Genomic DNA, 144,179 nt, shown 5'->3' on the forward strand with positions numbered 1-144,179 from the left:
CTACCTCAAATAAAGATGATATCCAACACAGCACTTTACGTAATAAATCAGTTTTTAACCCACAGAACACAGACAATAAATTTATAAGTGTTTTTAAGGATTTGGTTTTAGAAGATGTGAAAAATTTGAAAATAAACAAATATGATGAATCCAGAGCGATGAAAACAGGCCTCAATAAATTGAAAAAGAGGAAAGACATAGTCATAAGACCGGCGGACAAGGGAGGAGGAATTGTGATTGTAACGAAAGAACAATATGAAGAACAAATGATGGAAATGTTAAGAGATGAAAACACATATGAAATACTATCGAGTAATCCTCTTGGAAAATATAAAAAGGAATTGGAAAAATTAATTCATCTTGGTTTAAAAAAAGAAGTGTTAACGAAGAAAGAAGCTAAATATTTATCACCAGAGGCATGCAGAACCCCAATCATATATACAATCCCAAAATTACATAAGAACAGAGAAAACCCACCCCCAAGACCGATAGTCAATGGAATAGAGTCCTTAACAGCAAGATTAGGCCAATATATAGACACGTTTTTACAACCGATAATACCAGCCACAACAGCTTATGTGAGAGACACTAAACACATTCTTCAAATAATTGAAAATCTACCTCATTTTGATAGGAATGTATATATGGCAACCATCGATGTCGCAGCATTGTACACCATTATAAACCATACTGAAGCATGTGAAGCAGTGAAATGGGCATTAAGGAAATACACTAATTTGGTATGTAAACAAAGAAAATTTATAATTAAAAGCCTGGATTTCTGCCTGAAGAAAAATTATTTTTGGTACAAGAAAACTTATTATTACCAAAAAGTAGGAGTAGCCATGGGTTCGAAATTTGCTCCAAGTGTCGCCAACATTTTTATGTCACAGTGGGAAGAAGACAATATTTTTAACAACAACCCAGAGGAGATGATTTTATACAAGAGATTTATAGATGACGGACTGATTTTATGGCAAGGGAATAAAAAAACTTTGATTAAATTTTTAAATAAATTAAATGAAAATGATAAGAACATTAGATTGACATGGGATATAAGCAATCTGGAAGTAAAATATTTAGATCTAGCTATCACACAAGAAAATGGAAGGATCATCACAAAGACACATTTTAAGGAAGTAGATAAAAACAGGTACCTGCCAATAAACAGTTGTCATCACAATAATTGGCTATTCAACATCCCAAAAGGACAACTCCTAAGAATAAAAAGAAACTGCACAAAGGACCAAGATTTTGAACAACAGGCAGATATTATAGGCAAAAGATTTATAGAAAAGGGCTATGAAACAACATTTATAACAGAAAAGATTAATGAAGTCAAAAAGATTGAAAGAAAAAATCTATTAGAAGATAAAAACAAAACTCAGAGTAAATTTATGGAAAAATTACCTATAGTAATGGAGTACAGTATGCAACACAAGAAAGTGGAGAAAATTATAAAAAAACATTGGCACATCTTAAAGAGAGACAAACACTTGAAGAACACATTACCGGAACACCCAGCATTTGTATATAAACGGGCACCAACCATCAGAAACATGATAGTGAAAACAGTTATGGATCCACCTAAAGCACAATTTACATTTTTTACAGGAAAGGGATTTTATCCATGCAAAAGATGTTATGCATGCCTCCACACAAAAAAACCAAAAGGAAAAATAGATGAATTTAAATCCACAAGAACGAACACAATATACAAAATAAGAGATTTCATAGGATGCAATACAGAAGGAGTAGTCTATGGTCTAGAGTGCAGTTGCGGTCTACAGTATGTAGGCCGCACCAAGAGATTACTAAGAATCAGGATAAAGGAACACGTGAAAAACATTGAAAATGGTTATGATAAACACAGTGTATCCAGGCACTTTGATAAATACCATCGAAGGGACCCCACACATCTGAAATTTTGGGCAATTGAACCATACAAGAGGCATTGGCGAGGAAGTCATAAAATCCGTACGTTAAGTCAAAGGGAATCATACTGGATTCACACACTGGATTGTTTAACACCAAATGGGTTAAATATTGAATTTGATGTGAATTGTTTTATAAGTAATTTTTAGAAAATTATTTTAGAGGAAGATTTTAATCTTTTAAATTTTAGGTTTTATAAAATAGTGGATGAAGAACGTAGAGAAAATATACCCCAAAAAGTCCTAATATATACAAGAAAAGAAGTAAGAGTATACATAAGTCTGACAAAAATAAGAAATAAAGAGAAAAAAAATTGGATATAATAATAATATAAATGGAGCATAGTAAAAGTAGGTTAAGATGAAATATAATACAATAATAACAGGTCATTATAAGGCTAAGGGTAGATTTAAGATATAGAAGAATAATAATACACTAAATGGAATGTATAATGATTCATATAATTGCATAGTGATTGTATACAATATTATATCATTTGGTATATGGATTCGCCGATACATCACTTCCGGTTTTTATTTAGATTAATTTGGGTTTTAGACATGGATTTTAACGTTATTATAATGAATAAAAGGATTTTAATGGTAAAGGGGAATATGCAATATTAGTTTATTATTTATAGATGTAGAGTGAGAAAAAGAGAGTAAGGGGAACGATGTTGTAATAGACTCCAAGAAAATGGCCATAGCACCACTTCCGGTTCTTATTAAATCTTATATAAACAACAAATATGGCGGAAAGCTTATTTCCGGCTTCAGTGATATAAATAGAACGTCACAACGGTAGGCAAGGTATCCCTGGAAGAAGCTGTGTGGGCACGCAGCGTAACGCGTAGGACGCCAAACCGGAAGTGACGTAGCGACATTACAATTGTTATGCATTGGCAAAGACGAAGGAAAATGTGAGTCTGTTATTTTTAATCTATTTTAATAAAATCACCAAACGGTACCTCACTATTGTGGCCCCATTTATTTTGGAGATTCAAAGGCTCCACACACACCCCCTGGAATATCGTGTTAAAAGGGATAAGTGTGAGAATTAGTGACCGGACCCATCAACCATAGAAAAGGAGGAAACATTACATATGATACCATACAAAGCTGGTTATAAAGCCAATTGAGGTGAGCGCTTAGGACACCTAGTGGCCACTGCATGGAAGAGCACCTGCATGAATTTTGGGAAAGAAAAGGCGTCTGAATATACACCATTTTATTTATATATATATATAAGGACACTTTGGCACTTTTTCACTTTTGAATTATTTAATTATTGGAAACTTATAAGCACATAATTTATCACTGGTACTTTATTTTAACAAATTTTGATATATTTAAGGATTGTTTATAGCACATATTTACATCACTTGTAAGAAATATTTTATTTATTAATGAGATTTTTTTAAATTTTATGCACTGGAGAATATTTATATAATTTTATGCACTGGAGAATATCTATATAATTTTAGCACAAGGGATTTTATTATAAACATTTGAAAGCACTGAAAGTAAATTATTAAATGTAATTAGTATGAATAACATGCACTAAGCACCTTTTAAGCGCGGTACTCCCCCCTGTTATAAACAGTGTCTGGTTAAAGCTTGTAGGAGGAGTTTTTATTCTCCTCTGATTGTCCTCTAAAGCTGCAGGACCCCTGACCCTCTGTCTGGACAGTGCTGATTGGCCCTGTGCTGATCACATACACTTTCCCAAGACAAAAAAAAAAAAAAATACTCTAGCAATACAAACCAAACTGAGCAAGTGCAGAGTGCCCCCACGGCAGATGAATTGGGGACAGTGGAAGAAGGGGAGGATCAGGCAAGATCAAACAGCCTTTTTACACAATGCAGAGGATTAACCCCTTAGGTTCCACAGTGGGTATAACAAGCATGCTTTAGTGCATATACAGGCTGATTTTACTGTTGTGGGTTTAGTAACATTTTAAAGCGGTAGTATACTCCACTTTTTAACTTTTACCTACAGGTAAGCCTATATTAAGACTTACCTGTAGGTAAAAATAATATCTGAATCTGCACAGTTTAGGAGATGTTCGCCCTGCATGCAGCCGCTGACACCAGCGGCACATGCGCTCTGAAGGACCAGGGGACCTTCAGAGCTCCTTGCCAGCTCCTCGCCGGAAAGTGAACTCCCGCGCGCATCCACGGGAGTGACGTCATCGCGGCTCCGGCCGCTCACAGCGCCGGAGCCGCCGAACCCGGAAGAGACGCCGAGGCAAGATGTCAGCTCCCTCAGGGGTGTGCAGGCAATAGTGTCCGGGCTTCGTTCTAAAGGTGAGTATTTCATAATGAGCTAGAATGTGATGCATACTAGCACATTATGCCTTTGTCCTGCAGGGTTTGTTTTTTTTTTTGTTGTTTTTTTTTGAGGATACAACCACTTTAAGTTTAAGTTTAGATTAAAGTTGAACTCCGGGCACAAAAACTTTAATTTTAATATCTACTTGCTGACTAGGGATGACCGAACTTTTCAAAAGTTCGGTTCGGCCAGAACATCTGAACTCCCTGAAAGTTTGGCCCGGATTTCAGAACCCCATTGAAATCAATGGGACCCGAGCTTCGGTAATAAAAAACACCATTTTAAAGCCCTAAAACCCAATAAATGCCCCTAAAAAGTGCCTAGGGTTCTGGGTCATGCCCCAGGGACTATGAATCACACAAAAAAAAGTTCTTAAAAATTGTCATTTTTGATAGAGAGCCAATTATTGAAAAATTTTTTAAAAAAATTAGATTTTTTGATTTTGACTTTGGATTTAGTGTCTAGGGGGGGGGGGGGTCTAAAAAGTGTACCTGTGAAGTTTCAGCTCTGTAGCATGTCCAGAACCATAAAAAAAAAAAGATTGTTTGTATTATGTCACTTATAGAACAGGGATATGGCTCCGCTCTTTTCACACCTTGCTGGTTTAGTATCAAGCATTTTTTTGGGCATTTTTTGGGGGTTATTGGAGGCAGGCAAAACATCAGAACTTCTGTATAGGGGTATATATACACACATACTTATATGTATATATACCCATACACATATATAGGTGTGAAAGTAGCAGAACACTATACTTGCGCTAATTAAATAATTAACACTAATATGGCTCCGCTCCTAACACACCTATGTATGTGTAAGTGTAATATACATATCAGTGTGTGTGTATATATATATACCCCTATACAGAAGTTCAGATGTTTTGCCTGCCTCCAAAGAACCCAAAAAAAAATGCCCAAAAAAACGCCTGCAAGAACAAACCTGGGCATTTTTTTTTTTGGCGCTGGCATTTTTTTGGGGGTTATTGGAGGCAGGCAAAACATCTGAACTTCTGTATAGGGGTATATATATATATATATATATATATATATATACACACACACACTTATATGTATTTTACACTTACACATATATAGGTGTGTTAGGAGCGGAGCCATATTAGTGCTAATTATTTCATTAGCGCAAATTTACGTTTGTTGCGGTCTGCCTGTTTGTTAGCGGTGTTGCGATAATATCGTTCTGGTGTCCCCGAAAGTCGTTTTGTAAGTGTGACTAACGATGAGGCATACCATCACGAATACAGACTTGTATTTTTGGTCTATTGGGTGTTTCTTTTTCTTCATTTCTTTAAAATACAGGATCTTGACTGCCATACTTCATATGCAGTCTTACAGTCTTACACAATACTGTATATATTGTTGTTCATATGAACCTCTTGTCACCATTCTTGTGCAACAGCCCTGGCAAAATATGTGAGTTGATATATGGAACACAGCATGATATCTAACTTTTTGACATATGCTAATGCATTTACTATAGTAATGGAATGTTTTTTTTTTTTTGTTCTTTTTTTCTTCAATAGACCATATTTCTTTGCTGCCAAGATACAAAGGTCCTGAGGAAGCAATTATGCAAAACGCGTCGACCTCTTGGAGCATATAGCAAAGACATGTTGATCTTTTTTTATATTACGTGTATTGTCCCACGTTAATATGGAAATAAGGTTTTCTGAATTTTTTTTTTTATAACTTGAAAATTTGTAATAAACATTGCACTTTATTTACAATAGGTGTTTGTCCTTCTCTCAGTACAAGTAAAGTCCAAAATCTTCTAGTTTGTATATCTATCTGTTACATGGATGAGGTACCTTCTATATTGCCTGGTTTTCTTCCTTTTAAACCAGTTTTAGTGTCAGTGTGTTTTAGGCAGGATAAAAAAAAAAAAAATGCAAATTGCGCATGTTGCACCCTCCTAGGTAGGTGCTAGTGAGAGTATGGTTTTGAGCTCTGTCTGCTTACCAGAGGAGCTGCAGGCAAATCTATATTCCTCTTTGCTTACCAGAGAGCAGGATCTGTTAGTGAGGTCTGCTCACTGTGCTCAGTATGCGATTCATTGTGTCTAGGAAGTGTTTCACACTGGTCCAATAGTAAGGCATGTTGGACAGTGGGAGGAACCTGACAAATGAATGCATAGGCTTTGATACAGTCCTGGTGATTGGCAATGGCTGGTTGCCTCAGCGCATTCTGGGTAACTGTATAAAAGCCAGGAGCACATGTGCTGAGGGGTCTTTGGCTGGAGAGCAGAGTCCCGGAGGGAAGGGGGCAGCTGCCTCCACCTCTGTAGCAGTGGCACGTGGTCGCAGGGAGTCGTCCTGAGAGCCAGAGGAATGAAGCTGAACCCAGAGGTCCAGGAGAGCTGACTGGTGGGGAGACAATGGAGACCCTGTAAAAACAGTATTGTGAGTACAGAGCCTCGTGTCAAGGGGCCTGACCTGAGGGAGGCCACCCCAGGAGTAGGATAGTCAATGGATGGGTGTCGGCAGTCAAGAGAGAGAGGATACTGGAAAGAGGTTCCCCCTCTCCCCCCCCCCCCCCAAGAGGGTACAACGTCCTGTAGGGGTACAACATTTCTGGTGAGTGCGGGCTATATCGTGAGGGGAGCACATTGTATACCTCACATGCACCCCTAGAAAAGGAGCACTTAGGATGAATTCAGTTGCTGGAAACCATCATCCACAACATTGAATGGACTTTTCACTCACCACCATAGTCACCTATATTATTATTATTTTTACATCTGGTTCACTTTAATTATATTAACATTGTATTGGTTATATACATTGGATTGATCACCTACCTATTTTATTTATATTTATTCATTTCTTTATATGCTAATTATTATTTTAGTCACTATTTTATTGTCTCCAATTATGAGATCCACTTATTTAGTGGCACTTCTAAGTCAACCAATTTAAAGGTTGATCACTCTGCACTTACTTAGTGGATTCTAGTTGCTTTTTCTTGCACTAATTTATTCCTATCCTTTTATGTCAGTCACTATTTCACTGACCCTTATTTGTTTAATTAATAATTTCAACACTCAAGTTGCACTTTACCTCTTTGCACCTTTTGCACAATTTTTTTGCATTTTTGCACATATTTGTGATCATTTGCAATAATGTGGTATTTCACATTGTGTATTTTTTATTACTGTTCTATCACTTCCATTATTGATCTATATTTGCTTATATTTATAGTGCGCATTTGCACTTTATCACTGTTTGGAACATATTTGTCTTTTACCATTTTACACTGTATCATATCAGTACTATCTATCAATTTCCTATTATAATTTTACACCTGTGGCAGTGCCATCTACCTCACCTTTCTTTATCTCTACCCAGTATATCTTTCGAGCTATACTTTGAGGTGGGCAGCAGCCTTGATATATCTTATCCTAAGGGCGGATCCCCTCCCCCCTCACTTTCCTTCATCTGTTGGAATCTGTCCTCATTTTCCTACTTCTCCTTGAACATTCTGCTGCTTTCCTTCAGAGAGGCCACAAACTTCTCCTGCGTTTTCATTGCTTCCTCCAGAGACTTCAGCTTGAAGTCTTCCCTCTTACTGCTCCCGGTCTTACTATGCACTGATTTTTTTCCTGAAATCTGCTTTCAGGACAGCAAGCTTCTGTTCCTCCTTAGAAACACGGCCAAGTCTATTTACCACTCAGTCCTGGAAGGCTGTAAAGCACTCCCCTTGCATAGGGACAAGTCCAGGCTCCATTGCAGCTTGAGCATGTAGTGTAGGTCTCAGATCCTCTGGGGAGCCTCTACCTTCGTCTTCCCCAGCTTGCTCCATGATAGCTGGGAAGAAACCTGCAGGAAAGCCCCAGGCTTGATGTTTCTCCCAACTGAGACCAATGGAGACCACAGCAGCACCTTGTAGAACAGCGCCACCTGGTGGAGTGTAGCACCCTCTAGTGCTAGAATTCTAGATAGGTTTTGTTGTAGTGTAGGTACATTTGTGCAGGCTTGGTTGGCATCCCAGCCTGTCTGTTTGTTTCCTGGGTTGGGAGGAAATCCAGGGAGAGCTGGATGACTCACAGGTAGCATCCCTGAGACCTCCCCTCCTACTTCTCAAATGTGCTGAAACCCTCTAGAAAAAAAGAGGGGTAGTAAGGTGGAGCTGCCTGGAGTATTCTCAGGGCCCTGACCAATCCCTAACTTGGGATGGCAGGCCCCCTCAAATGCTCTGGTTCAGCCCAGCTGGGCTGAACCAATGTTTGGGTGGAAGCTGAAAAAGGAGTGTTAGGTTGTCGGTGGCCTTTGAGGGAGCTCCCCAGTTTGGGGAGGGGGGTGACCTTGGGCCTGGGCTTTGGGTGCAGACAGGACCCTCTCGAAACACACAGAGGTTTCCTGGCCAGGAGGCACAGGAGCAAAGAAAGGACAGCGGGAGAACACTGCCAAGCAAGTCTCCAGGGCTTGTAAGTGTCACATAGTCAGGAGGACTTGGAGGCACACCTGAGAGGACTGGGATGGAGCGGTCTGGGATGAGTGCACAGCCAGTCAGGACGACTGTGGTGGCACGGGCAGTGGAAAGGGGCAGTAGGGCTGGCAGGGCCTGGAGAGGTGGTACTGGGAGCAGTAGCCACCAACAGGACAGCTAGCACTAAAGACTTCCATGTTTGCTACACCATAAGGGCCCGCGGTCCCTGCCTGCAAAGGGCATTCGTTCACAGAAATTGTGCTGGACCTAAAACCTGTGCTAGCTGGTCCTTGGAGCGATAGTCTGCAAGCAAGTGTGTGCTGGAGGTAGGAGGAGAGAATGTATGTATTGGAGTGTATATAGTTAGGTCCCTACACATTTATTCAATCAAGTGGGTATCCCATATGCACCCTTCCCCATCCAAGTTCAATTCCCCTAAATGAAAAAACAAAAAAAAAAAAAAACAAAGCTGCAAGGACTGCTTCTTGTCTCTGAGTGACTGGAAATTCATGTGCCTGGCTGTGCAGGGTGGGAGACGACCGCATTTACCAGCGGCCCCTATGGGGTAGCACTATAATAGCAAGAAATATAGAGCTACCTTTTTTTTTTTTTTTAATATTTTTTTTTTTTTACAATTTTGGGCCAGTTTTCCTTTGATAATTAAAAAAAAAAAAAAAATCAGGAGATATCCATTACCATTAACCACCGAAAAAAAGCCCAGTTTGTCCTGAAAAAAACAAGGTATAATCCACCTGGAAACACTAAGTAGTTGTGATGATATGTAGTTTTACTAACACATGTCAAAGTTGCAAAATTGTGCTTAGGCATTTAGATTTGTTTTACCCTTAGGCATTAAAGGGTTAAACTTCGACTTTTAAGGGTTCAGGCACATGGGACTTTACCAGGCATAATTTCCCAGCACTTTCCAATGCACCATGTATAGCCAAGTACAATACAAGTGAGTTTTCAGGAAGCTTTGAACAGTACCCACATGAAATCGCTGGGTCCTAAACCAAAAAAACAATTTATTATATTACAGCTTACAAATTCTTACTTGTGATGGATGCATTTGGGTTTTTTTTTTTTTTTTTTTTGTTTTTTAGACTTTTTTATGACCAGTACGTCTGTTGTTTTTCAACAGAGCAAGCTGTCCTACAGATGTACCAGTTAAAGGGTTGGGACAAAGCATTTACCACTGAGAGGGGTGCTTACACTGAAAACCTTTATCCCAAAAGGAAAAGAAAACTGTTTGCTGTAACCGGTTATAAAGTGTGAGCTCCCCTAACCCCCGAGGCCCTTTCCATGGGCTCTGGGGCCCTTATATCTGGTTCCGAGACTCTTCTCTCTGAGCATGGGGCCCTTCCCACTGATCCCGGGGTCCTTTATTCCCATTGCAGGGCACTTTACTTTTCTATAGTGGCTTAGACTGCAATGTTAAATCACAAAGGTCGCAAGCAAGTCAGAAGGAAAATCGCAAGGAAGTCATAAGGAAATTGCAAGCAAGTCGCATGATCTTGGGGTCGCAGCAGTGTGAACCGAGCCCATGTTCTGCAGCTGGTCCCCTTCCTACCATTCTGGGGGCCTAGAATGCCAGGGCCCGATCATAAGTGCGCCCTTGGTAGTTCTGTCACTGTGACAAGGTCACTTAAAAATTGGCATTTGACCTTGCGCCGATAGAATAAAACTTGCTTGAAAAAAGAAGCAGTTTCCGCTAAAAGACTTATTATTCAGAGTCACCATTTGCATTTCAAGAGCATCTTTCTTGGTAAATATTCGGTTTTATTTACATATATTTTTCTAAGTCGACCTCGGGGGGGTTTTAGCGTCGCAGTATTGTCATGTCACAACATTGCTTATCTGCGCCTCCTTTGATCTGCTCGTTCTGGGCCTGGAACCCCTGCCAGAGGACGCCGAGACACACGACTTCTCTGGATCCTCGTTAATCAGAATATCCCCCGGAGTTCCAAGATTAACCTTCTGCACCACAGCCAACCCAGTCAAAGATTAGCAGCTGTAGAAATAATTACGGTATAGTCAGTACTCACAAGAGGCCCGTGTCTTCTAAGCAAAGATCAGCATATTCAAGGAGAACAATGGGTCGGCCTAAAGCCGACCTCCGTATGTTTACCTGAATGTGTCTTCATACCAACCTCCTGTAAAAGCCTGTAGAGCAGCATTCAAAGCCAGTCTCTGCTGCTTTGCATGCTGCAGTCATCCTGCTTCCATGCATGCAGGAATTGCCCAATCAGAGACTGCTAGGGGTTCTTTGAGCTAATCTGATGATGCCTACAGAGTTCCCGGGCAGAGTCAACTGCATGACTTCAATCGTCTTTTTAGCTGTCTGAGATTGACATACTGACTGCCACTGTAAGAGAGGAGGGCATTTTACCACTGAACCCCAATGAATTTTATTTAGCAAGGGTTCCTTGAGACCTGAAAACTATTTCAAGGGTTCTTTTGGTGTAAAACTGTTGAGAAACATTGGTCTTCACCAGCCTTTCCCAACCCTTTCAACATGGAGGAACCCTTTAAATCACTTTTTGTCTTCAGGGAACCCCTACTAATAATTATTATATTTACAGTTCCTAAAACATTGGTGTAAAAGTCACTGTGAAGAATTTTCTTCACATGTGTGATCATTGGGAAGAACCCCCCCCCTTACAGGTAGCTAAAAATATAATTGGTGTCAGTGGGAACTTATCTAAGAGGCAGAAATAGCTTATTATTCAAGGGACCCATAGCAGCCTCTGGAGGAACCTTAGGGTTTCACAGAACCCTGGTTGAGAAGCCCTGGTCTACACCATCCAGTGGCCTGCTTCCACCCTGGAGCATGCACGTCTAAAGGGCTTTGGAGATGTGTTCTTTTACTCTGTCTCAAACCCCTAGCAACCTGTGGAGGAACCCTTGTGGGGAAACCCTGGTCTACGCCATCCTCCAGTGGTCTTCTCTTACCCTGGAATCTGGTGGACGGTTCTTCTCATGCAATGGTAGATCTGTTCACACCCACAATGACCAATAAGCTCCTCATACACGAGTGCACATATCCGTGCTCAAGAAAACAAAAAAGGAATCTCCACTTGTGTTGAAAAAAAAAAAAAAAAATGATAGAACTTATATCAGCCTTTCCCAAACTTTTTAACATTAAGGAACCCAGTCTTAGGGAACCCTTGCTAATAATTATTTTATCTACATCTCTGGGTACAACAGTGTAAGGGTCATTGGGAAGAATGCTCACATTGGTGGTATCTGGGAACTTTTCACATTGGATATAGACAAACTCACCCAAGCTCTACTGCCATATAAAAGATGTAAAGACTATGACTATGCTATGAGAAAGGCTGAGGCCGAAACTCGTTAGCATCTATGGACATTGTATTTGCTGTTGTGCATCAATAAAGGACCTTTTAAGAAGAAGCACTGAGTTTCCGGCTTTTTGTTGAACTTTTCACATTGGTTCTAAGTGAGAAGAATGCTTCCTACAATGGGAAGAATTCTCCTTACATTGGTAGCCAGTGGGAAAAATTCTCCTTACAACGGTGGCCAATAAAAATAATTCTCCTTACAATGGTGGTAATTGGTAGAGTGCTTCTTACATAGGTAGTTATTGGCGAGAATTCTCCTTACATTGGTGGCCAATGGGAAGAATGCTCTTGGCATTATTGGTCATTGGAAGAATGCTGCTTACATTGGTAGTCATTGGAAGAATGCTCCTTACATTGGTGGCCAATGGGAAGAATGCTCTTTGCATTATTGGTCATTGGAAGAATGCTCCTTACATTGGTAGTCATTGGAAGAATGCTCTTTGCATTAGTGATCATTGGAAGAATGCCCCTTACATTGGTGGTCTTTGGGAAGAATGCTCCTTACATTGGTGGTCTTTGGGAAGAATGCTCCTTACATTGGTGGTCAGTGGGAAGAATGCTCCTTACATTGGTGGTCAGTGGGAAGAATGCTCCTTACATTGGTGGTCAGTGGGAAGAATGCTCTTTGCATTGGTGGTCATTGGAAGAATGCTCCTTACATTGGTGGTCAGTGGGAAGAATGCTCCTTACATTGGTGGTCATTGGGAAGAATGCTCCTTACATTGGTGGTCATTGGGAAGAATTTTTCCCCTACAGATAGCTAAAAAAAAAAAAACTTTGTTGTCAGTGGTTACTCATTTGAGAAGCAAAAATTATTTTTTGCTCAAGGAACCCCTGTCAACCCCTGGAGGAAACTTAGGGTTTCACAGAACCCTGGCTGAGAAAACCTGGTCCATCCAGTGGCCTGCTCCCAACCTGGAACATGCACATCTAAAGGGTTCGCAAGGATTTGTTCTTTTAATCAGCAGTACAGTTACTGGGGGGATCTGCAAGGAACAATGGAAGATGTAATTGAGTTTTGAGTTGTCACTAGTGTTGAGCGAACACGGACTGTATTATTCGTGTTCGTACCGAATAATTGGATTTTTTGTACCCGACACGGACACTTTACTGTATGTTCGGGTAAAAATCCGTGTTCGGTCGTTTTATTTCCGGGTTTTGCATGCTTTGGCGCTCTTTTCATGGCGGGCTTTCAACAGCCAATCAACAATCGTTTAACTGGTGTGCCTTAAGCCATCCCAGCCATGCCTGCAAATGTCTCAGTAGCTGTGATTGGCCGTCTGAAGCATGTGACCAAGTCTTTATAAGTTCGAGGCAGCCGCAGCGGCGTCATTATGCTGCTTAGATTCAGGGACAGAGCACACATCAACGTGCTGGCTGCTGATTAGGGAAAGATAGGCAGGAAAAAACCATTTGTGTCCGGATAGAATTGAGGGACAGGTCGGAGTGTTTAGGCAGGGCGAGTTGTAGGCATTTTAGGGATAGAGTCTGCTGAATTATATAGGGTCAGTGTCTTCTACAAACTACAATCGATATTGCTGTGTGGGGGGTGGGGTCTGCACTCAATCCTGATCTACGATCTCTTCTCAATCCTGTTAGGGACAGAGTCTGCTGAATTTTAGGGAAACTGTGTTCTACAAACTACAATCGATATTGCTGTGTGGTGTGGGATTGGAGATAGGCAGGTGTCAGTGATCCACATCCATTTTTCTGTGTGTGAGCTGCAGTGAACACAATCTTTTTGGGCTGCAGTGAACACAATCTTTTTGGGCTGCAGTGAACACAATCTTTTTGGGCTGCAGTGAACACAATCTTTTTGGGCTGCAGTGAACACAATCTTTTTGGGCTGCAGTGAACACAATCTTTTTGGGGTGCAGTGAACAAAATCTTTTTGGGGTGCAGTGAACACAATCCTTTTTGGTGTGCAGTGAACACAATCTTTGTGGGGTGCAGTGAACAAAATCCTTTGTGGGGTGCAGTGAACACAATCTTTTTGGGGTGCAGTGAACAAAATCCTTTTTGGGGTGCAGTGAACAACATCCTTTTTGGGGTGCAGTGAACACAATCTTTTTGGGGTGCAGTGAACAAAATCCTTTGTGGGGTGCAGTGAACACAATCTTTTTGGGGTGCAGTGAACACAATCTTTTTGGGGTGGAGTGAACAACATCCTTTTTGGGGTGCAGTGAACAAAATCCTTTTTGGGGTGCAGTGAACAAAATCATTTTTGGGGTGCAGTGAACACAATCTTTTTGGGGTGCAGTGAACACAATCTTTGTGGGGTGCAGTGAACACAATCTTTTTGGGGTGGAGTGAACAACATCCTTTTTGGGGTGCAGTGAACAACATCCTTTTTGGGGTGCAGTGAACACAATCTTTTTGGGGTGCAGTGAACACAATCTTTGTGGGGTACAGTGAACAGAATCTTTGTGGGGTGCAGTGAACACAATCTTTGGGGGGTACAGTGAACACAATCTTTGTGAGGTGCAGTGAACACAATCTTTGTGGGGTGCAGTGAACACAATCATTGTGGGGTGCAGTGAACTCAATCTTTGTGGGGTACAGTGAACACAATCTCATACTGAAGGTTTGAGGGTGCTGCCTGTTCCATACTCCCCCTACTCCTCATCTAGCCTTTTAGGGGTACAAACAATAGTAATTGGGGCCTAGTGTGGTTGTGTACGTGTGATATACATACACTTTTTTGGGATCATATTTTCTATTCCGCTATTTAATCAAAAACCTTTGGGGATCAGTTAAATTGGGGGATAGTCTGTGTTGGTACGTGTGAGAGAGATCCACCTTTCCAAGTTGTTGGGGTTCATCTCATACTTCTGAAGGTTTGAGGGTGCTGCCTGTTCCATACTCCCCCTACTCCTAGCCTTTTAGGGGTACAAACAATAGTAATTGGGGCCTAGTGTGGTTGTGTACGTGTGATATACATACACTTTTTTGGGATCATATTTTCTATTCCGCTATTTAATCAAAAACCTTTGGGGATCAGTTAAATTGGGGGATAGTCTGTGTTGGTACGTGTGAGAGAGATCCACCTTTCCAAGTTGTTGGGGTTCATCTCATACTTCTGAAGGTTTGAGGGTGCTGCCTGTTCCATACTCCCCCTACTCCTAGCCTTTTAGGGGTACAAACAATAGTAATTGGGGCCTAGTGTGGTTGTGTACGTGTGATATACATACACTTTTTTGGGATCATATTTTCTATTCCGCTATTTAATCAAAAACCTTTGGGGATCAGTTAAATTGGGGGATAGTCTGTGTTGGTACGTGTGAGAGAGATCCACCTTTCCAAGTTGTTGGGGTTCATCTCATACTTCTGAAGGTTTGAGGGTGCTGCCTGTTCCATACTCCCCCTACTCCTAGCCTTTTAGGGGTACAAACAATAGTAATTGGGGCCTAGTGTGGTTGTGTACGTGTGATATACATACACTTTTTTGGGATCATATTTTCTATTCCGCTATTTAATCAAAAACCTTTGGGGATCAGTTAAATTGGGGGATAGTCTGTGTTGGTACGTGTGAGAGAGATCCACCTTTCCAAGTTGTTGGGGTTCATCTCATACTTCTGAAGGTTTGAGGGTGCTGCCTGTTCCATACTCCCCCTACTCCTAGCCTTTTAGGGGTACAAACAATAGTAATTGGGGCCTAGTGTGGTTGTGTACGTGTGATATACATACACTTTTTTGGGATCATATTTTCTATTCCGCTATTTAATCAAAAACCTCTGGGGATCAGTTAAATTGGGGGATAGTCTGTGTTGGTACGTGTGAGAGAGATCCACCTTTCCAAGTTGTTGGGGTTCATCTCATACTTCTGAAGGTTTGAGGGTGCTGCCTGTTCCATACTCCCCCTACTCCTCATCTAGCCTTTTAGGGGTACAAACAATAGTAATTGGGGCCCAGTGTGGTTGTGTACGTGTGATATACATACACTTTTTTGGGATCATATTTTCTATTCCGCTATTTAATCAAAAACCTTTGGGGATCAGTTAAATTGGGGGATAGTCTGTGTTGGTACGTGTGAGAGAGATCCACCTTTCCAAGTTGTTGGGGTTCATCTCATACTTCTGAAGGTTTGAGGGTGCTGCCTGTTCCATACTCCCCCTACTCCTAGCCTTTTAGGGGTACAAACAATAGTAATTGGGGCCTAGTGTGGTTGTGTACGTGTGATATACATACACTTTTTTTGGATCATATTTTCTATTCCGCTATTTAATCAAAAACCTCTGGGGATCAGTTAAATTGGGGGATAGTCTGTGTTGGTACGTGTGAGAGAGATCCACCTTTCCAAGTTGTTGGGGTTCATCTCATACTTCTGAAGGTTTGAGGGTGCTGCCTGTTCCATACTCCCCCTACTCCTCATCTAGCCTTTTAGGGGTACAAACAATAGTAATTGGGGCCCAGTGTGGTTGTGTACGTGTGATATACATACACTTTTTTGGGATCATATTTTCTATTCCGCTATTTAATCAAAAACCTTTGGGGATCAGTTAAATTGGGGGATAGTCTGTGTTGGTACGTGTGAGAGAGATCCACCTTTCCAAGTTGTTGGGGTTCATCTCATACTTCTGAAGGTTTGAGGGTGCTGCCTGTTCCATACTCCCCCTACTCCTAGCCTTTTAGGGGTACAAACAATAGTAATTGGGGCCTAGTGTGGTTGTGTACGTGTGATATACATACACTTTTTTGGGATCATATTTTCTATTCCGCTATTTAATCAAAAACCTTTGGGGATCAGTTAAATTGGGGGATAGTCTGTGTTGGTACGTGTGAGAGAGATCCACCTTTCCAAGTTGTTGGGGTTCATCTCATACTTCTGAAGGTTTGAGGGTGCTGCCTGTTCCATACTCCCCCTACTCCTAGCCTTTTAGGGGTACAAACAATAGTAATTGGGGCCTAGTGTGGTTGTGTACGTGTGATATACATACACTTTTTTGGGATCATATTTTCTATTCCGCTATTTAATCAAAAACCTTTGGGGATCAGTTAAATTGGGGGATAGTCTGTGTTGGTACGTGTGAGAGAGATCCACCTTTCCAAGTTGTTGGGGTTCATCTCATACTTCTGAAGGTTTGAGGGTGCTGCCTGTTCCATACTCCCCCTACTCCTAGCCTTTTAGGGGTACAAACAATAGTAATTGGGGCCTAGTGTGGTTGTGTACGTGTGATATACATACACTTTTTTGGGATCATATTTTCTATTCCGCTATTTAATCAAAAACCTTTGGGGATCAGTTAAATTGGGGGATAGTCTGTGTTGGTACGTGTGAGAGAGATCCACCTTTCCAAGTTGTTGGGGTTCATCTCATACTTCTGAAGGTTTGAGGGTGCTGCCTGTTCCATACCCCCCCTACTCCTCATCTAGCCTTTTAGGGGTACAAACAATAGTAATTGGGGCCTAGTGTGGTTGTGTACGTGCGAGATACATACACTTTTTTTGATCATATTTCCTATTCCGCTATTCAATAAAAACCTTTGAGGATCAATTGAATTGCGGGATAGTCTGTGTCGGTACGTGTGAGAGAGATCCACCTTTCCAAGTTGTTGGGGTTCATCTCATACTTCTGAAGGTTTGAGGGTGCTGCCTGTTCCATACCCCCCCTACTCCTCATCTAGCCTTTTAGGGGTACAAACAATAGTAATTGGGGCCTAGTGTGGTTGTGTACGTGCGAGATACATACACTTTTTTTGATCATATTTCCTATTCCGCTATTCAATAAAAACCTTTGAGGATCAATTGAATTGCGGGATAGTCTGTGTCGGTACGTGTGAGAGAGATCCACCTTTCCAAGTTGTTGGGGTTCATCTCATACTTCTGAAGGTTTGAGGGTGCTGCCTGTTCCATACCCCCCCTACTCCTCATCTAGCCTTTTAGGGGTACAAACAATAGTAATTGGGGCCTAGTGTGGTTGTGTACGTGCGAGATACATACACTTTTTTTGATCATATTTCCTATTCCGCTATTCAATAAAAACCTTTGAGGATCAATTGAATTGCGGGATAGTCTGTGTCGGTACGTGTGAGAGAGATCCACCTTTCCAAGTTGTTGGGGTTCATCTCATACTTCTGAAGGTTTGAGGGTGCTGCCTGTTCCATACCCCCCCTACTCCTCATCTAGCCTTTTAGGGGTACAAACAATAGTAATTGGGGCCTAGTGTGGTTGTGTACGTGCGAGATACATACACTTTTTTTGATCATATTTCCTATTCCGCTATTCAATAAAAACCTTTGAGGATCAATTGAATTGCGGGATAGTCTGTGTCGGTACGTGTGAGAGAGATCCACCTTTCCAAGTTGTTGGGGTTCATCTCATACTTCTGAAGGTTTGAGGGTGCTGCCTGTTCCATACCCCCCCTACTCCTCATCTAGCCTTTTAGGGGTACAAACAATAGTAATTGGGGCCTAGTGTGGTTGTGTACGTGCGAGATACATACACTTTTTTTGATCATATTTCCTATTCCGCTATTCAATAAAAACCTTTGAGGATCAATTGAATTGCGGGATAGTCTGTGTCGGTACGTGTGAGAGAGATCCACCTTTCCAAGTTGTTGGGGTTCATCTCATACTTCTGAAGGTTTGAGGGTGCTGCCTGTTCCATACCCCCCCTACTCCTCATCTAGCCTTTTAGGGGTACAAACAATAGTAATTGGGGCCTAGTGTGGTTGTGTACGTGCGAGATACATACACTTTTTTTGATCATATTTCCTATTCCGCTATTCAATAAAAACCTTTGAGGATCAATTGAATTGCGGGATAGTCTGTGTCGGTACGTGTGAGAGAGATCCACCTTTCCAAGTTGTTGGGGTTCATCTCATACTTCTGAAGGTTTGAGGGTGCTGCCTGTTCCATACCCCCCCTACTCCTCATCTAGCCTTTTAGGGGTACAAACAATAGTAATTGGGGCCTAGTGTGGTTGTGTACGTGCGAGATACATACACTTTTTTTGATCATATTTCCTATTCCGCTATTCAATAAAAACCTTTGAGGATCAATTGAATTGCGGGATAGTCTGTGTCGGTACGTGTGAGAGAGATCCACCTTTCCAAGTTGTTGGGGTTCATCTCATACTTCTGAAGGTTTGAGGGTGCTGCCTGTTCCATACCCCCCCTACTCCTCATCTAGCCTTTTAGGGGTACAAACAATAGTAATTGGGGCCTAGTGTGGTTGTGTACGTGCGAGATACATACACTTTTTTTGATCATATTTCCTATTCCGCTATTCAATAAAAACCTTTGAGGATCAATTGAATTGCGGGATAGTCTGTGTCGGTACGTGTGAGAGAGATCCACCTTTCCAAGTTGTTGGGGTTCATCTCATACTTCTGAAGGTTTGAGGGTGCTGCCTGTTCCATACTCCCCCTACTCCTCATCTAGCCTTTTAGGGGTACAAACAATAGTAATTGGGGCCTAGTGTGGTTGTGTACGTGTGATATACATACACTTTTTTTGGATCATATTTTCTATTCCGCTATTCAATAAAAACCTTTCTAGGGCAAGATCTTAAATTACAGAAATATGAGGAGACCGTCAAATAAGGGCCGTGGCCTGGGTCGTGGTGCTGCTGGTAGAGCTCCTGTTGCAAGGAGAGGACATGGTCGATCTGTGCCAGCTACACGCACAAGTGAAACACCTTCCTCAAGTGTGAGTAGGCGACAGAACCTGCATCAGTATTTGGTAGGGCATCAAACGCCCCTAGAAGTGATGAGGCCAGAACAAGTTGAGGCGATAGTAGATTGGTTTGCTGCTGACAGTGCCTCCAGTTCCTTCACATTGTCTCCCACCCAGTCTACTGCAGAAAGGTCAGAGTTGGCACCTGCAGCCAATGTCCAACCGTCTTTCACCTCACCCCCTTGCAAATCAGGCCAGCAGTCTGAGCCCCAAGCCATACAGCAGTCTCTTATTCTTTTTGAGGACTCTGTCAGCAGGGTTTCCCAGGGCCATCCACCTAGCCCTGCCCCAGAAGTGGAAGAGATTGAGTGCAGCGATGCCCAACCACTTATTTCTCAAGATGAGTACATGCAAGGATCATCGCAGCACGTCTCCGATGATGACGAAACGCAGGTGCCAACTGCTGCGGCGTTCAGCATTGTGGAGACCGACAAGGAGGGCAGGGGTGAAGACTGGGTGGAAGATGATGTGGAGGACGATGAGGTCCTCGACCCCACATGGAATGAACGTCATGCAGGTGAACTGAGTAGTTTGGAGGAAGAGGCGGTGGTCGCACAGAGCCACCAGCACAGCAGAAGAGGGAGCAGGGTGCAGAAGCGGAGCGGCCGTGCCCTAGACACTACGCCCGCTACTGCCCAACGCAGCAAGGGAACGAGCGCACCAAAGTCAGCTCAAAGGAGTTCTCTAGCGTGGAAGTTCTTTAGAAAATGTGCTGATGACAGGACACGAGTGGTTTGCACCCTGTGCAATCAGAGCTTGAAGCGAGGCATGAACCTTCTCAACCTGAGCACAACCTGCATGATCAGGCATCTAAGTGCAAAGCACGAGCTGCAGTGGAGTACACACCTTCAAAACCAAGAAACGTCTCTGGCTCATCCTGCTTCCTCTTCTGCTGCAGTCTCGGCCGCTCCAGCCACATCTGTAGTGATACCGGCACCTGCCACCCCGCAAACAGACGATCTGTCAGCAACACCACCACCTGGGTCACCAACAACCATCTCCACAATGTCCCGTGGAAGCGTTCAGCTTTCCATCTCCCAAACACTTGAGAGGAAGAGGAAGTACCCCCCTACCCACCCGCGATCCCTGGCCCTGAATGCCAGCATTTCAAAATTATTGGCCTTTGAAATGCTGTCATTCCGTCTGGTGGAGACGCACAGTTTTAAAAACCTTATGTCGGTGGCTGTCCCACAGTACGTCGTGCCCAGCCGCCACTACTTTTCCAGGCAAGCCATCCCTTCCCTGCACAACCAAGTGGGGGAAAAAATCAGGTGTGCACTGCGCAACGCCATCTGTGCCAAGGTCCACCTAACTACGGATACGTGGACCAGTAAGCACGGTCAGGGGCGTTATATCTCCCTAACGGCACACTGGGTAAATGCAGTGGCGGATGGGCCTGAGGCGGATAGCAATTTGGCGCATGTCCTTCCACCACCGAGGATTGCAGGGCGCTTCAGTTTGCCTCCTGTTCCTAACTCCTCCTACTCCGCTTCCTCATCCTCTACCGCCTCCTCATCCGGACAGCGTAACACCTTCACCACCAACTTCAGCACGGCCAGGGGTAAACGACAGCAGGCAGTTTTACAACTTGCCTGTTTGGGGGACAAACCACACACCGCGCAGGAGTTGTGGAGGAGCATGGAACAGCAGACAAATGAGTGGTTGCTGCCAGCGAGCCTCAAGCCCGGCCTGGTGGTGTGCGATAACGGGCGAAATCTCATAGCAGCTCTGGGCCTAGCCGGTTTGACGCACATCCCTTGCCTGGCGCATGTGCTGAATTTGGTGGTGCAGAGGTTCCTTAAAAACTACCCCGATATGTCAGAGCTGCTGCAGAAAGTGCGGGCCGTTTGTGCGCACTTTCGGCGTTCTCACCCTGCTGCTGCTCGCCTGGCAGCGCTGCAGCGTAACTTCGGCCTTCCCGCTCACCGCCTCATATGTGACGTGCCCACAAGGTGGAACTCCACCTTGCACATGCTGGAAAGACTGTGCGAGCAGCAGCAGGCCATAGTGGAGTTTCAGCTGCAGCACGCACGCGTGAGTCGCTCTGCGGAACAGCACCACTTCACCACCAATAACTGGGCCTCCATGCGAGACCTGTGTGCCTTGTTGCGCTGTTTTGAGTACTCCACCAACATGGCCAGTGGCAATGACGCCGTTCTCAGCTTAACTATCCCACTTCTATGCCTCCTTGAAAAAACAATTCGGGCGATGATGGAAGAGGATGTGGCACAGGATGAGGAGGAGGAGGAGGATGAAGAGGTAACATTTCCAAGGCTTTCAGGGCAGTCATTCGCAAGGGGCTCCGAGGGTGGGTTCCTGCACACGCAAACGCCAGGGACGCAATTGTCCAGCAGGGGCACAGTTCTGGAGGATGAGGAGGATGAGGAGGAGGAGGAGCTGGAGGAGGAGATGGAACCATGTTCACAGCAGGGTGGCACCCAGGCCAGCTCATGGCCATCACTGGTGCGTGGCTGGGGGGATACAGAGGACACGGACCATACACCTCCCACAGAGGACAGCCTTTCGTTGCCTCTGGGCAGCCTGGCACACATGAGCGATTACATGCTGCAGTGTCTCCACAACGACCGCCGAGTTGCCCACATTCTAACTTGTGCTGATTACTGGGTGGCCACGCTGCTGGATCCCCGTTACAAGGACAACGTACCGTCCTTAATTCACTCACTGGAGCGCGATCGCAAGATGCGCGAGTACAAGCGCACGCTGGTAGACGCCATGCTGCTGGCATTCCCATCTGACAGCGGGGCCACAGTGGAAGCACAAGGCAGAGGAGGAGGAGGAGGAGGTCGCCAACGCAACCAGGGCACCGCCAGCACCTCAGAAGGCAGGGTTAGCATGGCCGAAATGTGGAAAAGCTTTGTCAGCACGCCACAACAAACAGCAGCACCAGCAGCTCAGATGGAACGTCTTAGCAGGAGGCAGCATTTTACCAACATGGTGGAGCAGTATGTGTGCACACGCCTACATGTAGTGAATGACGGGTCTGCCCCCTTCAACTTCTGGGTCTCCAAATTGGGCACATGGCCTGAGCTTGCCCTTTACGCCTTGGAGGTGCTGGCGTGCCCTGCAGCCAGTGTATTATCTGAACGGGTATTTAGCACGGCTGGGGGCGTTATAACAGACAAGCGCAGCCGCCTGTCCAGAGACAATGTGGACAAGCTCACGTTCATTAAAATGAACCAGGCATGGATCCCACGGGACTTTTCCGTACCTTATGCAGAATAGCAATGGATACCGACCTTACCCACCCATTGTTCCATTTTTGCTCTTTCTCACTCTTTTGGGGTGTACCCTCATTTAAAATTTGTGAAAAGAAGCAGTGTTGGCTACCTCGTCCTCCTCCTCAGGGCCAGATTAATGTAGGGGCTATTGGAGCTGCAGCTCCAGGCCCCTACCTTTTATATAGGCCCCGGGTTGGCCATATTCACTGTTACCGCTCTTCTGTCACTTGTAAACACAGAAGTCTGGCTTCTATGCTCGCTTCCCCAGGCAGCACCCTCAGAACCTCCCCACACAGCGTGAAGGCCGGACAAGGAGGGACAGTTGGCGATGCATGGATGTGTTTATGGGCTTCAGAGACAGCATCCCATGTTGAATTAGGCATGCATGGCTGCACCCTTCCTCCTCTGGGTGCATGGCAAGGCACGGCCCTAAGGCCCTTCAAAATCCTCAGCACCAAGCCCATGATGCTGTTAATCCGGCCCTGGTCCTCCTCCACCGCCGCTTCCACCTACACCGCCCATAGGTGTGCGCAGCCTATTGCATTAAGGTGTGCACCCCAAAGTTGAAATACACATGCATGTGTTTGCCAGCAGGGAGAGTAATGTATCGGGGCCATGTACCTGTAGGCAAGGAGAAATAGAGCAGAGCAGGTCCCAGGGAGATCTTTCCCATCTCCTCACTGGCAATGCTATGTGCCCTAGGTGATTAGGGTGTGCCCAGGCACACCCAGCACACCCTGTGCGCACGCCTATGTCACCGCCACATCCACCACCACCTCAACCTCCCTCCTACTCCATATGGGCCTCGTCCTTCAGAGATGAAGAAGAACATTGTTTTATTTTTCTGTTTTTTTTTGTTGTTTTAAGTTATTTCCCTATCCACATTTGTTTGCAGAGCACTTGCCATGCTCTTAATTACGTTTTGCTGCCATTTGCAGCACTCTAGCCCTTTCCTTTGGTGTTTTAGAGCCATTTTAGTGCCTTAAAGTTCGGGTCCCCATTGACTTCAATGGGGTTCGGTGTCCGGGAAAAGTTCGGTAAAAGTCCGGGACACGGACCCGGACTTTTTTTTAAAGTTCGGCCGAACCCGTCGAACACGGACATCTAGGTGTCCGCTCAACCCTAGTTGTCACCAGAACAGGAATGGAGGGGAAATCTTCTAATGGGAAGACAAGTTCTGGTGACAACCAGGTATTCCCTCACTTTGGAGGGTTTTCTTCTTACTTTCTGTTCCCCAATGTCCCATTGGCCGGAGGGCAAAAAATAAATAAAAAAGACAGAGGTTATAACCCTCTTTCAAAAACCAAAAAGGTTACCTGGTGAATTAGGATGAGGTCACATGACTGACTGAACAGAATTATAAACCATTCATAATGTTAAAAAAGAAAAAGATTCCTATACATGTATTTCAACTGTGTTTTTGGCCGGGATACTTCTTAGTTTTGAATGGCATGCAATTTTAATTTCACCAGCGCCATATTAGTAAAAAGATGGATTCTGATTGGCTGGCATTGGACGCTCTTCTTAGCAGGTCGCTCTTCGTCTTATGAAATAAGCCCTTAAGTATCAACACACTTGAATCAGATCCCTCAACACCTGCAGGAAAAGTTACGCCACCGCGAGGCGAGGCGGGCGCTGAAGTGAGAAGGCGAGGGACTCTTCGGCGGGGAAAAGGCGAGTTTCCATGAGAACGCTGAGAGGTTGTTTGTTAAACAAGCCGGGGACGGCTTTCTTATTTACAATTTGCTAAATGGGCCTGACTATTCGCTAAACGCATCACGCCAATTTTCTGAGTGCTGCAGATGATATAAGTAGCACCTGTGCTGCAGATATAGATAATCCGGACGCAATTTGGATAACTTGAATCCTACGCAAACACTTTTTTTTTTACTCTCTCCCACTTAGTGATATAATTTTCTGCAGGAGCGGCGGGAATGACAAATGGCTGCATGCCCCCAACTATACCATGACAATTTGACGCCTTTTCCTACCTGATCCAGAAGTAAAAACAAGTTTGGGTTTAGGTATACTTTAACTCCTTGTCTACCAAGGTACTTGTATAAACTGCATAGTATACAAGGGGTTAAAGCAAGCTCATGTTTGCATTCATACCTGAGCAGCACAGGTTTCCGGAAACTCGCAAAAAACGCCATAAAACGTGCATCGCGCTCCACGCTCTAGATGAAAATATGTCTTCTCTTTGTAACTTGTTCACCATTTTCTCATATATTACAATAGAAATAATGAAACGAAAAAAAAAAAACCACATGCATCGTGCTTGTGGTGCCATTATTTTTTAATGACATCCCAAGTGCGGGAAGCAGTCGCGCATTTTGTCACAAATTTTTCGCACAACAAAACACACAAAATGCACGTTGCACTTAGCTTAGTGTATGAATTTGGTAACTGAACTTCTTTGGCGCGCAACAAAACGCACGTTGCCAAATGCACTTGGGACAGTGTTGGAATTTGATACCTGATCTTCTTTGGCGCGCAGCAAAAAGCACAAAATGCGCATTGCCAAATGCGCTTAGCTCAGTGTTTTAATTTAGCACTTGAACTTCTTTGGCATGCAACAAAACGCACACAACCATGCAATGCCAAATGCACTTGGGACAGTGTTGGAATTTGATACCTGATCTTCTTTGGCACGCAACAAAACGCACAAAATGCGCGTTGCCAAATGCGCTTGGCTCTTTTTTTTTGTATAATCAATTCTTATTGAGAAAGAGTTACGATAACAAACAATGCAGTACAAAAAAACAAAAGAAAAAGGAAACCCAGCATTATACAGACAAGGCCAATGGAGCATAACTGAGCGAAACAATAGCAACTGGACAATCTACAATAAATGTGCAAACCCATAGCTCAACAGAATGGGACGGGGCCCCTGGAGTGGTAACCATGGCCGGCTTAAACCAGAGCAGAGACGGGGCTCTCCCGGGTCCAGGCATTCGGCCCCATTCGACCCACCTTCCCCCCCTCCGTGGAGGGAAGAGATAGAGATAGTCCACGTCCCCAAACAAAAACATCACGGTCACCTAGATTCACCACAACGGGGGGAGCCACCGCATAGGGCACCAGAAAAATTAAATAAATAAATATTACATAAAAACAAGGGTCAAGAAAAAATGAGGGGGAGAGTATCTCTGCCATCCAAGGGGGAGAATCAGGTAACCCGAAGGGGTGCCCACGCCCGGCTCCAAGAGCAACAAGGCTAAGGTGCAGGGGTGTGTGAGGCTTGCAGTACCCGCTGATGAAATGAGGGGTCAGCTAGTGCCAGGAGGGCCACATCGAGACTGGAGGACACAGGGAACGAATTGGGGGCGTACCGGCGCCACTGCGACCAAGCTGGGTCAAACCCATGCCGGTTGCCTCTACACGTGGCCATCCACTCCTCAGCGTCCATAATCGCCTTTACTTTGCGAAGCCAGTCTGCCTCGCTAGGGACATGGGGAGTCTTCCAGTGGATAGGAATGAGGCTTTGGCGGCATTGACCAAGTGCGGGAGAGCCCTGACTCTTTTTTTTTATTTGGTACTTGAACTTCTTTGGCGCACAACAAAACGCACAAAAACGCGCTTTGCCAAATGCGCTTGGGACAGTGATGGGATTTGGTTTCTGAACATCTTTGGCGTGCCACAAAAAGCACAAAAGATAGACCCTAAAGAGAAGCTTAAAGTACTGTTCATCATTTAAAATCTTCACCTCAGTGGCAAAGTGAAGCAGCGGCCTTGCTGCACACACCTCAGATAGATGTCCTCAAACTGTGCATAGTTGTCAGTTGGAGTATCCCACTCATCCCTTCTCCCATTCCAGTTCCAAAATAAATACAAAAAAACAAATCCCCTGGATTGTTTTTTGACTGAGCCGAGGACTTAAATGCTACAAGTTCAATTGTCTGTTGCTATGGGTAACCCAGGGGAATCCACTATAAGCAGCTCCCATTTGGGGGCTCGTCCGGGATGTCGCCCTGGGTTACCGGAACAGTTGCTAAAGGCAACAGCCGAAGAAAATCTGTGAAAATGCCATTTTCCTCTCAGGAACTGTGTTCTAATGCTCAAGACAAGTGTGAGGCCTGCTCCATGGGAGATAGGGAGAGTGGGATAAAAAATAAAATGCACAGTGATGATTGCCAGTGGTAACAGAAGAAGTTTTGCCAGGATTACAAAGGGTTTGCTCAAATGATGGGCTGGAGACCAGGAAAAATGTATTTTGCTGTGAGGATGGACTGTGTCTGCTTAACAGTAAACGATGCAAGTGTGGAGGGAGAAAATGGCGGCCCAGGGCACGTGGATCAGTGTGCCGGGAGCCATGTATATGCCAAGGATATACAGAAAAATGTTGACCGTGCATACAATGACAGCGGGACATTCTTCCAACGCAGTTGCAATGTGGATGCTGTAAAGAAATCTGTTGACCATGCATACAATGACAGTGGGACATTTGGTGGATCTTGCTTGTACAAGTGCTAAGAAGAGAAAATGTTGGCCATACATCTGACAGCAGAACAATTCTACGGACTAGCAAAGAGGGTCAGCTGGCTCAGAGTGATGGAGGTGCAGTTGGAGCCCTGGTACAAGCAGGGCCGCTGATAGGGGGGGACCACCAGCCCTCTTGTAGGGGGCCCAAGCACACAGGGGGGCCCACACAGGGAGGGGGATTAGTGATGGACAACAAATACAAAAATCTTTCTCCAGCACCTGAATCTGATCTCTCCCTCTCCCTGCTATCAGCTTTTATCTGCTGAGAAAGAGACAGTTGTCCCTCACTAATCCCCCTCCCTGTGTGGGCCCCCCTCCCAGCACAGGCTCTAATGTTAGGTCTGCTCCTGAGTTTATTTGTAACTTTGTTTCTTTCCCTCTGTCTCTCTGATCCCGGAGCTCCAACTGCCCAGCCTGTATAATTTTTTCATCTCATCTTCATTTTTATTCATTAACATAGCTTTTTTTTTTTTTTTTTTTTTTAGATTTAGCAAGAATTATGTTGAATTTGTGTCTGATAATAGTGATTTTGTTGTAATTTTAGCTAAATATATCTTTCATATTTTTTTGGGGGGGCCCTGCCAGGTAGTCTGTACAGGGCCCCGTGATTTCTAACAGCAGCCCTGGGTACAAGTAAAAGTGGCAGATGCGTGCAAGCTGAGAGGCACGGTCCGCTTTACAGTAACTTCCATGTAGTCTGAGCTGAGAGAGAGCGGCATCGGAAGAATTACTGTACCGCGCGGGAAAGTGCATGCTGAAAAGTCCTGGCTAGTAGGAGGAGCCACCGCCAACCTAGAGATGGGGGCGGGAAAGCTGCTCACGCACAGCCTGTGCGTCTCTGGAGTGAGAAGGAGAGTCTATAAATTACTTCCGCCTCTGGGTGTGGCTGAGAGGGAGACACATGTGCGGAGGAGCAAGATGGCGAATACCGGAGTGAGCCAGAGCGCAGAGGCTAACCCACATGTTGGCTGAGAACTTGCGGAGCAGACCAGACAGCCGAAGACATCTACCCTGTGGGATACAGGGGTGCGGATGGTGCCCAACGGAGGACTGGCGTTGTGGACTGAAGAGGGCGTGGAGCACTTGGGCCTGGTATGTAGTCAGTGTCTGAGTGTTACCATGTGAGTGCGAGCTTGGGGCCAGTGCAGGCACTGCGGCAATCTGCTGCTGCGGGCAGAGAGGAGTGAAGGTCGGCCCAAGAAGTTGAGTGTGACATGGGAGACCAGGGTCACTCGTGACTTGTCAGCTGCGGAGTCGGGGCCTCACCTGGGCCGTGGAAGAGGAATGCTGCGGCTCATGATGCAGCTGGTGGAGACCATGCAGACTGACAGTGGTCCAGCATGCAAATGAAAGGAGGCCCGAACGTCCGAGCAAGAATGCGTGCAGGTAGTTCGAATTGCCACCTGGTGCATTGAAGACTGCAGCAGCAGAGAAAAAGTCTGCTCCTACACAGGCAGATGGGAGAAATGGAGAGTGGCTGAACCTATATTATTTTTATTCACAGACATGACTAGGCATGATGGGAATTGTAGTTCCTGAACAACTGGAGGGCCATAGTTAAAGTATATTGCGTTCACCCCATCTCCCTTTAACCTGTTCCCGACTGCCCGCTGCAGTTATACGGCGGCAGGCAGCCGCTCCCAGGCAAATCGCCGTACATGTACGGCGCTCACGAGCAAGAGGTTAGGGGACGAGTGCACCCCGCCAGCAGTGAGCCCCTGCTCGTCAGCGGGGAAGCCGATGCAGAGGGCAGGCGGCTCCGATTTCCGCCTGACACCCGCGATCGTTCCCCGCTGAGAGAGAAGAACGGTCAGCTGTTGTAAACATAGCTGACCGTTCTTCTCCCTGGAATGATCATAGAGCCCTGGTGATCCTTCTATATAGGATCACATGTCTCTATGGTCATTTCAGAAGCCACGCCCCCCCCCCCCCCAGTTAGAATCACTCCCCTAGGCTCATTTTAACCCCTTGATCACCCAAAATGTTTGCCCCTTCCCTGCCAGTGTCATTATTACAGTAAGTCCCGGTTCACACTACCGCGACTTGTCAGGCGACTTGGCCGCCTGACAAGTCGTGGTCCATTCAGTGCAATTCGAACCGTTCTAATAGGAGCGACTCAAGTCGCTCCGACTTAGAAAATAGTTCCTGCACTACTTTTGACCGAAGTCGGAGCGACTTGCATTGACTTACATTATGTGAAGTCCGTGCAAGTCGCGCCGAAGTCGCGGTGCACGGCGACTTCACTAGTCGCCCCCGAAGTCGTGTCGCCATAGTGTGAACCGACTCTTACATTGCATATTTTTTAGCACTGATTACTGTAGTAATGTCACTGGTACCCCCAAAAAAATGTCAGTCAGTGGTCCGATCTGTCCGCCGCAATGTCGCAGTCCCGCAAAATATCGCAGATCGCCGCCATTACTAGTAAAAAAATTTAAAAAAATCAATAAAAATGACATAAATAAATTTTTCCCGTAGTTGGTAAACGGAATAACTTTTGCGCAAACCAATCAAAATACGCTTATTGCGATTTTTTTTTTTTACTAAAAATATGTAGCAGAAAACAAATTGGCCTAAAAATTTTGATTTTTAATTTTTTTTTTTTTGAGAATGTCACACAGTAGAATTAGAATGTGAAAAATATATATATTTTTTTTTAAATTGTTGCTCTTTTTTTTGTTTATAGCAAAAATTAAAAATCGCACAGGTGATCAAATACCACCAAAAGAAAGCTGTATTTGTGAGAAAAAAAACAACATCAATTTTATTTGGGTACAGCGTCGCACGACCGCGCAATTGTCCATTAAATTAACGCAGTGCCGAATCGCAAAATAGGTCCTGGTCAGGAAGGGGGCAAATCCTTCTGGTCTTAAAGTGGTTAAGTCTTGTCAGCTTTTTGACCATGTGCATATTTGGAACAATTACTAATATGGTTATTACACATTTAGCTCAAACTGTATTAGGATATAACTGCATAATGGGTTGTCTTGTAGGTTATTTTAATACACCAAACTGTACTGATGTAGCACCCTACAAGGTAGGTGCTAGGCAAAAGTATAGTGGGCCTTAGCTGCTTAACAGCAGGGCTATGATTTTCAGCTGGACTGTCATGTTTTCCAAGTGTTGCCATTGAGAGGGTAGTCTTCCCACTGGCTCAATGAGCAGGTTCTCATTGGGCAGTGGAGGAAACCCAATCAGTGGCACATTCAGGCTTGTATCTACCCCAGGAAGGCAGATTCTGCCGCACAGGATTCTGGGAGCGGGTATAAGTTTGAGGGGAGCGCATGACGCAGCGTCTTTGGTGGGAAGCAGAGTCCCAGGAGGGAGAGTATGGCTGTCTCTCCTCCTGTCAGAAGCATTGGGTGTCCCAGAAGGCTTGCCTGAGGGGGACAGAAAGAGCTGAGCTGAGCTGCAGAGAGGATCCGGTGTGCCAAGGACCAGCGGAGCAGAGGGGGTCCACTTTCAGGAAACCATTCCCAGTTCCTGAGTACTGTAACTGCCCTGGGGGTCTGCCTAGCTGAGAGGGGACCACTCTGGTGAAGGTCCAAGGGATCCAGGAGCCAGATAGCGGTAAAGGGGGTGCCAGTGTTGACCCTGAAGTTCAGAGGGGGTGCCTAGTGAGAGGACCCTGAAGCGTAGAGGGGGTGCCTAGTGAGAGGACCCAGAAGCATAGAGGGGGTGCCTAGTGAGAGGACCCTGAAGCATAGAGGGGGTGCCTAGTGAGAGGACCCTGAAGCGTAGAGGGGGTGTCTAGTGAGAGGACCCTGAAGCGTAGAGGGGTGCCTAGTGAGAGGACCCTGAAGCATAGAGGGGGTGCCTAGTGAGAGGACCCTGAAGCATAGAGGGGGTGCCTAGTGAGAGGACCCTGAAGCGTAGAGGGGTTGCCTAGTGAGAGGACCCTGAAGCATAGAGGGGGTGCCTAGTGAGAGGACCCTGAAGTGTAGAGGGGGTGCCTAGTGAGAGGACCCTGAAGCGTAGAGGGGGTGCCTAGTGAGAGGACCCTGAAGTGTAAAGGGGTGCCTAGTGAGAGGACCCTGAAGTGTAGAGGGGGTGCCTAGTGAGAGGACCCTGAAGTGTAGAGGGGGTGCCAGTGGTTGGGCCCTGAAGAGCTAAGTGTACAGCGTGCAGTGTTGAGAGTTGCAGCAGCACAAGCGGTTACAAGGAGCTACCTCAGTCAGTGAAGGGCTGGAGGGAGCTGTTCACAGGACTTTTGAGCTAACCAGAGTGTCAAGAGTCAAGTCTCACTACAGTCCAGGATCTTTTTGAAGTTAACCAAGGTGTTAAAGTCAAATTCTAGTACAGTTCAGCAAAACAGTATTTTTCAAGCGCCAGTAAGTGTTGGTCGGCATTCAGCTGGCGTCAAGACAGCGCGGAAAGGCATTTTTTATGCAAAGTGTCCCATTTGTATCTAGTTGAGTCAGAGGAGTATCCCACTCATTCCCTTCTACCATCCCACTTATAAAATAAACAAAACAAACCAAAGATGCCAGACTGGTCTTTGACTCAAATCTCACACTTTGTTATTCAGCTTAAATGGGCTGAAGGTGTCACCGGTAACAATGGCAGACCCACATCAGGCCCAATGCCTGGAAATCCTGCTACACATTGTTTTATCTTTGTATTTATTTTTTATGTTGATGCCAAGTGTGATCGAATAAACTCACACTTTGTTTTAAGTCAGCCTGGCTATTGAACTATTGAATGAAACGCCTAAAAGACATTACAGATATCATTAGATATCTTCATTATTTTACATGGATGTTATTAGCTATACATGTTACTGTATGATGATCTATTCATTGTGCATAACCAGTTCCGGACCGGAAGGAAGGATTTGCCCCCTTAATGACCAGGCCATTTTTATCGATTCAGCACTGCGTTACTTTAACGCAGGGATCCTCAAACTACGGCCCTCCAGCTGTTGGGGAACTACACGTCCCATGAGGCATTGTAAAACTCTGACATTTACAGACATGACTGGGCATGATGGGATTTGTAGTTCCTGAACAGCTGGAGGGCCGTAATTTGAAGATCCCTGCTTTAACGGACAATTATGCGGTCGTGCGACACTGTACCGAAAAAAATTTATGTCCTTTTTTTCCCACAAATACAACTTTCTTTTGGTGGTATTTGATCACCTCTGCAATTTTTATTTTTTGTGCTATAAAAAAAAAAAAGCGACAATTCTGATAAAAACATTTTTTTTTTCACATTCTGCTATATAACATTCCCCCAAAAAAAAAGAAAATTTGTATTCTGCTACATATTTTTGGTGAAAGAAAAAAAAAAATCGCAATAAGCATATTTTAATTGGTTTACGCAAAAGTTATCGCATCTACAAACTAGGGTAAAGATTTATGTCATTTTTATTGTATTTTTTTACTAGTAATGGCGGTGATTAGCGGGACTGCGACATTGTGGCGGACAGATCGGACACCTAACTGACATTTTTGACACTTTTGGGGGGGGACCAGCATCATTACTACAGAAATCAGTGCTAAAAAATGCACTGTTACTGTAATAATGGCACTGGCAGGGAAGGGGTTAACACAGTGGGTGATCAAAGGGTTAATTGTGATCCCCAGGGGAGTGTTTTCTAACTGTGGGGGGAGGGACTGGTGATATGATCATAGAGACCTGTGATCCTATATAGAAGGATCACAGGGGCTCTGTGATCATTTCAGAGAGAACGGTCAGATGTGTTTACAACAGCTGACCGTTCTTCTCTCTCAGCGGGGAGCGATCACGGGTGCCCGGCGGCAATCGCAGCCACTAATCCCGTGGATCGGCCTCCCGGCTGCCTAGTGGGGGTGGAAGCGTGCTGCCAGCGGTGCACGCTCGCCCACCAGCACCACTCCCCCGACCAACGTATCCCTACGTCTTTTCGCGCAGCCAAGCCAATCTGCCCCAGTAAAAAACTGCAGCGGGCAGTCGGCATGTGGTTAATTGTATTGTGATGTGTATCACTTTTACTTCATGTATTGAGAAAAAAATATATTGTTTTTATATTTGTACTCCAATACTGTATACTTACAATGGTGGTCTCTCTCTTTTTGTGTTTAATATTAAGTGCCTTTTACCAACACTGAGCATGATTCCTTGTTTCTTTTAAAACACTTTTGTAGGAGTGTAGCCATCCTCTCTTGCACACTCCAGAGATGGATTAAGGACTATGGGAATTCTAGTGTGCAAACAGCAGTGTACATGACCGAAAACAGCGTTCACCACTCATATTCATTTCCATTTACAACTTTTGATGCTGCTGGCCCCTGCTCTCTCAGCGCTGCTTTCCTAAACTTCACAGGAAAGAGTTAGCAGTGGACAGTGCAGTCTTCAGCTGGTCTGTTAGTTTGGAGAAGAAAGGGTGAGGAGGAGGGAGTGCCTTGCCATCCTAGTGTATAGGGGTGTGTGCAGGGCCGGTGCTACCACTAGGCGAACTAGGCAGCCGCCTAGGGCGTACTGCCACCTAGGGCGCAGCCATGGCCAGTGCCACATTTTTCTCCTGTCACCTTCTTATCCCCTGTGGATGTCACCTCTAGAGAGGGGGGCAGTGTGTACAGGAAGGGGGGTGTAGGGTTAAAGGGGGGCAGTGTGTATAGGAAGGGGGTGTAGGGTTAAAAGGGGTGTAGCAATAAAGGGGGGCAGTGTGGGCAGGAAGAGGGGTGTAGGATTCAAGAGGGCAGTGTATACAGGAAGGGGATGTAGGGTTAAAGGGGGGGCATTATGTGTAGAAAAGGGGGCAATATGTACAGTTTTTTTTTTTCTTGGGGGGGGGGGGGGGCGCGCAAGTAGCTGGTCTTGCCTAGGGCGCAAAATAGTCTAGCACCGGCCCTGGGTGTGTGTTTCTAATGCTGCACACAGTGTAGGGAGACACAACTCTAGTCCCTACATGCAAGGGTGGCTCCATATGACACAGCAAGAGAAAGGAGTCACCCGGAGACAGGGAACCAGCTTAAACTGGAACAAGGATTAAAAGACGAGGCTGCATACCCAGTAAGTGATTACATCAGCTGCTGGAAGTGCTTAAAAAACTGAGCACATAATATCGCTTAACACAGGACTCCAAGGCCTATGTTTTTTTAATTATTTTTAGACTGGGACAATTTATTTTTGAGAGGGGGTCAGGTAGGGTGAAGTTTCTAACCTAATGGTACAAAGAAATATTAAAGCATGTTTACTGGTAAGTGGCCACCAGAGGGCACCATTCATTTAAGAATTTATCCTGCTGGAGGACTTTGTCTTGCTATACAGCCAGCAAGATAAGATCACAAATCCTGCATGCGCATGAAGAATGTATCTTTCTAATTAAGCAATCGGGAGCTTTGATGCATCCAGAAAATAATAAATATATACTTATTTCTGAGGGTAGGAAGCACTTCAAGACATTCCAGATGTGTGTCTTACTTATTACTGAACTCCCCCAGGAAAGTACACGCCAATGCTTTAAAATCATTAAGAAAATAATATAAAGCTTTGCTTGTTGATTCTAATATCTGCAAACAGTTTTATCCCCCGAGAGATGAAACATTTTCAGATGTTACCATCGCCATAGAAACACAGAAGGCTTCCCTGTTAATAATTAAAATATTTAGACTTGTTTTATTAACATGTTATGTTATTGTAATCTGGTTTGCAAACAACACTGAGAATAAAAATAAAATACAATTTATCTGTCTCTAAGACACGCCGAAATTGGCAATTTGTGAGCCCGAGAGGTAATTAGCAGAATAATTCCAACATTTCCATCTCATTTTATTCATGAACACGGCAACAAATTTCAAGTATGACCTGTGAACTGCGAGACACTGACACCAACACTGACAATGACACTGACACCAACACTGACAATGACACCGACACATCCAATAACAGTGACACTGACACCAACACTGACAATGACACCGACACTGACACATCCAATAACAGTGACAATGACACCAACACTGACAATGACACTGACACCTACAATGACAATGACACTAACACCTACAATGAAACCTACACTGATACATCCAATAACAGTGACACTGACACCAACACTGACAATGACACTGACAATGACACTGACACCGACACATTCAGTAACAGTGACACGGACAATGACACTGACACGTCCAATAACAGTGACACTGACACCTACACTAACAATGACAATGACACCTACACTGACAATGACACCTACACTGACAATGACACTGACACCTACAATGAAACCTACACTGACACTGACACATCCAATAACAGTGACACTGACACCTACACTGACAATGACACTGACACATCCAATAACAGTGACACTGACAATGACACTGACACATCCAATAACAGTGACACTGACACCTACACTGACAATGACACTGACACCTACACTGACAATGACACTGACACTGACACATCCAATAACAGTGACACTGACACATCAAATAACAGTGACACTGACAATGACACTGACATTGACACTGACACATCCAATAACAGTGACACTGCCACCGACACATCCAATAACAGTGACACTGACACCTACACATCCAATAACAGTGACACTGGCACCTACACTGACACATCCAATAACAGTGACACTGACAAATCCAATAACAGTGACACTGACACATCCAATAACAGTGACACTGACACATCCAATAACAGTGATGCTGACACAGACACATCCAATAACAGTGACACTGACACCTACACTGACACATCCAATAACAGTGACACTGACACCTACAATGACACATCCAATAACAGTGACACTGACACATTCAATAACAGTGACGCTGACACCTACACTGACACATCCAATAACAGTGATGCTGACACAGACACATCCAATAACAGTGACACTGACACCTACACTGACACATTCAATAACAGTGACGCTGACACAGACACATCCAATAACAGTGACGCTGACACAGACACATCCAATAACAGTGACGCTGACAATGACACTGACACCTACACTGACACATCCAATAACAGTGACACTGACACCTACACTGACACATCCAATAACAGTGACGCTGACACCAAAAATGACACTGACATCAAAACTGACCCTGACAACGACACTGACACTGCCACCAGCAATGATGCTGACAATGACACCAACACCGACAATGACACCTACATCGATCAATGATATACTGACTTGGGGTTCCTAAACCAAGGACACACTGACATTTGGGGGGTCCTAATATATGCCACACTGGCACTTGGAGCCCAGAAAAATGACGCATTGACACTTTGGGATCCTATAACAATGACAGACTCTTGGGAGTCCCAGATCAATGACACACTGACACTTACGGGTACCAAAACAGAGGCATATTGACTTTTGGGGTCCTAGGACAATGACACACTGACACGTGGCGCCCCAGAGCAATGACACAGTAACACATAGTTGCCAACATTCCCGATTTGGCCGTGACATTCACTTAATTGAGACCCATGTCCCGGTCTGACCGCGTATCCCAGAAGGTTTTGTCCCAGGCAGGGGCGGATTGGACCGGGGTGCCTGAACCCCCATAATCAAAGTCGCGCCACTCCACATTTTATGTCATCCCAGGCCGCCCACATGGTAAGCGGAAGAGGGAGGGATCTTACAGACAACTTCAGCCAGCTACTGGCTGAGGAGGTAGCAGGAGGCGGGCTGCAGCGTGTGCCAATGGGAGCTTTGATGCATCCAGAAAATAATAAATATATACTTATTTCTGAGGGTAGGAGGCACTTCAAGACATTCCAGATGTGTGTCTTATTACTGAACTCCCCCAGGAAAGTAGACGCCAATGCTTTAACCACTTGCCAAACGCCAGCAGTACATATACTGCGGCAAGTCGGCTCTATTGTGCGAAACAACCTACCTGTACGTCGTTTCGTGCAATAGTCAGGGGGGGCGCGGGTCCGCTGATTGGCCAGAGGGGGAGCCAATCAGCCAGTCCGGCAGACGCGATGTCCACCGGCCACTTGTGATCGCTCCCCAGAGAGACAGAACTGTTCTGTTCTGTCACAGATGAACACAGGGATCTTGTGTTCCTGCTATTTCGGAACACAGATCTCTATGTTCATCTAGTAAGTCCATCCCCCACACGGTTAGCAAGCACTCCCTGGGGACACACGTAACCCTTTGATCGCCCCTGGTGTTAACCCCTTCCCTGCCAGTGTCATTAGTACAGTAACAGTGCATATTTTTAGCACTGATTACTGTAGTAATGTCACTGGTCCCCTCAAAAATGTCAGTTAGGTGTCTGATCAATCCGCCGCAATATCGCAGTCCCGCAAAAAAAAAAAAACACAACTACACACACACCACCACGCTGATTGCCGCCATTACTAGTCAAAAAAATGTTTTTTTAACCACTTTACCACCGGAGGATTTTGCTGTCTTACGTCCAGGCCACTTTTTGAGATTCGGCGCTGTGCGACTTTAACTGACAATTGCGCGGTCGTGCGACGCCGTACCCAAACGAAATTTACGTCCTGTTTTTCCCACAAACAGAGCTTTCTTTTGGTGGTATTTGATCACTAGTGCGATTTTTACTTTTTGCGCTATAAACAAAAAAATAGCGTTTATTTTGAAAAAATAACAATATTTTTAACATTTTTTTATATGAAATTCCCCCCCAAAAAAATGTAAAAATCTAAATTTTTTTAAATTTTTGGCCAATTTGTTTTCTGCTACCTATGTTTGGTAAAAAAAAATCACAATAAACGTATTTTGATTATATTTCTGTCATTTTTGGTGAGTAATGGCGGCGATCTGCGATTTTTTTTTGCGGGACTGCGACATTGCGGCGGACAGATCGGACCCTTGACTGACATTTTTGACACTTTTGGGGTTACCAGTGACATTACTGCAGTAATCAGTGCTATACATATGCACTGTTACTGTAAAAATGACACTGGCAGGGAAGGGGTTAATTTTATTGGAGAGGGAGGGGTTAATGTATGCCTGGTGTTTACTGACGTGTGTGGGGGGAGGTGACTGAGTGACACAGGGACAGATCGCATGTTCAGCTATGCTGAACCCCTGCAATCTGACCCTGCCTGTCACTTAGGAGATCCGCCCGCTCTGTTTACACAAGCGGGCGGATCTCCAAACTAGATTCCCCGACAATCGGGGAAGAGCAGTGGCGATCACTGCCGCTCCTCCCCTGGCCCGACTCCCGCTGTGAATGAATACAGCGGGAGCGCGCCTCCGGCGGCGCGTGAGCACCGCCTACAGTGGGAGGAGTCCAGCGATGTAGTACTACGTCACTGGACGATAACGAAGCACTTTGCCGCAGTACGGTCAACGTGACCGGTCGGCAAGTGGTTAAAGAATTGTTGCTCTTTTTAAGGTAATCAAATACCATCAAAGGAAAGCTCTATTTGTAGGAAAAAGAGGACATACATTTTATTTGGGTACAGCGTCCCACGACCGCGCAATTGTCAGTTAAAGTAACGCAGTGCCATGTCGCAAAAAAAAAGGCCTGGTCATGAAGAGGGGGGGGGTAAAACCTTCCAGAAGTGGTTAAAATCATTAAAAAATAAAATAATATAAAGGTGTGCTTGTTAATTCCAATATCTGCAAAGAGTTTTTTTTTTTGCAAATTCTTTATTAAGAAGAATCCAACAAGCCACATCCAAATAGAAACAACAGACAGAATTTATAAAGTACTGAGCACCCCAGAGAAATCAATGTGCAAAATAACCTCCAATACGCGATGAGGACAAGTCCATTCCTCCACACGGAGGTCCCAATACTGCAATGTAGATAACACCCCATTGGTCAGATGGTTACAACGCGGGAGTATCGTCTATGCAAACAGTTTTATCCTGCGAGAGACAAAACATTTTCAGACGTTACCATCTCCATAGAAACACAGAAGGCTTCCCTGTTAATAAAATATTTAGACTTGTTTTATTAACATGTTATGTTATTGTAATCTGGTTTGCAAACGGGACTGAGAATAAAAATAAAATACAATTTATCTGTCTTAGAACACGTCGAAATTGGCAATTTGTGACCCCGAGACGTAACTAGCAGAGTAATTCCTACATTTCCATCTCATTTTATTCATGAACACGGCAACAAAATTTCAGGGTGTTGAGACCTGGGAACTGCGAGACACCGACATCAAATGCTGGCAATGACACTTGTACCTGATTTGGAATAAAGTCCCTCTTTGCTTCTCATTTGTCCCTCATTTTGGTCTGATCTATAAAGTTGTATTTAAAATACACTTTTTATCTTTCAAAATTTTAAATTTGCTGCATTTGTAAATGTCAAAATCCAATATAAAAGGAATGGTAATGTAAAATAAATAAAATGCACTTGTTGGCTTAAATAATAATTTTTTCATATACTGTAATTCTCCTTTAAAGGGGTGTGGCAGGGGGGGGGGGGTCTTATGCCTAGATACTTTTGCTTATAGATGTCCCTCGTTACCATCTTCTGGGGGGCCCAGAACAATGACACACTGACGCTTGGGGGCCCAGAACAATGACACACTGACGCTTGGGGGCCCAGAAGGATGACACACTGACACTTGGGAGCCCAGAACAATGACACACTGACGCTTGGGGGCCCAGAACAATGACACACTGACGCTTGGGGGCCCAGAACAATGACACACTGACACTCGGGGGCCCAGAACAATGACACACTGACACTCGGGGGCCCGGAACAATGACACACTGACACTTGGGGGCCCAGAACAATGACACACTGACACTTGGGGGCCCAGAACAATGACACACTGACACTTGGGGGCCCAGAACAATCACACACTGACATTCGGTGGCCCAGAACAATGACACACTGACACTCGGGGGCCCAGAACAATGACACACTGACACTTGGGGGCCCAGAACAATGACCCACTGACACGTGGGGGCCCAGAACAATCACACACTGACACTCGGGGGCCCAGAACAATCACACACTGACACTTGGAGGCCTAGTACAATGACACACTGACACTTGGGGGCCCAGAACAATGACACACTGACACTTGGGGGCCCAGAACAATGACACACTGCATTTATTGCATTTCTTTTTTTACAATATGTTTTTATAGCACTCATGGTGTAGCATAAACTTCTCTGCTTTGGTCTATGTATATATGCACTTTCCTTTTTTCATCACAGCAGCCTCCCTTTTTTTGACTGTTTACTATCAGTGGTGTACATCTGGAAAGGTGTGATATAGCTCCCTGTATTATGCATGGCACTTGTTCTATATATCACATCATGAAGTTTTCTGTGAGAATTGCAAAACTTAGGAATTTCTGATGATTTTGGCAAGTTGGCATGTGAAGGTAAGCAGCCTGAAGGTTCAGAGTTACCATGAGCAAATTTGGCAATAACAGATTTATGACTGATCAGATGCTTTCCATACGGAACATTCTTCAAACCAGAAATCTGTTGGACGCTTAGGTTGAGAATCATCTGAAATTTGCCTTATGGCTTTTTTCACAAGAAAAACGCGTGGGAAAAAAAACCTGAAATTTTTGATTCTCTGGAACACAAGAAATTATTTTTGCTGACTCCCAAAGACAGAGCAGGTCTAACATGGCCCCCCTTTTCTTCTGGTCCCTGGGAAGGGGAGAGGTGAGAAAAAAAAATCTCTGGGCCGGGGGGGGGGGGGGGGGGGGATTGGTACGGGGGAGTTTGAACTCTAACCTGTAACTCTCTAAAAATCTGGAGGATAAAAGGCATTTTTCGGTGATCTCTGCCCACTGGTCGGCAAACATGGTCAGCCTTCCTCCCACCCCCAAACTGGCGTCACTGTGAATTTTTGGTTGCGGCTGAAGGAGCAAAGAGCACGTCCCCCTTTGACTTGTCCTTATTGAAAGACCCCTTCTCACAGATTTATTTTGGAAAACACGAAAAGGTCCATTACCTCTGGGTTTACCTCTCTTAGAAGGGAAACACTTATTTTCTCTGAAGAGAGTGCTAGTACTTCCTCTAAGTGGAACCAAAGAAAAGTTTCCCCTCAAAAGGAATACTGCACAACTTATTTTTGGAAGGTCCCCCTCTCAGGACTTCAACCAGATAGCTCGCCTACTGAAATTTATGGCCACAGATTTAACAGTTTCAGCTGCAGCATTAGCCAAAAATGCCACAGATTTAGCAACTAAGAGAAGGGATTCTCCTCTACAGGGGTGTCGGAGGAAAGTATAACATCCAGGGCTGGACTGGCCTACCAGGATAACGGTAAATTTACCGGTAGTCCAGCAAGTCCGCCTGCCCTTGGGCCGCTTTGAGGGCAGCGGCGCCCATAAAGAATATGTCTGCAGACTTGGCCGACGAGGCAACTGCGCATGCGCCGTTACGAAGATTGCTGGGCTCGGGAAAGCCCGTACTATGGTTGCCAACCGTTCCGTAAAATACGGAATTGTCCCGTATTTTACACAGACAAGTGCTGTTCCGTATCAAACTGATACGGAACGCACTTTGTTCCGTATTCCGCGGTACCTTATGGTGTTCGTGACTCACTTTCATCATCATGTAGTGACTACTGTGACTGTGCGTCTCCTCCCCTCCGCCTTCTGACCAATACCAATTCCGCAATGCCGTGCCGATGACGTTGTGACGTCACGACGTGACCCCTCCCTGCATTCCCCGCCCGGCGCCCACGGTACCAAGAAGAAGAAGAGAAGAAGAAGAAAGAAAACGAAGAAGAAAGAAAACTAGCTGCTGCTGCAAGAAAGCGAGCAGAGCACAAGAGAAAAAAAGGTAAGCAGAAGAGAGAAAAGGGGAGAAGAGCAGAGGAAAGGGGAAGGTTGAGCAACGAAAAGGGATATTAGGCAAAGCAGCAGATAAGAGGAAGGAGAGCATCCCATCGGGAGAGCAAATAAAATGGGAAGAAGTGACAACAAAATGGGACGGAGAGCAGAAAAATGGGGAAGAGGAGCAGAGGGAGGAGAGCAAAGGGAAGGAGAGCAGAGAAAAGGGAAGGAGATTTAAAAAAGGGGAAGAGGAGCAGAGACAAGGGATAGGAGAGCAAAGAAAATGGAAGGACAGCAGAAGGAGCAAAGAAAAGGGGAAGGAGAGCAAAAAAAAGGTGAAGGAGAGCAAAGAAAAGGGGAATGAGAGCAGAGAAAAGAGAAGGAGAGCAAAAAATGGGGAAGAGGAGCAGAGAAAAGGGATAGGAGAGCAAAGAAAAGGGGAATAAGAGCAGAGAAAAGGGAAGGATAGCAATAAAAAGGGGAGCAATACAAAGGGGAAGGAGAGCAAAGAAAATGGATGGACAGCAGAAGGAGAGCAAAGAAAAGGGGAAGGAGAGCAAAGAAAACAGAAGGAGAGCAAAGAAAAGGGAAAGTGCAAAGAAAAGGGAAGGATAGCAGAGAAAAGGGGAAGGAGAGCAGAAGGAGAGCAAAAAAGGGGGGGGAGAGTAGCAGATAAAATGGTAAGGAAAGCAAAGAAAAAGTTATGGAAGTATAATTATATAAAGATATTTGCACTACAAAAATGTTGTCTTATTTTTTGCACTGGAAAAAACATCCCCCGCCACGCCCCTGCCCCGCCCCCACCCCCCATTCCTTATTTCCATTTCAGAAAGTTGGCAACCCTACCGTACACGCTTCGCCATTTTCGGGCAGACAGCGCATGCGCTGTGCCAATGACGTAATGGTGCTGGGTGGCGCCATTTACAAATGTATTTTACTCGTCTCTGTGGTGGTGCGTGCCAGTCTCCACACATCACGGCTGGCCAGGTAATAGGACTGGACCCCTCCGGCCTCCGCTGCCTCTGACTACCTGTCCTGTTGCTCTCCTGCATCATGTCCGCACAGCCACAGACATCTCCTACACCGTGTCCTCACAGCCTCCGACATCTCCTACACCGTGTCCTCACAGCCTCCGACATCTCCTGCACCGTGTAAGCACAGCCTCCGGCATCTCCTGCACCGTGTAAGCACAGCCTCCGGCATCTCCTGCACCATGTACGCACAGCCTCCGACATCTCCTGCACCATGTACGCACAGCCTCCAACATCTCCTGCACCATGTACGCACAGCCTCCGACATCTCCCATACCGTGTCCTCACAGCCTCCGACATCTCCTACACCGTGTCCTCACAGCCTCCGACATCTCCTACACCGTGTCCTCACAGCCTCCGACATCTCCTGCACCGTGTCCTCACAGCCTCCGGCATCTCCTGCACCGTGTCCTCACAGCCTCCGGCATCTCCTGCACCGTGTCCTCACAGCCTCCGACATCTCCTGCACCGTGTAAGCACAGCCTCCGGCATCTCCTGCACCGTGTAAGCACAGCCTCCGGCATCTCCTGCACCATGTACGCACAGCCTCCGACATCTCCTGCACCATGTACGCACAGCCTCCGACATCTCCCTAACCGTGTCCTCACAGCCTCCGACATCTCCTACACCGTGTCCTCACAGCCTCCGACATCTCCTACACCGTGTCCTCACAGCCTCCGACATCTCCTGCACCGTGTAAGCACAGCCTCCGGCATCTCCTGCACCGTGTAAGCACAGCCTCCGGCATCTCCTGCACCATGTACGCACAGCCTCCGACATCTCCTGCACCGTGTACGCACAGTCTCCAACATCTCCTGCACCGTGCCTGCACAGCCTCCGACATCTCCTGTACATGTCTGCAACCTCTGACCATCTCTTTTCTTTTATCATACCTGCAGTCTCTGAGGGGGGGGGGGGGGAGTCAGGAGTGCCACCGGGATGGGAGTCATGGGAGAAGTCAAACATGTGTGGACTGCGGCGAGGAGACTATAGGATAAAACCAGAGCCACCAAGCTGGAGCCGACTGACTGAGCCCTGCACGGTGCACCTGAGGAGGTCAGTGAATACAATCATGTAAGGATGCATTGATATAAAGGTTACCCCCTTATATATGTAGCCCCCCCCCCCTTACCTTAGTGTATTATTTCTGCAGAACGTGGTCCCTGGTCACATTTTCAGAGTTCCTGGGGTTCCCTTTTACATCAGAGTCTGCAGGATCCCCCCTTACAGTGCAAGGGGGAACTCTGCCTAGGCAGCCTGAGTGGAAGTGGGATGGAACTCTGCTTTAAATATCCAAATTAGAGAGTGTTTTATGGCTGTAACTTCACCATATAACCAGATTCATTGCTGGTTGTTAGAGCCGGTTCACATTCATGCGGCTGCGGCGTTCGCATGTAATGTCGGAGCGCACTGCTCCTTCATTACATGCGATCGGCTGTGCGGTGCGAGTTTAGCCATACACTTTGTATGGCTAAATTCGCACTGCACCCGCAGCAAAGACGCACAGGAAGCTTTTTTGCAGCCACATCAGGATCGGATCGCACAGTGGTTCACACTTGTGCAATCCGATCCTGAGCGAACTGCAAGATCGCACTGCGATATGCGGTCAAACTGGGGGTGTCGTTAAGATTACATTGACACCCCCAGCGTATCGCATATGGCAGTGTGAACTGCCGGGGGTGCGTTTGCGATGCGGGAACAGGCTGCGAATTCACAGCCTTCCCGCATCGCATAAGTGTGAACTGGGGCTACGTGAATAGATCAAAAAAATATCTTATAGAGATTAACAATGTAACACTCCAAGGACAGTAAATACTGCAAACACATGAAAGGAAGGATTGTGAGTAAATCACCATTGAGAACCCAGTCCAAAGGAAAGGGAATCAAAGTACACAAAAAGTAAATGTAATACGTGTGTGGTCATAGATCAATACTTACAAAGTGGGGCGCCATCATGCAGCGGGTGTTATTTACAAAGCAGTGAGAGGTAATGACCCCAGACTGCTCCAATGCATATAAGCAGAGAATGTGGGTGTTTCCAATTGTCTCTAATTAGAATTTAATCATAGCCATGTGTGGGTGTATGTGAGTGATCTGCAATATGCAACCGCCCTTCATCTCTTCCACTTGATTGGCATGATTAACAGACAGTTGCCACGGAAACATGTTTGATAGACAGTTGCCATAGACACATCTGGTGATTGGCAGTTGCCATCGAAACACATGATTGATAGACAGTTGCCACGAACACATGATTGAAAGACAATTGCCATGGACACATCTGGTGAATGTCAGTTGCCATGGACACATGATTGATAGACAGTTGCTATGGACACAGGATTGATAGACAGTTGCCATAGACACATGTGGTGAATGACAGTTGCCATGGACAAATGCTTAATAGACAGTTACCATGGACACATCTGGTGAATGACAGTTGCCATGGACACATGATTGATAGACAGTTGCCATAGACACATGTGGTGAATGACAGTTGCCATTGACAAATGCTTAATAGACAGTTGCCATGGACACATCTGGTGAATGACAGTTGCCATGGGCACATGATTGATAGACAGTTGCCATGGACACATCTGGTAGATCACAGTTGCCATGGACACATGATTGATAGACAGTTGCCATTAACAAATGTGGTGAATGACAGTTGCCACAGACATGAGGTGAAGGAGAGTTGCTATGGACACATGATTGATACACAGTTGCCACGGACACATCTGCTGAATGACAGTTGCCATGGACACATGAATGATAGACAGTTGCCATGGACACATGTGGTGAATGACAGTTGCCATGGACAAATGATTAATAGACAGTTGCCATGGACACTTCTGGTGAATGACAGTTGCCATAGACACATGATTGATGGACAGTTGCCATGGGCACATGATTGACAGTTGCCATAGACACATGATTGATAGACAGTTGCCATGGACACATGGTGAATGACATTTATCATAGACACATGTAGTGAATGACAGCTGCCATGGTCACGATTGATGGACAGCTGCCATGGCCACATGATTGATACACAGTTGCCATGGACACATGTGGTGAAAAACAGTTGCCATGGACACATGTGGTGAATGACAGTTGCCATGGACACATGTGGTGAATGACAGTTGCCATGGACACATGTGGTGAATGACAGTTGCTATGGACACATGTGGTGAATGACAGTTGCTATGGACACATGTGGTGAATGACAGTTGCCATGGACACATGTGGTGAATGACAGTTGCCATGGACACATGTGGTGAATGACAGTTGCCATGGACACATGTGGTGAATGACAGTTGCCATGGACACATGTGGTGAATGACAGTTGCCATGGACACATGTGGTGAATGACAGTTGCTATGGACACATGTGGTGAATGACAGTTGCCATGGACACATGTGGTGAATGACAGTTGCCATGGACACATGTGGTGAATGACAGTTGCCATGGACACATGTGGTGAATGACAGTTGCCATGGACACATGTGGTGAATGACAGTTGCTATGGACACATGTGGTGAATGACAGTTGCCATGGACACATGTGGTGAATGACAGTTGCCATGGACAAGTGTGGTGAGTGACAGTTGCCGTAAACATATGTGATAGATGGTCTAGTAGTGTCATGAAAAAAGTGAGAGATCGGCCGTTTCTATGGATACATGTCAGCTGTAGCCCGACTCCTCCCCCGTCCCGGCTTTTGCAAAACCACGTGACTCTCTTTCTGCCTTCTCATCCTTGCTAAGCATTCTGCGGGGGAGCGAGTGAGTGTTTCTCGCGGGGAGGTGACGTCAGGCCTGAGGAGGAGTGGGCGTGGCCGGCACCAGTTACCGGCAGGGCGGGAAGGAGAGCGCCGCTCAGTGTACGGAGTCCGCCGAGGCGCACACATCTACAGCTGCCGCCATGCCGCCTACCGGCAACGATGCGCTCCGGAGCCGGGTGCAGGAGATGGTGAAGAAGAACCCGGTGATGGTGTTCAGTAAGAGCTTCTGTCCGTACTGCGATCAGGTGAGGGCCTCTGTGTGTGTTCTGTATACCCCCGGCCCTGGCCTGTGCTGCTGGACTACAAGGCCCAGCATGCTCAGTGCCAGAAAGGAGCCTCCGGTCCCAACCTTTATTAACTAAAGGCAAAACTCTTCCATTTCAGGTGTGACCCCATTGGGGAGATTTCCCTTCACTTCCTATTCTATAGCCAAAACAGGAAGTGAGAGAGAATCCCACTATAGTGAGAGAGTCCCTGGTTGTCACCAGAACTAGTGTCCCCCCCAAGAACATTTAGTAAGCACTTCCTTGGAGCACACCTAACCCTTTGATCGCCCCTTCCTTGCCAGTCATTAGTACAGTGAAAGTGCATTTTTTTTTTTTTTTAAGCACTGATCACTGTATTAGTGTCACTGGTCCCCCAAAAAGTGTTACTTAGTGTCAGATTTGTTCGTGCAATATCGCTGTCCCCCTTAAAAAATCGCTGATCGCCGCCATTACTAGTAAAAAAAAAAAAAAAATTCCATAAACTTTTCCAATAGTTTGTAGGCGCAATAACTTTTGCGCAAAGCATACAATATACGCTTATTGGATTTTTTTTTTTTTCAACAAAATTATGTAGCCGAATACACATTGGCCTAAATTGATGAAGAAATTAGATTTTTTTTTTTTTTTTACATTGACTGTGATTTAGAGCTGCACGATTCTGGCTAAAATGAGAATCACAATTTTTTTTTTGCTTAGAATAAAGATCACGATTCTCGGCTTAACATCTTTTACATTATACAAAAAAATTGATCTTTACTGTTTTTTTAGTTTTTTAAAAATCAAAGTGTGTTTCCCCCCCCCCCCCCCCAAAAACTGCGTTTGAAAGACTTCTGTGCAAATACAGTGTGACATAAAAGATTGCAACAATCGCCATTTTATTCTCTAGGGTCTCTGCTAAAAAAAAAAAACAAAAAATATATTTATTTATATATATATATATATATATATATATAATATAAAAAAAATTATTGGGGGTTCTAAGTCATTTTCTAGCAAAAAATACTGATTTTTAACAAGCAGCAGTTGTCAGAAAAAGGTTCGGTCTTTAAGAGGTTAAACTGCCCTCACTTAGGAAGTTCATTCCTTTGATCTGAAAGAAGGAAAAGATACATTGTAAAGCATTGTTTATAATCATCTTAGCAGGCTTAACAATGTTGATAAACATTTGCTGGGGCTCGTTTTTTTTTTTTTTGACAGCTGTGAGTGAGCAGAAAACATCTCTGTAAGGCTTTGACCCCGTTCAGACTGCGGCGACACGACTTGGTAGGGCGACCTGTGAAGTCGGGGTGCACGCTAGACTTGCATGGACTTCATATAATTGAAGTCAATGCAAGTCGCCTCCAGGTCGCCCCAAAGTAGTACAGAACCCTTTTTCTAAGTCGGAGCGACTTGTGTTGCTCCTATTAGAACGGGTCCTGTACTAATCAATGGCGAGCGACCGACCGCGACTTGTTAGGCGACCAAGTCTCTCTAGTGTGAATGTACCATGTACACGGGACGTTCTTAAAAGTCCCTTGAATGCTGGAATTTTTTTTTTTTAAAGCGGTTGTAAACCCGAAAAAAAAAAAAACCTGCAAGACAAAGGCATAATGAGCTAGTATGCATCGCATACTAGCTCATTATGTATTACCTTAGAACGAAGCCCTGACACAGACCACCCGGACATCGCTGCGGGCGCTGCCATGATCCCTCGGCGTCTCTTCCGGGTTCGGCGGCTCCGGCGCTGTGATTGGCCGGAGCCGCGATGACGTCGTGCATGCGCGCGGGAGTGATTTTCCGGCAAGGAAAGCTGAAGGTCCGCCGGAGTGAGCGGCTGCATGCACTGCAAATATCTCCTAAACCGTGCCAGTTTAGGAGATAATTAATTGTACCTACAGGTAAGCCTTATTATAGGCTTACCTGTAGTCAAAAAGCGGGATACTACCGCTTTAAGGATGTTTAAAACGTCCGTTGTGTCACGTTTGCACCCTAGTTTAGCGGGCGTTTGCGTTTAAAACCGTTCCTAGAGGTAAAAAAAAATCATTCCCCTTTTAAAATGAAAAAACGCAAGCAGTAAACGCAGGTCATCGCGTTCGGTCACGTTTTTGCGTTTGAAACGCCAGGAAACACATGTTCAAACGCAAATAATTGCTTTCTAAAAAACGTCCCTGAACTCAACTGCCTGCAAATGACTGTAAACGACTCAGTGTACATGGACAGATAACATAGAGATGGGTTCAGGGGCTTCTGAAAAAACGCCCAACTGCTCCTAAACGGCAGTGTACATGGACCCTAAAGCCCCGTACACACGTACCGATGGTCGGCATACAAATGTTCCTCTTTTCTCCCCGGGATGTCGGTGTCTGCTGAAAAGTGCAAAGACAGCACAAGGACAGCACAAGAATTTTGTCCGCCGACTGCAGAAGTGATGTCATGTAATGGTTAACTTTCCCTGTGTTTTCTATTTTCTGAGCATGCCCAGTCTTGCAAATCTGCGGTCTGTCGGCCGAATTGTGTACTGACAGGCGAACAATCGTCCGTTCTGGTGTCGGAATACAAAAATTTTCATGTTTGCAAGAAAGACTTTTGTCCGCGGATTGTGCGCAGACATCTGTCGGAGGCACCATACTAACACGCGTACAATCGGCAGATCCTTCGTCCACCGACGTTTGTATGCCGACGATCAGTACGTGTGTACGGGCCTTAAGAATCAAGGACATGCCGTTTTAAATCGTGAGGGGTTGAATCGAAATTGCGATTTTTTTTTTTTTTTTTTTTTTTTTTTTTTTTTTTTTTTTTTTTAGGATTAAGTCCCAGTTCACATTTGTGCGATGAGAGAGATCGCATTTAATTCAGAGCGCACTGCTCCTAAAATTACATGCAATCTCTGTGCGGTGCAAAATCGGCCATACAGTTTGTATGGCTGAATTTGCACCGCAATCGCACCCAACAAGCACAGGACTTTTTTTATTTTTTTATCTGCAGCAGAATCAGATCACATGGTGGTTCACACTAGTGCGATCCGATTCTGTGCAAACTTGCAGATCGCACTGCGATATGCGATCACAACTGGGGGTGTCGTTAACTTTTAATTGACACCCCTGCGTATCGCATATGGCAGTGTGAACTGCCAGGGGTGCAGATGCGATGCGGGAACATGCTGCATATTCACATCGTTCCCGCATCGCACAAATGTGAACCGGGACTTATCGTGCAGCTCTACTGTGATTTTCTAGCAGAAAGTAAAAAGTGTGTGTATGTGTGTGTGTGTGTGTATATATATATATGTGTGTGTGTGTGTGTGTGTGTGTGTGTGTATATATATATATATATATATGTATGTATATATATATATATATATATATATATATATATATATATATATATATATGTATGTATGTGTATATATATATATATATATATATATATATATGTATGTATGTGTATATATATATATATATATATATATATGTATGTGTGTATATATATATATATATATATATATATATATATATATATATGTATGTGTATATATATATATATATATATATATATGTATGTGTGTATATATATATATATATATATATATATATATATATATATGTGTGTGCGATCAAATACCACCAAAGGAAAGCTCTATTTGTGGGGGAGAAAAGGACATCAATTTTATTTGGGTACAGCATTGCATGACTGCACAACTGTCAGTTAACCACTTCAGCTCAACTGTTTTACCCACTTAATGACCAGGCCATTTTTTGCGATTCGGCACTGCATTATGTTAACTGACAATTGCGCGTTCGTGCGGCGCTGTACCCAAATAAAATTGATGTCCTTTTTTTTTCCCCACAAATAGAGCTTTCTTTTTTTGGTGGTTGATCACATCTGCAATTTTTCGTGTTTGCACTATAAACAAAAAGAGCGTCAATTTTGAGGAAACACCAATATTTTCTACTTTCTGCTCTATAACATTCCCAATAAAAAAAATGTAAAAATACAATTTTTTTTTTTATCAGTTTAGGCCAAACTGTATTGTGCTACATATTTTTGGAAAATGAAACCCCAAAAAGCGTATAATTGGTTTGCGCAAATGTTATAGCGTTTACAAGCTAGGGGATACATTTTATGGACTTTTTATTTTTTTATTAGTAATGGCGTCGATCAGCGAAATTTTTTTTTTTTTTTTTTTAATCGGGACTATGACATATTGGCAGACAGATCGGACCCCTAACTGACATTTTTTACACTTTTTGGGGACCAGTGACATTAATACAGTGATCAGTGCTAAATAATATGCACTGTTAAATTACGCTGACAGGGAAGGGGTTAACACTGGGGGTGATCAAGGGGTTAAATGTGTTCCCTATATGTGCTTACTAACTGTGGGGGGATGGATTTAAGAGGCAGAGAGAGATCGGTGATTTATCTTAGCTGAATCCCACAATCTTTCCCTGCCTCTGACAGAAGAGCCGTTTTACGTTGTTTACATACAAGATGGCTCTTCTGTCATTCTAGCCAAAGATCGCGGGAGGCCTGCGGCGATCAAGCCCACTCTTCCCGCGGTCCGCCGAAACCACCTGCACATAATCCCGTAGATCTATGTGTTTATGCGCAGCCGAGCAGCCCTGCAGCAGTAAATCTGCGTGGGGCAGTCGGCAAGTGGTTAAAGTAACGCATTGCCATATCGCAAAAAATTGCCTGGTCATTAAGGGGGTAAAACCTTCCTGGGGCTGAAGTGGTTAGAAGCAAAAGATAACAATTGTGTACTTTCAGCCTGGACTGAAGAGACATCACTCCATTCCTCCAAGGCCATAGAGGCGATCAGAGTATCCACTCTTTGGTCGCCCATGGGAGCAGCCGGCTACACCGCCTAATTGTATCTTGGGTGAACTGGCAGAAACGGTAAGCCTGAAAACGCAGATGAGCGGGGGGCAGTGATGGCGTGAAATCCTACTGCTTTGGAAACCATTCCAGTGGTTTATTAGCCAGTCAGAATAATTTCATGAGAAAGCCGCCTGCAAAAAACAATACCGGGTTTATGGATGTTGTCTTCAGCCATAATCCCGATACACCGCTTGCAAACTGCAACGTGTGTATGTATATGTGTGTTTGTTTCTGTTGGCAAGTGGTTAAGATGCTGAGGAGACTGCATACACCCAGCATGATCGTCTCTACTGAGGTACTACTGGTCCCAGCATACTCCAGAATGCTTTTTCTCTTTTGGTTCTATTGATCCCAGCATTCAGGTTCTGAGGGACTACAAATCCCAGCATGCTCTGTCCTTGAGGGACTACAGATGCCAACCTGAGGGGCTCCCAGGCCCCCAACTTCTCATCCCAACATAGCACAGAGACACCAAGCAGCTAAAGGAATACAGAACCAACAATAATAGAGTTCCAGATGATCTGAAGGTGTGTGTTCTGATTGGACGCCGCATACTGCCATGTCACTTGGCGTGTATTGATGCCGTCATTAGGATTGGTATGAGATGGATCGCTCAGTGCCAGAATCGTGGTCTGTCTGGTGCGATGGAAGAGTCCATCTACTCTGATATGATGGGATTGTGTGATGTGTGATGGCGGTTGTGTATAATCTGTGCGGTGTGATGAAGGAAATCTCCTGTGTTCTCTGTAATAACAAACACCATCCTGTCCCGGCCCTTCAGAATCACGCCTGTGTTGTATCTAGGAGGATGGCAGCCGGGCAATTCCTTTTTTTTTTTTTAAAAAGGAAATCAATAATGGCGGCCTGTGTTCCTCTCAGGAAATATTTGAAGCATAACCACTTGGCTGGTTAGCAGAGTTTTTGTCTAGATTGGAGTCTCCTTTTAACCATTTCAGGTCCAGTCCACTGCTGATCTGACTGACCGCTCCATGCAGCAGCAATGTACACAGATACATTTTATATCCTTTTTATGGGATAGAGTGAACATTTCTTTGGTGGTGGGGTAATGTTGGTGTTAGAATGAGGTTTTCCTTCACAAAGACAGTAAAAACAGGCTGTGTGGTCACCTTTTTACCTCCCACTGAAAGCCTAACAAAGTGTGTGTGTGTGTGTGTGTGGGGGGGGGGGGGGGTGTACATTGGGGCTCATGCACACTGCAGCTCAAAAAAAGCTGTTTTAGACCTCATGCACACAGGACGTTTATTTACCTCTCCTAGAAACCAGCAGTGGCATTGCAGAAAAAAATGCCTGACGCTTGTGAAAGGGCGCTTTCACACGGGCGCTCCGTATGTCCGCAAATCATCCTACTTTTTTGCGGATGATTTACGGACATAATGTAAGTCAATGGCATTGCAGATGTCTGGGGAATACCATCCGCTGACATCCGATTTTCTTCCTGTCAGTTCTGTTCCGTTTTTTGCAACGGAACAGAACCCTATTTTTCCTCCGTTCAAAAAACGGAAAGGAAGGAAAATCGGATGTCAGCGGTGTCATCCGCTGACATCCGCAATGCCATAGACTTACATTATGTCCGTATATCATCCACAAACGGCTGGGATGATATGCGGACATACAGAGCGGATGACACAAGTGTCATCTGCTCCTTAAAAAAAAAAAAAAAGTCCCGCAGCGGAGAAAAACAGCGGAGCGGCCGTCTGAAAGAGCCCAAAGTGTCTTAACTGCTTCTGGGTTGAGAGGTTTTACCCCCCCCCCCCCCTTAATGACCAGGCCATCTTTTGCGATACAGCACTGCGTTCCTTTAACTGACAATTGCGTGATCGTGCTTTATTTTGGTTGTATTTGATCACCTCTGCGGTTTTTATTTTTTTGTGCTATAAACAAAAAAGCAACAATTTGAAAAAAAAACTATTTTTTACTATCTGCTATAAAACCTATTCAATAAAAAAAATCTAACTTTTCATCAGTTTAGACTAAATTGTATTGATATTTTTGTTTAAAAAAGTGTATATTGATTGGTTTGCGCAAAAGCTTTCGCGTCTACAAAGTATGGGATGTTTTTATGGAATTTTTTTTTTTTTTTTTTTGTTACTAGTAATGGTGGCGATCAGTGATTTCTAGCGGGGCTGCAACATTGCGGCAGACAAATCTGATACGGACACTTTTTAGGGACCAGTGACACTACTACTATGAACAGTGCCAAAAATATGCTCTGTCACTGCACTAATGACACTGGAAGGGAAGGGGTTAACATCAGGGGTGATCAAAGGGTTGTGTCCCTAGGGGGTACTTACTGGGGGGGGTTGCATGGAATGGGGGAAGACGGAGATCTATGTTCCTGCTTAGCAAGACCACAAGATCTCCATCGTTCTGCCTGCAAGAGCAAATGCCTGTCAACTCCTGTAAAAAGCCATAGTGTGCATGGGCACATTGGCTAACACAGAGGGCAGTTTCCAGACTGAAAAAATGAGAGCTTAAAAGCCTGTAGGAGCCGATTCTTTGAGGTGCTGTGTGCATGAGACCTAATGCATTGCCTAACTCACGTGCTGCCACCCACCAAACTCTGCAAGCAATCAAACCTGCCTGTTGAAGTCAATGGAACTGCGCCACAATGACAAGCCATATGCTTGGTTGGCAGTTGTGGCTTGGTACATGCAAAACTGCCTCCTGAACTTCTTGAAGCCACTGTTTTATTACCCTCTAAAAAGTGATGCATTTCAGATCACTTTTCAAAGGGGCATTAGAGATTGCTAACTTTTGGGAAACAAACCTAAAGGCAAATTCCCCCCCCCCCCCCCCTTTCCCATTCCCTATTACCATAAAGTGGTTGTAAACCCTCACATAATACCCAGGTCGCCTGACAAGTCGCCCCAGTGTGAACCGGCTCTTAATTGAACAAGTTGAACCTAGAAGGTAATTGGATACCGTGCACCAGATTTTGCACACTCCCGTTTTAGTAAGACCCCTTTCACACATACGGACCGTTCGTTCGTTTTTCATCTATCCGTCGACGGATGAAAAACCTGACATCAATGCATTCCTATGGATAAACGCATGTAAATGATCATCTTTTTTACATCCGTTTTATTCTCTTACATCAACATCCGTTTAATTTTTTCTTTTTTTTTTTTTTGAAGGGATGAAAGCTCTTCTTTTTTTTTATCAGTTCTTTTAAAAAATAACACACACAAAAAAACGATCGGACGGCAAACAGATGTTGACTGAAAAAAAAAAACTGATGACAAAATAACATGGCCGAACTGATGACATGAACAGAGTCTGTATGTGTGAATGGGGGCCCTAATCAACCCTTTAGTGCTCTGGATTGAGACAATACAAAGTATAGCTTTGTTCATATTTCATGTCTGAGGTTTACAACCACTTTAGGTTAAAAGCCTCTTTTGAGAGCTGGCTTCTCACATCTGACCATTACTGGGAACCCTGTATACACATCGTAGAACCTTATTTAAATTGGCATCCTGTTTACCAGTGTTTTTGCAATCTATTATGTAATTAAAATTTTGCAATGAACCGTATCCGAATTTCACAAGTGTAATGATAGAGGAAGCACACCCTGCCTCAGGCTCTCTGTGTAATGCAGGATGATATTTGGCTGTGTGGAGTGCAGCTAGAGAGATCGCTGTGGAGGTGAAGCGATCACCTGGTTGCAGGTGACGCTTCCTCATCGGCTTGACAAGTGACAACCTTGGCTCTCTTGCTGGGATTTTAGATTTTGCAGCATTTTTGGCAGCTGGAGAGCGACATTTTGCATATCCAGATCATTAGAGGGCAACACATACAAGAAATTTCCTCCACACACATTTTAGTGAATAAAGAGGAATTTCACTCTACTTGGGGTAAAGTAAGGCTCCTTTCACCCTATCCGTCCGTCGGATGGATTCCGTTTTTCTCAGCGGGGGGTCGATCCCCCGCTGAGCAGGAGGAGGACAGCTGTGTCTCCGCGCTGTGTGCGGAGACACAGCTGTCAGTTCCCCATGCATCTCTATGGGGGAAATCGGATGGGAACGGACCGCTCTCATCCGTTCTCATCCGATCCGCTGGACGGATGGAAAATAGGGTTTCCATCTGTCCAGATTTGACGGATCGGATGTCAGCGGACATGTCTCCGCTGACATCCGATCCCTCATAGAGATGCATGGGGGGACCGTTAAGATCCGCCAAAAAAACGGGACAGGCGGATCTGAACGGTCTGCCTGTGTGAAAGGGGCCTTAGGTTGTCCTACAGTTGTCCCTTGTCTGATAATTCAAGATAATCCACAGGCCAATATCTCCCTATATGGGTAGGTGCCACATTCCGAAAAGTAGAAACTATGAAAAAGGAGGGTCCCCTAAGGGTTTGGGATTTTACCGGCACTCAGAAAATTGCAAAAAATGTGTTATTTTAAAAAAATTAAAAAATGTATACTTTTTATACATTTTTTTTTTTTTTTGCAATTTTCTGAGTGCCGGTAAAATCCCAAACCCTTAGGGGACCCTCCTTTTTCGTACTTGTCTGATAATTAACCACTTGCCACCTGCCCTTAGTGGTTTAACTGCAATAGGGCAGCAGCTACAGGCCAGGTGACGTAGGTGCACATCGCCCGGCTCATGCACTGACGCGCCACTCCCGCAATTTCTGTGTCCACCAGAGACAGTGGATTTCGGCTTCTGGTACCTGGCCGCATTGATTGGTCGGTGTATCGCATAATTGCTATGCAATCAAATGATCACAATGGGAACACAACTGTTTTGAATGGGTTTAATCATAACCGCTGTGGTAAGTATTGTGATTGGCCCCCAGCTATCATGTGGTACCCGGGCCAATCACAGCTGTTATGAGTGAAACCCATTCATGACAGTTCAAAACATTGCTAATACAGTGATCATTACTGTAACAGAAATCAAAAGTACCTGCACCTATTCTGAGGAGAAAAAGCCCTGCCTACAGGTAAGCCTATAATAAGGCTTACCTGTAGGTACTGTGAATGTCTCCTAAACTTGCACTATATAGGAGATATTCAAAGTGCATGCAGCCAGTGACCTCACTGGCACATGCACTCTGAAGGTCTAGCATACTGTGCGCATAAAGTGTATTGCATTTTTTTTTTTTTTGTGTGTGTGCTGACTAGAACACAATGCCTGAGTGTCAAAACCCAGACAAAAAATGCAGCTAGCAGGATTTTTCAAAAATGGTGTACGGTGTTGTCCTATCACACAACATATTTATATGAAGCTTTATAGCCTACTTTTGCACGCATTGTTAAAATGCCCAAAAGCTTAATTGTAAAAGCTGCTAAAATCAACTTTTGTTTTACATTTAAAAAAAAAAAAAAAAAATGTGGCTTTATACTTTTTTTTTTTTTTTGCAAATCTATTGCCTTTGGGGGCATCTCCAAAGCATACATAGAAGGTAGTATTTAGCTTTAAAGTGGATTCCTTTTTCTTGCAATGCATTAATAACCGGTGTAAGCTCTGTCGTGTGATTTACAGGATGCCATAGTTGGTTTATGGGTAGCAGGTTCATTGTGGGTGTTGCACTGGACCTTGTTCTGATACTGCTCTTATCACCATAGGTTTTGCAGAAATGTAAAGCCTGCTTCTAGAACACCTATATGGCTGCCTGTGTGCCAGGGCTTGACAGGAGCCAGGTTGCAGTAGTGACTAGAAAATGCGGCCTGGTGCCTGGGTTGTTGTCAGCGCCAGTGGCTAGCATTAGGGGGGGCGAAGCTGGGTGCAACATTGGCAGGCGGACGGCAGGAGTTTTCTAATGCCGCGGTTGGCCTCCCCTCCGGTGACACATTTGGCACCTTTCATTGGGGAGGGGGAACGGGTACCTGTTTTTGACAATACCCCCCCCCCCCCCCCCCCCGCCAACGGGCCAATTAGAAAGCGCATTGTGCATGCATAGTAGGGAACCGGCTGTGAAGCTGAAAGGCAAACCTTCCTGTCCTGCAAAACCTTGTACCCATGATTGCAGGTGCAATTTCAGCCTCTTGCTGACTCTTCCTCCAGCTTTCTGCCCTTACCTCCATATGGGCTTTCAGCGGGAAAGCTTAATGAAATGTCAGTGAACAGTCAGCGCACTCATAGTCCATTGATGACTATAAGCCATCTGCTGTGGTGGGAGATGGGACCTTGGTTTATTTATTCAGAGCTCTGCAAATAAATGATGGCGCTGTGCGGTCAGAGCCCTGCACAGCCATGCCTATTCTAAATGTGACGGCTGTTGTGGGGAGAGGAATCCCCACCTGCTGTCAATGGAGGGTTGCTGGAACAGATTCTAAAGTTGAACCTAGCCTTTACACTATTTTTATGTTTTTGTTTTTTAGGTTAAAGAACTCTTTACCTCCCTGGGCAGAGAATATTTGGCTCTGGAGTTGGATCAGTGTGGTAAGATCATGCTAGAATTGATTGCCTCTCTGCAAACTTGCCTGTCTAGTTAGTTATACATATTAATGTTTTACGTGTACTAAACGTACGGTTATTCAACTAAGTCCAAGAAATGCTGAATGATTATGCTGCATTCTCTGGTGTGTCATTGCATGCACTGATGTAATGAGGTTTACATAATGGTGACCTTTCTACCTCCCATAGTGCATGACACTGCCATTTAGCTTGTACCGTTAGTATTGGGTCAGATAACGGCTCTTTTCTGTGTATTAGGGCAGTGGCTTCAACTTCCTTTTGTTTTGGATGGGTGATGCTTATTTTTTACATAACCCAACTCCAAAAAAAAAAAAAAGGTTAATGGTGACCACACTATAGAGGGACATGCTCTGTTCATTTCAGAGGTTTACAACCACTGGTTTGCAAGTGCTTTACTAGGATTATGGGTTGGCTTTCTTTTGAAAGTATTCTGAGCGGCTAATGCGTCGCTGGAATGGTCTCAGAAGTGGTAAGAGGGGACGCCCTAACCCCCCACCTGCCCCCCGGCTCTCGCGCATGTTGACCGGTGTTTCTTGGGCTTGCCGTTTTTCCGCCAACTTGCCCGAGGGGCTATCTGACGCCAGAGTAGATCTGCTTTGATCGCTTGAAGGACCGGAGTAGGGTCATGACCTGTCATCCTTATTTCTATTATAAGGGATGTTTTACATTCCTTGTAATCGGAATAAAAGTGATTAAAAAAAAAAAAAAAAATGAAAGGGACCGTGTCAAAATAAAATAATTTTTTATGTGCACCCATCCCTCCGTGCTTGCACACAGAATTCATTCATGTATTTATTTCCACAAAAAATTGCGTTTGAAAAACCTCTGTGCAAATACCATGTGACATGGTAAAAAAAAAAAAAATTGCAACAATCTACACCATTTTATTTCCCAGGGTCTCTAAGCAAAAATCTTTAATGTTTGGGGGCTAAAAGTAATTTTCTAGCAAATATTTAACCTTGTAAACAAAGTGCCAGAAAAAGCCTTGTCTTCAAGTGGTTAAGTATAGAGTCCACTAAAGTAGGCCATACACGTTTCGAATTTCTTACGATTTATCGTGCGATAAACGCACGCGGCACTCGTGTACATCATCGAGTGTACCATCAATGTGATCCGAAAATCGTACGACCAAACACTCGTTTTTGTGCCCTTTTAACCACACCTCCACTGAACACACCCCCTACTGTTCTGTGTTTTGTTAGGTGAAATCATACAACTCCCCCCATTAATGATACGAAATTTGGCCAATTTTCGCAAAAAAACCCAACATGTTGGATATGTGAATTTTTGCTGTCGTACGATAATCGCATGTTGTACATACCACACTAACGATACGAAAATCGTTCGAGTACACTGGCATTTACGATTATCGTACGAAATTCACATCGTCTATGGCCTGCTTAAGGAGCCTAAAGTTTTCCATGGAAAACCCCCATTTACTGGTCCCATGTGCTGCCATTCATGGTTCAGTAAACATGGCTGATATCTTGATTTAATTGAGGACAATTCCATGACTGCAAGTCTTGCCAACATATTTCGGGAGAAAGGCCACCATTTCTAGTAGTTGATTTTACTAACCTTTTCAGGTTGCTGGAAAAAAAAATGGTTTCATTTCAGGAGTTGTATCTCTAGAAGGGAGTTGTGCACAGGAAAAATATTGGCCGCCTTGTTTTGCATCCCCTCATACAGAAGATCGCGTTTGAGAATTGTAACTGTCTCTTCAATTTCAAGCGTGACATACAGCTTTTAACAAGTCAACCTCTTCTAGTGACAACTTGTACCTAGCGCCCCTGACGGATTCCCTATCCTTAGGCTCCCCCCCCCCCCCCCCCCCATCTTGATTTCACCTGTGAGGAATGGGGAGACGTCTCTTCTGGATCCTCACTAGCCGCAGCCTGCGGTGGAGCTCCAGCCACGGTCCTATCTGAGGCCTGACTCTTGAGTGGGAGTCTGCATCTTGTTAATCGGTCTTAAGGGAACTAATGGTAGAGAAAGCTCATCTCTAACTGAAGTGAGCATCTTTTGAAAGGATATAGTTGGGTCATCCTTCACTAAACTGTCTATGCACGTGCGGCAGACCACTTTACTCCACGAGGAGCTTGGCTTTGCCCTGCAAACCGCACATTTCCTGGTGGTTGCGCCTGGACCTTGTTCAGAGCCTTGGTCTGCAAACAAAGTCTGGTTTGAGAATCAGGCTACCCAGTTCTCCAAACACACCCCAGTGCAGGAGAGAAGAGTTAGGTGGTTCTTCACAAAGCTTATGATAGAGGAGAAAAAAAAACTCACAAGATATGCAAAAGTGAAGAGTCCCCAGGCTTACCTGAGAGGTGCTGGTGCAGAGCCTGCGTCCACTGCCTGAGCAGTAGCTGCAGAGGAGTCCTTCCTGCTCTTTGTGTTCCACAGCCTCTTCTGGGTGTCACAAACTACTCCAGCTGCCCTGTTTGCGATTTTAAGGAGACTGGAACAAGCATCTCCGGCGCCCGCTAATGTCACCGTGACCGGAAATGACGCTACGCCACTTCCTCTGGGCCAGTGTGGAACGCAGGAGCTCCGCCCCTTTCACCCTACACACTGTTGTGGATCAGGAAATGATCTTGCTTCCTTGCTTTGTGGCCAACAGTCTCTGTGGGGTCGATTTACTAAAACTGCAGAGTTCAAAAAATTTGGTGCAGCTCTGCATGGTAGCCAATCAGCTTCTAATTTCAGCTTGTTTAAGCTTTGACAAAAAACCTGGAAGATGATTGGTTTCTAAGCAGAGCTGCACCAGGTTTTTCACTCTCCAGTTTTAGTAAATCAACCCCAGTATGTTTTATTGAACAAGGCTGCTTTTATCTGGTTGGTAGTGCCTACCCTCTTGGCATGCTTTGTCAGTGACAGGGGTCCCCTCCCATCCCATACATGCCCAGACAGCTGCAATTGTATGCATGTATAGGTCTGTTTTGACATTTTGCTTGAACAACCTTACCAAATGTTTATTGAAGACTTATTTTTGTGCTGTTTTGATTATGAGTAAGCCTGCACAATTGTCTCCTAGTTCGCTACATTTCTGGGCTTATGTTTTTCTATTTGAAATTAAATAATAAAATATTGAGCATCAAATATTTAAACTTAACTTAACTTTTTATTGATCATCAGGATGACCATTTTTTTTTTCTCGTCCTTTGTAGATGATGGTAACAGTATTCAAGAAGTCCTTTTTGAAATGACTGGCCAGAGAACCGTTCCCAACGTCTTTATAAATAGCACACACGTCGGAGGATGTGATAAAACACTTAAGGTAATTTCCAGGAGGGCTCAAGTTCTCACTTAAAATAAAAAAACAGCAGTACGCTTACTGGCGTGAGCCTGTGGAGGCCAGACACATGCCAGGAAGTGTACTGCTTTGCATCAGAAAGTTTAAAATTTAAGGAGTTGTGTGTGTGTGTGTGTGTTTTTTTTTTTTTTTAATGAGGCTAAGCTGTGTATCTGCGAAGCGATTTCTAAAGCACTGCTGGTTTTAAGAGATTTGGAGTGAGATTTGGTGATGTCCCTGCTGCTACCAGGAGGAAGGCTTTTAGGAGACTTTAAAGATGGCCAATGTGCATGGGGCCCTACAAATATACATACTATAACGATATAGAATTTTCAATTGCTGTGTGTTTGATTTATTTATTTATTTTTTAATTTTAACATGAGCCCTCTTTTTTAACTTTTAGGCTCATCAAGATGGGACCCTACAGCAACTGTTGGACAACAATACCGTCTCTTATGATTATGACCTAATTGTCATTGGAGGAGGCTCAGGTGGCCTGGCTTGTTCTAAGGTATAGTCATGTGACTGTCTTTTCCCTCCTTTGCCTTTTTTTTTTTTTTTTTTTTTTTAACCAGGGCTGTGCTCTACTTTGAGTATGTCAAATGGAATCTGTCACAAAGCAAAATACCAGTGTGAGAAGCTACAGAGCAGTGCATTCCTTTTAACTTTTATTCCTCTTATTCAGATCCCCGTATCCTGAAAGTTGAAGTGAATTTAATGTCGATAGCTGGTAACCCGGCCTTCTAGGGGGATAAATAGAAGTCCAATGAATGTATTTTCTTTTCCTAGAGAAAATGCTGCATAAGCCTTACTTTTTAATTGCATGTATTTATCGTTGACAATTTACACAGCATGTTATATGCGGTACATTCACATAAGTTGCTGCTCCTCACAGTACTTAAAATCTAAGATCCTGAACAACGCACCCACGCCCCAATTTAGACCAGGGCTAACTGGCCTACCAGCATGTCTTGTTCAGAGTACCCAGGGCAAACCCACACAAGCACAGTGAAACATGGCAGACTACATGCAGATAGTGTGTCAAGGACAAGGTTTGAACCTTAGTGCTGCAAGGCAAAAGTGCTAAACCCTAGGCCACTGTGCTGTCCCTGGCTTTCAACACTTATGGTCATGTGAGTGAAAGTCTAAGCCAGGTTCTTATTGTCCAAACCAATTTCAGTATTTTTAGTGAATGAAGCCTCGTAGTCCTTAGGTTGAACGAGCAGCAGTTTCTCCAGGAAAGGCTATAGGTTGTTATACTTGAGTATATGTCCATTTTAATCTCTACAGAATGGTAGGGATGATACATCAGTAATTTATTGGGAGTCCAGTCTTGGCAGTCACAAATTGCCACTCAGAATGAAAAGCTTGAAGTGTTTAGTTTTTTTTTTTTTTTTTTTTTCCTCCCCTTAACCATAGAGAAGTTCTGATGTAGCCATGATCAGACTACGATCATCTCATATGTTGCCTAATCAAAGTGAGTAATGCAAAAAACGAGTTTGAATGCGCTTTAAAGATGCTTTTTAGTGCATAGTGACCAGGGCCTTTGTGATAAGCAAGATACCATAGAGCACATGCTGGGAAAACCCACTGATTGCCTATTTATTCTGTATGGAGAATGGACCGTGGCTGTGTGCACTGAATCCTCCACCACATCTGGCTGAAATGTCTGATGTGGTACCAAGTTCAGAGAGCATTGATTCTGCAGTCTCACTAATGTGGAACTATAACCGGGGCTAAGAAAATTACCTGGACATGTGTGATAACTTTACTTTCACTAATTTAGTACAATCTGTAGTTTGCCATAATTGAGAAGGCACAGCTGAGGTTGCATATTTATCTCTTGCTGATTAATACTGGTAATGCTGCATTATCTCAGCAGGTTTTCATGTGACTAGTTCATGCTGTGAACCCCGTATTTACCTCTATAGTGTGGGAACTCTTGGAAAGCAAAGTAAATGGCTTACGGGAAAGAACTTTAAAGTGATGCTTCCCACATTTTAAAATGGTGGTGATGATGAAATTGTAGAGTCTCCTGTTTATTAAAAAAAAAAAAAAAGTTAACTCCTCTATGCAGTTGGTTTTGCAAAGGGCAGCCTGGATCCCCCTCCTCTTGGGTCCCTTGTTGCTGCTCCTAGCCCCTCCCTCTAGTCGAGTGCCCCCACAGCAAACAGCTTTCTATGGGGGCACCTGAGCTTCAGCTACCTGGTGTCATTCAGACACGGATCTCTCCCTCGCCGTGTCTAGTGGACAGAGAAGAGGCTGCAACACCCAGGTTTCTTATCCTAATGTATTAACCACTTTTTTTTTTTTTTTTGTGGGACCAGTGACATTATTACAGTGATCAGTGCTAAAAAAAAATGCAGTGGCAGGAGAGGGGTTAACATCAGGGGCGATCAAAGGGTTAAGTGTGTCCCTAGGGGGTGCTTGCCAACTGGGGGATGGACAAACTAGACTAGCAGGAACACAAGATACCTGTGTTTATCCCTGACAAAACGGTTATCTGCCTTGTTTACATAGGCAGATCGTTGTCCTGCCTCTCGTGGATGGCCAGCGGACAACGGGTCCACTAGACCCGTTGATTGACATCCCCGCTAGCCAATCATGGCACGGTCACGCCTCTGGCGGAACGCTATCTAGTGGCTATTGAACTAAAACTACGTACAGATACGTAGTTTTGCGCAATAGAGCCACACTGCCGCAGTATATACACGGCAGGCGCCTGGCAAGTGGTTAAGATAAAAAAAAAAAAAAAAAAACAACCTTCTGACTTTACAATTCCTTTAAATTTGCCTATTCTGCTGTCTCTCCTAATCTTCACTCTTTGAATTAGAACTAAACCTGCAGATCCGACTTTATCCCATATGAAAGCTCTCCTTATAAACCATCCCTGCTCCGTTCCTCTGAAAGATGCGTTGAGGATTTCTCCCGTATTTTCTTTCTAATGAGGGCAGGTAGCACAAATGCAGTCTGTGGTTCTGCTTTCCGGGCATCCTTGCGATGCCCAGAATCCTCTCTGCAGTTAAGTTATGTGATTTGACGCTGGCTTTTACATGCCCTTGTAGTAGGACTCGGCAACACGACTACATTTGATTTCCTAGAAACCATTAGTGGTGGTCAGCTGCTATCATCAAAGTGGAGTCTATCCAGATGGCGTTGGCTTCAGAGGGCAGAGAGGTGTTGACCTGGCATGGGTTCCCTTTTGAAAGAAGTCATGCTTTTGGCATTGAACATTCCTGCATAATTTTTGTGAGGGCTCCTCGTTAACAGTCCATTCAGCTATGTTTTTATGCACACGTGTGTGTGTGTGTGTATATATTATGGATATAGATCTATCTATCTCTGTTATAATAGAATTGTGCCCTGTTTACATTATACATGTGCAGAAAACCCCGCCCAATGGATGTGCTGTAGACAAGCCCCAATAAATGTGGGATAGTGAGGTAACTTGGAGAGTTGAGTTCCCCTTTTAGGCCTATAACTGTGGGGGTGGTCAGTAAAAACAGGCAGGCGTGTCAGGACAAGTCTGATCATTGGAGGAGAGTATACGGAGTTCCCAGCATAGCTAGAGAACTGACTGACCATGATGTGTTCTCCTGCTTTGTGTGGTCAGTTTTTATTGGGAAAGCAAAGGGACGAACAGGTACACCAAGGATTTTGCACAAAGGAAGCCATACAAAGAGAACCAGATCATTTCTCCTACAAGTACATGGTACAGCAGGAACAGCTCAGGAATGTGAAGTGTTGGGGTAACAAATGCTTTACCGTACAGTCTGGTTGGGCTGTTCACATGCTGTGGCCATGACGCTTTGCACTTTGGTGTGTCGCATTCGCAGGCCTGTCAAACTCTCCCCATGTGGCGCATTAGTCCTAATTGAAAATTACTTTCCAGAGAAAACGATAGGCATTCAGGAAGTGGAAGTACTGCTTCAGAATGCTCTAAAGCAGGCATCACTAAATGGTGGACCGCGGTCCGTATCCGGAACCAGTTAATGTCTCATCCGGACCCCTGTGGTCCCACCCTTTAGAGTCGTTCTTCCCACAGCCATCACCACTGCCAGTCTCACAGAGCCAACAGCTGGAGGCAGGACAGCTATAGACAGAGGGCGGGGGCTACCCAAGTTAACAAGCAGGTGATTGGTTGCGAGGATACAGGGCAATCATCGCTCAAACATGCGATATGGACTTCTGCTGAAAGAATATTTTACTGACTGGACCTTTTTGTAAATTTTAATTCAATACCCCTGCTCTAAAGCAATCCACCATGGATTGCTTTTTAGAGAATATAAAATAATAAAATAAAATATAAGAATATAAAAGTGTGAACTTGAAGAGCTACGGTGACATTTAAGAGCTGAAGATCCCGGGAGCCACACATCCGAACAAGATCTGCTGTGTAGCATTCCCTGCCAGGCTACACCCCCAATGTTACACTCCACCAACTGGAGCTATCCTCATGAGTAAGCTCCAGTTGGTGGGGTGAAACGTGTTCTTAAGCTTTTATCTATCATTGTCTGGAGTGTGGGCAGGCTTCTTCCCAGCCAGCACTCACAGGACTACACTTTTCTAGCAGCCTGAGCAGGTCACCTACAGTGCATACTATGGGTTTGCATTAAGAACTATGGTGTCCAGAGAATCCTCTTCGGACAATACACTTTTGGCAGTATCAGATTTCTGGTACTCCACCAAGCATTGTGGTTCCTTCTGCTGTTACATACATCTCCACTGTGTGGCCTGCAGTGTTTTGGGCTGGCAGAAGGAACCACATTACTGGAATTTCCAGATTCCTGGTCCCTCTTAAGCAATGTAGATGAGTTCTCTGTGCATTGTAGTTCTTAGAGATCTGACAGGTGAATAATATAGAATATTTTTATTACAAGGGAATCTTGTATAGGAATGTGTTCTACATGCTCTGATAGATCCTTTGTGTACAGATGCCCATATAAGGCCAGACTTTATCTGCAGGAAAATAATCCAATCACTGCCATGTTTAAAATCCGTTTTATTTATTTTTTTGTTTTTTGTTTTTTTTCTCCATTTTACTGCATTTTCTTTTCCTGATTCGTAGTCATATAATGCAGGACTTGTTTGAACACCACAACTACTTTTGTATTCGTGAACTCAACTGTTTGGGTTTTCAGTGATGTTCTGTGTTTGCAAGCCTGGAGTGGAGCGTGTAGTCTTTTCTTGCTGTCATAGGTGGACTTGCATGGTTTTTGTTCATTAGTTAGGTAATACAACCCTTCAAAGGTTGTTCATATGACTTTTCGCATGCACTTAAGCCCCGTGCACACGTACCGATTGTCGGCCGTAAATATTCGGCCGACGACCGATCGGCCGATTGTAGGCTTGCTAGTATGATGCTTCCGACAGCACATTTTCAGCCGAACAGAATCTGTCGTGCAGACTTTAAAATTTTTGATGGCCGTCACCAGAACGGCCGATTGTTCCTCAGTCAGTACAGAATTCGGCAGACAAAAATCAGATGAGCAAGACTGGGCATGCTCAGAAAAGAAAAAACACAGGGAAAGTTAACCATCACATGACATCACTTCTGCAGTCGGCTGTTGTTGGCCGACAAAATTCGTGTGCAGTCTTTTGCACTTTTCAGCCGACAGGACAGCACCGGACAAAAGACGGCCGATCGTTCGGCTGACATTCGGTACGTGTGTACGGGGCTTTAGTTTGTGCAAAACAGATTTCTTCTTAGTAAAAGAATGACCTGTTTTCAGATTGTTTACAAAATGTTTCAGAAGTAACTGTGGTTTAACTGTAAAGTGATGGGGGGGGGGGGGGGAGAGTTAAGGGCATTGGGTTCAGCTGTCATTAATATGAATTTCAGAAAAAAGGAAATTGGAAGATTAAAAATATGGGAACACTTCAAGGTATGCCTCATGTCTCCCTGCTGTGTATTCACCTGCCTTCAGATCACAAATGAGTGAAGGTTTCCAACCTTATGCCCAAAAGTATGTGTACTCCCTCCCAATTACCGAGTTCAGGTGTTTCCAGTTAGGGTTTTTAATGTTACAGCATACAAAAGACATTTTAGATCAGGGGTGGGCAACCTTTTGAGAGGAGGAGCTTTACATGGACACAACATGGAAGAGTTAAAAGATCACCAGTGTGAGCCTTCAATAAAAAAGCCACTGTAAAAAATATAAATTTAGCCTACCTTGTAAGCTTCAGTAAAACTTTGCATTTACTTTTTTTTTTATGTCTGGAGGGTAATTGGTTAGTCCCACAAGGCTAATGCGGAGCCACTGGTACTGCAGCCTGCCTTGCTCAACTAGTTTCAAGTCTGGCTTGCCTTGATGCTAGCCTGGTTGTCTGGTTTGGCCAGTGTAAAGATGTAGGGCAGTGTACAGGGGTCAGTAGGCTGTAGGGCAGTGTACAGGGGTCAGTAGGCTGTAGGGCAGTGTACAGGGGTCAGTAGGCTGTAGGGCAGATGTACAGAGCCCAAGTTCTGGGGTTGGGGGTCAGTAGCGGCCTCCTTTATGTAGAGTGGCTTCTGTGACATATCTGCTTCTGGAGCGCTGATCTGTCATTCTCCTCTCTCGTCCATCCCATGTCACCCACAAGTGCCTTGGATGCACTAGAGAGGGCTGGGGGGGGGGGGGGGGGGGGTAGCAGCGCAGTACACTCAGATGAGCTCTGCTATCTTCAGACCAAAAGCCCAAATCTCGCCTGAAAGCTGTCAAAGCTGATAGCCAACCATAGGCATGGAGGCCTTCCACATAGCGGTCTACTTTTGATACCTTTTTACGGCTGAAAAGCTCAGGCATTTTTGGGCCTGTGTGTCAGAACACACCTGAGCTCATCGCGTCCCTGCATATAGGTGATGCTTGGGTGCCAACAAACTCTTGGTTGTGTAGCACACTGGCTCGGTTTAGGTTACTTTCAGAACAGGCAACCATTTCCTGCAGCAGGAATTGTAGGTGTAAGCAAACAGCTGCGGCCATAAAGTCTGTGCAATAAATGACCCTCTGATGGTGGTTGCATGTAATTGTACATGGAGTTATTGCTTGCAGTTAGAGACAGGTGATCATTCCTAACCCCATTCAATTGCCGCATGTGTCGTGCCATTTATCGGCTTCTCCTCGCCTCACATTGACAGGAGTGAGGAGCGGAGAGCTGATCAGCGGCATCTTTACAGGGGAGGACCTGTACAGATAATTTGGACTCTGTACAACAGTGCCACCAATCTGTTTTTTGCTAAAAAAAAAAAAAAAAACCCCAGCAGTGATTAAATACCACCAATGGAAAGCTCTATTTGTGTGTGTGTGTGTGGGGGGGGGGGGGGGGATATAAATTAGTTTGGGTATGGTGTTACATGACTGCGCAATTGTCATTCAAAGTGCAACTGAAAGCTGAAAATTGGCCTGGGCAGGTAGGGGGTAAAAGTGCCCCATAGGCAAGTGGTTAAAAAGGATAGATGTGCAAAGTAACTGATAGCAACGGATTTCTAGTCTTCTTCTGATTTTCTGTATAAAAGGGTTTTTTTTTTTTTTGATCCCTACATGCCACCTTATAGTTGACTATCTTCTCTGGATTGAAAACTTAAAAGGCGACCACCAAATCTTTTGGATATGCAGTATGGACGTTAAAAAAAAAAAAAAAAAAAAAAAAAAAAACGCTTGCTGTAAAAAATCCTCCCTCCCCCCCATAAGTGCCATGAAGCACAGAGTTGTCTGCAGATGTGAGCTGTAGGTTTCAGTACGGGGAGATTAATGAACCCAGTCTGCTCAGGCTCACTCTGCTGGGTCCTTTAAGAAGCAGAGCCTAGTAGAAAGATCTACTGCAACTCTTAGTCCACACTATTTCAATGCGGGAACACTGCAAATATACAGCGTGTTCCCACATCGCATCCGCAGAACAGGCAGTTCACACTGCCAAATGTGATACGCTGGGGGTGTCAATTCAAAGTTAACGACACCCCCAGATCAAATCGCAGTGCGATCTGATGGTTCGCACATGGATCGCACTAGTGTGAACCACCATGCGATCCGATTCTGCTGCAGACCAAAAGTCCTGTGCGAGTTCACTGCGATAGCAGTCATACAAACTGTATGGCTGAATTTGCACCGCACAGAAATCGCATGTCATTTTAGGAGCAGTGCGCTCCGAATCCTATGCGATGTCTGATCGCATTAGTGTGAACCGGCACTAATACTTCAACATCTTAGTGGATGCTACTCCCATAGTGCTCCATCCTGGGATTGGATTTTCATGTATGCAAAACCTCTTACTTGGTACTCATTGGGTAAAATTTCAGCAGTTGGCTTGTTTGGGCTGCACTACAGGCAGTTAAGGGAAAAAAAAGACTGTTTTAATTTTGTTCTGTTTTAAACCTTTTTCTTTTAATATCATCCCCCTGTTCGGCTACAATCAGGTTGAAGAGGGAGATGCAGTGGCTTAGGGGCTCTGTTTTACATATGCTGTCATTCGAACACTGTAAGCAAACTTAGGGGAGGGGGGGATCCTCACTCTGTAATATTACTCGCACCAGAGTCCTTGGGGCCCCCACTTCTCAATTCCCACCTCATCCCCTTTCATATCAGAACCCTCAGTCGCCGCCCCCCCCCCCCCTTTTTTTTTTTTTTTTTTTTTTTTTTTCTCTACAGCATTTCATCTTCCATTTTTCACCTCCATGCCACAGCGTGGCTATGGCCGCGAGCGGGTCTTGGAGACAACTTCTGCACCCTTCATAATGCTGGGGCTGCCTGCCCTAGATTAGCGTCATGCATTTCTATGCTTCTGGCCCACCTACACCATAAGAATGCATGACGATGTGCAAAAATTACCAGAGACCTTGTGGTGCACCAGAGTGCTATATAAAACTGTCTAATCTTGCCATGGTGGGATTGTCCTTGACTAGACTGTATTGCCTATGCTTTCTGACTGACTGGACTCCCATTTACAGGTGAAAGAGATCTGAAATGGTTTGGAGTTTAGGTTTTGTATCCCGGTTTATATAAAGCTGTGTCTAGTGTTTTGTTTTTTTTTTCTTTTTTTTTTTTTTTTTTTCATAATGGTAAATTAAGGTATTAATATATTACAATTCTGTCTTTTCCAGGAAGCAGCTGCTCTAGGAAAGAAAGTCATGGTCCTGGATTACGTCGTACCCACCCCTCTTGGGGCGTCATGGGGTAGGTTTGTTTTCATATAGGCAGAATGTGAAATAACTTTCAGTAGATTGCGGAGTTGTAAAAAAGAACTCTACAGAATTCAGTCTGCTCACTATTGCCCCCCTTCTCCTGATGGAGTGGGTGAGGGGAGGGTTCATAAAGAGAATCTATCATTTTTATAGATTTAAAACCTGACATGGCATCTGTTTGCTGTCAACATTGGATATTTGTCTCCGCTTACATGTGAGAGCCTGGGCTGGAAGCGAGAGCAAATCTTCCCAAAGGGGACGTCACAATAGAAACTTGTCAGATTATCTAATCCCTCCCCACTTTATCAAAAAAAAAAAACATTCAGACTGGATTACACTTTAAATATTTAAATCTGAACTCCAACTCCGTTACTTCAATCTTGCTGTTGTAGAGGCTCCTCTCCTGCACTGAAATTACTTAGATTTTTCGGCACACTATGGGTTTTAACAATGTGCATCAGAAGCTAAGAGTGTTTCATTTCCTGCCTGAAAGACCTCCAGCATTATAAAACCATTTCCTGGCCCGCCCTTTTCATTCATTGGCTTTCAGCTATTTCAATCATGGAGGCTCAGCATCACATGTGGGCATTACCATAGATTCCTGTTTTCAGGAACCTTTCTACAGCAATCTCACTGGCCTCTCATGATCTGCTTTAACCTTCCTAGCGGTATTCCCGAGTGTGACTCGGGGTTAAATTTCAGTGGCAGAAGCAGTAACCTCGAGCCACATTCGGGGTACCGCTAGGAAGATCGCTGGATCATAGTAGAGGGGTTACTTACCTTGTCACTGGGATCCAGCAATGTATCCCGGTGTTCTAAAATTTAGTCAGACCCGTGAAAATTCCAGACCCTCGTCACTTCCGGTGATACTACGTCACCACCAGCTGGAGCGACAGCTGTTGCCAGCCCCGGTGTGCATGCGCCCAAGACATTTTACAGGTCCGATGAAATTTTAAGACTTTTCTAACAGCTGACTGAGAGGAGGCGGGGCTGAGGTGGAACGACAACACCGCCGCGGGAAAATTTTACAACACCGCCGCATCATCGAGCTGACTTAGAGGGGACTGTCCGTCCCGAGGAGGCGGGAAGGAAGTGAAAATATATAATTTTAGAACACCGCCTGAGGTCCCTAGACTTTCGCACTTAGAGCCACTTCGCCTGTTCTCCCGATACTTCCGCCCTTACTGACACATATTTCCGCCTGAGGTCCATAGACTTCCACCCTCACATAGAAGTGAATTCCGCATTCTCTATGGAAAGCAATAGAGAACCCCTCTAAGTCAGCTCTGCAACATGTTCCTTGCTCGATGATGCGGCGGTGTTATAAAATTTTCCCGCTGCGGTGTTGTCGTCCTACCTCAGCCCCTCCTCCTCAGTCAGCTGTTAGCAAAGTACCGGAAATGATGAGGGTCCGGAATTTTCACGGGTCCGATGAAATTTTACAACACCGGCGGTGTGTGGCGGCGGATCTTCCTCCCGATGCTCTCTGTGCCCCGGCTTCCGTCTCCTGTAACGTGACGTTCGCAGGGGGGTGGAACCGGCGGCAAATGTAAAACACACTGATACAATTCAAAATAAAATACATTCCCATCAGTTTGTGCCCCCCAGTGCCCTTTCCTGCAGTTTTACTGTACTTTTTATGTGTGTGTGTATATTTCATCCCCGAGATGTTATAAAGTACGCACAGAAAAAAAAAAATCATATGTAAATAGTTGGTTTGGGCTGCTCATTCTTAAGAATTACATGCAAAATAATGGTACCGCTTTCAGCACCTAAAATCCGAAAGAATCATACCGCCAGGGAGGTTAACTGCATAGATGCAAAGGCACCCAGTAATGACACCAGTAGTTCAAACCGAAGCTATGCAGTTAAAATTCTGATTTTTATTTTTAATTTCATGTTGGAGGGGAAAAACCAGAGAAGGTAAGATTATCATTTGAATAAAAGTCAGCTTTAATGACTGATGGCTTGGATCATCTGTCTAGTTTATTGTTCCCGTAAATGTTTCTTGCATTTCCTGCTTTGTGAGTATCTGCCAGCACATGAACTGCTAGGAACAATGACAGATTTGTTTTTATCAAACATATTTTCCTCTTTCTGTTGCTGCTTTAGTTGCCCTGTACCCCTCCCCAGCCTAGTTTTGATAACTGCTTTGTGTTTTTATACAGGGCTCGGTGGTACATGTGTAAATGTTGGGTGTATTCCAAAGAAACTAATGCATCAAGCGGCTCTCTTGGGTCAGGCACTGAAAGACTCCAGGAAGTTTGGCTGGGATTATGACGAGGAAGGTAAAGAAAATGCAGTATGGAAATTTTTTTTTTGCACGCTAACAACTGAACTGCAGAACGCGGGCTTGTCACACACTTCACAAGACATTTTGAACTGCTAAATTTCAATTCTAGAGTAGAAAACAAGTTTTATGCCGGTGTATCTGCTCATTAACCACCACCTTCCCAAGCCTATTTTTACACTTCGCTCCTCCATGTAAAAATTACTGGGAACCCCCAAACATTACTTTTTTTTTCAAATGCAATTCTCTTTTGCTCATTGACGGACACAACTCCTGATCTTCATAACCATTGGGGTATACTGTCCCCTTTTCTTTTTTTTTTTTTTCCTGCCTAGTCAGGAGTAAGGACCTGTTTCCTTGCTGTGATCTCTGCTCCTGACAATATTTTTTTTTTTTTTCTTCTTTAGAACTTTTTTCTCCAGACTTTTCCTGTGAGATCTACAATTAGCTGGGAGACAGGCTGGATAATCTAGATCCAGTCTGGCCAGCGAGCGTGCGCAGATCTCAGCTCTGCGCTAGGTCGGCCATGACATAGCCCCATTGGACAGGGACTGGCCTGCGAGTTAAACGCCTCGCTGGGTCACATACAACCAGGTCTCGGCCCAAGTCAGTGTTCCTCCTAGCCGCTGACAGCCCCCCATTTCGATGGCAAAGTGTTCTGTCTGGAGCGGTGCCCACCTGGTTCCTGGGTTCTCATTGGGCTGGTGGGATCCCTGGGTTCTCCTCCTTCCCATCAGGCACCCACCTTTCATCTGTCCTTCATACCCCCCCACCCCGCTCCACATATGCTGGGGCTGTGTGGGTGGTCTGGTCCACCTCCTGGGGTGGTGGCAGGGCGCTATGCTGGGGAGGGGGGAGGGGTTCTTGCCAGGGACCCCCCCTCCTGCCTAGGCCTGTCCTTGAGGCCTAGGGATCCCTCCTAGGTGCTGCCATTTTGCTGTAGCCTGTGTTTCTAAGCACGGCGGCCATGTTTGTATAGTCCAGCGGCCATTTTGCAGTGGTTTGCCATTGAAAATAGCAGCGGCCCTGACAGTGCACCCCTGTGGGCAGTTGGAGCCCCTCCTCATCCCCTGGTGCTGACTCTTGGATCTCTTTACTTCTGCTCGCCGCACGTGGAGTGCTGGTTCCTTGTCTGGTAGGGTTCTCTTCCCCTCTGCTGAGGATCTCCTTGGAGCTTTGTGCCTGGTGACCCGGTGGTGTTGCCAGCGCGGTGGGGGTTTTCCCTTTGCAGTGTGTTACACTTTTTGTGAGGTCCCCCCTGGTGACTCATGGAAAAGGAGGGGAAAGCGCCTCTGGAGTGTGGTAAAAGATTTATTACAATATATTACAGTAGCAACTTACATTGAAGTAAGTGGATTCGCATGTCCAGCGTGTCCTGCTCCAGGGGCAGATGTAGGTATGCACAGCATTAATGTGGTGTCCGACAGCTCTGGAGGACTTGAGAGGCCCGCTCTGTAGTCTTCCGGGTCGCGGTGGACAGGATGGAGAAGCTGGTGCGGCAGCCGGCGGGAGCATCTGACGTCACTGAGGTAGGAGAGGGCAGTGTGGGCAGTCTGGGCTCACAACGCATTTTGTAGCACGCGCTAATGTCTGGTCCGGACATGCACACTCTTATGACTTGATAAAGGGGTGCGCATGTCTTGACCAGACATTAGCGCATGCTACTGTAATATATTGTAATAAATCTTTTACCACTCAAGAGGCGCTTCCCCTCCTTTTACTTTTCTACTAGAGTTGGCTTCACTCCTCCGGTCAGCAGGCCTGAGTGCTCATCCATCCCTGGATTCACCCTGGATCTGCTCATCCCCTATTGGATTTCAGGTTATTCTATTAATTTCCTTTCCAGGGACTTTTACACGGACTCTCCATTCCTCCCCCTTGTGCCTATGATTTATTATTTATGGTTCAATGTATGATGCTCAACTGTATTTCGGTTACACACCCTGAATACAATTTTTGACACTTACCCCCATTTGCAGCTGTTACCCCCTTAGCACTACCTCTGAGCGCCATCACCACCCAATATTTTTATTTTTTTTCTGGTGACTCATGGAGTCTTTGCAGCACATCTCCCTACTTAACCACTTCCTGCCTGCCCTATAGGCAAATGACGGCGGGAAGGTGGTTACATTTTCATTACGGTGGCAGGGTAATGCTCCCAGGGGGCGTGCAGAGTGGCGATCAGTGATGCGACGTGTCACTCTGACACCGCATCTCCCAATCTCGGTAAAGAGCCTAATGTGTCCAATCACAGCTGGTCACATAGTAAATAGAAAGTGCCGTTAATTGGCTTTCCTCAGTTCGTGCCTGACAGGCACGAGTAGACGAGAGCCGATCTGCGGCTCTCCTGATGGGAGGGGTCAGCACTGGTAATCGGAGCATTGCCTGTTTGGAGCTACCCTGGATGACATCCCTAAAGGTTTCACTTGGGTGGAAGAGTACCTTTCTTCCGCAGGCTACTAAGGGCAAGGAACCTTGTTGTAGACGTGGGCCGTCCTTCTCGACTCCATAAGGGTTTCCGTCCCTCAGGGTCGACTGACAATGGCTTGAAGCCTTTCAGGGCTGCCTCCTGGAGGATCCAAACTAACCTGGTCTGGCAAGCCAAGAGTGAGCTTCCCCAGACCCGCAGATAAGGCTCCTTCAGCTTAAAGGTGCGCCCTCATCCGTATCGGGTGTGAGTGGATGTCTTCGCTGGTTCCCGGACCCATGGACCTTCTTGTACAAGACAAGTGGGTCCACAAAGCCATTCGGTCTGGCTACAATATTGAGTTTTGCGCCTGTCCCCTGGCAAGGTTCTTTCCTTCACACTTGCGCCTGTCCTCGGACCGATTGCAGGGTCTGGGGCGGTACAAGCTGCTTCAATGGGTGATTGTCTCCGTTCCGACGTTTTTAGGGTTTTTACTCGCACCTGTTTACAGTTCCCAGGAAGGAAGGCAAGGTGTCTAATCCTGGACCTTAAGGCGCTGAACTGCTTTGTGTGGGTGCAGAAGTTGTTCAGAATGGAGTCCATTCACAAGGTGGTGGCATCCCTGCGTCCCGGGGATTTTCTTGCCTCTTATTGACATCAAGGGTGCTTATGTTAACTTTCCAATATGTGCCGGTCACCAGCGCTTCTGATTTTCAGTTTGTGGCGTTACCCTTTGGACTCGGCTCGCCTCTGCTCCTCGGGTATTCGCAAAAGTGTTAGCCCTGGTGCTAGCGTTGTTACGCCAATGGGGGATCACAGGACTGGGCTACGTGGACAAACTCATTCTGCGAGCGGAGTCTCCTACTTCTCTGGTGGACAACCTGGAAATCACCATACAAATTCTGCGGGAGTTTGGCTGGATTCTGAATTTTCACAAGTCTGCTCTGGTTCTGTCTGCAAAGCTGGGCTATCTGGGTCTGACTGTACTCTGCCCTTGCCAGAGTGCTACGTCCTCTGGACAAACTCCAGAAATTGCAGGCTGCAATTTGTCTCCTGCTGACCAGCAGATGGTCATGCCTCTGGACTTGCATGGGTGCTGGGACTGATGCTGTCTACCTTCGAGATGGTTCTGTTGCAAAGTTCAATATGAGGTCCCTGCAAAGGGAGATTTTGGCCGAATGGGACAAGACTCCGCAGTCTCTGGACAATCCGGCTTAGCCGGGGAACAAAGGAGTCCCTAATGTGGTGGCTTCGTTCTCCGGTGCTTTGTCTGGGCAAATCCTTCCTGCCCTTGTATTGGACAGTGATCACCACGTATGGCAGGGGGTTGAACAGAAATTGGCCTGGAGTACCATCAAGGGCCAGGTGTCTGCTTCGGCGGCCTTCTACCAACGACCCTTGGCCAACACACTCCCTTTCTTCAGGGTTCCTCCAGTGCAGTCTCTGTTGCCACCTTGGGACCTCAAGTTGGTGTTTTCGGTCCTCCAGAAGCCTCCCTTTAAGAATCTTTGGAAGATTCCCTTGCATACGTTGTCTCAGTGTGTGTGTGTGTGTGTGTGTGTGTGTGTGTGTGTGTGTGTGTGTGTGTGTGTGTTTATTTTTTTTATTTATTTTTTTTTTTTGCTACTGTTCCTGTTGTAGCCTCAAATTTTTTTGATGTTCCCCACCCTCATGTTTAACACTGCTTTGGGACATCCCAATGATCATGAAGATCAGGAGCTGTGTCAGTCAATGAACAAAAGAGAAAATATGATTTTTCACTTACAGTAAAATCCATTTCTCTCTCGCTCATTGACAGACGTAGTCCTCAGTGATTCAGCACCTTCGGGTTATGTTGCCTCCACAGGAGCAGGACTAGACAGGAAATAAAAATGCTCTGGCCACACCCTAGGGGCAGTCCCAGAGGGTATATCCTCTCTCTCTCTGCCTCAGCAAATCAGTTTTTTTCTGTCTAGTCAGGAGTAAGGACCTAGATACCTTGCTGGGATCTTCGGTCCTGGCAGGATTTTTTTCTTAAGATTTTTTTAGACAGCTTTTTTTCTCCAGTGTTCCTGTGAGATCTTCAAGCAAGAAAGCTGAACTGGGCGACGGGCTGGATGTTGAGATCCGGTGGTCACCCCAGTTCAGCCTACGAGCGCGTGCAGGCCATAGCTCCGCGCTGGGTCGGCCGCGACATAGTCCCACTGGGGGACTGACCCCGCGAGTTAAACGTCTCGCTGAAACGCCAAGGACCATGAGTCACGGCGTCCGTATTGGTCGACAGCCCTCCCGCCCCGGTGGAGAGGGGTACTGTCAGGAGTTGGTGCCTGCCTGGTTCCGGTATGGTGAGTAGTATGTTCCCCCTTTTCCCCTGACGGGTCTTGTGGTGAACGCGGGCCCCTCTCTGTATGGTAAGATAGAGTCCCCCTCTATCTTATAACATGGCACAGATCCCCCTACTTTGAGTGTGATTTTATGTGCAAAAAGCCAGGAGGCTTGGTTTGGGAGCTAACAATCAAATTGTATACATGTTAAAAAGATTGTAATCAGTGGCAGTCTGGGAATCTTACTGTGATAATAATAAAGTACCTACCAGTCAGAAGCCACGGACATGTAGACTACCTTCCTAGTCAAATCTCCAGCTATAGCAGGCCTTCCGAACGGCCATGCGGTCCGCCAGGGCCGTTACCGCCAACCACGCCAAATCCCCATGCAGAGAAGGTGTTGTGTGCTCTGCAGCACACCGCTATTCGGTACAGGCCGCCGCCATTTTTTTTGCTGGATCGCACGAGCCGCCATTTTGGCGTAGCCTCGTGTCTCCAGCATGAGGGCGGCCATGTTTGAGGTGATCCAAACACCTCGTGGAGCTAGGGGAGGCGCCGGAAGACGTGCAGAGGGGCGGAGCCGCCTCCTTTCTTCCTGGGCAGCCAGCCAAAAGACTTCCTGTTTGTGAAGACAGCGCTGTAACCTGTTGCAGTTAAACTCTGAGCATCAAGTGGTGAGCCTGGGGGTCTATCTCTCTCTCTCTCGATCGATAGGGATCCCTAGCAGGTAACACTAAGGGGCTTTTGTGGCGCTGGGGGTCTAAAAAAAAAAAAAAAAAAGTTTTTTTTTTATTTAATTGAATTGTATTATCCGGGAAGTTACTGGAATAATCATGGACCCTGCCACACAAATTCCCCCACCTGTTTCCCTCGAGGGGGCCACGGGACCCGCCGGTGCACAGAGTATGGATGCATTTACAGCAGTTTTGGAGTCTTTGGTGGCTAGGGTGGAGGCAGCCTGTCAGGGACGGGGATCAAGGAAGCGACCCCCGCCTACCCCTATATTATCTGACACCTCTGACTCAGATTCAGAGATGGTCACTGCAGCTGCAGGACCCTCTGCAAGGGCTGTTACCTCAGGTAAAGCTCCCTCAGACAGTGAGGAGGACGTTCCTTCTCCCGCTATAATTCAGGAAGAAGCATTGGTGGACGCACTAGTTGTGGCAGTGCGGGAAACCTTAAGACTTGAGGTTTTACCAGCAGAGGCAACTGAAACAGAGATTCCCTTTGGTACTAACAAGCCCATCAAAACGGTGAAGGTTTTTCCTGTACCCAAGTGTTTTGGTAATAAAATTAAAGGAGAATGGGAGCATTCTAAGCGTACCTTTACGATTTCCAAGCGTATTGCTAGACGCTATCCATTTGAGGAATCCATTGTTAAGAAATGGACGGTACCACCAGTGGTGGATCCACCTATTTCCAGGCTGAATAAAGCCACGGTTATCCCAGTGGAGGACACTTCGTCCTTTAAGGATCCGGTGGATCGGAAGATGGAAGCAGAGTCCCGCACTATCTTCTCTCTGATAGGGTCAGCATTTAGACCAGTAATTGTTATTGGTCTAGTTTCCCAGACACTTACAGAATGGGCGAGATTGGTACGTTAAGACCTTAGGGGAAAAGATATTTCCCAGGAAACATCTGATTTGATGGAACAGATTATACAAGGGCTACAGTTTATCTGTGACGCAGCCTTGGACACTACTTGGGCATGCATCTATGTCAGCGGTAATCCTCAGACGTGTGCTATGGTTAAAATGCTGGTCAGCTGACCTAGGTTCCAAAAAGACCTTGACGAATCTCCCCTTTCAGGGGAATCGTCTATTTGGGGCCACCCTAGATGAAATTATTAAGGATGCCACTGGGGGCAAGAGCACTTTCTTGCCACAGGCTGCTAAAGCTAAGGGACCTCCCAACAAGCGAGGACCTTTCTTTACCGCCCATAAAGGGTTCGTACGCCCGGCTGGAACAAGCGGGAAAGGCAAGACTCCTCCAGGAGGGTTCAAGAAAGGCTGGTCGGACAAACAGAGGACCGACTCAGCCAAACCCAAAGCAAAGGATTACACAGCCTGAAGGTGCGCCCCCACCCGGGTTGAGGGTGGGGGGAAGTTTTCACCGGTATTCAGGACATTAGATCGAGCATCGACTACTACTACCGGTGCGATTCTTCCCTTCCAACATTTAAGTACTACAGGGAGCGGTAGTCACCGTTCCCTGAATAGATCTTTTCCTTTACCTTTTCCTAAGATTAGTCTCTATTCCCCACAGGAATCGGATCTGGTTGACCAGACAGACCAAGAAGCCTCTAGCCGGTTGACTTCGGTCCCTGAGGTTCAATCAGAAAAGATCACCCTTCCTGATAGGAATCAGGTATCTGATAAATGTGTGGGAACAGAAAACGACCAGACTTTCTCGGATGGTCAGGGCCAGATAGCTCTAGGGACGCCTGGTTCAGATCCAGTCAGCACCAGTGGTCCTAGAAATTCTAGGCTGGCCTCGTCAAGCCGGCCTGGCCGACTTGGACATGCTAGTCGCAGACGTTCCGTGGGAACTTCGTCTCAGGGAATGTCTGTGGTCTCAAGGACCAATTTACCATCGTGCTTTACAGTCGCTGGTTTTAATGGCCTGGCCATTGAGACCCAAGTACTGAAGGACAGAGGGTTGTCAGCTTCAGTCATTCCTACCCTTATTAAAGCAAGGAAAGCGACTTCCAGCAAGGTCTATTATCACACATGGAAGACGTATATTGCGTGGTGCGAATCTTTAGGATTTCCTCCACGTACCTATTCGGTGACTCGAATATTGGCCTTTTTGCAAAAAGGGGTTGAGCAGAAACTAGCCTTGAGCACCATCAAGGGTCAAGTTTCAGCATTAGCAATCTTCTTTCAGAAACCTTTAGCTACCAAGTCCTTGGTGCGGAATTTCATCCAGGGGGTGCGGCACCTGGCTCCACCAGTCTGCGCGCCCTTACCGCCCTGGGATCTTAATTTGGTTTTGTCGGTTCTACAGAAACCTCCCTTTGAAAACATCAGGGAGATTCCCTTGCTTACTTTATCCCAGAAGGTGGCCTTCTTGGTGGCTATCACTTCTGCTCGCAGGGTGTCAGAACTGGCTGCATTATCATGCCAGTCCCCATACCTAGTGATTCATAGGGATAAGGTAGTACTTCATCCTAAGCCATCCTTTCTTCCTAAGGTGGTTTCAGATTTTCATCTGAATGAAGATATTGTACTACCTTCCTTGTGTCCTCAGCCCAATCATCATCGGGAACATGCGTTGCATTCCTTGGATGTGGTTCGGGCAATCAGGGTATACCTGAAAGCTACGGAATCATTCCGTAAGACGGATTCACTTTTTGTGATCACGGATGGCCCCAGAAAGGGGTTGCCTGCATCTGCCGCGACCATTGCCAAATGGATTAGACAGACGGTGGTACAGGCTTATTCTATTAAGGGTCAGAGTCCTCCGTTCCCTGTTAGGGCGCACTCCACTCGAGCGCTCAGTACTTCCTGGGCCTGTCGCCATCAGGCGTCAGTGGTCCAGGTATGTAAGGCGGCCACCTGGTCGTCGGTACATACCTTTACAAAATTTTATAAAATTGATGTGATGGCATCGGCAGATGCCTCATTTGGCCGCAAGGTTTTGCAGGCCGCAATTTGAGGAGACCGGTGGTCTATCTCGAGGGTTTTTTTCTGTTGAAAAATTTTTTTGTTGAGTCTCATCATTAAGGATGAGCATTGTAAACTTCTAGTTGGCACCGGTTGGGCCTTCTAGATTTGGATTTGATTTCCATTTTCCCACCCCTCATTGGTGATACTGCTCTGGGACTTCCCGAAGGTGCTGAATCACCGAGGACTACGTCTGTCAATGAGCGAGAGAGAAAAATGGATTTTTGTAAAATCTTACCGTAAAATCCTTTTCTCTTAGCTCATTGACAGACGTAGTACCCGCCCCTCTGTTTTTTGAGTTGGGTTGGGTTAAATTCTCTAAACACTGCTTTTATGACATAACTGATTTGCTGAGGCAGAGAGAGAGAGGATATACCCTCTGGGACTGCCCCTAGGGTGTGGCCAAAGCATTTTTATTTCCTGTCTAGTCCTGCTCCTGTGGAGGCAACATAACCTGAAGGTGCTGAATCACCGAGGACTACGTCTGTCAATGAGCTAAGAGAAAAGGATTTTACGGTAAGATTTTACAAAAATCCATTTTTCTCTGATCATTGTCTGACACAGCACCCACCCCTCTGTGGAGTTGTAATTCTACTGACACTGCTTGTAACTAAACAGTAAGTATAGCCCCTGGGACTGCCCATAGGCATAGCCAGATTTTTTTCTGCCTAGTGTCCAACTCCTGTAAAGGGGAGTATCACCCAGTGGTTATGAAGATCCAGAGCTGTCTTTCAATGAACATCAGAGAAATGGATTTTACGGTAAGTCGAAAATGTATTTTTTCATAAAAAAAAAAAAAAAACAGGTAAAGTTAGCCCTATTTTTGTATAATGTGAAGGATGAAGTTACACCGAGTAAATAGATACCTAACCTGTCACGCTTTAAAATTGCATCTGCCCGTGGAATGGTGGCAAACTACGGTGCTTAATATTCTCCATAGGTGACGCTTTAAATGCTTTAACCATTTACCAGTTTAGAGTGGCACAGGAGGTCTGGTAGTAGAAATATTGCTCATGCTCTGACGTTTGTGACCATACATCACGTGTGGTGCGATCACTGTTTACATATGCGTGCAAGAGTACCGTGTGTGTTAAGCATGGTGGGGCGGGGGCTCTTTAAAAGAGGGGGATGGGACCCTCCCTCACCCGTGGAAGTGATTGAGTGCCACTCGGATCACTTCTGCATTGTACCTGTACGTGGGAAGTGGTTAAACAATGCATAAATTGTATTTAACCAATTGGTGTAGGTAACTGAATTTTGACCTGCTGCCTGTCTGTCGCAGAGCTTAGGTTGGGGGAAGGAATAGCAGCATAAGAAGCTAATCCATTGTTCTACAGTATTTATGTGCTTCCTAGGAGCATGCTGATAGGAGGGAGCAGAGTGACAGATTAGCTCTTTAGTTTTGGACTTCTTTACTGCCCAGTCGCATACTCAGGTGCAAGAAAAAGATTAAGAGAGATAATGTTTAACTTTGTATCTTAAAATTTTTATTTTTTTTCCCCAATCTGCAGTGAATCACAACTGGGAAACAATGCGAGAGAATATTCAGGACTACATTGGCTCTTTGAATTGGGGCTACAGAGTGTCTCTGCGGGACAAAAATGTCCGCTATGAAAACGCATATGCAGAGTTTGTTGAACCACATAAAATCAAGGTAATCTCACCTATTTAAAGCTGCTCTTGTAAGTTAAAGTAGTCAAGAGGATTATCCCTCCTTTTAGATTTACTTTAGTTAAGCCAGCCATAGACCGATCCATCAATTGACACGGGTACAACCAGCATTTCTGATTTTTAGGATGAGATTTAGTTGCTATAACCGCTAGCAATAACAATTGCTGTGCCGAAAATACCATTTTCACCCAATGTTTCAGCCACGGAAATCTCAGTGCATCTCTATTGAATGGTTGGTTGTGGTGAACAGAGGGCTGCAGATAAACAGGTGGTACATGTAGGAGGCGGCTAGTCATTTCAGTAGGTGTATATGTAAGGGTTTACAAACACTTTAACTCTAAATTGATGCGCTATAAAGGCTTTTAAAGCACCGTCGTTTTTTTAACACTTCATTATTTTTTTTACTGTCCCTGTACTTTTAAAACCTTTTTAAGGTCTTTTAAACACACTTTTAAAACCATAGAAACACATAAGATACTGAGAGACAGAGCAAGAGCTATGGAAAACGCAAAAATATTTAATTTTCAATGATTTATTTAGTAAAATTACAGAAAAAAAATGCAATATACCTGAACCGCGATGGAGCGGGGGTTGACTTTATTGTGTTTCTGTTCTGTGTGTATAATTTCCTGAAAATTGAAAGATTTGACAATAGTGCATTTATCTTGTAACCTAAAAATTGCAGCTACCGCTATTTTATTCTACAGGCTCTTTGCTTTCAGAAAATGTATTGGGGATTTTAAGTAATCATTAGGCCTATAATGCTCATGTTTCTCTGTGTGCAAAATATTAAATCTCCCTTTTGCCTGTGAAAGAGACAAAACTTGAGTTTTTAATGTCTAAAACCTCTGGTGTTTTAGGCAACAAACAGAAAGGGAAAAGAGACTTTCTTCACTTCAGAGAAGTTTGTTGTGGCTACAGGTGAAAGGCCTCGATACCTTGGCATCCCTGGAGATAAAGAATTCTGCATCACCAGGTGGGTGAATTTCTTCCTTCTTCCTGCTTTTGTGTTTTGTACTGTTGCTACATTCCAGATCCTCAACGCCTCTTGTAGACATTGCACAATTTTCCTGAGTTTTGCTGTTGCCTGACAGTTTTATGGTCAGGACAGAGATCATCTGTTAAAAGCCTGGGTGTGTAAGCTTTAATGTAAACCAGGTATGTGTTTTTATTGCACAATGGCCTCAACCGCCTTCTTCATAGTAGGGATGAACTTTGTGAACCCTCAGGAGCAGCTTGAATGCAAATTGCTGATGCTACTCAATTTTGCAACTGTTTTGAAATGAAAGGCAGTTTTATAAGGAGGACTTGGATTTGTGAAAGCTGTGCCCAAAAAAGCCCAAAAAAGTCAAGCAAAGGATGTAATTACTGGTTTTAGGTAAGCACTGTTATGTGCAAATGAGTATTCACACTGATGAAAATGCTTCTGATACCCGAAACCGATCTTTGCGGTGTGATTTGCGTCCATATAAAATAAATGGGTGCAAATCGCACTGCAAAGAATTGCATGTGATTTGAACAAAGAAGGTGGTGCCATTCCTGTCTGAATCACATGCATTTTTCCCCCGTACTGCTCCTGTGTGAACCCAGGCTTGTTGTAGTAATTTTGAGCCTGAGGTCACACAGGAGTGGTGCAGGAAACTTCCCTGCATCACAGGCTGGGCTCTTCCTGCCTCTCCCATTTGTGCTCCCCACCCCCCCCCCCCCCCCCCCATCTCCAGCGGCAAACCTTTTTTTTGTATAGAGCTAAAAAAAAAAACTAAATTTCTAAATACCTTTTTATATATGCCAGTGAATTGCTGTACAGTGTACATCAGGATAAGTCTGATCATGGGAGGAGAGCAGGCTGAGTTCCCAGCATAGCTAAAGAACTTACCATGGTGTGTTATCCTGTGGTCAGCTTTTAATAGGCAAGCAGAGGGACTGGCAGGAACACCAGGGATTTCACATAGTCAATATAAACACGGGGAACAAACACTTTAAGATGGCAAAGCTTCACTGAGTTCTGGTCTGTTTGGTTTATAATATGGTTATCAAAGCCAGAAACGGTTTTTGTAATCTCAAAAGGTTTCCTCATATGTAGTGGTGCAAGGTGTTTCTTCAATTCTCTTCCGTTTTTAAAACAGATCAGTTATGCAAAACTCAGGCATTTGGAATGTCTCGTATTTGGCTTAAAGCTGAACCCTGGGCACAAAAACTTTAACTTGCCCTGAATTTTTCAATAGCCACAAAGGATATAAATCAACTGTGTGCACCTGAAGCCTTTGGAAACCCAGTTTTGACATTGTAAAAGTAGCAGTTACCTTATCACTGTGCAGAGCTGTGGGAGGGGCACAACAGGCTCCACCCACTACAGGCTGCCTGCAGAAATCTAGAGGAGGGGCGGAGGCAAGACCAGTCACCCCGCACAAGGTGGGAAAGAAGCCGTGATTGGTCTTTTGTGTCGTTTTTACTCTGGGAATCGCACAGGAACACGCGTTCACATTGGTGTTCCTGTGCTATTCGCATGCAGTTCTGTGCAATTTCAGCCCATTCAAAAAAAATCTCACTGCACCAAAAGTGATGCATGCACTACTTTTGGAAACTCGCTGGAACCTGATTGCATGTTATAAGCAAATGTACTGTTTGAGGTTTCATTATCTTAAAGATTTCCTGCACTGCGTATATAAATTTTATCCTAATAAAAGGGAGGTGCTGCAGAGGTAGTCTCACACTGGATTACTGCATAGATCTGGAATAAATACACAAAGACCACCAAGAGTTAAGGAAGAATGCACATGACTTTTGTGGTTGGAAAATATTTGCTGATCCCAGAGTTCAGCTTTAACAAGCGTGTAATTCTTTTTTTCTATTTGTCAAACATCCATTTTTTTCTTAACGGGCATTAAAGGGAACTCCAAAATGTTTTTCTGTAAAGTCATTCTCTTTAACTGCCGTGAATGAACCATGTTGCTTGATTATAATCATGTCCTCAGAATTGTGTTGGTCATGGTTTTCCTCTGGCTTCAGTGTTTTTTGAGATGCTGACCTGGAACAAAGCTGCAGCAAGCGTATTCAGAATGTGCTGTCTCTGGCTCAATGACAGTGCATGACAGCCAGAAGGGAATAAAACCACGCTCTACCTTCATAACCTACATCACACTTGCATAACTTTGCATATAAGTGAATCATGGTCAGGCAGTTATGATTAAATCAAACAAATGTCATATGCCAACTGTGTAGCAAGAAGGTGTTGCTTTACTACTGGAAGCAATATTCAGATTGAATCCATTATGTGATCTTCATTGATATTTGAGAGATTGTAGTCTTGTCTACTTGCTTAGACCTGGTTACATTAGAGGGGTGTGATTGTGTTCAGTACATTAAATATTGATGGGATCATTTGAGACTGAGCATCCAGGCTGTGGAACCAGGAAACCCTTTATTAAAAAGCTGTTAAGTTTTCCTTGAGTATATATCCAAAACAATGAGCCTTTGTGTTTTTTATAATAGCATGCAGTGACATAAAAGTCCTTTAAATTAGCCACCAACATTTAGAGCAAACCATAGATTATATGATGCCGGCAGTGATCACGTGCAAAAAATCTGACCAGGTGGTTGGCTCCACTTTCCTGCTGAACTGGCCAAAATTTAATCAGTCTGACTGGCTTTACAGTATTAGGCGAACCAAATGCAAATCTCTACCAAAGCCTGCCCCCATTTGATGACCACCTCTGCAGATACCCCCTCTCACATTATTTCCCCTTTCACATTGCTGTGTGTATGTGTATATATGTGTGTGTGTGTGTGTGTGTATATGTGTATGTATGTATGTATATATGTATATATGTGTATATATATATATATATATATATATATATATATATATATATATATATATATATATATATATATATATATATATATATATATATATATATATATATATATATATAATATTCCTTTAAATCCTGTGGGACTCTTTAGACCACTCGGTTACAGGATTCAGTGTGTTTTGGAAAGTCCTGCATGCTGCATCCTTCCTTGACCCATTAAAAGGTATTTTAAGTATCCAGTTTTAAAACTGAGCTCTATATACACAGATGAAATGCGGATTATGGAGCGGTTTTACCTGTCAGGATTGCATTTCTGCCAATCCATTCCTGAGATTTACATGTGGGGTTATTTATAACCACTGTGAAGCCCACCCTGTGTGTTTTTTTTTTTTTTTTTTTTGTCTCTGAATGGATGAGAGATGCATTGCATCACTCTGTTCTTGCAGAGATAGGGAGGGGTTTTTTAAATTTGGTGTCAGTGTGTTTTTTATGTAGGCTTAAAAGAAAAAGCAAAATTCACACTATGAAGAGAAAAGGGGAGGTGTATGGCACTGCCTGTGAATCACTTACTGCTAATTAGCATGGACCTAGATAAAGTGCATTGGTGCAACATCCATTAAAAACTAGTAAATTTAAAAAAACTCCTTTAAAAAATAAGTAAAATATGAGATAATAATATTGTGAAAATAAAATTGTGCTGCACAAATAATGAGTGAGTCTCCTGTGGTCTAGTAAATGTTACCACCTGATATCTTCAATAGTCAGGTGTGATGCGATACTGTAAATCTCTGTATGAATAGTGTAATTTATATATAACAATAGATAACTATGTGCAATAATACTATAGAAGGTATGTGTGAATAGTGTTAGGTGAAATATAAGTGACACCACTAAAAACCTACATAAAGTGATGAATAAAACGGTGTGTGTATAAATCCTAGGTTTTTATACACATTTAAAATTCACACTATGTCTGGGTTGTACTATGTATTGATGTGATTGTCAGGAGCAGGAAAAAATGTTGATTTGTGTTTTTTTTTTTTTTTTTTGTGGTAGGTTATGGTAGTAGATACATATACACACAATGTATGTTTGTATATATATATATATATATATATATATATATATATATCTTTTTTTTTTTTTTTTGATTAAAAAAAAAAATCAGGAGATATCCATTACCATTTACCACTAAAAGCCAAATTTGTCTTGAAAAAACAAGGTATAATCCACCTGGATGCACAAGGTAGTTGTGATATGTACAATTTTACTAACATTTGGGCATTTTGATCGTGCTCGTACAATAATCAGGTAGTCCTTTCCTTTTTCATAGGGTGCAACATTCTCTAAAGTGTAATCACTTCAGGATTGTTCTCTGCTGCTTTACACATTGGTACCGTTGATCAGGGAATATTTCTGCCCACAGCCCTTTAGATTGACAGTACATTGCTCTGTTTGCAGTAGCTTAGGGACAAGATAGAACATTCCTAGTATTGTCTAGCAGGGCTCAGGAGAAATACTGCTTCCCGGCTACATTTAACACGCTGGGAGTAGATAAAATACTAGAGGCTTTCAATGGATTTTAACCTGGAGCAAGATTACCGTTCAGACCCTGCAACTAAATATCAGTTTCATTGCTTATTGCTGAGCATTATGAGCTGGCCTGTTGTGGTTTGTGGACTATGAAACCAATATTCTTGTGAAATTTCATTTATGAAATAGCCAGTGTTCATTAGCTGAAACCTCATTATGAAAATAATCCTATGAGATTCCAGCCACAAACTAATGCAGAAAAGAGCGCCAGACAAAAAAGGAAAACGGATGAAAGCTTCTGAGGTTACTTTAACCACTTTCTGCCTGGGGCAGTTTTTTACATTTTTAAAATTCTGCATTTTTTTTGGCTAGAAAATTATTTGGAACCCACAAACATTACATGATGCAGCCATGATCCTAGTATAACCGCTTCCACCCGAGGATGTACAGGTACATCCTAAGGTCTGGAATTTTTTTAATTGTCAAGTAGGTCATATAAAAACAGCCAATGAATGGGTTTGGGTGGCCAAACCACTCCCCCATCTGCAGGGCTACAAGAACAAATCTAAAACAAAATCCTAATGATGGAAATATTATACCCAAGTATGCAAAGCACACAAAGCAAATTCAGCAGTCTCTTAAAGTAGAAGAGTAAAATAGTTATGGTTAGTCTGGTTGAAAAGAGACCCACATCCATCTATTTATTTTTTCTGATTTATAAATGTTTTTATTAAATTTATTTACATACAGAACAAAGATGTAACACTACAAAACATAAATTTACACAAAACCATGGAATTTTGATGTCACCAGTATAAGAGTTACCCTAGGACTATTTTTTTTTTTCTTTTCCATTTAATTTTTCTTTTCCCTTCCCTACCCCCTGGTCCCTCCACTCCATCCACCCCAAGCACCCCCCCAAAAAAGTGATTAAAGGGTGTATCTCAGGGTAGAAACCATGGTTATCCACCCTATATAGCAGTGGTCCTCAACCCTGGCCTACAGGGCCCACTAATGCCCCGTACACACGTGCAGATTATCTGCAGACTTACCAAAACCATATAATATGAGGTCAAACCCAAACACTTTCAATTTGTATGCAATCCGGCAGGCCCTTGCACTACATAGAAAAGGTACGTCTGCAGACAATCTGCACGTGTGTACGGGGCATAACAGGCCAGGTTTGCAAGATAACTGAAATACATCCCAGGTGATATCATTTGCTGCTCAGTGATTGCAGTATTCTAGTCTGCATCTCCCCAAGGTAATACTTAAAACCTGGCCTGTTAGTGGGCCCTGTAGGCCAGGGTTGAGGACCACTGCTATATAGTGTTAACAAAGACCCTAAAATAAGAGACTATGCCCACGATGGCTATAAACCTCTAAGGGAGTTTCTAATTGCCCATATATCTCATATATGTTAAGGAATTTTTAAAATCTATCCAATTTCCCCATATGGCATGAAAACTCAATTTGGCATCCTTTTTGCATACTTATTAGCTCTTCCATAAGCTTAGTTTTGTCAATCTCCCAAACCATTCTTGTATACTCGGAATTTCCTTTGTTTCCAATATTTCTGGATCAAGAATTTTGGTGTTTAATACTGGGATAATAGAACCTCTATGTATTCAGTTGTAGCATGAAACAAACATTGCCATGGGTCTTGTCTAATCTCTATATTACTAATTTTCTTAATTACCCTTAATACCTCTTTCCAGTATGGCTGGATCAAAGAACCACTCCACTATATATGGGCATGGGTTCTCTCCAACACAGGGATGAAACATCTGGATCAATCCTATGCAGTTTAGATGGAAAAAAATACCAACTCATTAACAATTTATAGTTCATCTCTCTTATTCTCGTATCTACTGAATTGGAGTGCACCAAATCCATAACCTTATACTTTCATTTCTCTGGTAAAGTTTCGCTCCATTCGTGCTCCCAGGAGACCCCCGGGACCAGGGTCAGAGAGGGGAGATCATCCTTTTAGATGCTCAAAATCATTTCTGTTGTCTCCCCCCAAGGGTTTAACTCCCAAATGGAACGTAGAGGTTTGGGGAAGTGACTCCACAAAATGCTGCAGCTCTCTATATCCATACATCCCATGGTGATATACCATACCTGTCTCAAAGTTCTGGTAAAGTACCAGCAGGCTGAGTGCTGTACCGAGTTGTAATCTCATTTATGGCTCTATGCTTTTAGAAACGCTCAGAATGCCGCAGCTCTTCCAAACAATCTGAGCTGAAGTATCACTTAAAAGCAGTAACCCCCATCCAGCTGCAGCTTGCAGTTGACTTACAAAGCCCACAAGCAGTGGGGCTGGATGCTGCACCTGGCCCTCCCGGGCACACTACACTGCCAGGAAATATGCCTAGCCAGGGGTCTAAGGACCATTGTAGAAAAAACTAAGAGGCGCACCAACCTTGCTCGTTACCGAAGTGGTGTTTGATATAAAAGTAAAGGAATATACCTCCAAACAAGAGATACTCAAACGAGAAGACCATGCGGGTGATGCCTAAAACTTTGCCTCTGGTTTCTGGGGAGAAATGCAAACCAGTTTCATAAGTAATAAAGGAGATTTGTATGGATGTTCCGTTACTGTGACAAGGAGTGAAGTTTGGCAGCTTGGAAAAATCTGAATGCAAAATAAAGGAGAGGTTACAGGGGTTCTGAAAACCAAAGACCTCCATACTCTCCTCTGCTGAAGAATCTGTGTGATGCTGCAGCTGTTCTCCCACTGGCTCGAAGACCGAGAATTGAGCGATCACATGCCTGCTGATCGCTCAGTTCTCGTTCAGCCTTTGAGTGGTAACAGTCAGTCACAGCTCTGTGCTTTTGCCCCTCCAGCGCTTATTGGAGCATCGGGCTGGAGAGGGAGCCAGCTGCCAATTAAGTAGCTGGGCTCATGGCAATATGGTTGGGAAGCTTCCAGAGCTTGGAGCAGCTCTGTAAAATCAACTGACAATAGGCATTAGCTGTTTTCTGGGTCACAAAGCACAAGTATGTGCACTCCTATGATCCACAAGAAAAGTATAACCATACTTCTCTTTTTAAAAGGGTACATTTTTTTTTTTTTTAATTCGCTTTCAGTTACAAAATAGATTCTTATGTTTCCTTTAACTCTAAAACCCTCTTCTTCCCTCACAGCGATGATCTTTTCTCCCTGTCATATTGTCCTGGGAAAACGCTTGTGGTTGGCGCCTCCTACGTGGCTTTGGAATGTGCCGGGTTTTTGGCCGGAATAGGCCTGGATGTGACAGTCATGGTGCGCTCTATATTCCTCCGTGGCTTTGACCAGGAGATGGCAGAGAAAGCCGGCGCTCACATGGAAACGCATGGAGTGAAGTTCCTCAAGAAATTTGTACCAACTTCTGTAAGAAATTTTACTGCCGTTTTTCAATCTTCTGTACAGACTGCTACATTTCTCTGCTTGTGTGAATGTAAACCATTACTTGTGTTTTCTCTCTGCTTTTAAATCAAAGCCTAATTCCAGCCAAAATGTTATCTTAAAGGAGCCCTGCTACCTGGCCCATTAAATGCAAAATCCACCCTTGGTCCGGCTTATACTTTTCATCTCCAGCACTCCCACACCGCTTCTTCTGCATTTGCTGCTGAAAAATGCTTAGTGTTTTAGGGTATGGGGGGGAGCATGTGACCTCCTATGATGCAGTAAATTGCTAGGTCTGAGAACAGATGCATTATGGGTAGGGGTATGTCCCCTCTACTGCAGTTCCTTTTTTAATTTGGGGGTTTTGAATGACTGGAAGGGAGAGACATTAGAGTAAAGGATTGTGCTGTATGCTCTCTCAAAATGTTGGAACTGTTCAATTCATCATTGCTGCATCAATGTTTTGGATTCTGTGGGGTGGATTTACCAAAGGCAAATAGACTGTGCACGTTGCAAGTGCAGTTGCACTCTGCTCCAGAGTTTAGTAAGTAAGGTGAAGCTTCACTTTGCATGTAATTTGGGGTTTCTTTGTAAGGAGATAGATTATATATATATATATATATATATATATATATATATATATATATAATCTATTTGTACATAATTGGATGATGGAAGTCAGCAGATCTTTCCCCTCATTTACCAAACTCACCAGCAAATGCCCTTGCAGAGTGCAACTGCACTTACAAATTGCACAATCTATTTTGTCTTTAGTAAATCAACCCCTTTGATTCTATACTTGTTCAGGAGCGGTGACATTACCTGCTGCAAAGCTGCATACATTCAGCATCCCTGCCCTAGAGATAAAAGAAGGCCACTCTGTTATGTAGTGCTCTCTTTAAAGTGCAACTCCATGATTTAGGGCACATTCACACATGCAACTGCACCCGATACCAATTTTATACATCAACCCAGTTGCAGGAGGCAGCCGCACTGAAATAAATGAGGCTGCCTGATCCCATGTGGCCACCTGCATGTATTCGCTCATGCAGCAGTCACCTAGGGGTGAGTGGCCCTGCGCATAGGCTGCTTGCAGAATGACGCCATTGTTGCTCTGTCTGTCTGAAGAGGACTGCCAGTATTAAACCAAGCAGGTAGTAGATGCCTCTGGAGGGTATAGAACTTGAGGATGTTTTTTTTGCAGGGGATCTATAGAAACCAATTTAGGTGGGGTTTTACTTTAGTGTATTTTAGGGTAGACTGTCTCCTTCGTTTAGTGTTAATAACTGAACTGATCCCCACAGATAGAGCAGCTGGAGCCCGGTACTCCAGGGAGGCTCAGAGTCGTTGCCAAGTCCACTGAAAGCGATCAGGTCATCGAAGGGGAATACAATACTGTAAGTGATCTTTGATTGTTACAAGTCCAGACATTATTATGTTACTCTCATCATTCACTGTATAATGAATATTGTTTTTGCAGGTACTGATTGCCGTAGGCAGAGACTCCTGCACCAGAAATATCGGCTTTGAGAAAATTGGTGTTAAAATAAATGAACGGTAGGTCTTATCGATTTTTGAAAGCTTACAAAACAAAAAAAATACCTCTTGCGCTCAGGTTTCGTGCTGGAAATTTGGATGAACGCTCACTATTCTACGCATACTAGCACATTATGTGAAACTTACCTTTAAAAACGAAGCATTCCAGCAATGCTCTCATCGCTGAAGGCTGCTTCTATCTTCACCTGTCTTACTGTCTTGATGGAGCCGCGATGACATTTCTCCTGCCATTTACAACTGTTACTTCAGAGCGCATGCACCATTGATGTCACTGGCTTTATGTACAGTAAATTTCTCAGAAACGGTACAGGTTTAGGACCTATTTCCATCACCTATAGGCAAGCCTTATTTCTGTTTCGTTCATTGATGGACACAGCTCCGGATTATACTGCCTCCTACAGGTGTAGGACACAAGGCATGAAAAAGCTTAACTACGCCAATGGGCAGTCCCAGAGGGTTTACAACCAGTCAGCTTTAGGCACTCAGTCAGAGAAGAGTCCAGACCGCTGATTAATGTACTAGAACTCCGAACGATCAGTCTTTGTCTGGATCGTTGGACAGTTTTGTCTTTAGTGGTGTCTGGTACGAATAAAATCAGGCAATACAATCGGAGACGTGTCCTCGTGGATTGGGAAGTAGCCGGCATTCCAAGGTGGGCTGAACGATCCTTCCAGCCCTCTGCTGTACACATTCCATGGAAGGTACAGAGGACTGTGGCATGGTCTCGGGATCCTCTGGCCGGTGCCTCAGACGCTCCTTGGCATCAGTATTGTCTGATTTTCTGTCTTTCCCCCTCTCAAACTTCTGCCAAGACTCCTTGCAGGATCAAGGCAGCAAGGGATTGCGGTCTTTCTAGTGGCTGTAGACTGGCCTCGCCGGTCTTGGTACGGCTGGTCGCTGATGCTCCTTGAAGACTTCCTCTCAGGGAAGATCTGCTGTCCCAAGGGCCAATCTTCCATCCTGCTTTAGTCGCTGGTTTAACAGCTTGGCTGTTAAAAGCTAGGTGCTGAAGGATAGAGGTTTGTCTGAATCTGTGATTTCTACGCTATTAAAGGTTAGAAAAAGGCTCAGATCTTGGCTTTCCTCCAACGGGCGGGGGGGGGGGGGCGTTGAGCAGTGCCTGGCCTTGAGTACCATCAAGGTCCAGGTTTCGGCCTTTGCGGTTTTCTTTCCTTGGTGCGTATCTTTAGCTAGGGAGCTCGAAACTTGGCTCCTCAATTGCGGTCTCCATTACCGCCTTGGGTCCTCAAATTGGTGTGGTCAGTTATCCAGGAATCTTACTTCCAAAATATTGGGAGGTTCCCCTGCTTACATTGTCCCAGAAGGTGGCCTTTATGGTGGCTATTACTTCTGCGTGCAGAGTGTCGGAGCTGGCGGTATTGTCTTGTCATTCACCTTACCTGTTGGTTTAAAGAGCTAAGGTGGTTCTTCATCCCTGTCCATTGCTCTTTCCAAAGGTTGTCTCTGATTTCCATTTGCATGAAGACATTCTGTTGCCTTCCCTATGTTCCAGGCCTAAACATCCTAAGGAATTTGCCCTGCGTTCCCTGGATGTGGTTCAGGCAATCGGGTTGTACCTGGCAGCTACGGAGTCTTTTAGGGAGTCAGATTCACTATTTGTACTCCTGGTTGGACCTCAAAGGGTTGGCCGCTTCTGCTGCGACCATTTCCAGATGGATCAGACAGTGATTCAGGCCTATTCAATTAGGGGTCAGGTTCCTCCTTTCCCTGTTAAGGCACACTCTACTCGGGTGCTTAGTGCCTCCTGGGCCTTCCGTCATCAGGCTTCAGTGATGCAGGTTTACAGGCGGCCATCTGATGCTGCTTTCGGCCGCAAGTTTTTGCAGGCTGCTGTTTAGAGGCCCTGGTCCTCTGAGGGTGTATTGTTTTTGTTTTTTTTTTTTTTTTTTTTTTCAGCTGGGCTACATATAGTATGGTTGAGCTCCATGCTAACTGGTTGGCTATGGTTAGCGTTGGGAATTTTGTTTCTGCTGTTTTCTCACCCCTAATATTTTACACTGCCTTGGGATGTCCCAATGGTTAAGAATCAGGAGCTGTGCCGTCAATGAACGAAAGAGAAAATGGGATTTTTGACTTACCCTAAAATCCATTTCTCTGATGATGATTGTCGGACACAGCACCCACCCCTCTGTGGAGTTGGCTTTCTTCTGACACTGGCTGTAACAAAACTGAGTGCCTATAGCTGAGTGTGGGTGTATACCCCCTGGGACTACTCATAGGCATAGTCAAGCTTTTTCCTGCCTAGTGTCCTACTCCTGTAGGGGGCAGTATAACCCAGAAGTTAAGAATCCGCTGTGTCCCGTCAATGAACATCAGAGAAATGGATTTTACAGTAAGTGAAAAACCCCATTTTTAGGCCTACCTATAGCAAAAAGTCAGGGGTGGAAGTTTACTTCCACTTTAAAAGAACAAATGGGTTATCATACTTACAAATATTAACAATAAAAAGGACATGCTCATCGCAATTTTCCAGGCAAGCATTTGATCAGATGCTTTGGGGACAGGGGAGGGATCAGGGGTCTTATACACTTTTGCTCTCTGAGTACCTGTAACTGCCAAGCTATCACAAGGGTTGTGTATAAAAATGTAAAATGCGCTTTTGGATGGGACGAATGCACCCCCTTCCTCACAGCACACAGGTACGAGGCAGAGCGGAGGGTGTGATTTGTTGGCTGCGTGCTGGATCCCCCTCCTCCATTGCCTTTTTATCTCTTGGTGTTGGGAAAACCAGTCAGAAGTGACTCAAAATGACACTCTGTGCTTTTGGATAGAGGAAGGTTTACAACCACTTGTTTTTAAAAAAAAAAAAAAAAAAAAGTTTCTGCTCCTGTTATGTACATAACTCAATAAACGGGTACAGTCACTGTTATTGAAAACATTACTGAAACGAATGGTACAAAATAAGGTCAGACAGGTGTATAATATTGTGCCTCCCCCCCTGCCCACAGAGATCCTGAGGAACGGGGGGGGGGGGGGGGCGGGCACGCACCACGGTAGAGAAAGATGGGTAATACCACCAATACATGCCTGCAGCAGGATAACGTAGTGGCAATCTAACAGTTGTATAACAATCTAAGCACGCATTGCGGGTGTGGGAGAGAGCCCAAGGGCACAGTGAGGGCAAGCTGCCACCGAACCAACCAACCAGCCGGAATCAGGGAGTGCACTTGGCAGGGGCTTTGAGCCATCTGTCCCAAATCTTGTTGTATCGTCTCAGACATCTATTAGCATATAAAACCTTTTTATATGGTAGAGTGGCATTGACAGCGGCCAACCAGGAAGACGGGGGGTGGAGATGATTGCATCCACTTTTGGGCTATCAATTTCCTAGCGAAAATTTCCAAGAGAAAGTGAAGTGTATATTTATCCATGTCCTCATCGGGGAAAATCCCAAGGATGCACATCTTAGAATCCAAGGAGACCGGGCAGCCCGTGCGGTCGTGGAGGAACTGGACGACCTGTGTCCAGAAACCCTGCACGTCCGGGCAGTGCCAAAGCATGTGTCTGGTTTACAACCACTTTAACCAAACAAAACCTGTAGCTTTGAAATGATTTAAGATTTCTAACTGTACTTTGCTGTTTTCTCTAGATGGCAAATAACTGAATTAAAGGGTCTGTAACCCTAAACCATTGCCTTGCTGCCAGCCCCTCTTTTTTTTTTTAATCTATCCTGCATTGTATAACTAAGAAACAATACCTTTTTGAGAAGTGACTTTAGGTCTGTCACGTGACTCCCGGCCACTGAAATACTACAATCCAGGGCTACAGCAGGAGGAGCCGACCTGTCCCTCTGACCTCAGCTGGATGTCACGTGACCTCTTGTTCCTCCTGCTGTAGCCCTGGATTGTAGTATTTCAGTGGCCGGGAGTCGCGTGACAGACCTAAAGTCACTTCTCAAAGCGGTATTTAGAGGCATTGTTTCTTACAAGCAGTTATACAGTGCAGGATAGGAGCTAACCGAGAGGGGCTGGCAGTGACATATGATTTGTTTATTAGCAGCAGCATGAGGGGGCGCGCGGAGACAGACACAGAGCTGGCAGGGAGGGGGAGGGGGAGAGAGCTACGCATGACGGAGGCACGCAGGCTGACCGCAGTGGTTCATTAGCCATGATTATCGTGGTCTGCACAGAGGGGGGGGACATGGGAAGTGGCAGGATCAGCCAGATTTTTTTTTTTTTTTTTTTTTTTTTTTTTTTTTTTTTTTTACATTTCTAGAGGGGCGGGTTAGATGGCACAAGCACCAAGCACTGTGTTTAACCTGCTATAAGGAAACGGGATCCATTCTTCTTTTTTTTTTTTTTTTTTTTTTGGTAACACTTTCAAGCAGAAATTTTGTTGCAGACATGTCTTCCCCTAATTTGTATCCAGTAACCTGTGACTTCCATATGTTGTGCTTTCATAATGTTTATGTGAATGAAGCTTATTCCACAGTAAGGTCACATCAGAACAAATAACCATAAGGTCTCTAGTACAGTTATCTGTAACTCCTACACAATTGAAGTAGGACACACCCACAAATGAATTGTATCTGTGTGTGTCAGCTTCCTTTTTCATGAGTAATAGTCTTGCACAACGACTTCACTAATTCCGCACATGTGGTTCTTTTCCTAAGAAATGGTAAGATTCCAGTGAATGACGAAGAACAGACCAACGTGCCTTATGTGTATGCCATTGGAGATATCCTGGAGGGAAAGTGGGAGTTGACACCGGTGGCAATCCAAGCAGGGCGTCTTCTTGCCAGGAGACTGTATGGAGACTCCAATGTAAAGGTATGAATGTAATGCAAGCAGTGACTGTCCTTGGCTTTATTTGGTGGTTGGAGGGGGGGCATAGAAGGAATTGGCTTGAGCAGCCCATAGGATTTTTGTTTTAAGTGATCCAATCATAATCTCTTAAGGAAGCAGTCCACTCCTGAGGATTAAAAATGTATCTGCTGGTGTATTGCGTTATGTTTAAAGCAGGCATGTCCAACCTGCGGCCCGGAACCACAGGCAATGCGGCCCACTGCCCCCTGACAATTTTTATTTTTTTTTTTGCTGGGGAGGAAGGAAGGCGGGTCGGGGGCACATTTAACACAACTGAAGAGATCATCCTCTAGTTGTGTTAAATTAGTGCTGGGGGGAGGGGGGGGCACGGCAGTGCGGGAAGGGTGCGGCGTCGTTTTAATACTTGTATACCTTAACTATAGTATATATTTTATGCGGCCCGAGAAATTTTTTCTACACTCAATGTGGCCCAGAGAAGCCAAAAGGTTGGACACCCATGGTTTAAAGCATTACCTCTGCTTGAAAATAAAATTCTGGCTGATTTACAAAGAAAATGTAATCTTTGTCTGATTTTTGGTTGATTATCGTGCAGCTCAATTTGCTATCGCCCCTTCTATGGTCCTGTGTATACGTTCCAATGTGTAGAGGAGACTTGCACTGACACACCACCACCCCCTGCATACTGCCCCCCCTCTGGTGTGCAAGAGTCTTGCACTGACAAACATCCTTCCCCTTGCATGATTAGTGATTGCATTGTCCTTGTATAAGTGCCTGGTGCTAGAGACAAGCACTTGTCAGCCACAAATAATTAGGTCAACCACACTAGCTCAGCATCTACCAAAACCTGAAAGATGCTTTGTCCTCTGGTGTGCGGGTGGTGGGAGGTTAGGGGAGACGGGAGCAGCAGAAGATGTGTATAGGGAGACTGCTTTAAGGGAAGTGCATCCTGCTTATTACCACTTTACCATTGCATCGATTCCTTGGCTGCTTGATGATGTGGCTTCCGACATCCTCACAATACACTCAAGCCTGTTGGTCAATACTTGCCGCATTTTATGTTTCATAATTACGAACCCAACTGCATGTTGCATAGTTTGCTGTGAGGTTTTTAAATGATAGGATTTTTAAATGGGGTCTTTTTTTTTTTTTTTTTTTTCCCCTCAAGAATAGATACCTGTAATAAGAACTCTCAGAATAGCTGCTTATGCCTCGTACACACGCAACGATTATCGGCCGACCGATCGTCCGACTTTTGTCCAGAGTGGTGTTTTGTTGGTTGGAATGTGCACTAGACTGCACACGAATTTTCTCGGCCAACAAAAATCTACTTCAGAAGTGATGTCATGTGTTGGTTTACTTTCCGTGTGTTTTTCTTCTCTGAGCATGCTCAGTCTTGCTCATAAGATTTTTGTCTGCCGAAATCTGTACTGAGTGACGGAAAATCGGCCGTTGTGTTGACGGCCAACAAAAATTTTCGGTCGAAAAGTCGGAGTCTGTTGTTGAAAGCATCATACTAACAAGCTGAAAAACGGCCGATCGGACGTTGGCCGAAAATTCACGGGCCAATAATCGGTGCGTGTGTACGAGGCATTATTCAGTGTGTTCTTAGGCAGACCACAGATTATGTGATTACCTGTGGTTGTAGGAAAGCAAATCAATTCTGATTGTGTTAATGGGGGAACCCTCCTCTGGAGCTAGGAGCACACACTCATAATTGCTAGCACCTATAGTCGCTGGCAGTAATTGTATTCTAAATATCTGACATGCTTGATCAACTTGGGTACCGCTAGCCCGCCCACAGATGGATCAAATCTTTTATGTATTCTAACCATCTGTGGCCAGGATCCCTTTCTATGTGGGGTCATTGGCTACCCTCCCATCCAAGGCTCATTGCTAAAAACAGTTTGTCTTTGGGCTACTTAAGGTAGGTTGGGGCAAGTTTTTTTGTATTGACAAGCTTTGGGCAAATGCAGCGTGTTTTTGACAGGGGTTTGAGACTTTTAGGTTAAGAATTAATTGGAGGTACAGTTGACCTGCTTTAGCCGCTTTTACTTTCCCTTAGACTTGTACGGGGAGGCAAGTAATTCTGAAATGAACAAAAGCTCACCCTAACTGGACCCGAAACTGCCAAAAAGGCCTTTTATCTTCTAGTGTCCTCATTATGCAAGTGTTATTACCTTTTACAAGCCTCTATAATCTGCACTGAGCAGAGAAGGGGAAATAAGGCGATCTGTTTGGGAGTTTCAGACCTGACACCAAGGAGACAGAATGTTCAGAGAGGGAGGAGGGAATAGAGCTAAATAATGCACACAGCTTTCCCTGAGAGGTAAAAGCTACACTGCCATATATACATGGAGATTCAGGCTACAAGTTGCTTTTTTTGACACGCTTTAAATTGCACAGCAATCAGATTTTAAATCAAATCATGAGATATGGGCTAATAGCTCTGGGCTTTAGTATTTTTTTTTATTTTTTTTTCCAGTTTTTACTGTGGATGTCATCCCAGACCTTTTTTTCCCCATGTGACCTCTTTAACCACTTTAAGACCGTGCCTATTTTTGACACTTGGTGCTTACAAGCTAAAATCATTTTTTTTTTTTTTTTTTTGTGCTAGAAAACTACTTAGAACCCCCAAACATTATATACATTTTTATAGCAGAGACCCTAGAAAATAAAATGGCAATCATTGCAATATGCGCAGCGGGCTTCCAAACGCAATTTTTTTTTTTTTGGAAAAAAAAAAATTCACTTTTTTGAAGTAAACAGTAAAGTTAGCCCAATTTTTTTCTATAATGTAAAAGATAATGTTACGCCCAGTAAATGGATACCCAACAGGTCATGCTTCTAAATTGCGCACGCTCGCGGAATTGGCGACAAACTTTGGTACTTAAAAATCCTCATAGGCGACACTTCCTCCTGTGTTCACAATGCAGGAGAGCAGCCACTCGTGGCACCCAGCAGCAAGTGGAGATCCTGGAGTAGCAGTATCTACTTTCGTGGCTTCCAGGGGCATCAGCCTGGTTTATGGTATTCATTGCTACACTGGTCCAAGCTGGACCATGTAGAACATGACGCCAATATGTAGAACATGACTCCTGGAATTATTCTTTAAAGTGTTTTGCAGAAGCCTAACGTCTATTTCCAAGTCAGTAGAAGAATCAGCAAATCTTAAGAAAAGTACAGCGCATGTTCAGTGATATTGGCCATTTATTTCTATATGCCTGTTGCTGCCAGTTCCTGGTTTTCACTGATTTCCAGCAGAGGGCCAGCTATATTTGCTGGATGTTGCTGAAAATACTGCATCTAGGGAAATGCCAGCAATGCCTAGCGCTGGGTAGGCTCCTAGCCTCACTATTGATAATCACAGGAGAAAAGGGCTTCCTGCCTTGCACATTTTAGTCCCTGCCCACCATTGAGGGCATAATGAGTCTTGTCGGTCATACAGCAATGCTTTTATCTTGGTTCGAAGTTGTGGTTTGCAGTATAAAGAAATGCCATCTACTCTATATAATATCTATTTTTTTTTTTTTTTTTCTTTTGGACAGTGTGATTATATCAACGTACCAACCACAGTGTTTACTCCAATGGAGTATGGCTGCTGCGGATATTCAGAGGAGAAAGCCATTGAGGTCTTCGGACAGGAAAATCTAGAGGTAAGTTTGGTTTCCCAGTTTCAAGATTTAAACTGACTTTTTTTAAATTGGGTTTTAGTGTAGGTTGAAGTTTTTCTTTGGATCATTTGACTGGGAAAAAAGTTAATTTAGAAAGTTGGGCTTATTTTCAGCCACACAGTTAAAACTTCTCCCAATAAAAAAAATAAAAGGCCAGATTGTAACTCAATCTTGGTTGTAAAGGTATGTTCATTTGCTGGTGATGGAGTAATGGAAGAGCTACCCCCAATGCTGGACGCTTAAAGAGGTTGTAAACCGAGAAAAAATTTTTTCTCTTCTTTACATCCTGAAAGAGAAACCCATAATGAGCTAGTATGCATCGCATAGTAGCTCATTATGAAATACTTACCTTAGAACGAGCCCCCGCCGTGCCGTCCGCTTACCTGTATGACGGGCGACATGTATAGTCGCCCGTCTTCCGGGATCGCGGCATCCGGCCATCTGATTGGCCGGAGCCGCGGTGACGTCACTCCCGCGCACGCGCGCGGGAGCCGACGGTCACGGCACGGGGCTCTGAAGGAACGGCACGATCTGCCGTTCCTTCAGAGCGCATGCGCCAGTGACGTCACTGGCTGCATTAAAGGTAAATATCTCCTAAACGGTGCATGTTTAGGAGATATTTACAGTACCTATAGGTAAGCCTTAATATAGGCTTACCTATAGGTACAACTTCCTGAGGAGGGTTTACTTCCTCTTTAAAGCGGAGTTCCACCCTGAGAAATTTTTTTCACTGTCCGCTTGCTCAAAATTGCCTGTAAAACAATTGGATAATTAAAATGTATTTATTTTTATTCACTTGCCTTGTTTTTAAAGAAAATATAGTTGCCTTACTTCCTCTTCCTCCCTCTGCGGACGCGGCCACTGCCGTCACTTCCTGCTTGCGTTGGCTCCTGGGAGCTGAACATCATCGCTCCCAGGAATCCAGGCGCCTGCACCGGCCCCACTCGTCAGTTCCGGCGCAGGGGCGTCATTCCCTGCTAAACGGCTTCTGGGACCGAAGAGGATGCGCTGGCTTCAGCTGCCCACACCTGAGATGGCAGCGCTGGACAATACATTTTCAAGGTAAGTATTTCTTCTAAAAGGTAAGTGAACCCAGGGACAGTTCAGAGGCTATCATTACTGAAATGCACTAGCCCTGACTGTCCCGGGGGTATTTTTTATCTATTTTTTTTTTTTCAGGCCGGAACTCCGCTTTAATGAAAAACGTAGTGGAACCCAGAAAAACAGCCATTTCTAGACCTTACAATGAGCCGGTCTAGTTACCTCTAATAATTATCAAATGCCTGGAGGGCTGCCGGGGATGCTAAAATGTTTGTTATAGTCTGTCTGATACAGTGTGAGCTTTGATCTTATGGCTGCTGTTATTGCAGCTTCCGGTCTCATACAGTGATGATAGGGATTCGCTGGCAGCAACCTTATCGATGTAAAGTCCTGTCTTCATCTCAGTGAATACAAGGCGTTCTGTAACTGGAAAAAGTGGAAAGAAGGGGCAGATGAATGTCACTATCTACCCTCATCCAATGAATATACAAACAAAATGCCAAAATATTTAATAATGGGGCACCACATCCAAAAAGCTATGCAAGAAGTATGTACTGTATAGGGATGAGTAAAAAAAAGGACTTTCTCGATACAAAGTCCTCCCCTCATCTTATCCATGCTTTTGCTTTTTACCGTCATCCAATCACAGGATGCCTTGTATTCACTGAAAGAAATGCAAGACCATTGCGAGTCACCATGTGTTTTGAGCCATGAACCACATTTTCTCCAGGATATAGAAAAGTTTCAGCCCTTCTATTTATGGTGCTCCTCCATAAACCTCCCACACTCCTTTGAGAGCCTTCAGTCTGATCATTTGTGCTGCAAAGGTTACATTTATGAGACTTTTTATGCTGTATAATTGCCTTTTAAACATCATGGGAACCTTTGCTTGGTATAATCACTTCAAACATCCAGATGCATGTGTTGATTGATTTTGGAGGGGTTTAATAGTACACAAAGCAATGTTATGGCAATTTATAGTAATTTTGATTTTGGGCAACACCTTTTTTAAATGCTTTACTCTGTAGATATCATTTAGCTGTTAGACCAGTTCTTTGTTTTTCTTTTTTTTTTTTTTTGTGTTGACTATAGTCTAAATTAAGCCAAAGATGGATTTAATGTCGTTTTTTTTTTTTTTTTTCTGTTAACGTAACATCCATTTATTATCTTAGGTCTACCACACTTTGTTCTGGCCTCTGGAATGGACCGTCCCAGGACGTGATAATAATCGGTGCTTTGCAAAGATAATCTGCAATAAAGATGACTATGTAAGTAACAACTTAGTTGATAAATAATGATGTAATCTAAACCATAACTTTCACCACTCAATCTTGAAGAGGTCCCTGTTTTGCTGGCAAAACAGTCCTGATTAATGGACTCCTAGACCTCTGAAGGTATCTGGTGTCTGGCACCAAGCCGTCAGCAGTTTCTGTAACTCCTGTAATTTGTTAGGTTGGATCTCCATGGATTGGCCCTGTTTTTCCAGCACATCCCACAGTTGCTCAATTGGAATGAGATCCTCAGAATTTGGAAGTCAACACATCAAACTGTTTGCATGAAGGGGTGTACTTGATCCCCAACAATGTTTATGTAGGTGGTATGTGTCCAGTACCATCCATATGTATGGCAGGACCCAAGTTTTCCCATACTGCATCCTGGTGCCATCTTTTCCCCAGGTTGGTGATGCACACAGATCTGGCCATCCACATGATAGAAAATGTGATTAATCAGACCAGGCCACCACCTTTCGTTGCTCCGTGGTCCAGTTCTGATGCTCAAGTTGCCATCATAGGTGCTTTTGGCTGTGGACACGGGTCAGCATAGGTACCCTGACTTGTCTGCCACTGCACAGCCTCATACACAAAAATGGCAAAGCCCATTTTTCTTTCAACACATCAACTTCAGGGACCACATGTTTACTTGCTGCCTAATGTATCCCACAGATTTTCAGGCGCCATTGTAACCAGATAACCCCACTTCACCTGTCAGTGATCATAAAGTTATGGCTGTTTGGTGTATGAGGTGCATTTTAGTTTTCTCCTGGTAATCCTGTCAGTAAGATACTGCCTTAGTGTAATAAGACTTCTAAATGTACTGAATATATTGGAATAAGCCTAAAGTTGGGCTTTAAAGGGACCGCATGGGGGAATATGCATGTATTCGAGAAATGTACTGATACAAAGTAACAATGCTTGTTTTATAGGCCCCCACCCACCAAGCTATACTTGCAACCCCTTGCTTAATCACCATCTCGCTGCAGGAAATTGCCCTGAGCAAGAAATGGTGTCTGAGCTTGCCTAGCAGACAATATCTTGCTGCCCCTCCTCATGTAAAATTGTTTGACCCTGGAGATCAGCCCAAATACTGTCCTATTGGTGGTGGGCAGGGTATATACTCAGTGGAGTGAGGGCTTTGATGGCTCCTCAGCAGAACCTAGCCACCTTCATATGTGACCCAACTCTGTTTAGTCAAGGGGGGAGCAACAAAAAAACCTGATACTTTGCTTCTATTCTCACGTGACTACATGGGCAAAGCACAGGTTTACTTTACACCTTCTCCAAGGATTTAACTTGTTGGTTTTAAACATGGACAAACCACCTGTGTCTGATAAGACATGGATCTGTGCCATTGCCATTTATAAAGTGTGTACATTAAAGTGTGTGATTGTAGTGTTACCAGACACCCTTTTGGTGTAGCTCCTGGCCATATGATTTCTGTCAACCAGTTTAAATTGTCAGTGTGAAAGTTATTTATAAATGGCTTGCTATGTATATATATTTTTTTTTCTTACCAAGAAGTGAAACTTTTTGGGCAGTTGTGGTCTAATATGTACCATTAAATGTGATGCCAATAACCATTTTTTTTCCCCCCCAGAAGTAGCAGGATTTGGCTAATGACTAACATTTAATTCTTCCTTAGGAGCGTGTTGTTGGATTCCATGTCTTGGGTCCAAACGCCGGCGAGATCACTCAGGGCTATGCCGCAGCAATGAAATGTGGACTCACTAAAGAGAAGCTGGATGAGACCATTGGCATCCATCCAACATGTGCAGAGGTGAGTAGCCCCAGGCCGTTCTGTTATTGGTTACACAGCAGTATAAAAACAGACCTGCTAGAAAGGTTTGTCATGGTCCTTTTTTTTTTTTTTCTCTTTCTTCACATCAAGACATGCCAAGCTGCTGAAAACATATGCTGTAAAGCTAAAATCATTATCAGATGCAGCACAGTTTTTAGCAATGGCAGTATTTTGCTATTCCATGGCTGAAGCATAACCACCTGTAACTCGTAAAAAGGCAACAAAACAGCACTTTTTTCTTTCGTTCATTGACGGACACAGCTCCTGATCTTCATAACTATTGGGTTGTACAGGAGTAGGACACTAGGCAGAAAAATAATCTGGCTATGCCTATGGGCAATCCCAGGGGGTATACTCCCTCTCCCTGCTATAGGTACTCGTTTTTTTTTTTTTTTCTGCCTAGTTAGGACCTAGTTCCTTGCTGGGATATCTGGTCCTGGCAAAATTTTTCTTTTTTGATAAAAACGTTTTGACTGTATCTACAATCAACTGCTAGGCTCAAGGAATGGCTAGATAATCTAGATTGTGGTCACCCCAGTCTGGCCAGTTAAATGCTTTGCGAGGTCTCATACAATGGTTCTCGACCCGAGTTGCAGTGTTCCTACAGTTCAACAGCGCCCCCCCCCATTTCGACAGGGGTTCTGTCTGAAGCGATGCCCACCTGGTTCGGTGAGTAACTGTCCCCAATCTCCTCCCTGAAGGGTTAATGGGGTGGATGTGGGCCTCTCCTTGGGACGGTCGGTTCCCTGGGTTCTCCTCCTTCCCCCGTCAGGCAACAGAAGGTCCCTATTTCACGTGTACATGCGTACATGACATATACTAGGGCCAGTTTAAGCAGGTGCCCGTTAACCTACTAGCATGTTTAGTGTGGATGGAAACCAATGTACCCAGGCTAAACCACACCAGCGCAGGGAGAACATGCAAACTCCACGCAGATAATGTTCTGGCCTGGATTTGATATCAGTGTTGCAAGAACGTGCTATAACCTCCAGGCCTCTGTGCTGCCTAATTGTGGTAATTCTTGTGTGATCTGTTTAACTGGTGCAGTTATTAAAACTGACATGAAAATATACATTAAACGCTTAGGCTTAACTTTTTTTTTTTTTTTTTTTCCCCCTGTACCAGATATTTACCACTATGGAAATTACAAAAGCTTCAGGTGGTGACATCACGCAAAAGGGCTGCTGAGGTTAAATCCTGCTGTTGACGCCACCCATGAACGATCTTCCGATTGTGAGGCCAGTGTGACTAAATAGACTCCAGTAGAAGATTGTCGAGGCCACCTTGAACCAACTTGACGTGCAGTGGAGCCTCCAGAAGGAGTCGGTGAAGCTCCGTGACCACTCACAGGAGGATTCTCATGGGCATTCGGTGTTACAGCAGGGTTCCTGAAACGTCTGGATCTGTTTTGGAGCAGCTTTTCTTTTTTTCTAAGAATGCTGGTTATGAAGTCTTTGCTTGTCACCTCATCGAGGAGAGCATTGACAGATGTCCAAATATCTTCCAGATCATGTCAACTTTCTAGCTTAGATTTATTGTTTTAAATATGCACTTCCCCTTTCCTGTGTTTCAGTATCTCCATGGACAATCCTATCTCTATAGTCTCACAGTTGTTACCAGTCTGTGATGCACTTGGGGTTTTATTTTAGGTTTTTCCTTGTCCTGTTAGCGGTTTTTCCCGTATGGCCCGCCTCCAGTAATGTTCCTAAAGAGCTGCCTATTTTTGTGTATAAGTTTGCAGTCACCGCAAGCTTTGTATGTATTTTGCACCTTGGGCTCTTCGTTTTTACACAGCCAGGGTGTTTCAAAATGATTGTACCAATTGACTTTATTGGAATCTGCTTTTGGAGTAAGATCCTCATTTATTATGTTGGTGAAAGAATAAAGTCACTCAAACTTCAGTCCTTTTTTCTTTGTTACTAGAAAAACACGGATCTACCTGAAAAACATGGATCTACCTGAAAGCTGTAAAGAGAACGTAAAATCTGTATAGCATTGTGAATGTTTGGGGAGATAAATTAAATAAATAAATTGCAAATTCCCAATGAGTTGTATCAGTAGCTTGCTTTGCTCAAAGGCTTTGTGTGGTTGGGAAGTTACCATTTAGGGGCAGCAATGTGGGATCAGTAATAATGTTCATCTGCACCTTCAATGTAAGATTAGTCACTTAACCTCCCTGGCGGTATTATTCTTTCGGATTTTAGGTGCTGAAAGCGGTACCATTATTTTGCATGGAATTCTTAATGAGCAGCCCAAACCAACTATTTACATATGATTATAAATATTTACAGTACAGACCAAATGTGTGGACACCCCTTCTCATTCAAAGAGTTTTCTTTATTTTCATGACTATGAAAATTGTAGTGTCACACTTCAAGAGGTAGTCACCTGAAATGGTTTTCACTTCACAGGTGTGCCCTGTCAGGTTTAAGTGTGATTTTTTGCCTTCTAAATGGGGTTGGGACCATCAGTTGTGTTGTGCAGAAGTCAGGTGGATACACAGCTGATAGTCCTACTGAATAGACTGTTAGAATTTGTATTATGGCAAGAATAAAGCAGCTAAGTACAGGAAAACGAGTGGCCATCATTACTTTAAGAAATGAAGGTCCGTCAGTCCGAAAAATTAGGAAAACTTTGAAAGTGTCCCCAAGTGCAGTCACAAAAACCATCAAGCGCTACAAAGAGACTGGCTCACGTGCGGATCGCCCCAGGAAAGGAAGACCAAGAGTCACCTCTGCTGCGTAGGATAAGTTCATCCGAGTCACCAGCCTCAGAAATCGCAGGTTAACAGCAGCTCAGATTAGAGACCAGGTCAATGGCACACGGAGTTCTAGCAGCAGACACATCTCTAGAACAACTGTTAAGAGGTGACTGTGTGAATCCGGCCTTCATGGTAGAATATCTGCTAGGAAACCACTGCTAAAAGGCAACAAGCAGAAGAGACTTGTTTTGGCTAAAGAACACAAGGAATTGACATTAGACCAGTGGAAATCTGTGCTTTGGTCCAAATTTGAGATCTTTGGTTCTAACCACCGTATCTTTATGCGACGCAGAAAAGGTGAACGGATGGACTCTACATGCCTGGTTCCCACCGTGAAGCATGGAGGAGGTGGTGTGATGGTGTGGGGGTGCTTTGCTGGTGACACTGTTGGGGATTTATTCAAAATTGAAGGCACACTGAACCAGCATGGCTACCACAGCATCTTGCAGCGGCATGCTATTCCATCCGGTTTGTGTTTAGTTGGACCATCATTTATTTTTCAACAGGACCATGACCCCATACACACCTCCAGGCTGTGTAAGGGCTATTTGACCAAGGAGAGTGATGGGGTGCTGCGCCAGATGACCTGGCCTCCACAGTCACAGGACCTGAACCCAATCTAGATGGTTTGGGGTGAGCTGGACCGCAGAGTGAAGGCAAAAGGGCCAACAAGTGCTAAGCATCTCTGGGAACTCCTTAAGACTGTTGGAAGACCATTTCAGGTGACTACCTCTTGAAGTGACTCTACAATTTTCGTAGTCATGAAAATAAAGAAAACTCTTTGAGGTGTGTCCAAACTTTTGGTCTGTACTGTGTAGAGAGAGAGAAAGATCTTCCTAGCGGTACCTCGAGTGTTGCTCGGGGTTACTGCTTTTGGCACTGAAATTTAACCCCGAGCTACACTCGGGAATACCGCTAGGAAGGTTAAAGTGGATCTTCACTGCATCGGAGCACCACACAAACAAAAAACACTATTTACTTCTTCATTTTTAATATTCAAAACAAACTCCCTGATTTCCAACTTCCATGAGGATTGGCCAGGTTTTGCTCATGCATAGTTCCAATGTCCAAGCCAATGGACCTGTAAAAAAAAAATGCCATTCTTTGAATTCAGCTTTCATGGAACGGTTTTCTGACTGAATCTGCCTATTTGGGGTCACTGGAACACCAGCCCCAAAATTACTAAGTAGGGATTGGTGCTTTTTGTCGAATTTCATACTTTTTTTTTTTTTTTTTTTCTAATCTAACCCTAAGCCCTGTCCCTGGCAATCATGGACCGACGAGCAGAAAATCATCTCGGTTACAGGCAGCTTGGAGGAGGGCCTCTTTCTCTGACAGGTTTCCTTTCCCATTCAGCAATAAGTCACTGTACTCTGTAGTAATATAGCTCTCTGCATCTTTGGCCCATGTTGGCTCACTTCGCCTGTACTGGTCAACCCTAACCACTAGCGAAACTTCACCTAAAAAGGAAGGTTCTAGTTTTCTTCCTCCCTGCCAAACCACCCCCTCCTCTCCCACTTTTGGGAGGGCTTTTTTTCCCCCTGGGAGAAGGTACCCATTTCTAGTAGGTACCTGCTTCCACTTGACTCCCTGCCTGCAACCTCCTGGGTCATGTGTAAGGTCCCAGGAGGCTGCAGGTCCATTTAAAAAAAAAAAAAAAGTGCAGCATGGCTCATACATGCGCAGTAGGAAGATGGCTGTGAAGCCACAGGAAATCACAGCTAGCTTCCCACAAGCAAGATGGCGGCATCAAGGACCTGAAGACCAGCTAAGAACTGACCCAGCTGATGACAGTGCTGGCTCCCTGAACTGGTGTGTGCTTGGGACTGACAAAAATTAGGTCAGTAGCTACAAATACTGTAGCTGCTGCCTTGTAATGACCAAAGCTCTTCTGTAAAAGTGATCTCTGGCCAAGGACTTCAATATTCTTCAATCGGGTAAAGAGAAAAAAAAAAAAGTACTTGGGGTGCTAGGTTTTTTGGTTTTATTTTATCTAGGAACTTGCTAGAGGAGTGGGTCCTTGGCCAGAGATCTCTTTTACAGAGGAGCAATGGCCATTTGCCCAGAAATTAGGTCAGTAGTTACAAATACTGCAGCTGCTGCCTAGCAACACTAGTTTGGGGATTGTTGCTGGAAGTCCTCCTTTGCGGTACAGTTCCTTCTGATCCTCCTAAATTGGCTTCTAGGGACCGAACTGAGCCATTTGGGGTGATGGCAGCTGTCTATGGCTATGAAGCCATTTCTGTCAGTCGGTTTAAAAAAAGATCGGGTTGCGAAGCCCGAATTCTTTCCATGAATCACCAGATCTAGGAAGTTGATAGAGGTATTGCTGTATTGGTAGGTGAACCTGATGCCCCAATTGTTGCAATTCAGGTTATCCATGAAAATTTTCAAAGATGTTGCATCCCCTTGCCACACAAGCAAAGTGTCGTCTATATACCTCCTCCAAATGACCAGTTCTTTGACACGATTAGTAAAGATATTTCGATCTTCCCAGAGGGCCATGAACAGGTTGGCCAGGCTGGGGGCAAACTTTGCCCCCATGGCCACCCCCGTTCTCTGGCGATAGAAATTCTGGTTATAGTAGAAATAGTTGTGATCCATCCCAAAAATTAGGAGATCCAAGATGAACTGCTTTTGTTTGAACGGGATTTCTTGATTAGCATCGAGAAATGTACAAACGGCCTCATAGCCCATTTCATGTGGTATAATGGTATATAGTGATGTCACGTCAGCCGTGACCAGCAGTACATCCCCTTGAATCTCTACTTCGGTAATATCTTTGATGCATTGAGACGTGTCTTTAAGGAAGGCGGGTGTCTCTTGTACTAACGGCTGCAAGAAGTAATCAACATACTTTCCTATCCTCGAAGTAATGGATTCAATCCCACTAACTATGGGCCTCCCGGGTGGGTTATCTAGGCTTTTATGAACCTTTGGGAGGTAGTAGATAGTCGGAATCCTAGGTGAGACTGGGACAAGGAATTCTTTTTCTTTCTCATTTAAAATTCCCATGTCAAAACCTTTGTGTATTAGTTTTTCCAGCTTTTTATACGTGAATGTAGGATCACTTTTCAAGACTTCATATGTGGGTTGGGTCTGCTACTAATCGATCCATTTCTTGGATGTAATCATCCTTATTCAGTAGCACGATCCCCCCACCTTTGTCTGCTGGCCTAATCACGAGGTTCTTCTTCTCACAAAGGGATTTAATACCCTTTTGTAGATCCCCTTGGGGTTTAAATTCCAACTCTTTCTCTTCCAATTCTTTAAGCACTTATCTCATTCCGTCCGGTAAGGAGGAATTCTAACAGGTGGAGGGAATTCAAGTCACTTATTGCTTATGAACACCATCTGTCACCAGTCACATCACCGAAAATTGTTTCAAAACAGACACAATAGTGTCTTGGGACTTTTTTTCACATATATTTATATGTATTAGTTTTGCACCCATATTGTTTATATTTGAGGTTGCACATCATTTGTTTGTATTTTTGCACATGTTTTAGATATAGCGCACCACCAAATACACACATCTACTTATTTTTATCTGGGAGCAGCATATCACGGATCAGCGCACTTTTCTTTTTCACAAGCTTATTATGTAGCCACCCTACTGGGTCTAAAAACATATTTGTTTTTGACTCTCATGGCTGATATCCAGATGCGACCTGATAGAAAGTTGGTATGTGGTTCCCCTTTGCCCAATGAGGGGAAAAAGATGGATTTGCATTGGGTGTGGATAATATTCCTCTGCTCCCGTGCACAGAGTACCACATCCAATTCAAGTGCGTGTGCAAAGTCTTCACATGCTCCTTCCTGCAATCAATTCTCTAGGAGGGAAAGTGCATGACCATCACGATAGGAACTACTAGCTGGGGATGTTTCTTTGAGGGCATGATATCTCTTTACAGTAAGGTTTCGGATGTATTTATTGAGATCCACAAACAGCTCAAAAAGATTAGTTGGATTCTTGGTTTGCAAAGCCTTTTCGCAGTAAGTCAAACTAGTTATCTGAAAACTGATGTTACTTGGATTTTTATTTTTAGTAATATTTTTTTCGCTTTGGGTCCTCCCCTATACACGCTACTATGGGCTCTCTTGTATATTATTTGTCTGCGGGGGATTTTGTGGGGGGATGGGAATTCAGAGTGAGGACCCTGATGGTTAATCTTAGGGGTATGTCGTGGGCTAGAGAGATTCTTATTAGCGGCAGCTGGGGTTATTGAAACTTTTGGTCCATGTTGCTTACCCCCATTTCCTCTGTCGATTAGGAGCATGGTGGTGCCCTTTGTCGCCTTCCCTTCCCCCACCCGATTGAAAATGTGTTTCTTTCTTTTTTCCAATTAAACCATGCTGATAGTCCAGTCTGTCCCTTTCAAATTTCCCTGATTTTCCACTGATTAGTTCTGTTGCAAAACTGACCATCTGATCATTTACTTTTCATCCCAGGTGTTGAAAGAATCTATATCTACAGTATCTCACAAAAGTGAGTACATCCCTCACATCTTTGTTAATATTTCATTATATCTTTTCATGAGAACACTGAAGAAATGACACTTTGCTACAATGTAAAGTAGTGAGTGCACAGCTTGTATAACAGTGCAAATTTACTGTCCCCTCAAAATCAATACACAGCCATTAATGTCTAAACCACTGGCAACAAAAGTGAGTACACCCCAAGGTGAAAATGTCCAAATTGGGCCCAATTAGCAATTTTCCCTCCCTGGTGTCATGTGACTCGTTAGAGTTACAAGGCCTCAGGTGTAAATGGGGAGCAGGGAAATTTTCGTGTTATCACTTGCACACTCTCATACTGGTCACTGGAAGTTCAACACAGCACCTCATGGCAAAGAATTTCTGAGGATCTGAAAAAAAAAAAAAATTGTTGCTTTACAATGGATGGCCTAGGCTATAAAAAGATTGGCAAGACCCTGAAACTGAGCGGCAGCATGGCAGCCAAGACCAAACGGTGGTTTAACAGGACGGGTTCCACCCGGAACAGGTCTTGCCATGTTCAACCAAAGAAGTTGAGTGCATGTGCTTAGCTCATGTCCAGAGGTTGTCTTTGGGAAGTAGACGTATGAGTGCTGTCAGCATTCCTGCAGAGGATGAAGGGGTGGGGGCAGCCTGTCAGTGCTCAGACCATACGCCACACACTGCATCAAATTAGTCTGCATGGCTATCGTCCCAGAAGAAGGCTTCTTCTAAAGATGTTGCACAGGAAAACCTGCAAACAGTTTGCTGAAGACAAGCAGACTAAGGGCATGGATTACTGGAACCATGTCCTGTAGTCTGATGAGACCAAGATAAACGTATTTGGTTCAGATGGTGTCAAGTGTGTGTGGTGGCAACCAGGTGAGGAGTACAAAGACAAGTGTGTCTTGCCTACAGTTAAGCATGGTGGTGGGAGTGTCACGGTCTGGGGCTGCATGAGTGCTGCCGACACTGGGGAGCTACAGTTCATTGAATGCCAATATGTACTGTGACATACTGAAGTAGAGTATGATCACCCTTCAGAGACCGGGCCGCAGGGCAGTATTTCAACATAACCCCAAACACCTCCAAGACAACCACTGCCTTGCTAAAGAAGCCGAGGGTAAAGATGACAGACTGGCCAAGCATGTCTCCAGACCTAAACCTTACTGAGCATCTGTGGGGCATCCTCAAACAGAGAGTGGAGGAGCGCAAGGTCTCTAACATCCACCAGCTCCGTGATGTCGTCATGGAGGAGTGGAAGAGGACTCCATTGGCCACCTGTGAAGCTCTGGTGAAGAGGGTTAAGGCAGTGCTAGAAAATAATGGTGACCAAACAAAATATTAATACTTTGGGCCCAATTTGGACATGTTAACTTAGGGGTGTACTCACTTTTGTTGCCAGCGGTTTAGACATTAATGGCTGTGTGTTGTTATTTTGAGGGGACAGAAAATTTACACTTGTTATACAAGCTGTATATTCACTACTTTACATTGTAGTAAAGTGTCATATCTTCAGTATTGTCTCATGAAAAGATAAAAAAATATTTACAAAAATGTGAGGGGTGTACTCACTTTTGTGAGATACTGTAAGGGAATATGGATATGTACCATTAACCATATATCGGGTATAGTTTGCCTTTTTCATATACATGTATTTGTAAATTGTCTATGTGTTTCATGGGATCTCCCACTTCTTCAGGGCTGTACATGTATTATGAATGCATTAGTCATAAGGCTCTTACTATGATCAAAGAAGAAAAAGAAAAACGTATATAACCAGTAGGCAAACCCTTGCGACAGCTCCCTACACCTTTCCTCTGTACTAGTGACAAATAACTTTCATGCCAAATCTTCGAGTTATAGGTATTTTGATTTATACATCATTTGATGTATACATTTTGTATTTTAGCTTTATTGTTATGTTTAATGCAAAGGTTAGTTGTGCTTTTTTTTTTTTCTCTCCCCTTCCCCTCTCCTCCTTTTTCCCCTCCCTGTAGTCACTGAAGGTATTTAAAATCTATATTCATGTGTTGCATAAAAGTTATGTTTTGTTATCTGTACTGATTGACTTATATATGTTTTCCTTCTTTGATCATAGTAAGAGACCTATGTATAACGCATTCATGATACATTTACAGTCCTGAAAAAGCGGGGGATCTGGCGAAACACGTACACCATTACAAATGCATATATATATATATATATATATATATATATATATATACAATACTATTGTAGCTCTGAACAGTTAGAACAGGGGTGTCAAGCTCAATTTCATCGCGGGCCGCATCAGCATTATAGTTGCCCTCAAAGGGCTGGTTATATCTGTAAGATTATATGTCCAGAGCACCCCATGCCACCTTACACCCTTAGATGAGATGTCAAGGGCCCCCCCACCATCATAAGTCAAGAGTCACCCACCCTTCCTTACATAACAATGCACCCCCTTACCTTGTGCTACTGCCAGGAAGAAGATGCGGGTGGATCTGGGAAGATGAAAGTGCAAGGTCTGGAGGAGGACCAGAGGAGTGCTGGAGTCAGCTTACAGAGTCTGCTGAATGCTGAGACCAGGGGAGGCAGAGACAAGGTGGTGTTGTAGCTACACAGAGAGGGGCAGGATCTGTAGGAGGAGTTCTGCCCTCCTCTCTGCTGCAGACTGCTGAGAAGGGGGGGGGGGCGCAAAGACAAGCCTTTCTGCAGCAGCACAGAGAAGAACAGGATCTGGCAAAGGAGTTCTGTCCGCTCTGTTGCTGACTACTGAGACAAGGGGGGACTCGCAGCTGCAGGAGAGGTGTGAGGGCCACATGAAATGGCCTGGGGGGGGGCGCATTCGGCCCGCGGGCCTTGTGTTTGACACCTGTGGGTTAGAAGGTTCTTTTGTACAAAAGCTCTTTAAAGAAAATGGTCTATATTTTTATACAGTATGTATGACAATAAAATTATATTTTTTTATAAAAAAAACTATAGATTCTATTTGGTTTCTCATTTGGCATATTTAACGTCCCAACTTCTCTGTTCCATAAAATTACTGACAAACTCCTTTTGCTCGGTTAGAAGATTCTGCAAACTCATTGAACTGTACAAAAAAGATAAAACTAATTTCCTGTCTGACTTCTATGAACGTTTGCATTATTCAGCTCCTGCCCGGTCTTTGTGTAATCAGGAGGATATGAGACTGCAGAGAGTCATGAAATGTCACTGAGGTCGGATGGAGACAGTGCTGACACTGATAGGACATTGATCCAGGTGACCTTTGCTGCTGATTGTGACCAAACCATATTCATGCTGATCCAGGGAGGGGCCTTTATATAGAAGATCGATGTGCAATCTGCACGGTCATTGTGACACAGAAATCTGGTTTATAGAAGTCACTATGGCCAAAGCCCAAAAAAAAAAGTGTTGTGTCATGATAGAAGAGGGAAACTTGAATAGGGAGGTACTCATACCTCCCAACTACTGTATACAGATAAGAGAAACCACTTCAGCTCCAGGCCTTTTCTGGCATTTTCTGTTTACATGTAACAATCAGTATTTTTTGCTAGAATTTTTTTTAGAGCCCCCAATCATTTTTTTTTTTTTTTTTGAAAGCAGAGGCCCTAGAGAATAAATCGTGGGTTTTGAATTTTTTTATGTCACAAAGTATTTGCGCATTGGTTTTTAAACGCAATTTTTTGTTAGAGGAAAAATACACTTTTCTGAATTTTAATGCAAAAAAAAACAATACGTAATCCTATTTCTTTTTGTAAAATATAAAAGATGATGTTACACAGAGTAAATTGTGCATTCCTGTGCAACAGCGACAAAGGACGTCTATTTTACAATTTATAGGTGATACTTTAAAAGCATTTACAGGTTACCACTTTAGATTTACAGAAGAGGTCTGAAGCTAGAATTAGCACCCATGATCTGATGTTTGTGGTGATACCTCACATGTGGGACGATCGCTGTTTGTGTGCGGGCAGAGGTGACCACCAAAAGAAAGCTCTATTTGTGGGGGAAAAAAAGGACATTTTATTTGTGTACAGTGTTGCATGACCGCGCAATTTTCAATTAAACCAACGCAGTGCCGTATCGCAAAAAATAGCCTAGTCATGAAGAGTACAATCACTGTTGTCATCCTGTGACACAGAGTCAACTGATAGCAGGATATTGCCAGCTCTTTGTCTGTACTAATGATCAGGAATCAGCAGGATTATCTCCTAATCATGTGACCACTGTGCCAGCTAATCACAGTCAGGGCTGGTGCAAAGATTTTTGACACCCTAGGCCAGCGATGGCAAACCTTGACACCCCAGATGTTTTGGAACTTCATTTCCCATGATGCTCAACTACACTGTAGAGTGCATGAGCATCATGGGAAATGTAGTTCCAAAACATCTGGAGTGCCAAGGTTCACCACCACTGCCCTAGACAAAACCTTTTTTTTTTTGCCACTCCCCCATTTTCTCCACTCCAGACTCCACCCCCCTTTGCCCTGCTTGTGTAGTCGGTGGAGATTTTTGTGGTGTCTCTCCACCTTTTTCTTCAGCCGTTGTCCGCAGGCCCGCACTTGAGGCTATGAATCGGACCTGAAGACAAATAGTGGCTGCACCAGCTCACTTCCTCATTGTGGTCCGCAGGTATATGGACAGGCTAGGTTAGTATAAGGGTAGGCTAGGGTAGTATAGGGACAGGCTAGGGTAGTATAGGAGCAGGCTAGGTTAGTATAAGGGCAGACTAGGGTAGTATATGAATAGGCTAGGGTAGTATAGGGACAGGCTAGGGTAGTATAGGGGCAGGCTAGGTTAGTATAAGGGCAGACTAGGGTAGTATTGGGGCATGGACATGGACTTCACAACTATGCTCAGTTGGCTATGAATAGTTGTGAAGTCCATGTCTTGTTGGTATCAGAGGAGGAACGGCAGATTAATCCTGATGGGACGGCCCAACCTTTTTAATATCAAAAGCCTGCTTTAATTGAGCTCTGGTGAGTGTTTAATGCCTAGGGGAGAGGTTACACGTGGTGTGGTGACGGGAAGGTGTTTCTAATTGTTTGGATTATACATCTGGATGACCTGGTTTCCCCATTCAGACATCCTGGGAAGATTTTAAAGTATTTAAAGCTTGTTGCTGAGCTGATAAAGGACTTGAAAGACAGAGGAGGATTACTGTCTCATTGAAAGCGCTGCTAGTGTGAACATAGTTTATTATTCAATATATTTATATTTTATGTGGACTATGGAAGCATGAGTATATGTATGTATGGAAGGTATATGTATGTATGTGTGTGGGGGGGGGGGGGGTGAGGACTGTATATATTGATGGTATATGGGGTGAGCACTGTATATATGAATGGTACATGGGGCGGGGGTGAAGACTGTATATATGGATATGGTATATGGGGGGGAGGATGGTATATACAGTTTCTCACAAAAGTGTGTACACCCCTCACATTTTTGAAAATATTTTATTCTATCTTTTCATGTGACAACAATGAAGAAATGACGCTTTGCTACAATGTAAAGTAGTGAGTGTACAGCTTGTATAACAGTGTAAATTTGCTGTTCCCTCAAAACTCAACACACAGCCATTAATGTCTAAACCGCTGGCAACCAATGTGAGTACACCCCTAAGTGGAAATGTCCAAATTGGGCCCAGCTAACCATTTTCCCTCCCCGGTGTCATGTGACTCGTTAGTGTTACAAGGTCTCAGGTGTGAATGGGGAGCAGGTGTGTTAAATTTTGTGTTATCGCTCTCACTCTCTCATACTAGTCACTGGAAGTTCAACATGGCACCTCATGGCAAAGAACTCTCTGATGATCTGAAAAAAAGAATTGTTGCTCTACATAAAGATGGTCTAGGCTATAAGAAGATTGCCAAGACCCTGAAACTGAGCTGATGCATGGTGGCCAAGACCATACAGTGGTTTAACAGGACAGGTTCCACTCAGAACAGGCCTCTCCATGGTCCACCAAAGAAGTTGAGTGCACGTGCTCAGCGTCATATCCAGAGGTCGTCTTTGGGAAATAGACATATGAGTGCTGCCAGCATTGCCGCAGAGGTTGAAGGGGTGGGGGGGTCAGCCTGTCAGTGCTCAGACCATATGCCGCACACTGCATCAAATTGCTCTTCATGGCTGTTGTCCCAGAAGGATGCACATGAAAGCCCGCAAACAGTTTGCTGAAGACAAGCATACTAAGGACATGGATTAAGTCCTGTGATCTGATGAGACCAAGATAAACTTATTTGGTTCAGATAGTGTCAAGATAGTGTCAAGCGTGTGTGGCGGCAACCAGGCGAGGAGTACAAAGTACACCAGTGTCTCCTGCTTACAGTCAAGCATGGTGGGAGTGTCATGGTCTGGGGCTGCATGAGTGCTGCTGGCACTGGGGAGCTACAGTTCATTGAGGGAACCATGAAGGCCAACATGTACTGTGACATACTGAAGCAGAGCATGATCCCCTCCCTTCGGACACTGAGCCACAGGGCAGTATTCCAACATGATAACGACCCCAAACACATCTCCAAGATGACCACTGCCTTGCTAAAGAAGCTGAGGGTAAAGGTGGTGGACTGGCCAAGCATGCCTCTAAATCTAAACTCTATTGGGCATCCTCAAACGGAAGGTGGAGGAGCCCAAGGTCTCTAACATCCACCAGCTCTGTGATGTCATCATGGAGGAGTGGAAGAGGACTCCAGTGGTTACCTGTGAAGCTCTGATGAACTCCATGCCCAAGAGGGTTAAGGCAGTGCTGGAAAATAATGGCGGCCACACATAATATTGACACTTTGGGCCCAATTTGGACATTTCCACTTAGGGGTGTACTCACTTTTGTTGACAGCGGTTTAGACATTAATGACTGTGTGTTAAGTTATTTTGAGGGGACAGAAAATTTACACTGTTATACAAGCTGTACACTCAGTACTTTACATTGTAGCAAAGTGTCATTTCTTCAGTGTTGTCACATGAAAAGATATAATAAAATAGTTACAAAAATGTGAGGGGTGTACTCACTTTTGTGAGATACTGTATGGATGGTATATGGGGGGGGGGGGTGGATGAGGACTGTATATATGGATGGTATATGGGGGGTGAGGACTGTCTACATTAGTGGTATATGGGGGGAGGGTGAGGACTGTATGAATGAATGGAGTACTGTATGGGTGTGGGGTGGGGGGGGGGGCAGAATTGTCTATATAGAGATGGTGTGGGGGGGGGGGAGAACCCTTTGAAATCCTGACATACTACAACACCCCAAAATCTTACCCCAAAAAACAAGCTAGTCTCCCAGCGCAATCTCCATTCACTTTTCAACAGAGCAGCAGGTAATGCGGAGGCTCCGCCTTTAGCCCCACCTCCGTGTCCCTTCTGCAACCAGCCAGAGGAGAGAACCCAGAAACATGGAGGCTCCGCCTCTGCCTCTGTGCCCCGTCTACAGCACACTGAGTGGATGGAGGCGCTGAGAGTGCAGGGGGTAGATGGGGGGGCGGAGGGAGGGGGAAAACCTTGGCCCATTATGTAGCAGGAGCAGAATTCACTGCAGACCGATCTCAGTGAATTCCCGGACAGGTGGCAACCCTAGCCCCTGCCGGCTGCCCCTGACTGATATGTGCACTAGGCTGGCGCCTAACTTGCCTATAGTATAGGTAGCGCCAGCCCTAATCACAGTGGTCACATGATTAGAACCTTTCCGCAATCTTCCCTGCTACAGACCCAGTGCATTTTCAGTTTTGCAGAAACACACTATATTCCATTTAACATGCTTTCCTATGGGTCACCTTCACATCTGTGTATTATAAAGACAGGGCCAGGGACTTTTTTTTCGGGTTTTTGTTTTCATAGACTTCAAAGGAATAAAAAAACGTGTATTGAAAAATGCAAAGTGCACCTGGGATATGCAAACTGCAACCGCTGAGACAGGTGGGAAGGGGTTAAGAAAAACTTTTTACTGAATCGAAAATAATTTGTGCAACAATTCCATAAGTTGTATCAGCTTGTAACATAAATGAAAAGAATAGAATAAATGAATAAATGTTGCAGTCTGCATCCATCAATGTGTATGAGAGGTGTAATGAGATGGGAGAACCCCGCACTCATGCTGTCTTGGTAATAGCGGATTATGAGACGTGTGCATGTATACATTTCTGTCTGTGTGGGTTCCCTATGGAAGGGGAAACATCACTTTAGTAGATGATAATTAGGAGACAATGGCTGGAGATGATGTGACGACACCCACACACAGGTGCACACAATACACGCAGCACTTTACATAATGACATTCTTCCCAGACACTTATTATTGCTCTGCTAGTCTATGTGCCACCATTACTGCACAAGCAGATCATTCGAGGATTGTTTGCAGTAAGTGGTGTATGTGTGTTGGGTCTCTTTCACATGGAATTTCCAAAGGCAATTTTTTAGGCAGACCTGTATGGAAACTCCATGAAAGTCTCAAGAGTCTGTCCAGGTCTGGAAAATAAATGCATCGGAGGTAGCCTGATGTATATCAGGGGCGTAACTACAGGGGTTGCAGGGGTTGCAATTGAAACCGGGCCCCATGCTCCAGGGGGCCTGTGCGGCTCCCCTGTACACCTGGATAGAAGGGGCAGCGGGGGCAGCATGTATAGAAATCGCTGTCCTCCTTTTTCCTCCTGTAGCTGCAGGAGGAAAATGGAGGAGATTGGTTCCTCTGTATGCTGGCCCCGCCTCTCCTCCTATCCAGTTCACTTGTGTTCTGCTGTCTATGGGCCCCTGTGTGCTCCCCTGGTCCCCCCTACTGTGCTGCCCCCCCCCCCCCCCACTGTGCTCCCTCCCCTCTCCTGCCAGCTGCTGCAGGGGATGTGTCACAATAGAGAACCAGGAAGGGGTCGGTAAATATGTAATTTACCAGCTCCTTCCTTTTCTGAATGGACAGAGTCATAGTCATTCACATTGTAAAAAAAATAAAATGATAAAAAATAATACAATTAAAATACCAAAAAATAAAAACTACTGACACCAGTGGGTGAACTTCCAGGATCGCAAAGGTCACACTTGCGACCGGGCCCTGGCATTCCACCACCGAGGGGAGTCCCCAATATGGCAGGAAGGGGGCCAACTGCAGAACTTGTGAAAGGGCCCCGCAACGAGAGTAAATGGCCCCAGGATCAGTGGGAAGAGCCCCAGGCTTGAAGGGAAGGGCCCCCATCCAGGGGTCCGGGGGGACCCTTCATGGTTTCTTGCACCGGGGCCCTGAAGGTTCTAGTTACGCCTCTGATGTATACGAATATAAATCTGTTTACATCCAGCTCCCCCATAGAACATTCACGCTTCTGACAATATCAGCTTCCAAAATGCAGACAAAAAAAGAATGAACAGGCACAGATGTCACAAACGTATCCGCGAGGGATCTGTTTATGGATCCACTGTTGAATGGAGGACCCTTCAAGGGCGTGGGAGCCCAACAAGCCGTCACCTTCTGTGTTGTTATATGTCACGGTGAAGAAACCAGTGGTGAGATGATTGGAGCTTTGTGACATGGTGCATTATCCTGCTGGAAGGAGCCATCAGAAGATGGGGACACTGTAGTCATAAAGGGATGGACATGGTCCGCAGCAATACTCAGGTAGGCCATGGCAGTGAAACGATGCTAAATTGGTGCTAAGGGGCCCAAAGTGTGCCAAGAAAATATCCCCCACACCATTACACTCCCACCACCAGCCTGAGCCATTGATACAAGGCAGGATGGATCCATGCTTTCATGTTATTTACACCAAATTCTGACCCCACCATCTGAATGTCTCAGCTGAAATTGAGATTCATCAGACCAGGCAATGCTTTTCCAATCTCCTATTGTCCAATTTTGGTGAGCACTGTGCGAATTGTAGCCTCAGTTTACTGTTCTTATCTATATACACCATGCAATTCTCCACTCTGAGTGGCTCTGAAGAAGAGGCAGGACCTCAAAATGTGTTAGCCAGTTTCTGTGGACATTTCATCCATGATGTGCTCAGTGTTTTTGTGGGGGCGCAATTTGGCATGTTCACCCTGGGCTATAGATGACCTTGTCCCAGCACTGCTCTCCTCCCTATTGAACCACTTGCCAACTATAGGCTATCATATGACGTCCTTGTCTTTAAAGGGAGATATCTGAATGATGGGTGCAGCTACAGGCATCATTCAGACATCTTTTTTTTCAACCTTTGATTCCCTGCAATGTAAAAGCCATCATAGTGGCTGTATAGTGACTGGGGAGGGGGGTTGGGGGGGGTCCAGTGCTTCTCCGGTCTCTCCTGTCTGATCGGGGAACTGGAGAATGAAACCAGCGGCAGTTTACCATATAGCTGGCCTTGGACCTGATTGTCCCTGGCCATCTCTATGACCTTCGGAGGCCAGAAGCAATATCACTTCTGTGACCGGCAGATGTAAACACTTTTTTTTTTTTCCTGAGATCGATTTTTTTTTTTTTTTTTTAAGGCTTTCAAGCCTAGACTTATAGCCCCAGATCTTTCTGTAAAAAGAACCTGTCATGTCCTATTCCTATTACAAGGGATGTTTACATTCCTTGTAATAGGAATAAAAGTAAAAAAAAAAAAATGGAAAGTGTGAAAATAAAATAAACAATCATTTTTTTATTTTTTAAGCACCCCCATCCCCTCATGCTCGGGCACAAAGCGAACGCATATATAGGTCGCATAATGTTAAATGTATAGCGAATGTTAGAGTGAGAGCAATAATTCCAGCCCAAGACCTCCTCTGTAACTTTATACTGGTAAGCTGTAAAAATGTTTGAAGCGTCGCCTATGGAGATTTTTAAAATATCGTATTTTGTCGCCATTTCACAATTGTGCGCAACTTTGAAGCGTGACATGTTAGGTATCTATTTACTGGGCGTAACATCATCCTTCACAGTATACAAACAAATTTTGCGTCTTTTTTTTTTTTTTTCTTTTAATTCATGAAAGTGTTTTTCTTTTCAAAAATAATGCGTTTGAAAAATTGCTGCGCAAATACCCTGTGACATGAAAAACTACAACAACCGCCATTTTGTTCTCTATGGTCTCTGCTAAACTAATATATATAATGTTTGGGGTTCTAAGTAATTTTCTAGCAAAAAAAAACACTGATTTTACATATATGAGAGAAATGTCAGAATTGGCCCGGCTGGCAAGTGGTTAAACTCCGTTCCTGAACCTTGACCAAGTTTCGCCACTAGATGGAGCCGAGGAAAGAAAGTACATCTTACATCTTAACCACTTCTGGACCAGAAGGTTTTTCCCCCAAAGACCAGGCCATTTTTTGCGAATTCGGCACTGCGTTACTTTAACTGACAATTGCGCGTTCGTATCTGTATCCAAATAAAATGTATGTCCTTTTTTTCCTACAAATAGAGCTTTTTTTATGGTATTTGATCGCCTCTGCGATTTTTTCTTTTTTGCGCTATAAACAAAAAAAGAGCTGAAAAAATAAAACAATATTTTTTACTTTCTGCTATAGAACATTCCCAATAATAATAAAAAAAATAATAAAAATCATATTTTTCATGATTTTAAGCAAAATTGCATTCTGCTACATATTTTTGGTAAAAAAAAAAAAAACCTACCGGGCAGGCCCCCCCCCCTCCCCCCCGAATTTATCAAGACAATATTTTCACTATATATACACTAAAATCATTATTAGCCAACATATTCATAAAAGAGAACCTGTGTGCATTAGCCCCTTTTTTTTTGTTTTTTACATTTAAAAAAAAAAATTAACATTTTGTAGCACTGCCCCCTTAAGGACTGCTGGATTTTTACACTTCCGGGTCCCCCTGAGTTACCGTTAGCAACCTTGACATTCGCAGTCTATCACTTTACCTCTTGGCTCATTCAATAATTAGTCCAGGGGTATGTTATTGTTTTGTGTTTTATTTAGAAGTTAGGAATGGGAGAAGGGAATAGTGGGATACTCCAGACTATGCACAAAGTTTGGAGGACATCTATCTGTTGGTACAGCCAGGCTGTTGATCCACCTTGCCACTTAGGTGGATTTAGGATTAAGTCTCTTCCCAGATGACTTGATGAACTAAAGATATCTTCAGGACACTCTCCTAGTATCCTCTTTCTTGACCACTGACACCCATTCACTGACTATGCTACTGCAAGGTGGCCCCCCTCAGGTCAGGCCCCTTGACACGATCCCCTGTACTTACGATGCTGTTTTTCTACGGTCTCCAGTGTCTCCCCACTCAGTCAGCTCCTGGACATCTGGGTTCAGCTCCGTTCCTACTGGCCCTCAGGAGGACCTCCTGATGCCACGTGCCACTGCTGCAGAGGAGGAGGCAACCGCCACCCTCCCTCCAGGACTCTGCTCACCAACCAAAGACCCCGCAACACATGTGCTCCTGGCTTTTATACAGTATCCCAGAATGCATCAAGACAGCCCGTCTCTGCCAATCACCAGGACTGTATTAAAGCCTATGTATCCATTGGTCAGGTTTCCTCCCACTGTCCAACATGCCTCCCTATTGGACCACTCTCTAGACCCAATGAATCACACACTGAGCACACAGAGCAGACCTAACTCACAGATCCTGCTCTCTGGTAGGCAGAAAGCAATATAGATTTGCCTGCTGCTCCTCTGATAGGCAGACAGAGCCAAAAACTATACTCACTCTCTAGCACCTACCTAGGAGGGTGTTACAATTTTTTTTTTTGTTTTATTAAAAGTATTTACAAATATTTTATTTTACAATTTTTAAAAATTATTTATAGCAACGTTTAATTATTATTTTTTTTACATTTTTTTTACAGGGACAGGGAAGCCTGCAGTGCTGCAGGGGGGAGCGTGGTACAGAGAACAGGGGGCACATGGGGAGGGGGGGGGGGATCAGAAGCAGGCAGAATAGGGAGGGGGATTGTGTCGGAGAAGCAATTACAGGAACGATGCCCTGTGTCTGTGTATTTCCCTGCAGCAGCTGGAAGCTGGCAGGAGGGGGAGAAACTGCCTTTCAGCTTCTGCAGAGAGCCGCACAGGGCTTCCTTCTGTAATTGTCCCTCAGCCCAACCGCACCAATTCCCCGTACTGCTTGCGCCCCCCTGTGTGCCCAGGCCCCCTACAGGAGGATGGGTGGTGCCCGCTATCAGGGGCTGACTGGCAACTTTAGGCCCAGGGGGCAAGTACAAACCAGAGGCCCATGGTGCAGTGACTCGGCCCCTCCCTCTTCCTATCCTCCCTCTGACCCCCATTTTCCAGGCTGAAGCTCCACTCCAGGTACTCTCTACTTGCTGGCCAAATCTTGGTTCTTGACCTGGCCAGCAGGGGCAGTTTGGGGGAGCTGGGACAGCTCGGTCAGGGCTAGCTAGGGGCCGGGGGAGAGTCTCCAGTGGGGCATGGAACAGGCCTCTGCTCAGACACAGGTTACACCATCCATGCTGTGGGGGGTGGGGCCTGCGCTCTGTCCTTGTCTTCATCCTGCACTCAGTAGGTCAGCGGTGGGGAATTTTAACTTTTCTTCACCAGGAATCCTTTAGGAATGTCTGTGGCAGAAGCGGTGCAGCCTTTTTATTGGGCATCAGAGCAGCCCGGGGGGGGGGGGGCAATTGCCCCCCTGCACCCTGGCTCAGTCCTCCCCTGGCGGCTATGGTTATTGTTCATTCTTGCTCTTTCTCCCAGGTTTTACTTTGGTGACCATAAAGAGTTAATTGCCCTTATAATGCGGTTTATTCCAGTTTTCTGGACGCCCTCTTCTGTGGGCCGGTAATGAATCGCCTGTCATTAATTGATGCCTATTAGGAAGCTTTTATTACAACCTTGTATACTTCCTGCAGCTCGGGAAACCAATTAAGGCTCCGCATTCTTCCTTCTCCATAGAGGCACAGTTGTGTTGGTTGAAGATATTGCTAGTTTGGTTTAGTATTTATTTTTTCAATATTAAATGCTGATACCAATCTTTCTCAAGGTTGTGGGTTCATAAACTGGCAGAACGGGATCTTTGTATAACAAATTTGCTGTACGAACAAACATAAAAACACCATCTTTTGTGTATTATAATTAATTCCTATGATCATAAGCGCCATCTAGTGGCCATACTGCAGTATTTTTTTTTTAAAAATGTTGGAAAAATACTGCAATATGGCCACTAGATGGTGCTTAGGATTACAGGAAATAATTGTATTAAACAAAATTTAGTGATTCTCATTAGAGCTGTGTGAACGTTTGTCACATTCGTACTGAAAAGTTTCTATACATAGACCCCTATATATTATATACACTCTCTGGCCACTTTATTAGGTACACCAGCTCAATTGGTTGGTAACACAAATTACTAATCAGCCAATCACATGGCAGCAACAATGTATTTAGACATCTAGACGTGGTGAAGACGACTTGCTGAAGTTCATACCGAGCATCAGAATGGGGAAGAAAGGGGATTTAAATTACTTTGAACATGGCATGGTTGTTGGTGCCAGACAGGCTGGTCTGAATATTTCAAAAACTGCTGATCTGTTGGGATTTTAAGGCACAACCATCTCTCGGGTTTACAGAGAATGGTCCAAAAAAGAGAAAATATCCAGTGAGTGGCAGTTGTGTGGGGAAAATGCCACTAGATGGTGCTAAGCAAAGAAAGTACACTTTAGGAAGAAGAGATACAATGTAGAAATTCTGGAGAACACTGGAGGAAATTAGTAAATAAATGCATAATGGCTGAGGGCTCTTGAGAGGCGTACTAAGGCAGAGTGCTGTGGTGTTTTTAGGAAGCTCTGTACAGCGCTCTGCCGGTTCCTCCCACCAGCCATGATCTGCCTGCATTGCTTAGGAAAGCACAGAGCCCCAGCGAATTAACCTTTAAGGCTACGTTCACATGTGGGCGTAGCGGATCACGGGCAGAATCACTGCGATTCTGCCCGCGATCCGGAATCGTTGCAAATCGTGGGATGCCTGTGCGATGCCCGTGATTTGCAATGACACCCCAAACGCTGTGCGATGTTACTGCGATTTCCGCCTGCCGAATTGCGGTAATATGGCGCAAACAGAATCGCGGGACGCATGACGCCCCAAAAAAGGTACAACAGCTTCTTTTGGGCGTCATGCGTCCCGCGATTCTGTTTGCGTGATGTTACCGCAATTTGGCAGGCATAAATCGCTGCAACATCGCACAGCGTTTGGGGTGCCGTTGCAAATCACGGGCATCGCACAGGCGTCCCGCGATTTGCAACGATTCCGGATCACGGGCAGAATCGCGGCAATTCTGCCCGTGATCCGCTACGCCCACATGTGAAAGTAGCCTAAAGCTCCTAAAGTGTTGGTGGTATTGTTAGATAAGACGTTTCTAACGCCATACGTCATTCCTCTTAAGCCCCAACCCTCCCCCTCTCCCTCCCCCTCCCCTGCAGCCCAGAGGTTCGGGGCACTTTGGTGTGAAAATTTCAACCTGGCCCACAATGGTTGGCCTCTTTTATGATATTAAAGCGGAGTTCCACTGGTTTTTGTGTTTATTGAAAGTCAACAGCTACAAAAAGTGTATCTGCTGACTTTTAATAAACACACTCACCTGTCCTAAGGTCCAGCGATGCGGTCTCGCTCCTCTCCCTCTTCGCCCCGCGGCGCTGCCATCACTAATGTGGGCACTCGACTGTGACAGCTTGCAGCTTCACAGCCAGGTGCACACTGCGCATGCGCGAGTCCTGAGGGGACGGGCAATCTTCTGGGACCTCTAAATGATTGCAGGGAGGGAGGGGGAGAGGAGAACTTCAGCTTGAGACGCCTAGGCGGCCCGAGCGGAAGTGGGAGCGGGTACCTTTCAAAACTAGGTACCCCCCCCCCCCCCCCCCAAATTAAAATGGCATGCCAAATGTGGCAGTTCAGGGGGTCAGAAGGCCTTAAAGCGGAAGTTGCACTTTTGAGTGGAATTTCACTTTAAGGAGATTGGCACACCGGAGAGCTATAATCCAACTCCCTGTAGATGTGTGTGACATTTATAAGGCAGAATGGAGAGTGAACTTATTTTCGGGTTGTTTTTAATGGCGGCACGGTTATCTTATGCGGCCGTTTTACACACAAACCGTACTTAGCGGAGTAATGAGGCTCCCGGGACATCGCTGCCGTCACACTGTACTCCCTTCATTACATTACTGACATCTGTCCCTAATCAATGCACGCTTTTTATTAACATCGGCTGATTTCCCCGCTGTGACCGGGGTCATGTTCAGGTTAATTATTTAACTGCAATAAAGAAATAAAAACAGATTATAGTCAGATGTGTTTGAAACCCCGGGAAGCGAGCGCAGCACCTGGAATGCTGCTGGGGGAGGGGGGGTTTTAATAGGTTCTTTATAATCAGATCTGACGACCGGTCTGCGGTTCTGGGAGATGAGGAATAAGATTGGCGCCACGAGGGGACCGTTGTAAAAGGGCTCAGAGGATACTTTACCGCGTTCACAGGGAATAAGGTTACCGCTAGACGTGCGGTTCGTTTTAGTCCGAATTGAAAATGATACATCCGAATTTCCACATTACAATAATTACAAAAAAAGAAACGTTGGAGAAAGCAGGAGACGAGTTAAAGATAATTTTGATAATTAAATAATTCAATTATCTTTTGTTATTATATTTCTAGAGCATTGATAACAAATATCTTCCTGAAGAAGGGGGTGACTACCACGAAACATGCTGAGGAACAAACGCCCAATATTGAGTATTTAATTCATGTTTTTGAGCGCATTAAGGCTGGGTTCACACTGGGGCGTCTTCAAAGTCGCCCGACTCTGAAGCCGCCCTGTGCAGGGTGACTTCAGCGGGGCTTGCAAACAACTTCTCTAATATAAGTCAATGCAAGTCGCCCCCAAAGTAGTGCAGGAACCTTTTTCTAAGTTGGAGCGACTTGAGTTGCTCCGATTAGAATGGTTCCATTACACTGAAAGGAGTGCGACTTGTCAGGCGGCTAAGTCTGCCCCAGTGTGAACCAGGAATCAGAATCAATTGATATTGTTAATATCCAGGTAAAATTGTTACATGTATCTTCTTTCCCTTTGAACAAATTGTCTTTTGTATGTTCCTTTTTTTTAACATTAGTTTATATGTTGAATAAAATTTATATAATTTTTATATCACCTCTGATTGTCCACGATTTTATATCTAAGGTACCTAGAAAGTCCTAATTAATTTTTTCCCCCTCCCCCTGTGCTTTTGGAGACTATAGTTTGGGGAACTAGTTTCCTGCTTTCTCCAACGTTTCTTTTTTTTGTAAATATTTTTGGGATGTTGGTACCATTTAACTAGATCTCTACAAAAAGAGGCTCACTCATTCTCACATTACAGTAGTAACGAATTTAAACAAATCCAAAATAATGAAACACATTTTTGGACAAAACTTGAATTTGAATAGTTTTCTAATTTAAACCGTTATCAAATTTGAATTCTAATTTTACAAAATAGAATATAAAATAAAGGAATAGAATAGAAAAGAATAGAATAGAATAGAAATGAATATGATAGAGTAAAACAGAACAGAATAGAATATAAAAGTATAGAAAAAAAGTATTGAAAATAAAGGCATAGAATAGAAAATAAAAGAAAAGAATAGAGTAAAACAGAACAAAAAAGAATATAAAATAAAGGAATAGAATAGAATAGAAAAGAATATGATAGAGTAAAACAGAACAGAATAGAAAATAAAAGAATAGAAAAAAATATAGAAAATAAAGGAATAGAATAGAAAAGAAAAGAATAGAGTAAAATAGAATAGAAAATAAAAGAACAGAATAAAATAGAATAGAAAATAAAGGAATATACTATAATAGAATAAAAAATAGAATAAAATAGAAACAATATAACCATCTTCTGAAATGTATATTTCAAATAGAATAAATTTGAATTTGAATACAAGAGAAAAGAATGGAATAGAATAAAAAGAATAGAAAAAAAAAAACAATAGAATAGAAAAAAATAGAAAGAATATAACCTTCTTCCAAAATTCGAATTTCGAAAAGAATAAATGAAAATTCGAATAGAATAGAAAATGAAATAATAGAATAGAAAAGAATAGAATAAACAATACAAAATAATAGAATAGATATAGAAAGAATAAAACAATATAATTGTTTTCAGAAATTTGAATATAATGGAAAATAATATAATTTAATAGAAAAGAATAGAACAGAATTGAAAAAAAAAACAATAGAATAGAATGGAACAGAAAGATAATAACCATCTTCCAAAATTTGAATTTGGAAAAGAATTAATTATATTTTGAATGGAATTCGATGCGAATTCTAATGGAATTCAAATTAGAATTTTCCAAATTTAAAATTTGGAATAGATTCGAATTTGAATAGATGAAACAAATTCAGAAAACAAATAAAAAGAATTTAACTAAACGAATTTATGTAAATACCAAATCCAAACAAAACAAAACATATTTGTTCGCTCTGCACATTTCTAGTTTCCGCTGGTTTTATAATTGTATTAAATCAAAGCTTTTTTTTTTCTTGGATAGATCGGGGAATGATTGAGCGCCCGGTTACACCTCTGCGTCGCAATAACGCACATCCACACACATTACATGAATTGCTGCATTGCGGTGTCTTTTATTTTGAATGGCGCTAGGACATTGCACCCGCACTGTGGCACATCGCATTACAAGAAAAGAGTCATGTCCGATTTCCCGCACATCGGGGTGCGTTGGTGGCCCTTTCCCATCAATGGGCTGCCTTAGGGCTGGTTCACACCAGAACACGGTGCTGGTGTGAAATTGGGGGGGATCTCTCTTCCTATCCTGTCCTCTAAACACAAAAGCAAGTGAAACCAAATTTCCCAGGACAGCAGAGCTCAGGGAGAAGCAGCACAAAGTGCCAATCACTTGTGCTGCAGTGAAAAGAACCTACTGATAGGAGGAGAGAGAAGAGTGACATAGAGGTGTGGTCACCAGTCTGCTGCTTCTCATTTCACTGTCCAGTCAAAGTAAGGAAAATGCCTTCTTCTAAGAAGGCATAACCCTAACTCAGGACAGCAGAGCTCAGACTAGGAGAGGGGAAAAGCAGCACCAGGAGTTAATCATTTGTGCTGCAGTGCAAATAGCATGCTGATAGGAGAGTGCAGAGTGACATAGAGGTGTGGTCATCAGTCTGCTGCTTCTCCTTTCACTGTCCAGTCAAAGTAAGAGAAATGGCATAACCCTAACCTGGGACAGCAGAGCTCAGACTAGGAGAGGGAAAAGCAGCACCAGAAGTCAATCATTTGTGCTGCAGTGCAAACAGCACGCTGATAGGAGGAGAGAGCAGAGAGGTGAGTTATTCATTCTGCTGCTTATCCTTTCACTGTCCAGTCAAAGTAAGAGAAATGCCTACTTATATGAAAGCAGAACCCTAAGTCGGGACAGCAGAGCTCAAACTAGGAGATGGAGAGGCAGCACAAGGAGCCAATCAATTGTGCTGCAAGTGCAAAGAGCATGCTGATAGGAGCAGACTGCAGAGTGACATAGATATGTACTCATGGTTTGCTGCTTCTCCTTTCACTGTCCAGTCAAAGTAAGAGAAATGCCTTCTTCTAAGAAGGCATAACCCTAGCCTGGGACAGCAAAGCTCAGACTAGGAGAGGGAAAAGCAGCACCAGAAGTCAATCATTTGTGCTGCAGTGCAAACAGAATGCTGATAGGAGGAGAGAGCAGAGAGGTGAGTTCTTCAGTCTTCTGCTTATCCTTTCACTGTCCAGTCACAAGTCGGAGAAGCGACAAGACTTGAAAATGTTACTAAACTGCATCAGAGAAAAAACAAATATCAGGTCCCCTGCCCTGGCAGACAGAGCTGTGCTGTGTAACGAGGCTGTGTTAATCTCAGGCCTGGATGAACAGAAAATAGAAATCCTTTTTTGGCAGGTAAAACAGCTCCTGGTTAGGTGTGTTTAGCTTGCAGTGAAAAGGTTGCATCTTTCATATAGGTGTATAGTGGGTGAATGTGTACACACTGTTACAATGTTCCATCTGTGATGTCTCTGACTCATTCCTCGGCTCAGCAGCCAGAATGGAAGCTCTGGAGTTTGTGTCTTTTCCAGGATTTCGCTCGCTGATGTTGTTAATCCTCCACTGGGCTGACAAAGCATCCTTCTGTGCCCAAACCGCAGCCTGAGAGTCCGTGCTGAGCCATGCGCTAATATTCCACCTTCAGGGACAGTCCCCTTGATGAGCTAGACGTAGTATTACTCTTTATACTTTATTTATTTATCACCCCGTCTTCATTATCTCCATTTCTTACATGATTTTCTATCATTCACAGAGGAATTCAGTTCCATGCAGGCGTGGCTCACTATAGAGGAAAAAACATCTTTGGGCTTCCCTGCGTGTGCCGAGTACCTTCCGAGGCAACTGTGTGCTGCACTGTGCGCAAAAAGCATAAGACTTTTATAGGTTTTTTTATTTTAAAGCAAATTATCTCAGCATGATTTCAGCTCTTTCTTAAACATTTCTTTATATCAAATAAACATTTTTTTTTTCAATAACTAGACCTTTATTTTTAAAATGTATCTATAGCCAGAAGGTTTCTTTTTTTTTGGCTGGGGAGGGTTATAACCTGATGAAGCTCTGATAAAGAGGGCTTGCCCCTTGAAACGCATAAAACAGGGCACTAATGAAGAGGGCTTGCCCCTCGAAACATGTACACCGGGGCTCTGATGAAGAGTACTTGCCCCTTAAAACATGTAAGCCGGGGCTCTGATGAAAAGGGCTTGCCCCTTGAAACACATAAGCCGGGGCTCTGATGAAGAGGGCTTGCCCCTCGAAGCGTTTAACCCAGGGCTCTGATGAAGAGGGCTTGCCCCTTGAAACACATAAGCCGGGGGTCTGATGAAGAGGGCTTGCCCTTCGAAACACATAAGCCGGGGCTCTGATGAAGAGGGCTTGCCCCTCGAAACATGTAACCCAGGGCTCTGATGAAGAGGGCTTGCCCCTCGAAACACATAAGCCAGGGCTCTGATGAAAAGGGATTGCCCCTCGAAACATGTAATCCAGGGCTTTGATGAAGAGGGCTTGCCCCTCGAAACACATAAGCCGGGGCTCTGATGAAGAGGGCTTGCCCCTCGAAAAATGTAACCCAGGGCTCTGATGAAGAGGGCTTGCCCCTCGAAACACATAAGCCAGGGCTCTGATGAAGAGGGATTGCCCCTCGAAACATGTAACCCAGGGCTCTGATGAAGAGGGCTTGCCCCTCCAAACACATAAGCCGGGGCTCTGATGAAGAGGACTTGCCCCTTAAAACATGTAAGCCTGGGCTCTGATGAAGAGGGCTTGCCCCTCAAAACACATAAGCCAGGGCTCTGATGAAGAGGACTTGCCCCTCAAATCATGTAAGCCAGGGCTCTGATGAAGAGGGCTTGCCCCTCGAAACACGTTAGCGGGGGGTCTGATGAAGAGGGGTTGCCCCTCAAAACACATAAGCTGGGGCTCTGATGAAAAGGGGTTGCCTCTCGAAACACGTAAGCCGGGGCTCTGATGAAGAGGGCATGCCCCTTGAAACACATAAGCTGGGGCTCTGCTGAAGAGGGCTTGCCCCACGAAACACGTAAGCTGGGGCTCTGATGACGAGGGGCTTACCCCTCAAAACATGTAAGCTGGGGCTCTGATGAAGAGGGTTTGCCCCTCTATACACGTAAGCTGGGGCTCTGATGAAGAGGGCTTTCCCCTCGAAACACGTAAGCCAGGGCTCTGATGAAGAGGGCTTGCCCCTCGAAACACGTAAGCCGGGGCTCTGTTGAAGAGGGCTTGCCCCTCGAAACATGTAACCCAGGGCTCTGATGAAGAGGGCTTGCCCCTCCAAACACATAAGCCGAAGCCGGGGCTCTGATGAAGAGGACTTGCCCCTTAAAACATGTAAGCCGGGGCTCTGATGAAGAGGGCTTGCCCCTCAAAACACATAAGCCAGGGCTCTAATGAAGAGGACTTGCCCCTCAAAACATGTAAGCCAGGGCTCTGATGAAGAGGGCTTGCCCCTCGAAACACGTTAGCGGGGGGTCTGATGAAGAGGGGTTGCCCCTCGAAACACATAAGCTGGGGCTCTGATGAAAAGGGGTTGCCTCTCGAAACACGTAAGCCGGGGCTCTGATGAAGAGGGCATGCCCCTTGAAACACATAAGCTGGGGCTCTGCTGAAGAGGGCTTGCCCCACGAAACACGTAAGCTGGGGCTCTGATGACGAGGGGCTTACCCCTCAAAACATGTAAGCTGGGGCTCTGATGAAGAGGGTTTTCCCCTCTATACACGTAAGCTGGGGCTCTGATGAAGAGGGCTTTCCCCTCGAAACACGTAAGCCAGGGCTCTGATGAAGAGGGCTTGCCCCTCGAAACACGTAAGCCGGGGCTCTGTTGAAGAGGGCTTGCCCCTCGAAACACGTAAGCCAGGGCTCTGATGAAGAGGGCTTGACACTGGAAAAAAGTAAGCCGGGCTCTGATGAAGAGGGCTTGCCCTTCGAAACACGTAAGTCGGGCTCTGATGAAGAGGGCTTGCTCCTTGAAACAATAAAGCTGGGACTCTGATGCAGTGGGCTTGCCCCTTGAAACTTGGAAACGGCATTGGACGCTGAGAGGTCTTCCCTTGTCACCATACTAGTGGTGTGGATCTGGAAGCATCTCATCTGTATTTTATGACACGCCTGTCCTTGTCATGTGTTTGTGAATACATCATTTGTTTTATCTATTCAGTAAAGTTGTATAGTGATAATGCGCTAGGTCAGTGGGCCCTCTCTTTGTTTTATGGGGAGGGGTTACAACCCCTGTCAGGGCTTTTTCTGTTGCGTGTGTCCTACTAGGGAAATTTCTCTTCACTTCCTATCTTGGGGAGAAATTTTCTTGTAGTTGTATAAACAAGGAGCAAGAAGGTCACTAAATAAATAGTTGTCCAAATCCCACTCACCCAGCGCTATATATTAAATAAAAATTCAAATTAATAGACCACAAAGGCCAAAGCTGCTGCTATAAATCACAAATAAATCAATAAAAAGGTGTGACAGATTCGTTAATAGAAATCTGTAACACTAGCAGCGCTAACACATGTCCAATGATCATAAATAAATAATATGACGTATAAAATATGATATATTGTATATAAATCAATAAATAAATGAATGATGGTGCCCACAGAGAACCGCATGCAGTCAATGGAAGTTGCAATACCACAACCAATTGATAGACAGAGAAAGTCCAATTTCAGGTGCAAAGGTCCAACATTGGTAAATAGATGTGCAAATATCTGTATAAATCAGTGCGCCTCCACCATCAAGCTGTGCCACCCCATCAGAATGGACACTCACCAGACAGACGATCAGTATGAGCCTGTATGTAACAGATAGAATCTCCACCTGTGGACAAGTGCACTGCTGCGGCTTGGCTCCCAAAGGACTTTGTATCTCCAAAAGCAATCAGCTCGCGCCAGCCAGGTCATGTAAGTGAAAGCATATAACGGGGACACATAGTGTAATTCCGTGCACTTTATTGCAAACACAATGCAAACCAGGTTCCCCGCTCCCATAAAAATGCTACTCACAAACACAGAGGCAATTCAGGCGTTGCGAAATCCAAAGTTCACATGCGCCGACCGTTCGGTACCTCAGCTGGCCGGAATTTACAGCGTGGCGTTTCTCGTTGCTATGGCGACCACGCCCTTACGCGTTTCGTCATCACGTAGAAGTCCGTAATGACGAAACGCGTGAAGAGCGCTTCCTATTCATTCATCTGTGCTGCTGAAGCTAAAAAGAAAGGGACTGATAAATCTATGTCCTCAGTCACTTTTGGCTGGGGGAAGGGGCCCTGTGTGGTAGGCTGTATGGGGCCCCATGATTTCTAACATCAGCCCTGGTGTCAGCTACTCTGACAGCATGGCGGGGGGATTGAGGCTACATGTGGGAGATATTGGGGGGGGGGGGCTTATGATTTCTAACAGCAGTCCTGAATAGAGACACAGCAGGAATAGAGGGACAACCCTCCAATAGAGGGGGAATCCCAACTTACACAGTTGTCACCAAAATTGGTGTCTCACCTCTTATTCTGATTTCCCATCACTTTCTGTCCCAGTGACAATGGTTACCAGTACAGATATAGAAAATTATCTCTTTAGTGGGAACAAACATCAATAAAAATCTAACCGAGGTCTAATCCTTCACCCACACACTTTAACCACTTGCCGACCAGCCGTCGCCAGATATACGGCGGCAGGTTCCTGCGAAACCACGTACCCGTACGTCGCTTCGGGGGAGCGATCGTGGGCGCACACATGCTGCCGGAGGCACACGCACACGCCCATTTGCCAGTGGGGAAGCTGATCTGCAGGGCCAGGGGCCACAATTGCCGCCGGACACCCGCAATCTCTCCCCGTGGAGACAGAACAGCGGTCTGCTGTTGAAAACACAGCAGACCGCTGTTCTGTAAGCAATGAACACAGGAATCCTCCTATTTAGGAACACAGGTCTCTGTGTTCATTCCATAAGTCCATCTCTCACACAGTTAGAAAGCACCCCCTAGGGACACATTTAACCCTTTGATCGCCCCTGGTGTTAACCCCTTTCCTGCCAGTGTCATTATTACAGTAACTGCATATTTTTAGCACTGATTACTGTAGTAATGTCACTGGTCCCCCCAAAAGTGTCAAAAATGTCAGTTAGGGGTCCGATCTGTCCGCCGCAATGTCACAGTCCCGCTAGAAATCGCAGATCACCGCCATTACTAGTAAGAAAAGTAAATAAATAAATTACAATGACATAAATCTTTCCCCTGGTTTGTAGACTCGATACATTTTGGTGGAAACCAATCAAAATACGCTTATTGGGTTTTTTTTTTTTTACCAAAAATATGTAGCAGAATACAAATTTGATTTTTTTTTTTGGGGAATGTCATATAGCAGAATGTAAAAACAAATATTGTTTTTTTTTTTTTTCGGAATTGTTTGTATTTTTTTGTTTATAGCGCAAAAAATAAAAATCGCAGATGTGATCAAGAACCCCTAAAAGAAAGTTTGATTTGTGGGAAAAAAAAGAACATCAATTTTATTTGGGTACAGCGTCACACGACCGCGCAATTGTCAGTTAAAATAATGCAGTGCCAAATACCAAAAAATGGCCTAGTCATTAAGAGGGCAAATCCTTCCGGTCCAGAAGTGGTTAAGCCTAGGCCCACATTGAAATTCGCCCATTTGTGTGCATTTGCTGCTTTCTGCCACCAGATGGTGCCATTGTATAATGTGTGACTCACATCCACTGTCGCATGCTGAGTCAGCCTCTTCCTTTCCAGCAGCAGTGGAGCTTCCAGGATAGAAAAGAAGAAGAATAAAAGGCCAATGCTTGACTTGTGAACAAGACACAACGGGTATATTATTCACCTCTATGACAGTGAGATATATCATAGTTCCCAGTGTGCTCAGATATTCTCTCTGCTGCAATATGCAATAGTCCAAATGTCTAAAACCAACCACATACTTTACAATCTGATTGTACAATCTCCTTTAGATTTACTAACAACTATATAGTGTGCGGCCCTGCTTGAATAGATATAAAGTGAATGGATTGTTAAGGTAGACCTTGCATTATATAGTTGTTGGAATAACTAAAGTCAGGGGCGTACATACAGAGGTCACCATTGCAAAAGCCCCCGGCTCCAGGGGGGCCCATGTGGCCCCCTGTATGCCTGAAAAGAAGGGCAGACATTCAGCGGCAGCAGGAGGGAAATGGAGGGCATTGATTCCTTTACATGCTGATCCCACCACATCCCTATCGCTGTCCGGGGCTCCTGTGTCCTTTCCTGGCACCCCTCCCCCCACAGCGCTGCTGGGTTTCCCCCTCCCACCTCCCGCCATCTGCAACTCAACTTCTTTGGTGGACCATGGTGGAACCTGTCCTACTAAACCACTGTATGGTCTTGGCCACCGTGCTGCAGCTCAGTTTCAGGGTTTTGGCAATCTTCGTATAGCCTATGCCATCTTCATGTAGAGCAACAATTCTTTTTTTCAGATCCAGAGAGAGTTCTTTGCAATGCGGTGCCATGTTGAACTTCCAGTGACCAGTATGAGAGAGTAAGAGCGATAACACAAAATGTAACACCCCTGCTCCCCATTCACACCTGAGATCTTGTAACACTAATGAGTCACATGACACCGGGGAGGGAAAATGGCTAATTGGGCCCAATTTGGACATTTTCACTTAGGGGTGTACTCACTTTTGTTGCCAGCGGTTTAGACATTATTGGCTGTGTGTTGAGTTCTTTTGAAGAGACAGCAAATTTACACTGTTATACAAGCTGTACACTCACTACTTTACATTGTAGCAAAGCGTCATTTCTTCAGTGTTGTCACCTGAAAAGATAGAATAAAATATTTACAAAAATGTGAGGGGTGTACTAACTTTTGTGAGATACTGTATAGTATTGGATGGTGTCATACACATTTTTGCTAACATGCATTATAAATATATAAATAATTATATATATATATATATATATATATATATATATATATATAAAAATATAAAATAAAATATATACAGTATATATTTATATATTTGTTATTTGTTATATTATTAGTATATGTTATATTTGTTATGTTATATATTTGTTATATAATATATATTATAATATATTATATATAATATAATAATAATATATAATAATAATATTATTATTATTATATATATAATATATTATATATATTATAATATATAATAATAATAATATTATTATTATATATTATTATTATATTATATATGTTATTTTTATATATGCACATATATTATATAATTTTTGTTTCAGATTTATTTTTATTTTTTTATGTAGGAGGTAACAAAACAATGAAATAAAAAAAAGAAGCAGTTTGATTGGATGGTGCATGCCATAAAAACATTGTCATATGCTCCGCTATTGCTGGCCATTCCCAGCTAACATTGTAACTCGCTCTGAGCCGGTCCGGTGCAATAGGAATGTTCTGATCACTATTTAGAAGCTTAACGCGGTATCAAACCCAAATGCAAACATTTGTTATATTACATCTTACCAATTCTTAGATGTGATGGCTGCATTCGTTTTCATTTTAGGCTTTCTTAGTTCTATTTTCACCTGGTAATCCAGCCAGTAAGTCTGTTGTTTTTCAAAAGAACAAGCTGTCCTGCAGATGTAGCAGTCACAGGGATGAGACAAATCATTCAACACTGGCAGGGGTGCTTACAATGATAAGCTTTAATTTACGTAAAACCTTCATCCCAAAGGAAGAATGAACTGTTCCTGTCACTGCTTAGCTGTAGTGGGAGGGCTTATAATAATGCCGGGTTAGCATACAATGAAGTCACATGGTGTCACGGCATATTTCGCATTCTTACTGAATAGCTGATTCTACTTTTCATTCATAGCTGTGCCCCTTTAAGTGTGAGAGACATGTCGAGTCTTATACCGAACGATCGATCCCTCCACTTACATTCCGCACTCAGCTGTCTGCAGCTCTCTAGCTGATGGGGAACATCCGGATCCAGCATGCCCTGCAACACTCCGTATTAGAAGGAGAAGATCTTTTATCAGAGAGAATCCTGCGCTGATTTATATTCTATAGAAGACAAAATGTCAAAGAAAAAGTGTGATCTCAAATACACCGATAGTAACTCATAACCTCTGATTCTACAATCTACCAATACTCACCATACCGAAGAGGTAACAATCCCAACACTAAAACTAAACACCTAACTACCTAACCTAACCCTGACACTAAAACTAAACACCTAACTGCTTAACCTAGCCTAACCTAACCTAACCCAGACACTAAAACTAAACACCTAACTGCCTAACCTAACCTAACCTAACCCTGACACTAAAACTAAACACCTAACTGCCTAACCTAACACCGACACCAAAACTAAACACCTAACTGCCTAACCTAACCCCGACACTAAAACTAAACACCTAACTACCTAACCTAACCCCGACACTAAAACGAAACACCTAACTGCCTAACCTGACCCTGACACTAAAACAAAACACCTAACTGCCATTACCTGACCCTGACACTAAAGCTAAACACCTAACTGCCTAACCTAACCCTGACACTAAAACTAAACACATAACTGCCTAACCTAACCCTGACACTAAAACTAAACACATAACTGCCTAACCTAACCCCAACACTAAAACGAAACACCTAACTGCCTAACCTAACTCTGACACTAAAACTAAACACCTAACTGCCTAACCTAACCCCGACACTAAAACTAAACACCTAACTGCCTAACCTAACCCTGACACTAAAACTAAACACCTAACTGCCTAACCTATCCCCGACACTAAAACTAAACACCTAACTGCCTAACCTAACCCTGGCACTAAAACTAAACACCTAACTGCCTAACCTAACCCTGACACTAAAACTAAACACCTAACTGTCTAACCTAACCCTGACACTAAAACTAAACACCTAACTGCCTAACCTAACCCTGACACTAAAACTAAACACCTAACTGCCTAACCTGACCCTGACACTAAAACGAAACACATAACTGCCTAACCTAACCCCAACACTAAAACTAAACACCTAACTGCCTAACCTAACTCTGACACTAAAACTAAACACCTAACTGCCTAACCTAACCCCGACACTAAAACTAAACACCTAACTGCCTAACCTATCCCCGACACTAAAACTAAACACCTAACTGCCTAACCTAACCCTGACACTAAAACTAAACACCTAACTGCCTAACCTAACCCTGACACTAAAACTAAACACCTAACTGCCTAACCTAACCCTGACACTAAAACTAAACACCTAACTGCCTAACCTAACCCTGACACTAAACACCTAACTGCCTAACCTAACCTAACCCTGACACTAAAACTAAACACCTAACTGCCTAACCTAACCTAACCCTGACACTAAAACTAAACACCTAACTGCCTAACCTAACCCCAACACTAAAAATGGTAAAAAAAAAACCCAAAAGCAAGCATTTATTATATCACAGTTTGCCAATTCTTAGATGTGGTCATTGCATTCACTTTCATTTTTAGGCAGCAACTGCGTGAGGTTATCATGCAGGGCCACTGTAATTAAGTGGCCCTGTACAGTCTTCCTGATTTGTTCCTGATTTGTTGACAAATAATGCTCATACACCTGGGCGGTGCACAATTTGGCATGTTCACCCTGGGCTTCAGGTTAGTATGTCCTGGTATTGTTTGCAACCTAAGGTGGGGGGGACAGCAAAAATGGGTTCAACCACATGTATTTACTGTTCCCAACCTCCCCCCAACTCCAAGTGTAAATGAGCCCTTGGGGTTTAAATCCAACTTTAAAAAAAAAAATCCCACTTGTGACTCACATTTAGAACTGAAACTGTAATTGTATCTGGAGAAGGTTCCGGTCATTTTCCGCCACGTATCGTTGTGATCTGAACAGCCCGTCCTGTGCCAGCAGGCAGACAGAGGTGGCCATTGTGCCGCGGGGCTAAAATCTGTTATTGAAATATACAGCGCGGCTCTCCCAGGGACAAAGGGGAATTTTTTTTAAACAATTTGGTTAAAGGGGAATTTTTATATGCTGGGCTCAGCGTGAATCCAACATTTGTTTGGAAAGAATGAATAACTTAGAATAAATGTTTGAAGAGCTGAAAGTTTTGAAGGATCTCAAGTGCATTCAGACGGGAGGAAGTCACAATGTCTTCTCTACATCTATTTCTCTACATCTATATTTGTCAGTGCAGATTTTTGTCCTCCAAAAAGGTCTTTGGTTTTTAAATCTTCTGTAGCACTGCCCCCCCCCCCCACCCCGTAGGGACTGCTGGAAATTGCCTTGACGGGCCCCCCTTGATTACCGGCAACCGGTCATAATTAAATCGAACTCCGTGCTCCCGTGGGTTCTTCACAGTAAGAAACAGTCTAGGGCACAGGTGTCAAACACAAGGCCCACGGGCCGAATCCGGCCCTCCAGGCCATTTCATTTGGCTCTCGCACCCAAGGGTTACTTTTCAGCTGGAACGTAGTGGAACTCCGCTCTGCCACCTCTGGCACTTGCAGATCCCTTCCTACCCTGCATGCACTCAGTGTGGGGAACAGCTCTAAAAATGAGAGAGAGAGAGACGAAGAGCCACCTACACTGCCGGGAGGTACTAGAGCCAGGCAGATGAGATGTGAGGAAGCTTTTTGGGGGGCACTCTGTACTCCACACACTCCAGAACTCTGCACACTGCATACTTCTTACCTCTGCACTCTGTACATAGTGCACCCATAAACCCTGCACTCTGTATATCATACACTGCTCAAACCTGCACTCTGTACATAGTGCACCCATAAACCTTGCACTCTGTATATCATACACTGCTCAACCCTGCAGTCTGTACATAGCGCACCCCTAGCCTCTGCAATCTGTATGTAGCGCACTCGTGAAGTCTACACTCTGTATACTGCATTCTTCTAAGTATCCAAGTAGATGCATAGTCTTACAGATACAACCGGCCCTTTGAGGACAACCCTAATGCTGATGCGGCCCACAATGAAATTAAGTTTGGCACCCCTGGTCTAGGGGTATTGGTTTTGTTTGTTTATTTTATAGTTGGGATAAGAGAAGGGAATAGTAGGATACTCCAACTGAACTATTCACAACATTTGAGGACAACCCTAATGCTGATGCGGCCCACAATGAAATTGAGTTTGGCACCCCTGGTCTAGGGGTATTGGTTTTATTTATTTTACAGTATAGTTGGGATAGGAGAAGGGAATAGTGGGATACTCCACTGAACTATTCACAACATTTGAGGACTTCTAACTTCAAATCTCTGCTGGTAGATATGG

At 44.3% G+C, this 144,179-nt stretch overlaps 1 protein-coding gene across 1 annotated transcript; it reads left to right on the top strand.

Annotated features, from left to right (window-relative positions):
* Window positions 1-47,021: 47,021 nt before the first annotated feature.
* Window positions 47,022-107,860, top strand: TXNRD3 (thioredoxin reductase 3). The gene is made up of 16 exons (XM_082265896.1): window positions 47,022-47,233; window positions 58,462-58,522; window positions 61,726-61,835; window positions 62,254-62,361; window positions 70,924-70,996; window positions 73,173-73,292; window positions 83,181-83,323; window positions 84,201-84,316; window positions 91,839-92,064; window positions 93,384-93,476; window positions 93,560-93,636; window positions 98,270-98,426; window positions 101,969-102,076; window positions 104,308-104,403; window positions 106,055-106,189; window positions 107,336-107,860. The coding sequence occupies exons 1-16, from the start codon at window positions 47,129-47,131 to the stop codon at window positions 107,396-107,398; spliced, it is 1,791 nt and encodes a 596-aa protein (XP_082122022.1). The 5' UTR covers window positions 47,022-47,128; the 3' UTR covers window positions 107,399-107,860.
* The last annotated feature ends 36,319 nt before the right edge of the window (window positions 107,861-144,179 follow it).

Source organism: Pelophylax lessonae (assembly GCF_965119305.1).
Source record: "Pelophylax lessonae genome assembly, chromosome: 8".
NCBI lineage: Eukaryota > Metazoa > Chordata > Amphibia > Anura > Ranidae > Pelophylax > Pelophylax lessonae.

Bases quoted from the DNA above. Each gene is read 5' to 3' on its own strand.
- TXNRD3 (XM_082265896.1), top strand. From the start codon at position 47,129: ATGCCGCCTACCGGCAACGATGCGCTCCGGAGCCGGGTGCAGGAGATG. The intron at 62,362-70,923 runs GTATAGTCATGT...TGTCTTTTCCAG, and splicing joins GTGGCCTGGCTTGTTCTAAG to GAAGCAGCTGCTCTAGGAAA. The intron at 106,190-107,335 runs GTGAGTAGCCCC...CCCCTGTACCAG, and splicing joins TCCATCCAACATGTGCAGAG to ATATTTACCACTATGGAAAT.